Here is a 144179-nt window from a genome sequence, read left to right as displayed (position 1 = left end):
ATGAAGTTTACATACTAGCTTCTGGTAAATTGTGTTCTTACTGTTCTGTAGATCTTCTGTTGCTCCTAGTTGTGCAGTTTCTGTGAGGTAATTATGTTGGAAGCATATCTTTCTTGTTCTGGTATATTCCATTTTAGTACGTATGGTATTTAAATGGATGGTTGATGTGTTAGATACATAGGTTCCACTTCTTATTTATTATTACATATAATGTGTTTGTGTGCTGCTTTTTGAACTTGCGCAGTGTCCATATGGCATGATATAACAATTTCAGATACCCCATGAGTTTTTGGGTAGTGTTGATGTTGTCCGCGTCGTCCGTGGACATTTGCACAGTCCGCGGACATCAAAATCACTAGAAAGGGGTTCAGTATGTTCTATGTTACATGTATATACAGTAAGGGAATCCTAGTAAACATGTATCAAAGTCACACTATGTATATGTGTATTCAGTAAAATAAAATTTGATAAAGGAAGGTTATGGTTAAGTTACGCTAATAAAAACCTATGAAATTCAGTAAAAAAACTTTGTTAAGGGGACATTATGGTTAAGTTGCGCTACTAAAAACCTATGAAATTCAGTAAATCAACTTTGTTAAAGGGACAGTATGGTTCCAAGTAAAACCAAAAAACCGCTGAATTTCGCCAGTTATGGTAAGCTAAGCAACCATAACTCACGCCACCACCGTGCACTGCTAAGACTAACACCCAGGACATCAAAGATGACATCTCAAATGAATAGAAGTGCCAATGAAATGGTGCAGGCTGCTGTGCAAATTGTTGGGCGGCGGCGCCATCAAAAACATTGGACTGTTTTCCGGGAGAAAGTGGTGGCTCTGAAAAGGTTTTTTGTGGTGGTTGTTTGTTTTTTGAAGGCTTTAAGTGACCAACACCTACTGGAAAAATGCTTTCTATACTTGCAAAAAGGGCTGCAATGCATTTTGGATATTTTGCAGAAAAAAAAAGCTGAATGCCACCATTAGTAAGATGGACTCCATCTCTGCGAAAAATGTTTGTGCTATACAACTTAATATTTTCATTGTGTAAAGAGGACATGCCAACATCTCTCAAAAAGGCGCAAACAGCCTTATTGACATTGCATCTCACCAATTGCAAACCAAATAAAGAAGAGCCTAGCCACATTTGTCTCTGTGCAATATGAGAAAAAATTACCTGAGTGTTTGGAAACATGTCCATCACTTTCCCAATTTCCTCTTTCATCGCAAACTTCAATGAGATTCCAGTAACATGTCCTAAACGGTTCCCTCCACAATGAATAATAATAATAATATCAGGATGACAGTGTGTCACCAAAGTGGCACAAAAAGGAACCAAATCCATCAACTTCATTCAGCGCACAGCATACCAGTGCACATCCACATGATAGAATCCAAGATCTGCAGCCACTCCATATTTTTCCGCATGCACCTCCAACCAATGTATCCACAAGTCTCCCAAAATCCAGACACTCTGCCTCCTAAAAGACAGAGCCATAGTCATAGCCATCTGCTCTACTCTCAGCAAACATATCTTCTGGCACAGTCTCTCCTTGCACACCACACCCAGAAAACCTTATTAACCAATCCCCTAGTCTGCATAGTCCCATTTCCATAGCTGTCAGCCTCAAAAGCCCTGCATGTACCGTGCATGCTCCACGGACAACCGCGGTGTCCGCAGACATATCATGCAAATCGTGAGGATGAGGACAGAAATTGCAACCAAAGTAGCACACTTCCTCTATGATGGAGGCTCTGAAAAGAGCCTTTTTTGTGGAGGGGGACTTTTTCCGATTATTTCTGCTACATGACTTCACAACAACCTTCTGATTGAGTTCTGAATATTACTAAGAAATATTGTGTTACCACAATTTGTGAAAGTAATTCCATCATAAAAAAATCTTGCACCATCTTTCAAAAGGTTTTCATTTTGGAATGATGACATGCCTACAGAATACATAAATTAAGATATCACTTCATTAACAGGATATATGCATATATCAGAGAGAGTGGTGATGCTGGTATTTGACATTTGAAACAATTATGCAAGTGGCCATTAAAAGAAACGTTTGTAAGCACACAGCTTTGTAAGTAAGTGCCATAAGTAAGTGCCATTTGATGTATGTTAGGAGATGGGAGACATGCCAGTATGCTTTTCAACAGGGTTCCTGCCACTTACTTACAAAACTGTGTGCTTACAAACTTTTCTTTTAATGGCTATTTGCATAATTGTTTCAAATGTCAAATGCCATCATCACCACTCTCTCTGATGAATTTGGACATGAAAAAAAGAAAACCCTATTGGAATCATTTCTAAAGCAAGTTCAAGTGACAGTTTCTATGTAAAATGCCCAGAATGCACACAGACACATGAAACAGCATGTACATCCTATCCACAATTAACAGAACACACTATTACTGCAAAAACAAACAAATTAATGTCTACATTGAGAACAGTGCCATTTGAAATGTAGATGAATACATTTAAAAACGGAAATACTTCTACTCATGCAGCAATCATGTATGTGCAGAAACGTTAATGGAATTTCACACACATACAAATTCTCTTTTCCAATCTGTGCATCCTTCTAAGTCTTTTTTCAACCTACTACAATTTCCACTAATCCATTTCCACACTAAATACTGCAACAGCAACACATACACTACCTGTCCCTAGCAAGAAACCCTTCTAGAAATGTAACAAGTCTGTTATTTAACTGCAATTACTGTGCCATTCACACACAAATATACTAACTTCCTTCTTTTGCAATTGCAGTGAAAACCACACTACTCAAACCAGTGACGTCTCAAGTACAAAACAGAACCCAGAAGAAACCTACTTTTTGCAGCCAATAAAGTAAGTGTAATACTGTCTTAGGGCCTCATTACCCGGTAGGCGGTGAGCCATGGCGCTATTAGCGCCATGGCTCATGCCGGTAAAATACCGGCACCGCCTTGGCGGAAAGGGGATTTACCGCCCCATTCCAAGGTTGGAGGGGCGGTAAATCCCCCTTCCGCCATTGCCCTTCCCCATTCCCATTTCTGCCCCACAGGGCTCTATGGGAATGGGGAAGGCGCTAATTACGGCACCGCAATTTTGCGGTGCCGTAATTAGCTCCGAGGTCCCTTAGCGGGTTGGATTTTAACGCCTGCAAAAAGCAGGCGTTAAATCCCCCAACCCGCAAAGGGACCTCGTAGTAAGGCGGTAGGGATTTACCGCCATCCGTGTAATGAGGCCCTTAGTGTTCTACCCATTACTTAGATAGTGTAGTGTTTTTGTATTGTAGGGCACACAATTGTATCAACAAAACAGCACTTGATTCACTATTACTAATTACACCTCAGCAGGTGCACACTTTGTATTATCATGTAAACACCAGTATAGCAACACACAGATACGAGTACAGCGTATCTAACCTAAACTAGCAGCCCAACACACAATCACCCACCTCTACATGTATGCCTACTATCATACTCAGACACTCATGCACAGGGCACACATGTAGAGTGCACAACCTCCCAACCCACAGTTTCTTTTTTGCTCCAACAGACACCAAAGAATGCCTACCAAAAATCAACTCCGTAGAAAGCAACACAGAAATAGAGCAGATCAAACTAAAAGCATACAAAATAGGCATTCAGCTGTAGCAGAATTTGTACAAAAAGTTAAAAGAAAACATCTAATACAGTCACTAAGCCAAACTGAAACAGCTTGCAGGAAAGAAACTGTGACTCCTCTTTCAAAATGTAAAAATACAAATAGATTTTCTAAGAAGCTTTCAACAACCACCAGTTCTAACACTGCACCTACCAATGTTAATATGGCCTCAAGAAACCATTCCAAAAATAATTTTACAAACTATGTTCCACAACAGAGTCCTTTAGAACCTTTTAAAAACAGGCTACAAATCACGCTCAACCCTTAAAACCTACAGCAGAAAACTGATCCTGGAAGCTATCGTAGACAGTGCAATCCTGCTCAAAAGGAAAATCTTTAAATTAACTTTAAACAGAATGAAACCACTAACGAAATGAATTAGTAAACTACAACAACTACTTTGAAACAAATGCAATATCAACACAGTTAACTTTGGAAACATCTGTACAGGTGAGTGGTGTCACACCACCAGGCCAGAACCAATTTGTAGTGAAGAGGCATACAAACAATAGCAAACACACACAATTGCTATACATAGCAGTGGGTGAGGATATGAGAAGGTAGACAATATAACTATGGAAGAAGAAACACTGATTTCAACAACAACCCCAGCAAACTTACCATCAACTCTCCAAACCACCGAACCAATACACCATGTCTACAAATGTCCATGCACATCAAGGTGTAAAGTGCACAAACAAACTTTAAAATCTTTGCAACAGTTCCTCAATCGATATATGTAAAAGACAAAGACAAAGTAAAAATGAAAATACTGCGAACTATGGATTCCTGTCCAGTGTGTAAATACACAGGACTACGAGGACATTCATTAGCCTGCATTTCTACACCTGCTTGCAAAAGCACCTTCCACCATATCAAAATGTTAGCAAGACACCATTCTGGTATAAGACATCTCGTTCATAAACTGTACTATGCAAAAAGTCCTGCTTTAGTACTGGACGATTTCAATAACAGTCTCCTACATGGTACAGCCAAACAACTCATCGAATAAATAGACCACATCCAAAGCAAGTATTTTGGAATTGAAGAGCACTATCAAAATCCATAAACTTAAGAAAATAACACCAACACCCTTGCCGATGTCAACCTTCTATTACACACATACAAAAAATAAATAACAAACTTTAAGCGCATATCAGCCGAAGTACCAAACCAAGTATGTATATGTTGCAGCAGAACTTTTTATAGAAAGAGAATCAAAACTGTAGATATAATGCACAAAATCAAAGACAATGAGGAATCCCAATGGTTCCAATTAGCTTTCTACCTTATAGTAGAAAGCAAATATGAAATTACCAACCCCTCAATACTGTGCACATGCTGCACAGCAAAACTGGACAATAACGAAATGTCTTCACGAGCAATCAGTAATAAATTAGAAATATACCCACTGCCAAAACCACTCCAACAGCTTTACTTATATGAGAGCATTATAAACCAAACAGTGCACCCATTTCAAGAGATAATACGCCTTCAACCAAAAACAGCAATGTTGCCTCCCTCTGAATTACTGAAAGGCATTTGTGGCAAAGTAGTCTATTTGCCACATTAGATCTCAAAGAAAATGTAGATACTCTAGGGGTACAATGGTCAAAAGATCAATCTTTGATTATCCTAGGGAATGATGTACCTACAAAAGGCAAAAGAATTTGGCAGCAACTAGTAGACTTGAAAAAAGTTAGATAAGCCCTGAAATATCTTAAAGAAAACAATGAATACTACATAGAAATAAACATTGAAGAAAACCTGAGAGAAACCTCCGAAATAATTCAGGATTCCTCAGAAACTGGACAATTTGAACTTTTAGATCCTACAGCAGCCTCCAATATTTTAGACTACTATACAATTCCCCCACTGCACTCCAAGGACACCATAGACGATGCTCTGGAAACATATCAAATGCAACAAGCTAAAGGATTTCCACTCAGCATACTGGAAAAAAAGTGTAGAAGCACAAACCTTTCCTCTACTTTTTCCTAATGGAAAAAGTGGAAGGTATGATCAAAGGTGCACACAAATAACTGCATCAGAATACCACTCTTTGCGAATGTATTCTGAAGACCCCAGATTCAGACAAAATGTCGAATGCATATTCCACCTCCTGTTTGAAAGTGAACTAGCAACTCTATGTTACGGAGTTGCACACACATTAAAAAGAGGTTCCAATTTTCACAACATGTCAGCTATGCAACTAATTCAAAAAGCGCACGAGAAAGATCAAGTTTTGCAGTCCAGTATTACAAATCTTTTGGCAAACATGCGTGGAACAAAAGAGTATTGGTCCCGACGTCATGCAGATGTACAGAGTATGCTTTGCAACCTTGGCCCACCCACATGGTTTGTCACTTTAAGGTGCACAGAGTATGCATGGGAAGACTTGGACAACTTCCTACGCATAACAAACAAAAACAAAGCAGGTATTGACATAAAAACACCTGGAGAACTCTGTTTCCTGGATCCTGTAAACGTATCTAGGTTCTTTCATCATCGCTTTATATCCATGCTGCACTTTAATTGTAATAAAACAGTTGATCTCGTCGGAGAAGCGCAACACTTTTTTTGGAGAAAAGAATATCAAGCCAGAGGAACACCACACCTCCACATGCTTTTGTGGATTAAAGATGCGCCAACATTTGGTCAAGACACTGAAGCCACTGTTTTTGACTTTATTCACAAATATGTCACATGTGAAATCCCTTCTGAAAGTACACAAAGTGACCTACATGCCCAAATTTAGCAATTTCAAAGACACAAGTGTGGCAAGTTTTGTCGGCGCAAATATAAAAACAAAGGAAAATATTACACCAAATGCTGCTTTGGTTTCCCTAGACCAGTTTCACAAACAGGACAAGTGAACAGCTTCATGTCTTCAGTTAGACACAGTGTCAAAGGTAAATCACCTAAAAACACATACTGCATAAAAAGAACAGAAGCATCCAAGTACATCAATGATTATAATACAATCATTGCCCTCCTATGGAATGCAAATATAGATGTGCAATACATTGCATACAATTCCACTGCAGTTGCACGATATGTCACAGCCTACTTAACCAAAGCAGGGAAAACAAAGCTGAAAGACCTCTGGGATGACATATCATCGGACAAAACACTGTCACAAAAATTATACAGCTGTGGCATAAACATGCTCTCCCATAGAGAATGTGGCTGCTATGAAGCCGCAGACTGTTTAACCAGTACCACTTTGTATGGGATGGGAAATCTGAAAACATAGTTTGGCTAAGCCTTGGTCGTGCTGCATGCAGAAAAAGAGTTCCCAAATCATACCAAGACATAGAAGCAATAGACAAAAATGATCCCAACAGCCAGGACATTTTGAAAAACAACTTATTAGACAAATACTACCCAAACAGAAGTACTGTTTTGGAAACCACGTGCCTATACCATACAGCCCAAAACTTCTCATACAAAAATAATATTAAACCAGATGAGAAAATAGGTAAATACACAGTGAAAGGTTGTAAGAGCAGCCTAGTTAAACTTACCTAAGCCAGCCTCATTAATCATATGAAACTATCATTAAAAACTCCTCAACATAAAGAATTGTACTACATGTCCCTACATTTTTGATTTATTAGACACACATAGCATTTTCCTAGAAGTAACTGAAGCAATTGAACATAGTGTCTAGCACAAAAGTAAAACTTGTACCTGTCAAGAGTATAAACCTATACTGCTCTATGTAAGTGGTCAAGCTAGTTCAGGTAAAACATTCTTAATAAAAATCATCAGAAAGTTCCTCCAATAATTTCCGCTGTTGTAACTGCCTCCACAGGTTTAGCGGCCATCTCCTTCCAGTAGAACACCACTATAAACTTTCAGCAGAAGCTGCTATGGAGCTACGCAGAGTTTTAAAACAAATGAAAATGCTCCTAATAGATAAGGTGAGCATGGCCTCCAACCTAATGTTGGCTTTGATTCACCTCAGATTGCAAGAGGCCCTTATAACAGATTGCGAAGAATTCTTTGGTGGAAAACATGTTGTTGTTTTAGGAGAACTTCTTCAATTAACACCAGTGAAAGGAGAACCTATTTTTAGACCATTAGGACACAAACTGTGCTGGACAACTCTAATCAGCATAGGAAATATAAATCTCTGGCAACATTTCCAATACAAAGAATTAACAGAAAACATGTGTCAGTCTGTAGACCTCACCTATACCAACATTTGGAAAAGTATTCGATTGGTGTACTATCTAAGTAAGCACAGTCTATCTGGAATACAAGATTCATCCATGACCTATACGGCTATAACACATGTGCTACTGATGTCATGGAACAATCAGCACACAAACATGTAAAATGTATGTCCTTAATGCCAACTCTTGCAAGTTGCGCACAATTCAATGAAACAATGCTGAAAAATGAAAGAAAAAAGAAATGCAATCACTGGTGCGAATTGACTCCATAGACAAACTGGAAGTGCACAGTATGACACTACCTATGTGTCAACAAGCCACAGCACGACTAAATACCTTAGAAAACTCTATCTCTAACACAGCTGGTTTAGAGAAAAATTTAATTTTTTGTTTAAACTATAGAGTGATACTGAAACGTTACCTTGATGTGGAGAAAGGTTTAGTTAATGGAGCACTGGGTGCAGTTGTTGGCTTCCAAACATACCCACGTGACAACAACATCATTTAGTTTATCAATGTTCACTTTGACAAACTTTCAGAGGTTAAAAGGATAGGATGCTCATCAGCCCGATTCCTTGTTTTCAAAGACATGTATGTATGCAGAGAACAGTTTGTTCTGTCTCTAGCATACGCAGTCACTATTCATAAATCACTTGGTCCAACCCTAGATCACGCATTGATTGATATTGGCAGCTCATTTTTTAGAGAAGGCATTAGTAACATAGCACTATCAAGCGTACGTACACTTATTTCTAGTCAATTTTGATTCAAGTAAAGTCAACAATGACATTCCTTGTATCGTAGAGTACAATAGACTACGTGCACTCTACACACCCTATCTGATAATGTACCCTGTTCCTCAAAAACACAAACATTGTAAAAGAAATCTCATGCAAGCAGAACTTATACAGAATCTCCCAATAGTACTACCAAAGAAATTGAAATCAGCTCATACTCCATCAACTACCAAAGCCAAAAAATGATGTACTGAAAAGTCAAATGCATATCCAAGCCTGTCGAGAGCCTGGAGGCTCAACAGTGCTGCCTTTTCCTTTGGAGGAGCTGGAGCTCCCCTTTCCACTGCCGGAGCAGTGCCCGTCCTAAGATGCCATCCAAAAAGCACCGGGTTGGTCTTTAGGCTGCCGGCCTAATTCAGCAGCGCACGGATGCCCGCCGCCCGACGTTGGTAAAATTAGCCCAGAATCTATGGGCGCTCTTTACATTTTTGCCTGCATCCTAAGATTGGCCCCTGTACCCTTCCAGACTGCAGCTAACAGTCTGGACTTACTCCACTGCTAACTTCGCCATTAGCAGCCACGAGGCGAAAGCCATTCCAACATGGCCGCCTACTAGCCTGCCTCACCTTCCTGGTTGTGAAGCAACCCACCTGGCCTCACCGCTCCACGCCATTGGTCCTTACTCCTGCATTTGTAGCCAATCGGGAGCCAGCAGGCTCAAGCTGACCTTCACGAAGGCACCCACTAAGGAACAAGCCTGTTGAGAGCCTGTCTGGAGTTGTATGGGCTATGGCCCCCCGCATGCTGTCACCCTTCTGGCAAGTCCACCTCTACATTCTATAACTTGTACTTCATTTGACTCCTGCAAGCTCTGAAGTTGCGCCCCCACCCAATACTAATCTAGCCATTTACACGGCTTCATACCAAATATCGCTAACTTTCCCCGCACTAGTTTCACAAGCATACGGAGTCTACTTAACAATCCACTCCAAGACGTGCCTTCCCACGCCTGCCTTTGCATGCGGACTACTCCCCTACGCACTGCGTCAACTGTGCCACCAGACCCTCCAACACGGCCGGCATCTGACTTTCATGAACATTTGATGCCCGCTCCCAAAGCTCTATAATACATTGTCTGCCATATATGCTCTGCTCACCCTACTATTGTACATGTCTTGTTCATAGCCGGATTACGACCATTCCGATAGCATAACCACTGTGTCCATACTGTTATGTTTATATTGATTCTAGCTTCAGCGCTGCTATGCTTCTCTTGAATCTAGATACTTACGCGTATTTTAATCCTAGTATACTGTGCTTACATTGTCCTTAGCATGCCTAGACTACGTTGAAAGATCCTATGCCTAGACATGTGTGACCACATTGCAACCAGTTATTCATGCTGACTACCTAGTCGTGGGCCTCTGCACCTACTCCACTTCTAGCCTTGCGAAAGTATTATCTGCATTGAAATTGAATCTAGATACCTGTTCATTCTTCATTCTAGCCACTGTACCTACATTGCTCATAGCATGTGATTTCTGTGAAAGGACCATATTTTGACAAGGGTAAATATCTGGTACCTGTGAGCCCTTGCACCTATTCTGCTTCTAACCTGTGAATGTAGCATCTGCACCTAATTCGAATCTAGATATCTGTGCATACGTCATTCCCAGCTTACTGTGCCTACACTACTTATAGCCCGTGACCACTGTGAAAGTTCCATACATAGACATATGTGATTATCATGCAATTAGTTACAAGTGCTGACGTTGAACGTGCACTAAGCCCTTGCACCCATCTGGTCTCAGCCTAGTGAAAGTACTATCTGTGCTTGTCTCAAATCTAGATACCTGTGCATACCTTGTTTCCAGCCTTATGCCCACACTGCTCCTAGCATGTGACCTGCGACTACCATGAAAGTTCTACTCCCATACACATGGGCACAGCTTTCCACGCACTAACTATGTATATGCCTACAATTTATACTGCCCTACTAAGGACTATCCTATACTTACTTAGCACACTAGCCTCAACCATGCCACTCCCCAACAAATTCTCTAGTCATGATGTCTCCACCACAAGACCCTGGAGCCTCCTCCTAACAAACCTTAAACTTTGGGCTAGACTACCCAAAATCTATGAACCGCCAGCCAAATCCCTATTCCCTTCAAATCACTTCATCTGCAACCCAAGAGGCCTTCAACCTAACACCAAAACCCCCCTGCACAAAGCCACTAACACTCAGCACCCACTCCAACTTAACAGCCAACTCACTTGAGACTGTAATACCCACCCACGACACCACCACAGCACCCAGGCATTACCTACGGAGTCCACTCAGTCCGGCATAAAAGGAGCTCTTATAAATGCCTGATCTATGGTCGCCCATGCCACAGAAATAGCCGAGCACATCTTAACAGAAAAAATTGTCTTCCTTGCCATTACTGAATCCTGGCTTCACTCAGAAGCTGGCCCAGCAATCATGCTAGCCATTCCCGAGATGACACTCTTCTAAGATTAGATCGCACTACCTCCCGAGGCGGTGGCCTTGCCATAATTGCAAAATCTAGTGTGGCATTGAGACTCACCCCCTCACTAAATGTAGACTCTTGCGAATCCCTCACCTCTAAACTGACCATCTCAGACATCCAGACCCTATCCATTCACCTTATTTACAGACGCCCGGGCCACTCTGCTCTTTTGAAGAAGATCTGACCAACATCCTCTCTGACAACCTCAAAAACTCCTCACTATGCCTCCTCCTAGGAGACTTTAATCTTGGATTTGAAGACGCATCAGATCCCAACGCCACACAGATCAATGAGTCCCTCGAGGAATTAGGATTTACCCAAAAGGTAACAGGTGTGACCCATACCAAAGGTAGGAGCCTTCACTGGATAGCAGAGCACAACTGCCAGACTTCCATCACCTCCATAACACCTCAGCCCTGATCCGACCATTGCCTGATCTCCTTCTCCCTAGAAGCTGCAGCTCCCTCACTCGCCGATATCATAGCTCCCGTCCCACACACCAGAAACAAAAAGAACATTACAGCTGATAAACTCACTTCTCTGATTCATCCCACCCTGAACTCTCTTCCTGCCCCTAAAAACCCATTTACCTTGGTAGAAGAATACAACAAAGTAATGATATCTGCGCTAGATGCCATAGCACCTTTCAAAATCAGAAAGAGCAAACTGAAAAAACATGTTAATACATGGTTCTCTCCTCACCTAAAAGCAATCAGACTAGAGAAACGCAAAAGCGAACAAATCTGGAGACTAGAGCCGTCTGACACTAATAAAAATAAGCTTAATAAACTAGCCTCCCTCTACAAAAAAGAAATCATCCTTGCCAAACAAGAGTCATACAACATGCGCATCTCCCAAGCCAACTCTAACACCAAAGAATTGTTCACAATCCTCAAAGAAATAGAAACGCCCGCGAAAGCTCCTGATGCCGGCCTCAAGGATAAAAACTGGTGTACCAGCATACAGAGTGTCTTATCTAACAAGATAACAACCCTCCAGACCAAGATTAACAATAAAAAGAAATACTCCTCCTCTCCCATTCTCCCATTAAAATCACTGTCCCTACTCCAAATAAAATACTTGCTCCCTCGCCTTTGACCACCTTGCCTCCTACCCTCCATACTACACCTACTCCTCTCTTCAACTTCAAGAAAGTATCTTTCCTAGAATTTTAAAAAGTCACCCTAACTCTCAAATCGTCCTACTGCCACTGGGACCCTTACCCAGCACAAATTCTAAAGGATGCTGCACCCGACCTCTTCCCTTTCATTACTAAACTTATAAACGCCTCCTTTTCCACCGGCATCATTCCTAACAGTCTGAAACAGTCTTGGGCCCTCCCACTTCTCAAAAAACAAACTCTTGACCCGTCTATACCTACTAATTGCTGCCCCATCACCACAGTCCCATTCCTGCTAAAAATCCTGGATAAGATGGCGTATCTCCAAATCCAGCAATTTCTGGAAGGCAACCACCTTTTAGGAGTATGTCAGTCAGGCTTCAGACCTTTACACGCAACGGAAACTGTGCTTATCGACCTTAAAGCACAAATAGATACCCTGAGAGACAATGGCAAGACAGCTCTACTACTGCTACTTGATCTCTCAGCGGCGTTCGACTTGCACGATCACAAGATTCTCTGCAAACACTTGGACTCCGCTGCTCACTTCTCACAAGAAGCCATAGGTTGGATTCAATCCTTCCTGGACAACAGAACAATGCGGGTCTTCTCACCCTTAGCAGCTGCTGACCCTACACCTATTACCTGCGGGGTGCCCCAGGGCTCCTGCGTCTCGCCCACATTGTACAACATCTTTACAAGCCCCTTTTTGATGATCTAGATGACCTGGGTATCACCTACACTAACTACGCAGATGATACTCAGATCCTCATCCCGTTGACGGGAGATTATAACAAGGATTTGGCCTTTGTGAACAGAGTGTACCTCATCATCCAGGCATGGATGGCATGCCATGGTCTATGCCTGAATGATGACAAAACGGAATTCCTCATCCTTGGCACTCCTGCTAACCTTCCTAAATTAGGCCACCACTATTTAAACTTCAAAATTTAAAATAACATCATTATAGTAGCCAAGGAAGTCAAAACTCTTGGATTCTACTTAGTCGCCACCCTAACCTTAAAAAAACAAGTGAACTCCATGGCCTTAACGACTGCTTACACTTGCAAGTTAATTAGAGCTGCCAAACCATTTCTCTCATCCAATAACTGCATCACTCTAGCAAGAGCACTTGTCTTATCCAAACTAGATTACTGCAATGTCTTATATGTAGGATGTAACAAATACATCACTAATAAGATCCAGATTCTGCAAAATAATGCCTTGAGAGCAGCCCTCAGTATTCCGAAGAAAGCCCATATCGCCGACCTCAGGAGATCAAACATTTGGCTCTCTACTAAAGACAAAATTCTCCTTAAAACAGTACCACTGACACACAAATGCCTACACCAAGTTGCCCCACAATACCTCATTGCCAGATTCTTCAGACAATCATCCAACCGCCCTGCGAGAACAGCCAACGCCAATCTCCTACAGGTGCCTAGATTTAAATGTACAAAGACTGGTGGAAGTAGCTTCCCGGGTCAAAGCTGCCCAATATTGGAACTCGCTCCCACCTACCTAAGGGAAGACTTACCTTATCCACGCTTTAGATCCAACCTTATCCAGTGGATCAAGGAACATGACATCTGATTCTTTACCACACTTTCACCACATTCTTTCCCCTGTTTGCGCATATTGTATATAACTGTATCTTATTGTTTATATTGTTTATAACTGTTTTTGATGCTTTCTGCTATGTGTACATAATGTATGAAATTTCACAGCAATGTAACCAAAGCTGAACAACCCTCTTCATGCCTCTTGCACCCTGATACCCTTGGATCTGGTGTGTGTTATAAATAAATAAACAAACAAACAAACAAATCCTCCAACAAATGTAACTACCTCTGCAAACAAACCTCACAAACTTCCATCAAATGATTCAGACACAGAACTGTCTGGTCATTCAAATGTTCCAATACAACTGGTGTAAATTGGTATGCAAATGTAGCAATCAATATTATATTCCAATTGCCACCAATTCCTGAAAACATTTACTTAAAAAGCACAGACCAGTTGTGTTTTCAAATGTTACTCCTTCACAGAAATGCATCAAACAATCCTGAGAACACTTACAGTGTTTCTGGAATAAGACAGGAATTGGACTACTGTGCAGGAATGGTGAGATTCACTCTAAACAACCAAGAAGATCCACAAGAATTTCTAATGTACTTACTGCAAGTACTAGGAAGCAAAAACATATCTATACATGAAATCTTCTAGATTTCATACAAGTGGAAAAATACATGCACTCTCTGCAACTATGTAGTGCAGGGACATGTCCCTAACAAGCGCTTTGTGTATGTATCTATACCTAACTGTGAATCCATTCCATTTCAAAAGCTGGTACAAAATACAAACCATGGCATGTTATGTACTACTTGCAATTCTGATAATCATTCCACCTTACAAATACAATCGCACAGCCAATACGTAATAATAATGCTTTTACGATATAATGCAGATGGTACCAAAAACAACTGCAAGCTTACGAGCTTCACACATGGGAAAGTATCACATGGCAAGAAAACCTTCACAACAGTAGGCATAATCTACCACACAGGCACCTCAACCAGTGCACGTCACTATACTGCATACATTAAAAATAAATGTGGATGTTTGAATGCAATGATGTTATGTTATGTTATATTATGTTACTTTGAATTTATATAGCGCCTTATGTACCATTGGTATGGTCTCAAGGCGCTGGTAGGGTGAACGCCCTCGGGATCCGAAGTTCAAGTCAGTAGAGAGAATAGAGAGTCATAAGGTGATGTGTGAGCACTGGATATGTGTGCAGCTGGAGTGGCATTCGTGTGATAGCTTCTTCTTAGCGGTAGGTGTGGTGGTTGAGAGATCAAGAGTATGGGCCTCATTACAACTCAGGCGGTAAGGGGTTTACGGCAGCGTTAACAGCGCCGACCCTTACCGCCTGATTACGAGGTCCCCTAGCGCCATGGTGCTTTTAACACCTGCTTTTAGCAGGTGTTAAAATCCATGGCGCTAAGGGACCATGGAGTTAATTACGCCACCGTAATTTACGGTGGCGTAATTAACGCCTTCCCCACTCCCATTATGCCCTATGGGGCAAAAATGAGAATGGGGAAGGGTAAATGGGGATTGGGGACTTACCGCCCCGCCTAGGTCGGAATGGGGCGGTAAGTCCGCCAACCACCATGGCGTAAACGTAGGTTACGCCATGGTGGTAAAGTCACGGCCCAGGCGGTAACTTACCGCCTGGGTCGTAATGAGGCCCATAGTGTTCGTTCTGGCAGGTTGTTATCCAGACCGATTCTGGCTGCGTTAGGCCTAAGTAGAACACCTAGGCTGGAGGGTGGGTAACCAGCGGTGTTTAGTTAGGGTGTTGGGGAGTATGAGGCAAATGATGGTATGAGAACAGCTATACCGAATGGTGTCATAGTATTGCTGTGTTCTAGCTGAGTGGTGGTGTTAAGAGGAGAGTAAGTGTGGAGATGTGATATGGTGGCTTGCATTAGGAGCTTGAGATCGAGCCCACTCTAATGGTTCCATGTACTCCATCCGTTTGATGTATTACGGCCGATTCAAGCACTCGGAACCGTTCCTTTCAATGCTATTTCAAATGTTTCATGCACTCCAAACTGTTCCATGTAAGTCACGCCATTCTATGCACTCCAAACCGTTCCATGTAAGTCACGCCATTCTATGCACTCCAATCCGTTCCATGTACTCAAATCCGTTTCATGCACTCCAATCCATTCCATGCACTCAAATCCGTTTCATGCACTCAAATCCGTTTCATGCACTCCAATCCGTTCCATGCACTCCAATCCGTTCCATGCACTCTAATCCGTTCCATGCACTCCAATCCGTTCTATGCACTCCAAGCTATCTTAAGCGCTCCAACCATTTTATGCACTGCTCCTTTCATTCGTCCTTTCTCCATGCATCATCGTTCTGCATACGTCGTCTTCACACGTTCTATCCATTTCACTGGTACAAGCCATTTCACACGTTCCATCCACTTCACCGGTTCCACCACTTCACCGGTTCCACCCGCTCCACCAGTTCCACTCACTTCACCGGTTCCAGACACATTACCCGCTCATCCACCTACTTCATCCGTTCTACCATTTCACCTGTTCCACCTACTTCATCCATTCTACACCAGTTTGTCTTTTCCATCCACATACTTCACCCTTTCCATCCATATACCAGTTCATCCGCTTGAAACACATGTGTATAGGCGCGTTACAAATACCATATCATATCATATCATCCAGTTCATCCGTTCCACCCAGTTCATCCGTTCCAAGCAGTTCATCCGTTCCAACCAGTTCATCCGTTCCACCCAGTTCATCCGTTCCACTCACATACTTCACCAGTTCCAACCCCATACTTCCTGTTTCAACTACCTTTTTTACTTCATCCTGCTACCCACTTCACCCGTTTCTTCCCCCTACTACACCCGTTCCTTCCCCCTACTACACCCGTCCCTTCTAGCCACCTCACCCGTTCATTCCAACCACTTCACCCATTCCGTCTACATACGTCATCCGTTTGCTCCACACTCGAAAAGCGCTCTGCACTCTACACACGCTCCGCACTCTAGACCTGCTCCTCGCTCTGCGGTCTACACCGCTTCGCACTCTACACCTGCTCTGCACTCTACACCCACTTCATACCCTACAACCGCTCAACACCCTACATCGGTTCAACACCACTGCACCCTACCTTTGCTCAACACCCTAAATCTGCCCAACACCCTATATCTGCTTAGCACTATCATGCCCTACGTCTGCTCAACACCCTAAATCAGCTCAACACCCTACATCCACTCCACTCTACTATCTACTCACACCCTACATCCGCACCACCACCTACATCCGCACCACGCTCTTATCTGCTCCATGCTCTCATCCGCTCTATGTGCTTATTTGTTCTGCGCTCTTATCAACTCCACGCTCTCATCCGCTCTATGTGCTTATTCGTTCTGCGCTCTCATCCGCTCTATGCACTCATCCGTTCTACGCACTCATCCGTTCTATGCACTTATCCATTCTACGTACTCATCCGCTCTACGTACTCATCTGCTCTACGCACTCATCCTCTCTACGCACTAATCCGCTCTACGTACTCATCCGCTCTACGCACTAATCCGCACTACGCACTCATCCGCTCTACGCACTCATCCGCTCTACACACTCATCCACTCTAAACACTCATCTGCTCTACACATTCATCGTCTCTACACGATCATCCGCTTTACACACTCATCCGCTATATGCACTCATCCGCTCTACAGACTCCTCCGCTCTACGTACTCATCCGCTCTACGTACTCATCCACTCTACGCATATCCACTACACTTCATCCACTCCACTGACTTCACTCGCTCCACACACTTCATTCATCCTGCTTTATCGGTTCAGCCCATGTCACTTGTCTCACGCACTCGATCCGTTCCGCGCTCTCCATCTGTCCCGTGCACTACACCCATCTCATGTACTCGAATCGTCTATCCTGTACTTTCCATTTATACCATGCATTCATACATTCCATGCCATCTGTCTGTGCATTCATCTGTCTTGTGTATTCATCATTCCATCATCTTCATTTTATTCCTTTCATCCATTTTGTTCCTTTCATCCATTTCAATCATTGCATCCATTTAATTAATTTCGGCCGCCTTACTGCTTTCATGCAATTTATTCTTTATCCATTTCGCTGCTTTGATCTACTTTACTCATTCTATTCAGTTTGTCCTTTTTAGGTAACATTAGAGGTTATTTGTTTTCGATTTCTCGCATGGATCTTGAGGTTGTATTGTTATTTGTTTTATTTTTTATTTAAGATCTAGTAGTTTGTGTTAGTTGAATTGTTGTTATCCACTTTAATCCTCACGTCCACATTGCTCCTCTTGTTCATTACATTTATTTCGTCCATTTCATTAATTTCAGCCACTTTACTACTCTCGTACAGCTTATTCTTTTTATCTACTTCACAGGGTTGATCCTTTTTACTCATTCTGTTTTGTTTGTTCTTTTTAGCTAACCAATAGAGGTTATTACTTTTCGATTCTTGCTCGGAACATTATGCTGCATTGTTATTACGATCTACCATTTGGGCAAAGTCATTGAAATGCTTTTATCCAGCTTTAAGTTAGTTTGAGTTCGGGGTTGGTTTTAGGGGAAGAGCCAAGTTTTCAGTAATTTGCGGAAAGACATGAGGTCTTCGGTGAGTTGGATGTGGGGTGGGAGGGCGTTCCACAGCGCGGGGGCCAGGACCAAGGCTGAGAATGATGATCCGCCTAATCTGACTGAGTTTGTTTTTGGTATGACTAAAAGGCCGGCTGAGCTTGATCTTAGAGTACATGCAGGATCATAGGTTTTTAGTTTGTCTTGAAGATATTGGGGTCCGGTTTTATGCAGTGCTCGGTGAGAAATGCATAAGGTTTTGAAGGTCACCCTTGGGGCAACCGGAAGCCAGTGCAGAGTTTTGAGGGCTGGGGAGATGTGGTCTCTTGGGCCAAGCGCTAGTAGCAGTTTGGCTGCAGCGTTGTGTGCTCTTTGTAGTTTAGACATTTGGTATGCGTGAACTCCAAGGTAGAGGGGGTTAGCGTAGTCCAGTCTTGATATAACAATTGTTTGGACCGCGGAGAGTCTTTTGGGAAAGGAGAGGTATGGAAAAATACACCTAATAGTTTTAAGGTGGTAGTGCCAGGACTTTGAGACGTTGTTGACTTCGCGCGAGAGTGTTAGGTCAGAGTCTAGCGTGCATCCAAGGTTTTTTACTGATTTAGAGGGAGTCGGTGGGTTGCCTATGGCAGATGGCCAGGGTAGTGGGTGAGGAAGAAGTTTAGTGTTGCCACATACCATGATTTCGTTTTTGGAGGGGTTTAGCAAGAGGTGGTTTGTGGTCACCCAGAGCTCTATGTCGAGGAGGCAGGAAGCGAGGTTAGGTCGGCAGTTTGGTTTTGAGTTCAGGAGTTTTAGAATGACTTGATTGTCATCAGCGTAGTTGTAGCAGAGCATGTTGTGTGAATGAATTATTTGTGGGAGGGTGGCCATTTAGAGATTGAACAGGAGGGCTGATAGGCATGCTCCTTGTGGGACACCCGTGTCGACTGGTTGGGCTTGGGAGGAGTAGGTTGAAAGTAAGGTTATTTGGTTCCTATTTTTAAGGAAGGATGCTATCCATTTGAGTGCGGTTCCACAAATTCTTAGGGAGTGGAGGCGGTCAAGGAGGATTGAGTGGTTGATTGTGTCGAACGCGGCAGATAGGTCAAGAAGGATTAATGCGGCGCACCCCACAGAGTCTGCCGTGTTTTTAAGGTCATCCCAGATTGAGGTTAGGGTGGTTTTGGTTCCGTGTCGGGCTCTGAAACCTGATTGCGCGGGGTCTAGGAGCTTGTTGGCTTCGACAAAGGCATTTAGTTGGGAGTACGCAGTTCGCTCAATGAGTTTGGCAGGGAAAATGGTGTTTGAGATGGACGGTAGGTTTTGGGCTCGAGAATGTCGAGGGAAGTTTTTTTATTAGAGGTTTGACATGAGCCGTTTTGAACGCATCGGGAAAAATTCCTGAGGAAAGGGAGTCATTTATGTTGGTTCTTGCGTGTTCTCCTGCTCAGGTAGATGCGAACATTTCTTTGAGGGTTGTGGCAAGGGTCCAGCGGAGAGCCGGATGGTTTGCGGGCAGAGAGGAGTTTGAGAAATTGATTAGCTGATATTGGACTAAAGGAGTCGAACGTTGGGTGGGTAGTGGTCGCAGGCAGTGGGTTGGCCGGTATGGGGGGAGGGTTGCCTGATGGGTGTAAGAGAGCTAGTTTGTTGGTTACAGTGTTTGTTCTTTCGAGAGCTGTGGAGTAAAAGTGGAGCGAGAGAGAGTCGCACAGCGATTGTGAGGGGGTCGGGACGGTGGTGGTGCATGATGGTTTCGTGAATTTGGTGATGATTTTGTGAAGTTCTTTGCTGGGGTCTTTACAGTTTACGATTCGGGAGTTGTAATGGGCTTTTTTTGCTTTCCGGATTTCGGCCTTGTACTGATGAAGGTGATGGGCCAAGGTGGATCTGTTCAGCAGTGTTGTGTCTTGCCGCCATTTACGTTCTAGGTATTTATATAATTGTTTACTGGATTTCAATTCAGGTGTGAACCATCTAGAGAAAAGGCCACAGCGGGCTGATGGTTTGCAAGAGGGTGTGAGCCCCATTAGTGAGGTGTTGAGCCATGAGTCAAAGGCGTCGGGGGTTAGTTGATTATTGAGTAGGCAGGTAGGCGGAGGAGACTGGAGGAGTGCGTCGGCTAGGTCGGGAAGGATTATTCGTTTCTTCCAGTTTCTTCCAGATACTTCTATAACTCTGAAACAAATATTATCTGTAAATCTTACAAATGCCTACATAATATTCTTGAAACCAAAATGTACTCACTAATCTACAAAAGTAGAATAACCTACTGCCAAAAACCCACATACTACTTAAAAAGAAAACGACTTAGTATGACCATCTACAATTTGTCCTCAATAAACTCTGAAAACAACAACAGATAGATCAAGGCAACATCTGACAAAAATACCCTTGCCAATACAAAAAATGGGCAAGTAAATGAACTACACCCATAGCACTAAAAAAAGGGAAGTTCACAGTACTGAAAAATGTAAATTTACGATCAGAAATGAATGTACTTCCAGCAACCAATTTGCCAAAAGAACTGCAACCATAGTGCTTCAATGTTACTTCCACCGCTCAATCTGCCAATAGAAACCTTCAGCAACCACAGTGCTACAAACAAACCCACAACAACTTCCAAACTATCAACAGTTAGAATACGCCAACAGGTATCTAAATGACCCCACAATTCTGCAATATTACTCTACTTAGAAAACATCACAACAACCAAAAACATTAAGAAATACTGCTAAGAAGAACAAACAGATAAACAGTTAGAGTATGCCAACTGGTATCTAACTACAACCATAGTAATAGCAATTCCAAAAATTAAAATCACCTCAACTATTGCTATAAATAGTGGTCATGTCACTAAACCAAACTATGCAATGTAACAACAATTAAACATAGACATTTTTAATTTTAATCCTGCATGGATTTTTTTCCCACCAACCCAATAATTATGTGAACAAACACAAGAACTGAGCAGATTGCACAGTACACTTGTTTAAAGCATAGTACTTGTGAAGTACTAACTATCAGGGTCAACAAACTATACACATTTCTGCAATGTAATGCAATACAACCTTAAAAAGTACCTACCCTAACATGCTATATTTTCTTTTATAACAGAGAATTAAAGAAACATGTATCATACATTTCCACAAACCATGCAAACAAAACAGCAGAGACCCTCAACAATACAAACAGTAAGTATATAATTATTGATGTCACACTTCTTTATAATCTGCAAATATACATTCTCGAAATATATTTCTCCAACCCTTATACCAGCATGAAAATGTTGCCTTCATGGCTGTATTATGCTGCAGTGGTTGTGGTCAGGGCCTGTAGTCTTGGGTGCATGATATGATATACCTTTGGTGACTGAGGTATAGCCTGTGGTCATGGGCAGAGGCCATGACCATGAGTGACCAGTAATGGGGTTAAAGTGGGCATGGCCACTAGGGACTGGTTATGTGGTCAAGTTTTTCAAAATCGGGATATGTTTGATTTGGCTAAATAAATTATGCCTGTGGCTACAGCCGAAGTGCTGTACAGGATTGCATCAACAGATACCGTGAGTACCGATGCATACATTAGCCCCAACGGGCTCTGAGACAATGCTAGTCAGCAGATAATTACAGATTATGCCAACCCGGCACCCATGTGGTCACCAGGCCCCCCCTCCAAATCATCCACCACCCTTATTTGCGACCGTACCGGGACAAGATCTTGGGATTGCATCCCAGACTCATTTCCAAAACTCACAATAATGACTGGCCCACACTCGACATGCCTTGAGAAAGAGCCTATTGGGTCGAAACACATGTCAGCTGACTTCTAACAATAAACATAGCACCAACAATGGTTTTCAATACTGCTTTATTACGACAACAGTTACTTATTGAATGACCCCAAGTTCAGGTGAACGGGGCTCACTCTCCTAATCGAAACCTAACACATGAAGAACGAAGGGCCCCTTCATAAAAGAACCCCATTGCCAGTACTCAATCAAGCACAGTGATCTACACATTCTACCACCTTGCAGGTACTTCACAATCGTGGACAAAGGAAGTTCCCAGTAACACTGCACCACTTAGATGCTAAAGTTGGTTGCCAGTTGGTATTTATTATAAATCTGAGGTCAGCCTGACACGTGTTTCGAGCTTTTCTAGCTCTTCATCTGAGGCTGATATTACAAATAATTTTGACATAAATTAATTAATTATCCAAAATGAGGAGTAAGTTAACAAGGTAAGTTGACGATTATTACAATGATATCCAGCAAATAGGAGAAAACAAGGGGTGGCCCCCTAGACAAAGGGACAATGAAACAAAACAAAAACACAATAATATTATAAGAACATTAAATACATCATGGAAAGAACGAACACAATGGAATGGCATCAATTTGTGTAGAAGTAACCAAAGGAAAGTGAAACGATAGGGTAGGGGCGAAAAAGCAACAAACAAAAAAAGCAAAAAAGAACATAGCCATTAGTTGCAATGTAACTAGGCAACACAACCAAATGCAACACAGTTTGCCAATATTGCAGATATGTGGGAAGTAAGTAGTACCTTGTGTAAATATTCTTAAGTCCACGTTTTTGAAGGCTCACTATTAGCCAATTCTGTAACCAACTGTGAGTATTGGATTAGATAAGGGGCTAATGACAACAATATATAATGCACACATTTATTAGCATCATGTAAAGTAACAGCCACATACCTCTGATGCGTTGCTAATGCAGCAAATTTCTATAAAGGGGGAGACAAATTAAAGAGATGTGATGTGTTTTACTCTGTTCCAAAATATTGGATAAATATATACAAGGCTGAGCCCTAGTTTAGCTAAATATTATCCATAAGTACCGTAAGTGAATTCTGTTACACTTTGAATACGAATTAGAAAGAGGTGATGTGTTTTACTCTATTCCAAAATATTAGATGATTATATGCAAAGTAAATCACTAGGTTAGCTAGATGTTATCAATGCGTGTGGTAAGTGAAAGCTGTTATACTTTAACTTGGGTAGAGAATATGTACATTGCATGTTGCAATGCTTAATATTGAGTCAGGGAGCTGCCGTATTAGAGTTAACACGTGGCTCTTCTGAACGTGCCTATGGGCCATAAGAAAAGCATTTTACCTGGCGAAAAAATTGTAGATGAACACATTAGAGAGACGGGAGCGTGGGCAAGCGCAAGCCCGTACAGATTTAAGGTGGGGCTTCTGGGAAGCTCAGCCGATTTGGGCCTGAGCATAGAATAGCTCACAATGGCCCGCCATTTTAGGTGAGGGAAAACATAAGAAGTTAAGGGTCAACTGAGGTATGGGCCAAGACATGGAAGCGCAAGTCTAAGTCTTGAAGCTCAACAATGGAAAACAATCAATTTGAAGGAATCAATTAAAAATGAATGAATCAAGTATTGATTGGAGAAATGTACTGAAATTTATCAAAATTCAAAAATGATAAATTGTAAGGTATAGCTCGAAGAAAAAAGGAGGGGAAAATTTGGAATATGTCCAATGAAGTAATTAAAGAAATCTTGGTTGAACCAATGCAAAAATTGTGGGGGGGGGTGAATATATGTAGGGACATATCCATTGGTCAACGGCTGTTTGGAAAGCGTGTCCATGTACCTTATTGCAAACAGGCTCACATACATATAATGAGGTGCCACTGGGTAAGAATTACAGAGGCAACCATGTGCACATTTGGATTATTACAAGAATAGCACACATTTGTGGTCAGAATTGAGGCCATTAAATACAGTTTGGTATTTACAAATGAGTCTGGCCTCTAATTGACGGAGTTTCAGTGTCAAATTCCCTCCTCTTTGTGGCAATATGACTTTGGCCAGACCCACAAATTTGATAGTGTCCTTACAATCAAGTTGGTGCTTTGCTTGCCAATGGCTATTTGGGTATTTGGTGTCCTGGCTGTCAATAGTCGACTAATGCTCTCTGATCCATATTTTCAGAGGTCTAATTGTGCTGACGATATATTTAAGCACACAGGTACAGATGATACAGTACAGCACACATTTCCAGTTGCAGTTCATAAAGGATTCCACATGGTGATCACCCCGTGGTCCAAAATGGACAGTTGATGTTACTAATGCTTATTTGCACATTGTACAATTGCCGCATTTATGGAACTCTTTGGTTCGAGCGGAATGTAACCACTTGGTTGTGAGGCTTGGCATGCTCATGAAAGAAGGGCATAACTTGTTTTTAAGTGTCTTACCTTTGCTATATGTAACAATTGGTTAAGGAGCAAGCCAATTAGAGATATCTGTGCCTAAATGTAGCAAGTGCCAGTGTTTCCTCATTATATTGTATAATTTGTGACTGTCTGCATTATATCTAGTAATGAGCCTGATTTTCTGTGAAGTTGTGGTGGATGTATGTTATTTAGGTACTAACAATTCTGCTCTCTTCAACTGTTGTACACCATGTGCAAGTTTATCAAGATGGGTACTGTCATACCCTCTTGATATAAATCTAGATTTGATCAGTTCACTTTCTTTAATGAAATCTCGTAAGTCTGAGCAATTTCTTCCGGCCCAAATAAATTCCCCCTTGGGGATGTTATCAATGACATGTTTCTTATGACAGCTTTGAGCATGTAGAGTTGCATTAACTGAAGTGCTTTTACGAAATGTTTTCGTTAGTAGATCTTTTTCAATCAGTGTGATGGTTAGGTCAAGGAAGTCAATCTAATGTTCATATAATATTATTGTGTTTTTGTTTTGTTTCATTGGCCCTTTGTCTGGGGGGGCACCCCTTGTTTTCTCCTATGTGCTGTATATCGTTGTAATAATTGTCAACTTACCTTGTTAACTTACTCCTCATTTTGTATAATTAATTTATTTATGTCAAAATTATTAATAATATCAGCCTCAGATGAAGAGCTAGAAAAGCTCGAAACACGTGTCAGACTGACCTCAGATTTATAATAAATACCAACTGGCAACCAACTTGAGCATCTAAGTGGCACATTATTACTGGGAACTTCCTTTGTCTACTGTTTCCTTCCAGTGGTAGTATAATGACAGTATACCCACACCTCCCAAAGACCTGCAACCTCTTATGCAACACCTCTATTACTCGTGCAAGCGCTGTGGATAAATATTGATTTACTCTGCCAACCTTCTCCCTCTACTTCATAATTGTGTACTCTGATTTGCTTACTGGGGCATGCAGCATTGCCGAAGCCCTAGGTTTCAATGAGAAACAATATTCTGCTTGCAACTACAGCCTGAAGTGCTGGACCGAATTACAACAAACCTGCCGAGGAGCATATGCAAGGACCTGAAAGCATGCTTTTGCAAATCTGTCTTGTGTTTTATTTTTTCAAAGTGTCCAAATGTAAGTACAAAAAACAGTCATATAACTTTGGTGCATGAACAGCAGGCTTGCCCTCGGCAAGGACCAATGCCTACTCTGATTTACTTATTGGGGCATGTAGCATGGTGAAATATCTAGGTTTAAATGAGAAAAGCAATTCTGCTTGCGATGTAGCCCGAAGTGCTGGACGGAATTGCAGCAAACTCGTGCAAAGGAGAATTGGCAAGTACCTGAAAGCTTGGATTGTGTGGAGACTGGGCATGCAAGCCATGAGCACTGGCCATTGGTCACATTATGAGGGTATAGTGGACACTGAGCTAGGTAGGTGCAACGAATAACAGTGGAGGTTTGTTGGGGCTGAGGTCATGGTCGAGCCTCTTGCCTTAGGAAATTCAACCATGCCTTGCATTCCCAGCATGCGTTGCTAATAATGACACACATCAGTTTGTGTTGCAAAAAATATTTTGTTAAAGGAGGTTTACAGTTCTTTCATATATGTGAAAAGAGGAATTATTAGTGATATATACAGTGATGTAACATCATGAAACGTTTTCACTCATAAAAACCTTTGAAATTCACAGAAAAAGCTTTGTTTAAGGGAATTTGTGGTTAAGTTGCACTAATAAAAACCTATGAAATTCAGTGAAAACACGTTTTTAAAAGGACGTTATGTATACAAGTAAAAGCAAAACCCCCCAGAAATTCGGCAGTTATGGTAAGCTAAACAACCATTCCTCGCACCCCCACCGTGCACTGCTAAGACTAAGACCCAGGACATCAAAGATGACATCACAAATTATGATGTTTTTGTCTTCCCTTAAACTCTTCAAAGTCATATTCTGTACGTATGTCAGATTTCTAGACACAATGAGACTGGGAAGTTTTTTTAGATCCTTCATAAATTGGATCTTAAAAAACGTCTCAATCGCATTGTGTCAAGATCTAGAAATCTGACATACGTGGAGAATATGGCTTTGAAGAGTCTAAGGGAAGACAACAACATTATAATTCGACCATCAGACAAAGGAGGAGATGTGGTGGTGATGGATAAGAATATGTAGACTAAAGAAGCATCGATGCAACTCAATGATGCCGCCTGCTACGGAATAGTAGAAGAAACAATTCTGACAGATACCATGGACATATATTTTGCATTACTTCGGAATTGGCTTAAGAGAGGGCTCATCAATGAGGATAAGTACTTTTTTCTTAGAAATAATCATCTTGTGACCCCGTTGATATATTTCAATCCTAAAGTACACAAACACCTCTGTCAGCCTCCTGGTAGGCCTATAGTGTCTTCTTGAAAATACATTTGTAGATACTTTTTTAACCTTTTGTCACTAGTTTGAGTTCCTACATTCGTGACACCTCTGACTTACAAAATTAAATTATGTCAACTGGTATCTCTCGATGTGGTATCAATTCAATTCAAATTGAAGTTTATTCAGATAAAATAGACAAACCAATGCACAGCAATGTAAAATATACATAGTTTAGTGATAAAATACAATGTACATAAACACTCATTGGTTAAGAATTATAATATCCAGTAAGAACATGTTAAAAATGAACATCCCCAGGCATTTTTTTCTGTTCCACGTCCCTGCTCAAGAATTCTAAGTAAGACCAGGCAACAATAGATTCAATTCGTAACAGAACAATTAGTGCTGGTCGACATTGATTAAAATTGGCTTCTCTCAGCAGTGGAGTAATTGTCATTTTCCTAATGTTCTAATGAAGGGGCCAGAACAATACAAAGTGAAGCAGGTCCTCTTTTATGGCATTGCAGGCGGGACAGACCACAGACTGCTCATGGCCCAACCAGTTCCTCGTATTTCTCTCAAATACAGGAGATTAAAGCATGCCATGGCCAATGCCCAGCAATCTACAGATGTGTTGCTGTATAGCAAATGAGGCTGAATTACTTCTGGTTGCGTGAGTAGCACATGTTTTCTGTTCGAATCAAGGGAGAGCCCGATCAATTCACGTTTTGTTAAAGTTAAAACATGTGAGGCCCTCTTGTACATGTGGCACTCAGTTAAAGGTAGCAGTTCGTCTAGACTCGGTAAACTAGGAGCATTCAGCTGTTTCAGGCAGACCGAGAGAAAATTCAGCCATGGTACTTTGCGCCAAGAGGAGCCTAACAGTAAGCTTTTGATGATACTCTGGGACAAAATGGCCCTTGAATGTGACCATATACCAAGCCAGTGTATGAGTGGCGCCTCATACCAGTCATCCCCTCTATGGGATATGCATAATTCTATGTGAACAGTATAGTTAGGGGTGGAACTAGGGATCTGCAATAACTTTTCAAAAAGTTATTCTAGATTACATTGATAGAGAATACTTTTTAATTGCCCCACAATGCTGCCCTGTAATTATTTGCTGCTTTGTCTTCTACTTGATACACGCCTAATATTAAAATAAGTGCTTGGCCATGACACATGTTCCTAAAGCAAGAAATGCCCCCCCATGTCTATTTTATTCACATACTTTTTTTCTGCATGTGGGCCAACCCCCACCAATGTTCAGAAAAGCATATACCTAAATAATGACATTTTGAAAACCATGAAATAATAGCACCATTGCTTACTATATTGTCCTTTCTCAGCTTTTTACCCCTCCCATGATTACATGTCGTCACTGCTGATTAGCTAGTGTTAATTGTTAACTTCAAGTTAGACATAAAATCAGTGTATACATCAAATAGCTACTGAAGGGATTTCGGGTGCGGCCAATTAAACTGTGTCATCGGTGTATGCCAATAACGGAAGGGCTTTCGCACCCACCCAGCGATAAACGAGTCCACCAAGGCCCTGTACAGGCCATTGATATATAAAGTAAAAAAATACTGGGGCCAGGACACTACCCTGGCACACTCCCAATTTAACCTCGAAGTAGCCTGTGCATTGTCACTGTTCCCCAAAACATACACAGATCCTGGTGGCCTCTTGAATACATTGTAACACTTTTATGAGCTCAGCTGGGCACCCCATAGACCTGAGAACCTGCCACAACAGCACCCTATCCACCTTATCAAATGCAGTGCTTAGGTCCATGAAAGCCAAATAAATGGGGTCGCAATTTGCAAAATTAGAGGATGCCCCTACCAGGTATAGAGTTCTTGATCGCTTGCACCCAGGTCTGGCCTGAAACCATATTGGATATCAGAAAGGACTTGGATGTACAAGATCCAATCCTCTAGATGTTGCACCACAATACGTCCAAAGACCTTCCTGGAGGTGTCCATGAGTGAAATTGACCTGTAGGTCAGAGAGCTTCCCGGCTCACCCTTTTTAAATATGGGATGAATAATTTCGCTTTTCCAGGATTTCAAATATTCTCCTGTTTCTAGATAGGAGTTAAAACAGATTGTCAGGAGTGGACCCACAATTCTAATTTGCCCTTAAATAAATCTGCAGGAGCTGCGTCGGGACCTGGGGCGCGGTTGTGTGATTGCTGCATAACCACGGTCTCCATCTCCTTCAGGTTCAGCCATATTGAAGAACGCTGATCTCCATCCTCGTACCTAGATACCTGACCCTGGAATAGGGAAATATAGTGATCAGACCAAGATTTTGCTCCCACATAGTTTTCCCTGTGGGTTCTTACTCTCTTGTAGGGCAGGCCTCCTGCAAATAATTCCCAGAACTTCTTGGAGTCTTTCTTGTTGACAGCTAGGAGAAGTTCTTCTCATGCTTCATTCTGCAAGAAATCCTTTTTAAGTTCCACTGAGCTTTTATAATTGGCCCTATCCCTAATCACTTCTCCCTCAGATGCTATCCTTGTTTCTTAGAATTCCTTTTAGATTGTTATGCACAATCCTGCACGAGCCATCAAACCAACTGGTTGGTGTCCGTTTGCTATGTTTAAAATCATGCAGGAATTTTTCTGTCAAAGACCTCCACAGCTCTTCTGACCAAAGAATGATCTGGTTTGAGGGAACATCCTCATCAATAATTCACATAATGTGATTCAAATTAGTAAGTACCACTTTATTTTGGGTCACTATCAGGTCACACTTTGCCCATTTTATCCTGTTTGCAGTGTGGATTAATTTCACATGGATCCAACTGTGATAGGACAGCAGTGGACACATTAGGGCGAATTTGTCTTAGCACAAGCCTCAAAGGGAAATGGTCACTGACAATTTCCTGTCCAACCATGAAATCCACAATTAGATGTCAGTGCTGTGCGTGCATACAAAGATAGTCAATAGTTGATGACCCCTGGTCACTCGCAAATGGTATTTTGCCAGGGACATCTGAGTGCATGCATTCAATCAAAGAATGCAGTCCCAATTCCATGAGCCACATGTTCAAAGGTAAACCTCTGGCACACACCTGATCATCGGACATCTGCGGGAGGGCCATCCTATATGCAAAATGTTCACCCACATCAAAAAGGTCAGTTGGAATCCCATTGACAAGTTTCACATTGAAATCCCCCCAGCACCAAAGCCATATGCTCGTTCAATAGATATAATATAGTAGACTCGAGCAACTCTTTTAATTCCCCGAGCCGATTGACATCTGAGGCATGTGGACTATTATAAAAGTTGACCAGAAACAGTTTATCCCCGCGGTCAGGAGTAACAATGACATATTGAATACTGAAGATATTCACTTCCCTCACACCAATGTGGTAATTTAATGATGATTTAATCAAAATTGCCACCCCCCTCCCATAACAGTGACCTCTTTGGTTATTACACTCTGGGATTGAGAGTGAGACAAATCTGTGCAGGTGAACAGGTTCCACGGCCCAGGTTTCCTGTAAGAAAATGATGTCCTGTGACCTCCTATATGACACTACATCAATCCTCTCAAGTTGACACGCAGTCCCCGCTATATTCCAACTGAGGATGGCAACCACATTCTCCAGGGAGTGTGCAGACATTTCCCCATCCAGCTGGGGGGGCCTCATCTAGCAGGAATGGATTCTGAGTTCCTGCCTCTGGTGTCCCTAGTCCATCCAATTCTTCAATGCCTGACTAGGTCTCAAAATGGTTTGATGTGATAACAGCCCCAATTTCGGTCCGGGCGCCACTTACACATATACTAGGTGGCCGGCTTACCCCTCTCCTTCCTCTCACCACCTCCCACTCAACCCACTGCGATCTTGGAAAGCTTGTGTGTGGGGGATAGATGACAGTTGCGGAAAGGAATGTACTCACGTTATTAACATTCTTTGTTGTATAACGAGGGGAGCTGATCGCAGAGACTAAATAATCCAGCATAGCTGGAGCTACTACTGTAACTATCACACAGTCACCCTCTCCCTGTTTAGCAGTGTTACCTATCCATGAGTCCCTTCTTGCCATCAGGATGCCCCAGGGATTGATCTTCATACCATGTAAGTGGGTATTAATCCAGTGTGCGGTTTTGTTCTTAATGAAATTGTTGTCTCCTCCACCCCTTTCTGCCAAAGTTGGAATGTCCATAATGACTCCAACCAATGGTGCAGCTTTCGGTGGCAGATCAATTGCAATTTGATCTATCCGTGGTGGTATTGTTCTGAAGTTTGCGACTGGTTTGAGGATGGTGTTGATTTTTGTTCTTTTTAAGCTGTTACCTCATTCCTCCGTATTCCGAGCCGCTTCTGGTGAATGTGCATAGGGTCTGCTGGGTTTATGGGCATTTTACTCCCTTGGGGCATAGTCTGATGATCAGGATGAGTCTCCATAGCCCCCCCCCCCTGATGCCACATCCCTGCCAGTGGATATGCTATAGGTAGAAATCGCCTGCTTGAGATCCTGGACATCCTTCTTCATCCCACTAATAAGATCATCAATATGATCAGAGAAATATTGAGGGAGTTTTTTAGTGAAGAAATACCATTCAATACAGGGTCCAGTTTCTTATTTAGGACTTCTTCCAGGATTTTAAAATCACTTGATGCTGAGTCCATGCTGTTATTTCCCTGTGATGACAATGAATGCACCGACCCTCTACTCTCAATGTCCCTCTCTGTGGCGCTGTCTCTCTCTGAGACAGGATCTAACAGTAGAGGATCTAAGTGGTGGTCTGCTCCAGTCCCCAAGGACGAGTCACTCAAATCTATGTGAGGGGACATCCCATGGTTGCTGAGGTTAGGTCGGGATCACAATGTTAATTTGCCCTCCCGATCACTTGTGTGGGTTGATGATACTTCAATCGCCCTCTCAGTGTTTAAGATTTTCTCATCAATTTTCCCTGCCATTTGTTTTAAATATTCATTCAGTTTAGTTTTGTGGGAAGTAAGGGCCCCTTGCGTATTTGGGCCGATTTGGCTCTGTTTGCTCTTTTTGGTTTTGCTCTCAGCCGGGTCAAGATCCCTTTACCTTGCGTTTAGTCATAATAGGTTCTGTACTCAATGTGAACCCACCAAGTTTTTCCAAGACAACCTGTCAGCAGACTAGTCCAGCTGAACTTCAGTTTATATGTAAATCTATAGGAAAACAGTCTGGCCTACCAAAAGGCAGTGCAGAGACATTCTATAAAGTAAACAAGTTGCACAAAAGTGCAGACAGTGCAAAAGTGTGAATTATGAAGTTGTGCAAATAATGCAAATGTGCAAAGTATGCAGGATGTGCAAGTGATGCCAGGCAGTATGTGTCAGGCACCATGCAGTGCCAGAGCAACCAGACAACACTCACCCACTGGAGAGTGGCGTGAGTTAGCTTACTTGCTAAGCAGACGCACATGTGCAAACTGTGCAACAATACCAAATCAGGTGTACAATCTGTGCAAATATGCCTGTGCTGACGTATAAAGACATACAGGGGCTGATTCATGGAATTTGTGCACCGAAAAACAGGGATTTGTGTGCCATTCTGCCCGCAAATCCCTGTGTAACAAACGGGGATTTGCGGGCAGAATGGCGCACAAATCCCCGTTTTTCGGCGCACAATTTCCATGAATCAGCCCCACAATATCACCCAACATTTTTAAAATGAGTAAAAACCCCTAAGAAACATAGGGAAAAGAAATCACATTAATGAGAAAAAATAGTAATCCACAATAATCCACTATAATCCACGATAAAACATCATGGGAGTTCTTTAGAGAGCATTAAAATCTTTGCATACTAAAAAAGAGTGAACAATGTTACATTCATTGCAATAAAATCAATAGAAGCCAAGTAATAAAATGATGTCGAATCCAAACAGATACATACAATCCAGTGTTGATCAAACAGCCACGTCAGCAGTTATTGCAGCAGTTAGGTTGCAGGGGTATTCACAAAAATTCATAAGAGCTTCAATAGCGTCCCAAAACCATGCTGTTCTGCATATTGGCAAATAGCAAAATGCAAAGGACTGGGGAAAAACGAAAAAAATTATGTGTGAGGCGCCCAGGGCACGCCCGAGTGATTCAAGGGGCTGCCTTAGTCCACTGCCCACTCCAGGCCACCTGACAGTCAGAAGAGGGACAAGTGCTGAGGGGCTGAGGCCAAATGCCCGAGGAACGCAAACAACTCCCTCAAGCCGTTCTCTCTCACTTGCACCAGAGTCCTAAAATTGTCAGTTTTCCTGTCTCTGTGTCCGTAGATGTTGCTCACAATGAGGGACCCACCGCTGAAATCGCCTTCTTAGTGGTATTATGCAGTTTTTAGTGCCGAAGCAGCCAACGTTCCAGTGTTCAATATTTTGCTAATTAGCCAAATGAGCACACTGCTGCATCAATGCATATTGCAAAAAAGAACAGGTAAACGACAGGTCGGTAATGCGTGCTGCATACAATGAATGCTAGTGTTTGAGTGGGTGGAGGAACAAGTTCAGGTATCCCTCGGGCCGTTCACTCTGGCATTTGGTCAAAGTCCAGTATCAACATTCAAGCAATTAGCTTACCCACTGATATGGTATGTCAGGGAGTGGTCACGCGGTCACAGTCTCCTCAGCTCGTCAGACTCCGGTGGACCACAGCAGACCACTCCTGCCCCACTCTCGTGCCGCTCTTCACACGTGTGAGGGCTTTTTGTATGGTGACACTGGATTACTATGCTCCACTTCCTCAATGGAAATGGAAATAATGGAAGTAATGCTCCCACTCTGTATTACGGACCACGGCAGACCACTCCTGCTCCTCTCTCTGTGGTGTTGTTATATACTTAAATAAAACACCAATATGGCTTGAGTGCATGCCAACACTTTCCAGAAATTAGATATATAAACTATCGACAACACAATCAAACGTTGATGGAGATGTTTCAATTTTGTATCGAACACAATGATGTTGTGTATGAGGAAGGTGTGTATAGGCAAATGCAGGGTACAGCCATGGGCTTGTGCATGTCTCCCACATATGCTTACCTGTATATGGGATGGTGGGAGAACAAAACTGCATAGAGAGGGGAGTTTGAGCAATATACCAAGCATATAATAGTATGCTATCATTATATAGACAGCTTTCTTGTTGTATGGGACAGCTATGAGGATAGCCTTACCAAGTATATGGCTATTCTTAATGATAGCAAAATTAATTTCCAATTGTCCACTACTGTGAGCAAGAGGGAACTGTTATTTCTGGACATTCAATTCAAGATTGTTAACAATTAATTATTGTCTACTTTGGATAGAAAGGAGACTAGTTCCAGCTCTACTCTCCATGCTGAGAGTCACTATCCATGGGCTCTCAAACGGTCTATACCTTTTGAAGAATTTCTCAGAACAAATCGTATTTGTACTAAAGATAAAGATTATCAAACAGAAGTGAAAAATATTGGTGAACGGTTTGTCAGCAGAGAGTATAGGTCTAACACCATAGAACAATCGTACAATAGAGCTGGAGCAAGCACAAGATTGGATCTTTTTAAGTCCAGGGCTAAACCTGAAGTTGATGTCATTAGATTCATCACTGGCTATTCAGATGAAGCCAATAAAGTCAGAGCCATTATGCAAAAGCATTTAACAATTCTTATGAGTGACAAGGATCTTAATGGAGTATCGGGCTCTTCCCCACAGGTCACCTTTTATAGAGCAGCAACTCTAAAGAACACTCTGTCTTCCAGTATGATTAGAACTGAGGGAGATTCCAACAGGTGACTTGCAGAGAGAGCCCAGACCTTAGGTTTTACAAAATGTTATAAATGTAAAATATGTGCTTTTGTATCTAAATAACTGTTTTCAACTCCAGATGGCAAAGTGTACTTTAGAGATAGCACCTTCTGAGATAGGGTTTTGTTGGATGGTGTATTCCTTTCCAATTTGAAGTTTGCTCATGCACTTTATAATAATGGTTATTTATCCATTGATGGTCTATAAGATTATGCACCTGCACTTTGGTGTTAACCAGCTCTGCACAATGGGAATATTGTGAATAGAAAGCTGAGACTTTATGACATCTCCTAATGACATGTCCGGAAACCAAATCATTGAGACTTGCATACCTCTAACCGATGTTTTCTGAAGACAGGCTCTGTGAGGAGGACGTTTTGTGGGGTTGGTTGATCTCGGGAGAAAAGACAACATGGACTATTGCCACGGCAAAAATCTTCCAGAACGCTCTGGAAAAAATTGAGGATCTTAACAAATAATTGAGCGACAAACTTTCTGTGTCTCTTGTAAAAATCTTTAACTGATTAAAACAAGTAATAAAAAAAAGAAAATTGAAAGCATTCCATGAACGTTGGCTTAGATCCTATGTATGTGTAAATATGGGGTTGGTCACCCTGGGTTACCTGGGGGTAACCAGGCGTGGACTCCCTGCTCACTGTGCTCCCTGCTCACTGTGCTCAGAGAGGCACAGCTTCACCTCACTGATGAGGCCCAGCAAGGCTGAAACACGTGTATGGGGTTGCTGTTGGTACATTTGTTCAGAAAGGAATTGCAATAGCATTTCGGTGCTGGACTGCCCATGTGGGCGTAACAAAGACTGATATGCAAATGGAAATTTCCCATCTGTGAAAGGTACAGTAAGCAAAAAGCGTGTGCTGCACTCTCTCATCTCAGAACGGGTTAACATGCCATGTTCTTTCTGGAGAGGAGCGCCTGCTGCCTTTTTTGAAATATTTGCAAGGAACCTGGGGTGGTCACCCTGAGTTACCTGGGGGGAACCAGACATGCACTACCTGCTCACTGTGCTCAGAGAGGCACAGCTTCACCTCACTGATGAGGCCCAACAAGGCTGAAACACGTGTATGGGGTTGCTGTTGGTACTCTTGTTCAGAGAGCAATTGCCATAGCATTTCGGTGCTGGACTGCACATGTGGGCAGAACAAAGACTGATATGCAAATGGATATTTCCCATCTGTGAAAGGTACAGTGCCAGGGTTCCCTTGGACTCCTCATTTTCATGTCATAGAGCGGGTGCAAACATGAGGAGACATTCCTGGTTCCCCAGAAGATTCAGCAATTCACGTAATAATGAGAGAGTTACTTTGTGTCCTCAGAATCCTTGTTCATCCAAAAGGATGCGTCCTTTCAGAGAATGCTATGGGTTGCCCTGGAAACGATGGCGCCCATTGCATATCGGCAGGCGTTCCAGCCTACAGCGGCGCGTTGTGCGTGCGGTCAGCTGATTGGTATATTAGCCCCACCCCTGCTGCATGGCGCTGCTTCTGAATTTGTCATTTCTAAGCTGCGTATTTTGGTACCTTGTTCCCCTGTTCCTCGTTCCCCTGTTCGACCCTTGGAGTTACCTTGCCTTGTCCTTTTGTCATTGTTCATTAATCTCTGTTGCCGACCCGGAATGTCTCAGGACTGCAACCGCTTAGCCCTTCAAGTCGTACCTGCCTGCTGCAAACTCAGAACGTTATTTGGACTGCCTTTGTCTTATCCTTCAAGTCTTACCTGCCCGCTGCAAACCCGGACCGTTATTTGGACTGCCTTTGTCTTATCCTTCAAATCTTACCTGCCCGCTGCAAACCCGGAACGTTATTTGGACTGCCTTTGTTTCATCCTCCACGTCTTACCTGCATACCACCAAGCCAGAATCTTACCTGGACTGCATTCGTCTCATTCTTCCACGTCTTCCCTGCATACCACCAAGCTGGAATCTTCCCTGGACTGCATTTGTCTCATCGGCGCTTGGATCAAACTTAGGCGTCCTCGTGCCGGCAGGAATAGGAAAAAGACTTTGTGTTCCCAGAACTACCACGCAACTACAGCAGTCTTCTCTTCAGAATTACATCAGAACTCAACCAATCTCTTGATAAGCTGCCACTATCTGGTTCCTTCTTGTTTTGCTACCTTGTATTAATAGTCATAGTAATAGCTACATCACTTGTTTCAGGTTGCTCCCCTATCTAGCTTGGAACTTATCAGTCCCATCCACCATTCTTGCTTGTGAGTATCAGCTCATATCTTACCTAAGTATTTCATTGTACTGAACCATACATATTAATACTTGGTTACTTTTTCTTGCAGACAGCTGACTAGGTGTACCAAATATTTTTGGCCAATACTCACCTCAATCTGTCCTTTTGTACTCTGGAGGGGTATATTGTCAAAAAAACTCAATTGCATCACGACGTGTCAAGCCACCACTGCGGCATTTAGTTCTTGGGCCCTGACATACAGTGAGCAAAAAGCGTGTGCTGCAAACTCTCATCTCAGAACAGGTTATCATGCCATGTTCTATCTGGAGAGGAGCGCCTGCTACCTTTTTTGAAATATTTGCAAGGAACTTGGGTTTGGTCACCCTGAGTTGCCTGGGGGCAACCAGATGTGGACTCACTGCTCACTGGGCTCAGAGAGGCACAGCTTCACCTCACTGATGAGGCCCAACAATGCTGAAACATGTATGGGGTTGCTGTTGGTACTCTTGTTCAGAGAGGAATTGCCATAGCATTTCGGTGCTGGACTGCCCATGTGGGTAGGGCAAAGACTGATATGCAAATGGCGATTTCCCATCTGCGAAAGGTACAGTGAGCAAAAAGCGTGTGCTTCAAAATCTCATCTCAGAAGAGGTTGTCATGCCATGTTCTTTCTGGAGAGAAGCGCCTGCTACCCTTTTTTGAAATGTGTAAAAATGTAGCTGCTAAAGCCATTATGGGTGCTGCTATGGAGCCATATTCTTCTTATTCCAGGATTTGGTCCCAGATGTTCTGGCTTTAATTTGACAAAGTTGAAACAGTGGAGAATGTGGGTTGCTTTAAAATGTATTTCGCAATTATGCTTCTTGTAATGCACTGGCTCTTAGACATTTACTTATGTGTGGGCTGAGGGCAAGGTGTGTCATCTCTGTAGGTTAGATCCGGCAATGTTCGTATATGTGATTTATCACATACCTTGTTCCAGAGGGCTGGAATAAAATGGAAGCTACGTAACTCTGTGCTCATTCACATATCAGAGAATATGTCACTTGACTTGTTTTAATGCTTCTGCTGCTACTTATGCGCACTTGCTCAATATGGGAATATGCTACTTTTGCAATGACATTTAATAACGCACAAGTGGCTACATATTACTTTGTTTTGCACTTACAATTTATGCTTCCCGAAATGTTTAGTTTAATTTATTCTGTTTGCCATTCAAAACCTCTGATTCTACAAAAAAATGTTTTTTGCTCTTATTTACCTTCATAGTTACATTTGAAATAACCACAGTATTGGGCCATGCATTTGTTTCTTCATTTTTAGAAGGCCTTCTAACATGGCCGCCTGGATAGTGGGCTTTACTATTCCATTTCTTTGTGACCACATGATCAGTGAATGGGAGGCGGAATATGGCAAACAGTTATATTGTGTTAGAAAGTGAGCAAACATGTTTAACGAATTCCTGCCTGAAGAAGCTCAAGCTATGAGCGATATGCATGCCGTTTTTGAACCCTTTAAGGTGAGTGTGTTTATCCTGGTCCGTTAAAATTGGCTAGTTGCCATATATTTGTTACTGAATTATGATGCAATAGATGTAATAAAATGTATTTATCAAGTACATGCTATGAGTGTTCAGACTTCTATGGCTTGTGAGAGCACTAGCTATTTAATGAGGCTTAGCACTACGCACCAGGCCAATGCTGTTTTTCCTAAACTTTAATGTTATTAAAATGTTCTCATGATGCTGTTTCTTTCTTCCTTACTTTAGAATCCCTTTATTTGCCTCTGATTTGTATGCATTGTGGGTCTTCATATGCATTGTTTGTAGTAGCACACGTGTGTTGTAAGTCTTGAATTGTTAGTTAGGTATTACATGTTTAACATTACTCAAAACTCTGATAAGGTAGCATTCATTATTGTACTATCCAAATTTACAAGATTATAAAAGTTGTACTGCTGTGTTGCATGCTGCAGCCATTGCCTTTGTTTATGTATGATTAGGTTCCTGTATCAACAACAACATTCCAATACAATTTTGTTTAGATGAGTACATTCTTTGATAGATTAAGCAGTGCATGATAGGTCTCCCGATCACCCCTGGTATCTTGTTACCAACATTATAAACACAACCCCTTGTCGGGACTTTTTATCAAAATTATTTTCACATGTGATGTCATCAGGGATGTCATCAATGACATTTGTGATGTCATCTTTGATGTTCTCGTTGTTGGCCTTAGCAGTGCACGGTGGTGGCGTGAGTTATGTTTGCTTATTTTACCATAACTAGCAAATTTTCTGAGGTTTTTCGGTTTGACTTGTAAGCATAATGTCCCTTTAACAATGTTTTTTCATTGAATTTCATAGGTTTTTAGTAGTGCAACTTAACCGTAATGTCCCTTTAACAAAGTTTTTTCAGTGACTTTCATAGGTTTTTAGTACTGCAACTCAACCAAAACATCCCTTTAACAAAGTTTTTTTCAGTGAATTTCATGGATTTTTACCAGTGCATGCTATTTTCCTACAACTTACTAATATCATACTTACCCCAATATAGCAACATTGTGCTCAATTTACAAAGTTTAACCTCAAAACTCTGCCTTTCCCACCTTCAAGCTTCATTTTTAACACTTTTTGCAACTTTTTCCACTGTTTTTGTATCCTTTGGTACCCGCTAAAGTCTGACATCATCGCTGACCTTCCAACATTGCCATGTGACCATGCACACGTGCGCTGCATGATGATGTGTCCGCAAATGCATCAGCACTTCGCGAACGGGTCTGGCGCTTCAAGCTCAAAATGTACCCTTGCACAGCTCCTACACCTAAATCTACTCATTATCCATTAAAAATCCAGTACAAAGCCATACTTGGAAAAATATTAGCAAAACTGCTATTTAACTATTGCCATCCCTCTAGCCCAAGAGCCACCACTGCCACCAGCTGGAGGACCCACACAACAAAAAAAGTGCAGTACTTCCAAAGACAATGAGGATGACCAAGAGCATGAGGTAGAGGAAGTGCCTTCCTCTAGCGCCCAGCAAGAATCATGGGTGTGGCAGTTCTTTGCCACTGTTGGGAATGTACCAAAGGCTAAAGCTACCAAAGTGAAATGCACTGAGTACACTTAGTCGCAGACTACCTGGACAGTCCTCCTACGGGACCACCTCCATGCACCGCCACACCAAATCCAACCAACAAAATGCTCTCAGAAAGGTTGTTTCTTTCTTAGCAAGTATGAGGCTGTCTTCTTCTACCTCAACCAATACTGTAACCACACAGCCTACTTCTGTGGGACACAAAATCCCTGTAGCTACCTTGCAAGCAATAAAAGAGGCTGTTGATCCATATATTTCGAAGACAACACTCCTCTGTATATACTGCAACACACCACTCAACAGGGGGAAGCAATTTTGAAGTGCTTTGGAAGCTGTAATCAAGGAGCATGAGAAACACTGCCCCACCATAGAAGTTACACATGCGCACTATCTTCCCCTGTCCACCTGCCCCTCCATATTAGTGCTTGGTGCCTCTTCCCTCATTTCCCTCCCCACCTTACGTTCTAACCTCTCCTGCAACAAAAACAAAAATAAATACATCAAACAACAACAAAGAGAAGGTTCCTTTAGGAACCACCTTTCGAAGTTAAAAAATAGACCTAATAATAAAATTCAATAGACTCCCTCTACTTTACATTTCTCAGTAAAGGACATAGACTCAATAAAATTTTCCAACATTTCCATTAGCATTTTGTGTTATACTAATGGGAATAATGTGGCGTTCGTCCCCTGTTCTGGCACTGGAACGGAGGATAATGGCCCGGCAGCCAACGTTATCGGCCCAAGCGAAATGAGGGTGGATAATGAGGACTCTGGACCGTTATCCCCCGTTGCAGCCCCTGCAATCGGGAATGAAGACCATTAGCACCCCGGGTTGTCAAAGCGGTAAACCGGGGTGCAAAAAAAAAATAAAGGATTTTTCCAAGATGGCCACCATAGAAAGGGAAGGTGGTGCTGCGTACAGAGCCCCTACTCCCTTTCCATGGCTGCCTGCCGAAGGCGAAGAGAGAACCTTATGACCATATTACCGAGAGCATAATTTGTTTTCCCTTTCAAACCTATCCCACTTTTGAATAACCACATAGCCGGTCCCAGGTTGACATGGCCACTTTAACCCCATTTGTTGTCCCTCGTGGTCATGGCCAGTAGCCAAATTGTCTGGGTCATGATCGTATGCCATGAACCGGACAATCTGGCCACTGCCCATGCCCACAGGTTATACCTCAGTCACCAAAAGTATGTCACTATTTTTTGTACCTACATTATGACTCTTGTCAAAATATAAAACAGAGGCACATTTGAAAAACCATGATTTAAGGTCCTTGCCAATGCTCCTTAGATGAGTTTGCTGGAAATCCGCTCATGTTTTATTTTTACAAAAGTGTCAAAATGTATGTACATACAATAGTCATATAACTTAGCCCCCACTTGACAAAACCCATTTAGACTATACACAAACATTCAAGGGTGGGTCTATAATCTTTCTGGAAACTTCTGCAAACATTTGTCAAATGGAAACAAAGTTAAAAGCCATTTAAAAATGTTGAATCCCCGCCTCTAATTTAGTACCCTCTTCAGAAAATCCCACCATACTTTACAGAAACATTTATATCTAGATCTAACGTGTTTTTGCAAACTTCTGTGTAGATTCGTCAAATGGCACAACAGTTATAAGCCTTTACAATATTTTGTGACCCCCTCTCTAATTTTGCCCCCCTCTTGACAGAATCCCACCAATCTATGCAAACCCATTCAGCATCAGGTGTAGAATAGAATTACAAAATTCTGTGCAGTTTCATTGAGTGGCACCAAAGTTATAAACTATCCAAAAACTGCTTTGCCCCAATCCTGTAATGCAGAAAGGCACAGATGTCCCTGAACATTCAAAGTGATTAAGACCATCACAGGACTGTACTCGAACATATGGACTGCTTGTGGACTTTTGGGATGAAACACACCAGTTTTTTGGCTTATTACGGCCATATCCCATACCATACTCCTCACCCCTCACCTCCCCAGATATTGTTTCACACGTTTGACAAGTGCAATTTTGTGTTTTTTTTAAATATAGTTTTACCACGATATCCACGGACACCGGCACCTCTCTGTGAATCCAACATGGCCGGCGTTTCCAAAGATCTGATACTGTTCACACTTTTCACCATCCAATCAGGGGTGCACCTGATGTCCGCGGACATCACGTCGTCCTCTAGGCCAATCGGATGCCCGTCTAAGGAACAAACAGGGAAGTGAGTCCACGGACCGAACCCAGATATAACTCATTTGTTTTTAACTGCTTTTAGCCCATTTTAAAGAAAACTACTGGATGGATTTACACCAAATTTACAAAAGCACGCTTTCCAAATTTGGTGAAAATCCGTCCAGTGGTTTAGGCTGTAGGAGTGAGCAAACATTTTTTCCATTGCGTCTATGGAAAAAAAACAAATAATTTGGAACCCTCCTATAACTTTGCCCCCCTTTGATGAAACCTCACCAAACATACCCCAATTCAGAGTTGGCCAAAATACTTATTTTGTAAAGTTTGGTAAGGCTTCGTCAAGGGGGAGAAAAGTTATAACCCGCCCAAAAAGTACTCTATGAGTTGAGCAGCACTTATCCATAACTATACAACCGCTAATGCAGGCCATGTAATATAAATATAGGAAGAACACTTTCTGGGCGGCTTATAACTTCACCCCCCCTAGAAAAATCTGGACAAATCTTTGCAAAGTGTATGTTTCCGTCAAATTGAATCTGCAGTGTTTGGTGAGGTTTCATCAAGGGGGAGTGGGCAAAGTTATAGGGGGTAACAAAATATGTGTTTTTTTCCCATAGACACAATGGAAACAAAATGATGCTCATGCCTACAGCCCAAACCGCTGGACCAATTTTCCCAAAATTTGCTACAGGAGCAGCAGTTTGGTCCGGAAAGAGTGCTTTTGTAAATGTGGTGTTAACCCATCCAGTAGGTCTTTTTAAAATTACCACAAAGTAGGTACAAAAAAAATGTAATGATATCTTGGTTCGGTCTGCAGAATCACTTACCTGTTCTGTCCACAGACTTGCCTCAGATCGGTCCAGGGGCGGCGTGAGGTCTGTGGACATTGGAAGCACCTGGATGGTGAAAAGCGTGAGGTGTGTCATATTTTTGAAAACATCCGCCATGTTGGATCCGCGGACAGCACGCTAGGGGGAAAAGTTTGGAAAACACATTTTGGGTTATTTGGTGGTGGAAAAAGGGTCTGGGAAGGGTGGGGGAGTGGAATAAAGATGACGTAGAGCTGTCTCTATAGGAGTGATTGCAGGGTTTATGGTGAGTTTTATTAGTTGACGCTGTATGATACATACTTGTTATATAGTTCATTGTATTGTGGTGGTTGAGGCCAGGGGCCAGATTCTGGGGGCATGGCCACAGGCCATGGTCTCAAGAATATGTCCACTGGCCACAATCACCAAAGTAGTAATATGTTTGTAGTAATTGCTATGGTACAATTTTTTAAGCAGGAAAGTTTAAAAGCTGTAGTTGTATAGAATTGTACGTATACATTTTATTAGACCCTCATAAAAAGTACTTTCTAAGTACTATGTTTGGTACAACATAAGTGTATGACACACTGCTGTTGTCTTGACATTAAATAATCATTGGGTCATTAGAGAAAAAAATCTATACTGGATAAAAAAAAAATATTGCAGTTATTTGAGTGTAAGTGATAGTATGTCTGTTTGAAGTATGTTGTGATTAAGGGAATGCTTGACGTACTTAGATACTTGTTGGCGTATTCTAACTAGATTGACTTTGAAAAGTACTATTGTAGTAGTATGGATGTAGTTAGATATCTGATGGTGTATTCTAATTGTTAATTGTGCTATAGTTTAGTGACACAATTTGGGTTGAAGAAATATTAGGTAGCCATTTCTTAAATTTGCTGGTAAACTACGTTTCGGAGTAACAGAGGTATCGATAAATTGAAACTAACCAATTCTTTGTTTGACATATGCAGTGAACTGGAGACTTACAGCCCTTTAGGATGAGTAGCAATACCCTTGAGACGGATGGGGATGCACATTTTAATCAAAAATCAATAATTCAGACAACACAAATAGTTTGGCAAAAAGTTTGTCTGTTTTAATGTAAGTAAGTAAAACAGGGAGTAAAACGAACTTCAGCAATCGCTCGATCCTCAACTCTCAACTCATTTAAGAAAAAACACATTTTTTTATAGACCAAATGTGTCACTACTGATGTGTAGACCTGCGTCATTACCAACATCATCCTACGTGGCAAACTTCTAAAAATCTATCGGGAAGCAGGATTGGCTCTAAGTGAACTGCTGAGTATAGGTGTAGTATCTGTATAGAGTAACAGAGAGAAATAAATGGGTAGTCAACAACAGGTAGGACATCTAAGCCCTCCCTTCAAAATGGCCACTATGAACGTCACTAAATGTACAACGTCTCATTGGTTACACAACTATAGGACCCCCAACTACATTGTCCTCTACAATTGGCTGGCTACTAACCCCCATCAATAAATTTCCACCTAGGTGAGCAGCATGCAGACTGAACAACCAGGTGTGGGTGAGCTTGTCTCGATACCAGCTTCCCACCAATTAAAAAGGACACTCCATCATCACCTCAACGTTTCAGTGTCAACTAGTGTCTGAAGCTGGCCTTGAGTTTGTACTGTTTCTCTGGGATTTTTTAAGGAGTATTGGTACTTTCTGGCTTCCATGCGTAGGTGCGATCTCCTCATGCATCCAATTTTCTTCCATCACATAACTGGACACCATGAATTGAGCTTTCTTTGTGTATTTAACTGTATTTTCCAATAGTCTTTGATGTCTTTATTTATACTTGACCTTCTTGAACACGAGCTTCTTTTCTTTCATTTTAATTGTATCTATTGTGAGCCAGTGCTTGTTCTGATAAGCCCTTGGCTCTTTGGCTCATCCAACTCCTTAGCTGTAATGGATTCTGATTAATTCAGTTGCTTTTGTAACTGCAACACTGAATTCAAGGCCTTCCTCGTTGTTCAAGACGGCTATACACGTAGTGAAACCTTCATTCTTATTCAATCCATATGTATCTACGAGGTATATATGTATATGGGGGCACTTGCTGCGATCTGTGTACTATAAGCATTTGGCTAGCTTTATGATTGCTTTGCTGCTTATGTTTCATTGCATCTGTACACGTTTAAACTAACTAAATATCTTCATCACGTTTGTGGCATAAGTTTCTTCATCTTGATCCCAAAAGGCCACTTATTCTTAGTACTTCTTCTGATTTATCGACCACTCTCACATCTTCTTCAACATCCAGACATCCTGGTCTGAAAAAGTGCATTTTAGGGAACCATATTTTTATGACTCCCTTCGGGCATCCAGCTGACTTCACATGTTCATCTTTGTTGCATGTCATGTTCCATGTCATGAACGTGCACTGTCCACTTGGACTGCAGTAGATCCATCTTCCCACATATTTCCTGTGGTCCTTTGAATACAGGAACTTAGTTCCCTTGCGTGCATGGATGCTAGATTTCACAAAGTCTCTGATCTCTTCATCAGTTTAAGTCTTTAGGCTTCCATCCTGGTTCAACATCGATCATGATCTTCATCCCTATGGCTTTATTGCTGTCTTCTTAGACTGCAAGATTATTATCTTGATCACACAGAATCCAAGCATCACTAGCAATAGCAACGTTCCAAGAAATTTGGAACCCATGAGAAGATATTTCCAAACCAGCTATCATCAGGAATATCTTCTACTTCTTCTATCAGCTGACCATGAACTTTCGTCAGCATGCTATTTTGGCACAAACACCTCCATCCATGGCTGTAATCATATCCAGGACATATCTGTTCTGGAGAGCCATTAGTCTTACAGCTCTCAGTTCTTCTCTGATTGCATTGAATCTTTTTATAGTTGTGTTAATTGTCTGCAGCAATTCCCATCTGGTGATTTGTAAGCACTTTGTATTTGCTCCGACCTGGATTCTTGGCATAAAGATCATTGTGAACACTGATGAGGCCTGGCTGAACAGCTTGTGTTCATATGGAATGGCATCAAAGGCTTCTATTGATTTAGCAGAGAAATAATTCTCTCTCTTTGTTCAATTTACCAGCTCCACAGATCTCCTCCTCCTTAGATGAGCATCTGTTTTTGGAAAACTGTCAATATTCAGCTCACCTTTAGGAGTCACCAATGCAGGGACATGGACATTCACTATTGTGCAAATTCCTCCCCAGTCTTAAGGCAGTCTGATGTAGGCTTTTGATCCACAAGCACAATAATGATCCATTATTACTGCCGTTCCATGCACCATTCCCGGTGCATCAAATATTCGTCCACAGTTCTGATTTTCTCCCATTTTTCTTGTACCATTGGTCCTCCCCTGACTTTGACCCATGTCAGTAGTTTAGCAAGTCTTGGCCACAATGGCATGTATCCATTCTGCGCATGTATCCATTCTGCACTATATCAATAGTAGGTTGATAACAACCAATAACTACCCATGCTCTGCAGATCACCACTCCTTTTTCCCATCTGTCTGGTGATAATACTGTTCCCCAAATCTGCATTTGTCCTCTGTTCTTCCATCTGTGAGCTTCTTCTGTAGTTTTTCCTTTGACATCAAGTTTTTTGTTAATTTCTCTTCTGATTTCTGCTCCTTTTACTCCAGGTTTCTCATATCTGATCATGTGATTTCTCGTCTTTGCATTGTTTCTTGTCTTTATATCTTGTATGTAGTCGTCTTCATCTGGATCTGTCTTTTCAGTTGCCCATTTAAGAGAAGCATTGCTTCCAATAAATTGACCTCTTGTTTTACAAAGTGCTATGTGTGACAAGCAATGTGCTGTCTGGACATCAATTTCAATTGCTATGAAGATTTTTGACTTCCCCATGCTGTATGGCAGGATTGCACATAAGAAGCAGTCTTCCTCTGATGTCCTTCTTCCAACTTCTTTCATGTGTTGGTACCATATGTTGTTTCCCAAATGTGCTGTCCTGTCTAGATAATCATTCAGTTCATAATTGTCTTTTTGGGTGCTTCTTTTAACTCTCAAGATCTTTTTGTAGTTTGCTATAACCACATATCTGAACACATCGGTATAACTTCTTCTGGCTGGTTGATTTGTAGGAACATCCATCCGGGTTCCCTGAGTAGTAAAAAGTTCAACAAGTATTTCTTTATCCCTCTGTCTCTTTCTAGCAATGGCTATAAATGGCCATATTGATTATGCTATCATCCTTGCACGTGATTGTCTTGTGGGACTTGTGCTTGGGATTCTTGTCACTGGATAGGATGTGTCTGCTGCATTATCTTTGTGGGCCTAACCTTTGTCTATCCCTTATTTTGTTTGTTTGCCGACCCTGTCTCCGAGGTTTGTAAGTAGTGTTTGAACCAAGCACTATGTGTGATGTATTGCTAATAACATACTTTTCAATCTCAGGTATCTGTCAATTTTTTCTAGGGACGGGAATGACTACAAATGGCCTGGGTTGTTTTGTAGTTGCCACGTTTACTCTATCCTTCTGCTCAGACATGTATATATATATATATGTATATATATATATATATTTTAAATTGTTTATTGGTTTATATAAACCTATAAAAAAGATTCTAAAATTTCATTAAAACATCATCATAAAACAAAACAAAACGTTTTTCTCACAAAATTTCACTCATACTTCCTAACAATTAAATGACATTTCCAAGACAATACTTAAAACAGTTCATTAGCCAATGACATATACTTTCTTTACAATTTTTTTCACAATGAATCTTCACAAGTGTGAAGACTAAATGGGATCATAATTCGTATTCAAACAGTAAATGGTTAGCCACTTAACCTGGATCCCTACAAACAACATTTTTCCAATAGAGACCCCCCCGGTTCCTTTAATTCCTTCTAAGTCACTTTACAAACTACCTTTAAAAATGTAATCACCCCAATTCTTAAGGACATTGTGTAGCCATGTAACATTTCATACCAAATCACATCCCTTAGAACATTTGATGTGTCTTGCACAAATTTCGAAAAGTACTCAATCCTCTCCTTACACAGTATAGGGCAATCCTCAAGGATTAAGTTATGCATAAAACCAATTTAATTTGTATTTAAAACATTGCATCTGAAGCGCATCACACTATTCCTCAAATAGCGAGATGGATATTTTACAAGATATTTCTCTGACTCAGGATACCATTTCCATGCTGTTTCAGTTTGAAAATATAGCTTAAGATTCAATATATTTGCATTATTGTCTACCCAGTCAAAAGCATTAATAAACATTTTTACCTTCAAAGGTTTCTCTATGAGACATTGCAGTGTGACTCCAACATTTAACAGTATAGTTTCAACGTCTGTTTTAAGGTTCAGATTGAATTTTCGCACTCATTGTCATTTAATACGCTATACTTTGAATTGCTTTCACCTAATACACATTTCCTACATAGCACATTCTTCCTCAGACACGTATATAGGAATGTTTGCATCATTTGCTCCTATATAGAAAGCAGTTCTAATTCTCAGTGAAAGCAGTATTAGTATGAATACAATACATGTGTAAATGATACAATGGTAGGTAAGTCGACAGCACCTGCTTCTGGGGCAGTATGACCATCTGTGCTGTTGCTGCTCTGCTTGCCCATCTAGATCATTTGATGCAAAGGAAGGAAAAATATGTTTTACTGACACAGCATTTTTCGATCTGTTTCTGGAAATTTGTCATCTTCTACAGCATTCGTCCACTCTCAGCATAGCTGCTTTCTGGAACCAATTTTTCACACCAATCATGGTATTCTTTTATTGTGACAAAAGATGATTTCTGTGGGCTGTGATAAATTCTGCTTCATTAACTAGTTCCCAAACTACACCTCGAATCTGCTTCAGACCAGATGACATTGCAGCTTCCGTGTCAGCATGAACAAAGTTTTAAGTTTTTTGGCCAAAGGACATTGTAGCTTCCATGTCAGCATGAACAAAGTTTTAAGTTTTTATCACTTCCTCGATTTGTCTCTTGTAGGAAAACTTTCTATACAGCTCTGTGGTTTCTTCCAGAATAGATCGCTACATGGATTATTATGCCTTCCAGGATCACATTCAGATTTGTAGTATTTCTTGGGTCCCTTAGAAATGACACCACATCCGTGTGCCTTTCAATGATATGCAGGTAGTCTTCAATTAGACGGAAGAACACCACACTGACCAGTCTATGTGCTGCGTCGGGTGATAGGGACATTTTTGTTTTCTTCTCTGAACTCAGGCAATCTCAAAGATTCTTCAGTGATAATGATAAGCAATCGTCTAACAATTTTTTCGTTGCCAGTATTGCCAAGGAAATCCCGTATGCGACTAGTTCTCCCCACCAGTTGTGGATATGTGTGCAATACCAACTCAAAGTAAGTAAGTATGTGCCTAGAAAGGTCATCACTGGGTAACACCATGAGTAACTCTGAACAAGAGCTCTGTTTGGAACGAATCTGGATGCTGTATTATTTTCCAATTGCTGTGTTCATGATCAAAGTTTGGCATATCCTTACTTTTATCAAAGCTTTAACCAGGCCCCAGTCCACAATTAATAACCTACTGTGGCTTCTTGATAAAGTAGATCTTCTCTTAACCCTGCAACTAAGATGCACAGCGTGTTTGAATATGTCATTTACCCTTTTATTTGTGGCTGAAAAGGGAGTGTCAAAATTAAGCCGCAGTCCAACTAAAAGTTCTTCTTTCTTTCCACTTGACAGGTTATGCGTCCTTCTTCCTCGTCATGGATCTCATCTGCACATGCTGTGGTTCTTCCCCGATGATTGTAGCTTCTTCGTGGTGGGGCGTAAGCAGAGGTGTCTCTCCGGTGTAGATCTTTGTGTCACCCAGGGAGATCCAAGCTCGCCTACCCTACACTTTGACAGTAGATGGCGTGACGTCCTTGATAATGAAAGGACCGTGAAAGCGGGGCTCGTCCCACTTTTTCCTTGTATGGTTACGTATCAGGATCTTGTCTCCTGGGTAAATTCTTGGGCGTATAAATTTGGGAGTTTGGATTGTTGAAGCATCTCCTTCTGTGTTCTGTACTGCTGTACACCCTTGTCTCTGCAATTGTCCTGACATTACAGGAAAACTAGATGTAAAACGGTTCAAGTAGTTTTGCAATTCAAGTCCTAACACTTCTGATGTAGGCTTAGCAACACATCTAACTCGGGATGGAGGCATTAAAGGAGTTCTCATTCTCCTGCCAGTCACAATCATGTGCGGCGTAAGATGGTGGTCAGAACCTGGTTGGTTCCTCAATGCATACAACGCCAGTGGTAGGCAGTGCAAACACCCTTTTTTCAAAGTAAGCTTCAACTTAGCTATCCTTTCCTTTAACAGGCCATTGAGCTTTTCACAGATACCATTTCCTTGCGGATGATAAGCCAAAGAAAACATATGTTTTATTCCGAGCAGCAAAGTGATCTGTTTGAAAATTGCATTAACAAAATGTGGTGCATTATACAATCTTATTACTTCACACACCCCCCATCTGGGAAACACTCTGGCACCAAAAACCTGCCTGCACAGGTAGAATCTGGATGCGTACATGGACCTGCCTCTATCCATCTAGAGAAAGGACATGCTACAACTAAAAGGTATCTGTATCCATTACAAACTTGTATCATGTCAACATGGTTGATATGTAAGTGTTGAAAAGGGCCATTTGGTCTGGATCACCCTCTTCACTATGCATAGTGTATGCCCAGCGGTGAACTGCTGGCAAATAATACAATTTACCATAAAAAATGAAACATGTTCCATTAGGTTTGGTACAAACCAGTCCTCAGCAATGGTTACAGCATGATTCTCCCTAGTTGTTTGTGCTGGATAGTGTAATTGTTCTAGCGCTATCTTTAATAAGGCTATAGGCATTACTGGTTTACCAGTGCTGTCTTGTCACCATAATGCTTCAGAGGGGTTTAAAGAACACCCTCTTTGCTTCCATAAATTAGTTTTTCTTGCGGTGCCTCCCCTTGGAGTTATACTTTCTGTGTTTTAGGCATATAATTGTATCCCTCGTTCATATTTAATATTACAGTCATTCTCTCATTTAAAAAAAAGATTATAGAGCAAGTAAAGACAGAGACACCCAGCACTTGCAATCAGTCTCAATAATTGTTTGTTATAAGGCTGCAGGTGATTAGTATGGTCTGAGTGTATTGCCCTACACTCCACAGTTCAAGAACACTATCACACAACATGTATACAATCAGACTGCGCCAAACAATGGGTTTTTAAAAAGCATAGTTATGCATAGTTTAATGGTATATCGGATCAGCCTGACACATGTTTCAACAATGTCTCTTCTTCTGAGACTGATACATAACAATTTATATAAAACATGATATGTACATTCCACCATATAAAAGTTAATCAAAAACATAATTGACAAACCCATTTGGGTAGCGCAACACAACAAGGGGTGGTACAAACCAACTCATATTACAATTATTCATACAACAAAGTGTAATGCATCAACATAATTGATTTAAATGAGTTTTGAAATAGACTAAGTGGTCTTCCATTTTTCATTTTCTTTTTTCTCTTGCTTTACCTAAATGGTACCTAAATGGTACGTATTTATGTTGATGCATTACACTTTGTTATATGAATAATTGTAATATGAATCCATTTGGAGGACTCTGTTAATAATTGATGGGGACTCACAGTACCGCTGGGGCAGCCTTGTGCTTTTTAATCGCAATTGTCTAAAAGTGAATGATGTCAAATCTTGTGGGTCTTTGTGCAATGGGATTGAGAAAAACACATTTTTCAAGTCAATCACATTGAAATTTCGTTCATCAACAGGTATATTACATAGAATCGTGGATGGGTCTAGAGGGAACTCGGCCTCTACAATCTTGTTTATTGGGATGAAGGTCTTGTATTAAATGCCACAACCCCCCCTTTGATTTTTTAATAGGATAGACTGACGTTTTACATGGTGACTCTGACGTCACCAAGATACCTTTCGTCCATCATGGCGCGAATTGTCTTGAAAATACCTTCATCTGCTTCTCGAGACATGGGATATTGTCATTCTTGAGGAAAATTGCTCCTGGTTTCAATTTAATCTTCACTTCCCCAACTCCTTTCAGTAAGCCTACGTCATAGGGGCCTGTAGTCCACAATGAGATTGGCACTTTCGTCATATCTTCATCGAAATATTTGGGACACTTCTTTGCTTGCATCTTTCTCTGCGGGACTTCTCTCTTAATCGCTTTGACCCAATAAGTAATGCATATTTCAAATATCACAAAATCATCAGATTTGTCATCTCCAAACAAATCTTCATCAGTGACGTCAGTCATTCTGCGGCCTTCCTCGATGGAAATGACTGTGCACCATTGTCTATCTTTGTCATCTGTTGCATCTAGCAAAGCCATATTTCCTTGGACTATAGCTGCTTCTATGTCTAAGGGGTTTATTTGCCCCTCTTCTTCATCCATGGGTATCTGTGGTCTAAATAGAAACTCATCTAGTATTATCATGGTTCTGCCTACTATACTTGGCAGCCATGTTAAAAGAATGCATATCCCATAATGGAATAGTTCAGGTTCCAATGGTATAGCTTTAGGCGCTATTTTTCCTGCATATGCCCTGATCATTTCACACACGTTTAAAATATGCATCCCCAGTGTTGAGCATACTATGCCATCATCTGTTAATGAAATGGTCATATTCATTTTTGTCATTAAATCTCATCCTAATATGCTGACAGGTGTTTGCCCTAAATAAAGCAGTGGCACCTTCATATCACACTCTCCTATAGAGGCTCATAATTCTTCTGTAAAAGGAACATGACTCGTAGCTCCTGTAAAGCCCTGAGTATTCAGCGCATTGCCAGACATTAAATATTTGCCCGCACATATACACAAGCATGTTGCACCCGTGTTCACTAGGAAGAAGTATGCTTTGCCACATATAATTACGTCTATCCTCGCTCGGCTCCTCACGAGGATTCGGTGTAATAGATAGGACTGAACACTTCAGGTCCCCCAGTGATCTGTCCTATTGCCGGTACAGCCTCACTCCATCACCCGTGAATGGATTTCCTCCATCAACAGTGACACATCCTATTCTACGCGTCATAGGCTGCTCTATGTTTGTGTTTTGATGAAGTTGCATAGGAGATTGCTGCGATTGTCCTTGTGGTTGATTACCTTTCATTTGCTATGGTTGCAAGCCTTGCTGCACTCGCAGCAATTGCTGCTGCACTGTTTGATCTTGTGCAACTACATTTCCGCTCCGATGTGAATATGCAGGTGGATTTGGCATTCCCTGTCTTGTAAACTAAGCATTCTGCACCATCACTTGGCTTCTACACATACGAGCTAAATGCCCTGTCATTCCACACATCCAACACACAAGCGGCTGCCTTCCCATCTGCCCATTTTGCATGTTTTGATTACCATTTTGAAAACTCTGAAACCCTTATTGGTTGTTCTGAAAACTTCATTGATTATTCTGCCAATATCCTTGATTACCTTGCCAACCTCTCCCTTGATATCCCCTTCCTCTTGGAGCATATCCATTATTTGTCTGATCAAACTTTCTTTGATCATTTATTTGCGGCATAGGTACTGCTTGCTGTGCGTTTGATCCGCCCACGTTAGTTAAAATTGCCCCTTCATTAGCATATTTGGATAACTTTTTCTGCACTAACTTTGCTTCTTCACCTTTTCGTGCATAGCCTTTTTTTGCGATTCTTATCCTGTAGGAGTCTGCAATAATGTGCGATGGTCAACTGAATTTCTGACTATTGTTTTGCTTCTATCCCCACTAATTTCTTGAGCTGTTTCTGCACTTGCTTTGGCAGCCCTTGGCAAAATATATGGTCAAATACAGGTATAGACTTCACCCAAGCCTCACATGTTTGAAGCACCCATGCGTCTTAAAAACTTTGAATATAAAGCAACGGATCCTCTCCTTCTTTCATAGTTCTTGTCATTATAGCTCCCATATCAGACGCGTCCGGATATAGTGCTCGAAGCACTTTCCAAATCGCTGCTCTACAGTTATTAAATGGTGCTCCATCATGCGCATTGTTGACGGTCATCACACCAGGGTAACCTACTCGCTTCCATACGTCCTCAGCTCTTTCACCAAGAATGGCGATTAGAAGATCTTTAATATCTCCTATAGCTAAAGTATTCCCTCTGTCATTTTTCCTAACTCATGTATCCATTTTCCAGTGCCGGAAGTTACATTCGGGAGTTTAAATTTTAGGTTTTCCCTGTCGATTGTTGGCCATGGTATATACTGTGGCCTCGCTCCTCCGTTTTCCAACAAGGGGAACTGCGATGCTCCAAACTCATTCTTGTCTCTCATCATTTGTCTATCTGCTGCTGGAATAAGATTCCCACATCTCTGTCTACCTGGCAATGACCTTAGCCTGCTTACATAAGGCGGGGACTCCCCCCTTTGACCATGGGGTTGCCCCTTATGTCGGTCTGATTATTTCAGTGGCTCTGATGCCTTAGACATAGGAGGTATTTCTAAATCTGACCATCTTACTTCCTTATCCAAAGGCAGATGTTCTTCTAGCTCACTTATAAAACTCCTAACTTCCCTCGAGTAGGTTTCCCTTTCTTCGTCTGATACTTCTTGTACCCAACTTGTGCAACATCTCTCATCATCATCTCTATTTAATGTTAACCTGTCTAAAGACAGCTCCTTCTGTCTCACACTACAGGAGGCTTCCTCCATGTCATACAACTGCGTACTCACCTTCCTTTGTGGTTCTTTCTGGGCTTGCATTTCATGAAATACTTTATCGATCGTTTCCCCAATGCTTTGTGAATAAAATTTGTCTTCCAGGTTTACTCCAGAAGTGCTTGGAAATGGCTTAGACTCGGGAATTAATTGCTCTATGTCTTCCCAGTTTACCCGTGGTTTGGGATCTCTTACTTCCCTTTCCAAATGCTCAAGATCGCTTCCTATCTGTCTCCTTTTGTGTTCCATGTCATCATCAACTTCTCTGTGCGTTCTCGCCTCTTCTCTTATTTTATCTTCCTCTTACCTTTTCACATCCTTTTGTTCATTTGCCCTTCGCCTAGCCCCATCCCTTCGCCTTTGTATTCTGTTCTCTCTTATCCTTTCCTGTTCATCGACTTGTATTCGTTTTTCCTTCAGTCTTTCCTTTTGCTCAGCTGTTCTTCTTTCATCATCACGCTTTCTTTGTTCATCTGCTCTCTTTTGTTTTTTAGCTTGCTCATCTTGATATAACTGCTCTCGTCTTTGTCTATCTTTTCTTCTCGCTCCTTCGTCTCTCAATCGTTTCTCCCTTTCTTTGCCTCTCCTGTCTTGTTCGTCTTGATCTCCCCCTTGTCTTACATCTTTGATGCCCTCACCATTAAGTTTAAGTAAAATCTGAACTCCCAACCATTTGTTCTGTACGAGCGAAATCTCATCAGTTTTATCCTTATCTCCCTTCCATCTCTTTATTTCTCTCCTTTTGTCTAGAGATGTACTTGCTTGATTACTTCTCTCCTTATCACGTCCCTCCTTGTCCCTCAGGATGACTTTGGAGGTTATATCTTTCTCTGTGTCTTTCTCTGGGCACTCGTCACTACTTTGCGTAGGTGACTCGTATGACAGATTGCTATATCCCATCGCTGCTTTAAGTTCCCTTAATGGGTTTGACCCTTCATCTTTCTTAGTCTTGTCTTTCATTTCAGACGGAACGGGCAGAGCAGAAGGCTCTTCACCCATCTCTTTCCATATATTGAGTATCCAATCTAAAGGCGGCTCCACCTCTTTCTTGTGTTCATACATTTTCCAAAGCTCTAGACTCGCTAGGCATTTTTCTAACTTTTTCCCTTTGTGAGCAGCATGCAAATATGTTGTCATATGCTGTAGAACTGTTCTTGATAATGGCCTGCCCTGGGGCCATAACATAAACATTTTGTCTGCAGTCCCATTCTGCACTGTACTATTTAAGTTTAAGCACATGCTTTGGTAGCTGTTTGCAAAGATGCACTAATGGCGTAGTTTCTTCCATTTATAACTTTTACTTCTCTTTTTATTACCACTTTGCGTATGCTCTAATCAGATATTTTTTATCAACATACACTGATGAGTGAGCACCAATCGTTGCACGCTCCCATCCCATTATAACGCAATTTTTTGTTTTACTTTTGCTAAAGAACAACCATCAAAGTTTAATCTTAAAACAATTACTTTTAACGCCTTACGGCCACATTTCTTTGTTACTCAAAACATTTATTTTTCTCAACAGTGACGTCACCACACTTTTCAATCACTTAAAACAAAAGAGACAGACTTGACCAGTCACATGTACGTGCACCTTATGATCTTTTCCTTAGGACTCGTCTTACCCTCTACAATTCTTGTTCTGACTGGAACTTAAGCCAATTCCCTTAAGAAAGTCTTTAAACCTATCTCATACTCTATATGTCCCTCAAAAGTGGGCTCTGAATTAAGGATTCTGCTAACATTCTTTAAAATCTAGGAACAGGGCGTATCCTTGAAGCGTGGCTACACCTCACAACTATTTTCCTCATATATTACTTGGCAACACTCAAGTCAATATCTTTTCCGATCTACCTATATCTTATGCTCTTACTCTTGCATTATATTTTATACCACTTCCCTCCGTTACTCTCTGTTATTTACTATGCATGCATCCTTTTTTTACACACTTTTTGGTATTTCACTCACCGTTCGCATGTTTTTGTCTTCTGACCCTCGGGATCACCGCCTTCGTTACTGCCTCTTCAATCTGCTTTCCGATCCACTTCTCGTAGATGTGGGAGGGGTTCCTATGCAAACTAGGGGTCCCCCCACATCCAATGTGCAAGTTTTAAGTCCTATTTCTAACCACAATCTATGGGGAGCTTCACGTCCTGTCAGCCAAATGGCAAAGGTTGTGCAATATTGCAGAGACTCTAAAGTTTACTTATGTCGACGACCAATGGTATCTTATCTAACCATCCTCTGCGCTACCAAGTGAACTGGAGACTTCCAGCCCTTTAAGATGAGTAGCAATACCCTTGAGATGGATGGGGATGCAGATTTTAATCACACATCAATAATTCAGATGACACAAATAGTTTGGCAAAATGTTTGTCTGTTTTAGTGTAAGTAAGTAAAACAGAGAGTAGACCGAACATCAGCAATCACTCGATACTCAACTCTCAACTCATTTCAGAAAAAACACATTTTTTATAGATCAAATGTGTCACTACTGACGTGTAGACCTGCATCATTACCAACGTCATCCTTCTTGGCAAACTTCTAAAATCTATCGGGAAGTGGGATTGGCTCTTAGTGAACTACTAAGTATAGGTGTAGTATCTGCATAGAGTAACAGAGAGAAATAATTGGATAGTCAACAACAGGTGGGACATCTAAGCCCTCCCTTCAAAATGGCCACTATGAACATTACTAAATGTACAATGTCCCATTGGTTATACAACTATAGGACCCCCAAATACGTGGTCCTCTACAATTGGCTGGCTACTAAGCCTGTGAAAAACTTTCCACCTAGATGAGCAGCATGCAGACTGAATAACCAGGCGCGGGTGAGCTTGTCTCGATACAAGCTTCCTACCAATTAAAAAGGACACTCCATCATCACCTGAACGTTTTATTGTCAATTAGTGTCTGAAGTTGGCCTTGGTTTGTATTTTTTCTCTGGGATTTTTTAAGGAGTATGGGTATTGTCTGGCTTCCATGCGTAGGTGTGATCTCTGCATTACCAACTTTCTTCCATTATGTGACTGGACACCATGAGTTGAGCCTTCTTCGTGTATTTAATTGTATTTTGCAATAGTCTTTTGACGTCTTTATTTATACTTGACCTTCTTGAACAGGAGCTTCTGTTCTTTCACGTTTAATTGTATCTAATGTCAGCCAATTTTAGTTCTGATAAGTTCATGGCTCTTTGGCACATCCAACTCCTTAGCTGAAATGTATTTTGTTTAATTCAATTGCTTTTGTCACTGCGACACTTAAATCAAGGCCTATCTCCTTGTTCAAGACTGCTATATACATAGTGGAACCTTCATTCTTTATTCAATCCATATGTATCTATGAATTATATATGTATATGGTTGCACTTGCCCCAATCTATTTTTTATAAGCATTTGGCTAGCTTCATGATTGCTTTGCTGCTTTCGTTTCATTGCATCTGTACACGTTTAAACTAACTAAATATCTTCATCATGTTTGTGGCATAAGTTTCTTCATCTTGATCCCAAAATGTCACTTATCCTTAGTACTTCTTCATTCTTCATAAATCATCTGCCTCTCAGGTCTGATTATCTTCTACCTGTGGAATCGATTCAGTTTCGTATCATTTCAACATTCATCCTGGTCATTTAGTTTCTTTGTTTCATCAGGAATCGTATTCAAATGACCATCATATTGTCTTGGATGTAGGTATGGCTTCCTTAATGGATACTTTATTTCCCATATTCTCTTAGGTATAGGCATTCTTATGGGTACTGCACAGAGTTGTTGCTCTTCTTCTTGCCTTATGATTGGTGTAGTATATGTCACATTCTTTGGTTCATACTTCTCAGGTAAAGTAGGCGGGGTAGGTGGAGTAGGGGTACTTGGCTCCTCCTCTACAGCAGTGTAGTGCCCTAAAGTAGTTGTGGCACCAGTGTGGTATACAATGCTTACTGTTGTAAAGGTTTTCTTTCAAAGAGATACTTAGCTGTGTGTGAAGCCTGTAAGTTTACAGTTATTTTTGATACCATGTGTAATGTACCTTAGAAGCATTAGTATAACATATTGGCTATGTGAGTTTATTTGTATGGTCCAATAATTGTGGGGATTGCAAAAAAGGGCATAATATGCGATGATTTGCATTTTTCAGAAGCTGGTGAAATGGAATGGATTCAGAATTTGGTATGGATACATATACAAATCATTCATTAGGAATGTAGTGTTGTGAAACATGGTTGCATAGAGTGGATGTATGTTTACCCGTGTACGAAATCTGGAAGATTTCATTCATAGGGATCTTATTGGTTTCCTGTACTTGTAGTAAGTACATTAGGAATTCTTGTGGATCTTCCTGTGTGTGTATGGTAAATGTTACCATTCCTAAACAGTATTTCAATTGTTCCTTTATACCTGAGAGACTGTAAGTGTTGTTAGGATTATTTGTGTCATTTCTATGTAGGAAGTGCATTTGCAAACACAACTGGTCAAAGTCGTTTAAGTGAATGTTGTGAACAATTGGTGGCAATTGAAAGAGAAGATTCATTCTCACATTAGCATAGCAATTTACACCATTTGTGTTACTGAATTTAAATGGACCAGAGTGTTCTGTTTATGGATCGTTTGATGGGCAAACTGATGTTTCTGGAGAAGAGACATATGTGTGTTTCTTTTCTGATGTATGTGTAGTTGATTTTGTACCAGACAGTTTTTTTGCCTGTATTGTTTTATGCAGAAGGAGTTGGTTGTTGTTTTTTAGTGCTATTGTTGGGAAATCTGCATTATCTTCTGTTTCTATTATTTGTCTTTTAAAATGTTTCTTTTTTTGAGGTACAGGGTACATATCTAGATGGGGGGTGTATAGTGCTCGTAGCCTGCTGTATTCCAAGATGCAAGGAACAGCAGCATTGAGTTTGCATCAAAGGTAACTAGGAATAGACCTTTGAGTGTCCGGAGATGTGAAAGTGCTACATAACTCATCCATTCTTTAAAGACTATGCTGCCTTTTCAATCAATGCTTGATCTAGGATTAGACTTGGTGGTCTGTGAATAGTGACAGCATATGCAAGAGACAGAGAAAATTGCTCTCTGCGTATGTACATGTCTTTGAAAAGAAGGAAACATCCTTTTGTCTGGACAGTTTTTGTAACTTCTGCAAGTTTGTCAAAGTGGATATTGACAAAATGAATGTTGTTGTGATGCAGAAGCCAACAACTCCAATTGCTCCATTGACTAAGCCTTGTTCTACGTCAATGTCATGTTTTAGAATTACTCTGCACTTCAGACACAAAGTCAATATGTTCTCCAATCTGGCTGTCTTGGAGATACATTTTTCTAAGCTATTTAGTCGTGCTGTTGCTTGTTGACACATAGGAAGTGTCATGCCGTGCACTTCTAGTTTGTCTGGGGAGCTGATATGCAGTATGGTTTGCATTTCATTTTTCAATATTGTCTTGTTGAAGTGACTACAGCTTACAAAGGTTGGCATTAAGGACATACAGTTTAGATTTTGTTGAGTTGTTTCATGACACCAGGAGCAAATGTGTTTTGCCTCTACAGCTTATGGATTAGTTTAATATTTAAGATGGATTTTGAATCTTTAGTAAGCAGACCAGTTCTAATGCTTTTTAAAATGATAGCATATGTGAGGTCTGCTGACTGGGGCATGTTTTGAGTTAGTTCCCTTTAGAGAATATTGCAGAGTTCTTTGTGTCCTAATGTTTTTAAAATAGGTTGCACTTTAACTGGCGTTAACTGTTGGAGGTCTCCAAAAACAATAACATGTTTTCCTCCAGTTATTCGTAGTTAGTTTTCAGAACTTCTTGCATTCTTAGATGAATTAAAGACAACATGAGGTTGAACACCATGCTTACTTCATCTATCAGGAGCACTTTCATTTGTTTTAGAATTCCGCGTACCTCAGTAGCAGCTTCTGCTGAAAATGTGTAGTATTCTAATTTGTTTTGCTGTACTACTGGATGGAGTAGTAATCAGTGTGAAGTTACACCACCTATGTTGAAGGCAGCTAAACCTGTGGGGGCTGTTACTAGAACTGAAAGGTTGTTGTTTGTTAAGTTTTGTAGAAATGTGCTGATTATTTATTGATTATTTATTTAGTTTTGCCGGAACTAGCTTCACCACTTACATACAGGAGAAGAGGTTTATCATTTTTACAGCTACAGATTTACAGATTTTAGTTTCAATTTTAAAACGATGTTCAATCTCTTGAGTGACTTCTAGAGAAATGGTGAGTTGTTCATCATTTAGCTGAGATTCCAGAAATGACAAGTCTTCCTCAGATTGTTTATATTGATACATGGTATTTTCTAACCCAGTCATGGCTATTCCTGCATCATTTAGAATACGTGGTTCTCAAAGTGGGTCTTGGCTTCCTGTAAGGGATGGTAGACTGCCCTTTGGAGTGTCTTTGTCTACTGGAGCTTCAATTTCTAACTCTTGTTGGCGCTCATTGTCCAACATGTGTTTGTATTGTTTGAAATTGTCATTTGGTATACTGCTTTCATTTGCTTTAAATGCAGCTTCAAATGAGTCATAGTCACTTAATAATTATTTTTCTCCAAGGTTTAAACATTTGGAGTAGGGCCATGTGATACCATTCTCTATGTTGTGGAGTTTTAAATGATAACTTTACATGATTAATTAGACTGGGTTTGGTTAGTTTCACTAGGCTTCCTTCACAAGTTGAAAAATAATATTTGCCAGTTGTCTCATTTGGTGTAGTTTTGGGCAATGTCATAAAGACACATATTTTCCAAAGCAGTACTTCTGTTTGGGTAGTATGTGTCAAGTAAATTGTTTTTATAAAATGTCCTGGCTGTTGGGGTACTTTGTGGCTATGTTTTCTATCTCTTGGTAGGATTTTAGTACTCTTTTCCAGGATGAAGCTAGTCAAAGGTTCACCCAGACAATGTGCTCAAATGTGCCATATAAGGCTGTACCGGTTAAAAGGTCTGCAGCTTTGTAGGACCTGTGTTCTCTATGGGAGAGCATTTTATAACGAAGCTGTATAATTTTTGTGAAAGTGTTTTGTCAGATGAAACTTCCCGCGCACTCCCGATTTACACGTACACCGCTCCGATCGCGTGTGAAATCTCCCGTGCACCCCAGGAATACACGTACCCCACTCACACAAGGCCAATCGTGTGTGAAACTTCCCGTGCACCCCCGATTTACATGTACCCCGCTCCGATCGCGTGTGAAACCTCCCGCGCACCCCAGGAATTCACGCATCCCACTTGCACAGGGCCAATCACGTGGGAAACTTCCTTTGCACCCCCGATTTACACGTACCCCGCTCCGATCACATGTGAAACCTCACGCGCACCCCTGGAATACACGCACCCCACTCACACAGGGCCTATCGCATGTGAAACTTCCCAAGCACCCCCAAATTACACGTACCCCGCTCCGATCGCGTGTCAAACTTCCTGCCCACATCCAAAATACATGTACCACGCTCCGATTGCGTGTGAAACTTCCCGCAAACCCCAGTATTACAGGTTCCCCACTTGCAGTGTGCTGTGTGGCGGCCCTTTATACTGGTACAGGGTTAGCGCAGCTCTTGCAATGGATTGGGGATTTTGATGGCTTTTCATTGTGCGAGGGGCGTTTTGGGGGCATAACTGGCGCTGCTGCAGGGTCGCTGCACCACTGTGCGCCACACCTGGTATTTGGTAGCTAAAATCCATGAATACGCTGTGCGCTAAAATCCATTTCCGCGTACAGCGTATTCATGGATTTTAGCTACCAAATACCAGAACACCCCGATTTTGTTTATTTACGAACATTTCAGGACACCACGAGTGTTCTTAGAACACAATCAACTTGACAAAGAACACTACGGACAGCGTCCTCAGAACACCCCCATTTTGTTTATTTGCGAACATGTCGGGACACTGCGAGAGTTCTTAGAACACATTCAACTTGCCATAGAACAACACATACAGCGTCCTCAGAACACCCCCATTTTGTTTACAGGACGGACAGCGTCATCAGAACACCCCCTACGAATATTTCAGGACACCACGAGTGTTCTTAGGACACATTGAACTTGCTATCGAACAATACGGACAGCGTCTTCAGAACACCCCCTACGAACGTTTTAGGACACCGCAAGTGTTCGTAGAATACTGTGGAGGGTTTTGACCCATGTGGAATCATTAGACGGGGTAAATGTGGGGATTAAGCTGTCGCTGCCCATCATTTTACCCCAGAACAAAAATAAATCATTGGAGTGGGTAAAGATGGGGATGCGCTGTCGCCGCCCATCATTTCATCCCAGAATCCAGGAGAGCTGCGCAGTTGTGCGCACACCAAAATGGGTTGCCAAAGGAAAAACAGTAGCGCCGGTTAGCTCTAAACAGCGCTTCAAAAACCACCCTGGTTTCCCTGAATGCAAGCTTCAAATGCCCATTTTAAACATTGCACATATGCAAAATGTTCACTGAACACCAGCAGACATTTGGCAGAAGGAAATTTTGTGTGCCTACAAAAATCTGGGAAGATGAAGAGCCCAGAACTGTGCTTATAACCAAACTGGCTGAGCTATGGAGTCAGCAGTTTTAAGTTTAACTGAACTACAGACATTAAAAATCTAAATGTTTAAAATAAATAAGTGACCTACTTTTGAGTGTCACATAGTCTGTAACTGTTGAAATGTCATAGTTTTAAATTTAGAATCAGCATTCTAGCTGCATGTGTAAAATTGTTAGTTGTATTTGAATGCAGAAAACTGGGGAACAGAAATGACATGTAGCTAAAAACTGGCTTAAAGAGATTCCAATTTTGCCTGGCAACTACCCCCCATCAGGAGTGAAACTTGAGTCACAGCTGTATTCCCAGGCCTATCTGCCTTTTGCTGGCCACACTAAGGATATGCCATCTCTCTGATAATTGAATTAAGGGGAGCCCCCACAGAATACAGGAGCTCTGAACAAAGCCCTGTCCTGACTCAGGCAAATGTTTTATTGGCGGGAGTCGTAAATGGAGCTTCCTCCTGGAAGGAAAGGGGAGGGGCACTGCCTGTGAGAGCAAGCTGGCTTGGCAGAACTGGAAAAACCAGAAATTCAACCTTGTGCTGGGGGGAAACCACACCCCTTTGGGGCCAGAACATAACTCTAAAAAGATGAATAACTCATAGTACGGACTTGTGAAAATTATTTAAATGACACCATAATTCTTGTGATTTTTCTGCCCACATTTTAAGAGGTTTTTAGAACCGGTGGTATGTTCAGGGGGGTTTTAGCGGAAAAGAGGATATTACTCAAAATGTGTGCATGTGAAAAATCTGACACTTCATCAACTAATGTCCATACTCCTTGCGCACATGTGTGTAAATTTGGGGTAATGTCCGGTATTGCAAACCAGTTAAAAAGTGCAAAATATTGCCATTTCTGAATGCAAGCTCTCATGAAGAGCAGATTTGGACAGGGTATACCTCCTGTAATGCATGATGGGTGCATATGATTTTAAAACAATATGTACCTCTGCAAATATGTATTTGGTTCAAATCTAGATTTGTGTGCAGGTTGACAGGAGGAGTGGACTTTCTGCAGGCTGTAAAATGACATCACTCTGACACAACTTAGCTCCCCCAATCAGGGGAGAAATGAAAGCTTGGCCAATGGCAAGTGTAGAGGGGTAGGGTCTAGTGATGCTGCACACACACCCATTTTAAAAACAGATAAAAGCAGACAGACAGGACAGATAGGGATCTTCAAATCCATTTGCAGCTGGAAGCTCTGCCGGAAAATCCATACTTTACCTCCATCAACCTCCAGAGAGCTAACATAGAGACTTCAATCTATCCACCTTCAAAGATCCAGACTTCAAATCCATCAGTCTCCAGAATCCAGAGAGAGAGAGAGAGCTGACCCAGATCACTGTGAAGTCCAGTCTAAAACCTGACCAGATCCGTGGCGAGGCCCATTCTAATTCAAGAATATAGTGTGAGTACCTAGCAGAACTGTGCAGAACCAATCTCTTAGTTAAAATAATATAATTCAATCTATTTTAATCTAAGTAGAACTGCCTCCTAACTGTCACCTGTCATTTGCAAAGCTGTCACTTGTCCTTTTCTAGTTGCTAGCTGTCACTTGTCTTTTTGAACTTTAAAATTTCAAATCTGAAAAACGACCTTTATTTAATCGCTCATATCTCCATGACCGTTTGTCCTAGAGACTTGCAGTAACTTTCATCTGGAAGCTGAGATCCTAGGCTGTCCTATGACCCCAAAACGATAGTGATAGTCCTTGTAGTTCCTCTGTAATCGCGCCCGGCGCACCCACGAATTTTGCCGCGATTTGCAAATTTCTTCACGTGTAAAAATCTGCTGCTGCTTGCCTTCCGTTGCAAAAATTCGTTTGCAACCTGACAACCATTATAGAGCATTGCTAAAGTGATCCTGAACTTATTCAAAGCATATACCACTCACCCTAAACCTCTAGAGGGAATTAAAAGCATTTTAGCATATTTTTCACTTCATTGCCAGCACATATAAAAGCATTTTGGGCCTGTGTTTAAAACTCCGATCTGTAATCTAAGCTTGCTGGGGTGAACTGAATTACATTTGATTGCATTTCTGAGAACTGTGTGCTTTCCTTCCATTTCCTTGCATTGCATAAAGGGGGGGAGGGGATTGCCAGAGAAAAGTGATTACATTGTTTTGTTGAAACCATATTGAGTATTTTCTGTATTGCATTTTCATTCAACATTACATCCATCTGAACTTACATAAAGCATTCTCTACCACATTATTCTTCTGTCCCTATTTGCCAGTGTGCTACCTTATCCATTTCATGTCAACTCCTTAGTGATTATAAAGAAGTGTGCTAGTGCCAGATTCTCCGTTGTTAATCTTTATCGTATCAGATTAAGTGTGATATTCAATTATTAAATTATTATAAAGTGTGATATATATATCTATTGTTTAAATTATGAAATAAACCTTTTTAACTTGCAAAACAGAACTACTTCTTGGCTCAGTGGGGTCAGGAGGATTCCAAGAGAGGGGTGTTATATAGGGGTAGTCATCCAGAACGCATGAACTGGACATAAAGATATATCAATAAGGGTTTCCATTCAGTATCCCAGACTAGGCATTGACTTAGCTGTAGTGTTGAATTGAATCCTCTTACAAATTGGGGGCTCGTGCCGGACGTTTGGGTTAGATCTATCACTTGTGCAGATTAATACAGTGTTCCAGCTGACCAGATACACATATCCGGTCGGATCACACGCTGTGTTACACTGTAAAGCACTCCTCAAAGGAACGCTCTAAGGAAAAGGTCTGTTTTGCAAAAATAAAACACAAACTTCTGTAAGTCAGGACAGAGACCAATCTCTAGAATGACGACCTTAGTAGACATGAAAATAGCCAGAGAGTACCTCTTACATAAGCTATTTGTGAGAGGTGAATGGACCGAACAGGGCCAAGATGCGTGGTTGCAGGCAATCACACAACAGGTCACTGAAACAGGGTCAGATATATATAGAGATCAGGGTCCCCTACATGTGGCCCTGAGTGAACTATACATGGCTCCTAAAGCTAAGGATGAACAAGACAAGATGGTTAGGATAGCCGCATACCTGTACCTATATATGGGAGGCATGCAGGATAAATGTACTGAAAGCCAAGATCTGGCGAATAAGCGACAGATGGCGTTAGAGAAGGTCCAATCTGACCTGGTCTCTTCTGAGCAGAGGCTGCAGAGGAGCCAGGAGTCAGAAGATGATAGTAGGCAGTACATCATTAAAATAAAAGAGGATATGGACATCCTGCAACGGGAAAAGGCAGAGCAGGATACCAGATTTCTGGCCTTGCAGAAGGAATACCAAGAAGGTTTGGACTCCCTACTGCAAAACCAGAAAAAGCTGGAGCAACAACTGGACTTCAACAGGGTATGTGCTGAGCAGGAAGTCACCCTGCAAGGCCACCTAGATAGAGTGAAGGCAGAGAGCAACAAACTAATTCTGAAAGACCTGGATACCCAGGCAGAGTTTGATCAGGAGCGCCAAAAAGCTGGTGCCTTTCAACGGCAGAGGGATGACCTGGCAGCACAGATGCAGGCTCTCAGTCAGGAAAGAGACACTTTAGGCCAGGAAGTCTGCCACTTACAAAAGGAAATTGAAGAAAATCACCTGGCCCTCCAGGGGCTGGGTGACCTCCAAAAAGAAAACCAGAACTTGGTAGAGCACACCAGAAGGGTGGAAGAGGCCCTGGCAAGAAAGGAGCAGGCCAGTAGGGATGGGACTCAGGAGGTAAACCTCCTGCAGCAAAGACTGGCCCAGTTCTCCAGGACCAACCAGGAAGCACAGAGGCAAAATGAGGCCCTCTGTCAACACAATGATAGGCTCCAACAACAGGTAGCGATGCAGGAGAGACTGATAGAGTCTAGTAAGGCCTTAACTGAGGAACTGAAGGCACAAATGCAGGCTCTTGCATTGCAACAGGAAGCGGGGGCGGATAGAGATGAGGTTCGCTGGGAAAGAGAAACTCCTGAGCATAACCCCAGGAGCCCTAGTACCAGAGGCCTTTATTTCTCTCAGTCCCTGGACTCTGCCACCCCCATGTCCCCTGGCGCATATGAGCACAGGGCCACAGGGATGGCAGATTACTATCCAGCCAGAAGCAGGGGGCTCATAGGCCAGTACCACCCAGGAATGGAGGGGCGGGCATCCGGGTATGGGCACCCAAGCACAGTGCAATTTAATGGGGAACCCCAGGAGAGTAGGCCCATTAAGGGCATCCTGAAAACCTCTGCCCAGTTAGGTCAGTGGGGGGGGGTACCCATCAAATCCTGGCAGCAAGGAGGTATCTGAAGACTCCTCTGAGCGGTACAGGACACAGGAGACCAGGTCCCCACATTCTGCCAGCCATTCCCAGGCTCGCAGAATCCGGGAAAACCTGGAAGAACAGACGGGAACCTCTGGGAGCAGTGCCTCTGAGTCAGAAGATGAATGGACCAGGGTTACCCGAACCAAAAAGGCCAATAAGGCAAAAAAGGGCCTTGATTAAGGACCCCTTAAAGCAGATTAAGGCAATCAGGAGCGTCATCACGCCGTATCATAAGAATGCCAAGTATTCTGTTTGGGAGCACTTAGAGTTGTTTGAGCAAATGATGGAGACTTTCCACTTGAAGGACAGCCAAAGCTGTATTCAATATGTAAAGTGGACCTTCTCCCCGGAATACTCCAGTTTCTTTGCGGGGCTGGAGGACCAAAATCATTTAAGATGGTCCACCTATAAGGCGGCCATCTTGAAACATTTTTCCGTTCACAGAAATCCTCAAGAGGCTCGCAAGGCAGCCTACAATTTGCAATGTGGGGAGGATCAGGCCCCACAAGAATTTGTGCAAGAACTGAAACGTGCTTTTGCGCAGACCACCAGAAGGGTGCGCACAGACAGTAGAGAATTCATTAGTACATTTTTTCATGCCTTGCCCAAATACATAATGACCCAGCTCGTGAGGGATTTTCACGAGAAAAGATCTTTAGACTGGGTCATTGAACAGGCTACCCGGATCTATGAGGTGCAGAAACCGGTAGATAGCAAAAGTAATGCCCAGAAAAACCCCAAAGCCAACAACACCCCTGCTGGCAGAGGTAAAGGTCACCCCCGTTTTAGATTTGGAGATGGGGGGCCTAAAAACCTACCTGCACCTAATAATGCTAGGCCCAGAAGGTCCTCGGGCCAGTCACAGACAGGGGGCCAGGGAGGCAGCCCCACAAATGGGGTCCCTCGCTCTCCTGATTATGTAAGCCCCCGTTACAAGGGAAACAGACCCATCCTGGGTTATGTGTGGACTCCTCCAGCCCAAGGGGGGGTATTCAGCCAAGCACCTAACCCAGGGAACTTCCCTCCCAACTTCCCACAGGAGGGCAGAAACTCACCAAACTCTGGGCAGAAATTCTTCCCCAGGTATCCACCCAACTTCCAGCCCCAAAATCCTCCAACCTTCTTTCCCCAATTCCCTGAGCCCAGACAACCGAATCCGGGAGAAGGGAGGCCAAGGGTGGAGGGGTATCCAAATCTTCCCAACCCGGGGTATTACCAGAGGAGGGACAGCTACCCTTCCCGGGATCAGCCCAGGGGAGAAAACAGGGCCCCGTATCAGCCTGAGCGGGTTTCCCAGTTAGAGCGCCAGGTTCAAAACATGGCGTGGGATCTGGGTCACATACTGAGGGCTCAGCAGAACCCTCAGATGGGCGGGCCGGCGCAGCACGCACCAAACTCTGGACCTGGTGCTCCAGAACAATGACGAGGGCAGCACCCCGATAACTCACCGGTTCCCAGGGAGGAGGCACAAAGGGAAGGGGGGTGTAAAGCCTTAGAGGAAGCTTCCTTCCTCACTTGTAAACAGCCCCTGGAAACCCAGGAACCGGAAACAAAATCTCTTGCCCCTGAAAGTCTGCCTCCTAAGGAGCAGAGGGGGGGTAGGGGAAACAAAAGACCCAAACAGACTCAGTTTGAGGAGGAGGTACAGATCTTCCAATTTAAGGGAGAGGGATCCTCAGAGGATCCTGGGAAAAGGATCTTCTCCTTCAGAGAGGGGGGAACTCCTCCCAAAGAAAAATGGGTCCCTAGGGATGCAAATCCAGACTGGGGAGATGTGGAGACTGAGCTACCGCCGCCCACCATCTCATCCCAGAACCAACAGCAAGAAAATCCCCTGGTTCAAACCCATCCTGGTGACTGCCTCCAAAAAGGGGGGGGCGGCCCGGAACCAGAGCCAGGGGAACCCACACTGGCTCTGATCTCCAGTTGCCAAATTTTTCTTTCAGATTCCCAAGGCTCTCCACAGAATTCTGCCCAAATTTCTTCTCTTGCAATGTCTAAAACCAGAAAGTTAGCCCACCAGTTGTCCAAAAATGTGCATTATCTGTGCCCCCTTGAGGAGAAGGAGGGAAGATACTATGCCCCGGTACAAGTACAGGGGTAGGGTACAATTTTGGCACTGGTGGACACTGGATCTCAAGCCACCCTTCTGTCCAGAAGGGCCTTTGACGAACTAAATGCAGGAAGGGGAGAGAATTACCAAATTCCTCTCACCTCTCTTCCTGGACAACTGCAGAACTTTGACGGGAAGGAAATTCCCGTTGAGGGGACTGCAGACTTGGACATTAAAATTGGGCGACACAAGTTGAAACACCCGGTCATAGTTGTGACTCCAGAGGGCACCCCTTGTTTACTAGGGAATGACCTCCTGAGAAGGTTGTCACCCCTAATAGATTGTGTAAACAAGGTCCTCTGGACCCAGACTAGCCGACCCATAAAATTAAAACAGAGTGTCAACCATGTTAGTTTAAACAGCACCTGCCGCATGGTTGAACAAAAATCTGACCAAGTAGAATTTCACTTCCAGAATAGTCAAATTCCAGACGTGACAGTAATAGCAGTAGGACAACAGACTGGTGATGGAGGGTCCTCTCTATTTCTGAAAATCAACCTTCCTTCCAGTTTAAAGTGGTACTCCACGCTGGAAGGAAACACCCTGAAATTCTTTACTAATCCACAATCAGAAACTCCCACTCCTATAGTCCAGAAAGATGTGAAATCAGCTCAGAGCCTGGCTGATATTCAGCAAATTGGAGAGCAGTTGTTCATCCCTGTTCAGTTAAATGACGGGAAGGACTCTGTTCTCGCCCGAGTGTGTGTGAGCAACGGTAAGAGCTTCATCAGCGAAGCCATGTTCCGCCAACTCCCAAAAGATCCAGCCATTCCCACATTCAAACTGATAGACAAATGGGAAATGGACCTGGAAGCGCCTAATTCCAAACAGCTCCTGCCAAGCAGGTGTATGCTCAAAATCTCCATCGGCAACAAGAGCATAGTCCACAATTGTTGGGTCGTGCGAGACGTCCCTGCCGCCTTTTACTTAGGCAGTGACATTCTCAATCGCTTTGCCATTAGCTTGGACCTAATAAACTTCAAAGCTTGGTCCCGATTAGCGGATAATCCCATGGGCTTTGATGATCCAGAAAAAGCATTTAGGTCAGCTCAATTGCTACCTTATGCAGTTGAAATTCAGATCAAAGAGGAAGTCACCATCCCAGAAAGGACCCGACAATTCTCCCTGGAAGTGAAAGTTAAAAGAGGACAATATTTGCAAAACCCTGATGCTTACATACATCTAAACGCTTCTCTCCAGCAGCAAGGGTTGGGGTTAAACCCAACTCCATTAGTCAACATAGAACATGACACCATTCCAATAGAGGTGGATAACAGCGACTTAAAGAGTATTACTCTAGCCGCAGGCACCATTATTGGAATGGCGGTGGATGACCGACATTTTTCCATAGATTTAGGTAATGAACTGTTAGGGCCAATCCCCAAGGACTGCTTTGACAGTGACAGTGATGACAATACAACACCAGACAGGATTTTTACCCGGCACGAGGGGAACTTCCTGGTGTACACTTCTTGCCCTTATGGTAAGGAAGATGTGACTTGTGACTTCAGGAGGAATGAGGTGATTTTCCAGGTCCATGAGGGCTGCCTTTCCCACCTGAAGCCTCCAGTCCAAATCAGCACTCTGACCAGGGACTTCTCCACCCAGCTGGAGGAGGCCGCTGAAATAGCCAAACCAGAAGTCTTTCCAGGCTTCAGGCAGATGGTGGAAGAGAGAGTCAACCTACCTGATGCTTGTGTGACTCTGGAACAAAAGCAAAAGTTGAAACAAGTTTTCTTGGATTTCCAAGATCTCTTTGAGGTAGACTCATATGACTGTGGTCGCACTGACATCCACACAACAACAATCCCCACGGACCCTGGCATGACTCCAGTGTTTGTGAAGCAATATCGCTTGCCTCTCGCATCAATGGAGTCCCTTACTGAAATAATTAAGAACCTTGAGTCTCGGGGAATAATCCGTCCAGTCCACAGCACCTTCCATAATCCGGTGCTGGGAATATTGAAGCCAAACGGCCAGTGGAGACTCTGTGCCGACCTCAGGGAGCTCAACAAACGGGTCCATACTTCCCGATGGCCTCTGGCCTACATTGACCAAGGGCTGGCCCAGATCCAGGGGTCACAGGTATTCACTGCAATAGACTTGACCAATGGATACTGGACTGTGCCGGTCAGTAGGGAGGACCAATACAAGCTGGCTTTTACCTTTGGGGGCCAGCAGTACACATGGACCCAGACTCCCTTCGGATACCTCAACTCCGGCAATGAATTCAACATTTTCCTACATAAGGCCATGCCCGACCTGGGTGCGAGGGGTAACCTGGCTTATGTAGATGATGTCCTCATCAAAAGTTCATCTGTGGAGGAACACATAGCGGAGATCCGTTATGTTCTGACACAGTTGAGGGCCGCCGGAGCAAAACTTTCCTTTCAGAAAGCACAGTGGTGTAGAACCCGTGTTAATTTCTTGGGGCATGAGATTACTCCTCAGGGTCTCTGTCCCCAGGAAAAGAAAGTGGAAGCACTTCAGAAACTGAAAGACCCCACAACTCTGCGAGAACTAAGGAGCCTCCTTGGACTGACTAATTATAGCAGAAAGTTCATTGAGGGCTACGCAGAGATCACCAGACCCCTGATTCATCTCCTGAAGGGGGGGGTCAAGTGGGAATGGGGTCCAGAACAAGCCGAGGTGGTAAAACAACTCAAAAGAAGCCTCTCACAAGTGCCTTGCCTAGCTTACCCTGTCAGAAACAAGGAGTTCTTCCTGGAGACAGGGTTCTCTAATACGTGCTTGACGGCCGTATTATACCAAAAGCATGACAAGGTCAATAAAGTAATCTCCTATGCGAACAAAACTTTATCCTCTGTGGAGGAAAAATTCAACGATTGTGAGAAGGCACTCCTGGCAACGGTGTGGGCATTGAAGAATTACGGCCCGTTCATCCAGGGGGAACACATCATAGTGGAGACTCCACACCAGCCTCTGCAATATCACCAAAGTGACAGAATCCGGCCCGGAAATGTGAGTAATTCCCGAATTACTTCCTGGATTCTGTCAATGCAAGGCTTTCCTGTGGAGGTCAGATATGGCCAAAACAAGAAGAGTCCCCTCGTGCAAGGTCTGGCTGACTTGCATGATTGTGCCAGAGAAAACTGTCTTGAGGACGAAAGTCTAAAAATCAAGGACAACATGGAGGCATACCTTAATTCCCCCCACAAAGTCTTTGAAGAAGACAAGTGTGAGGGAATGCCCACTGTGTATGTGGATGGATGCTCTTACCATGTTGACAACAACGGGGAGAAAGAACTGGTGGCGGGCGTAGGGAATGCATGGGTGAATGAGTCCCCAGAACCCTCCGCTGGATACAAAATTGGTCCCCGAAGTAGTCAGGTGGCAGAATTGATGGCTGTGCACCAGGCCATCCTCACTGCTGTCCAGCATCAACTCCACGAACTGGTCATAATCACAGATTCGGATTATGTACGGAACGGGTTCGTGGAGCACCTGGTTAATTGGAAAACCAGAGGCATGTTATGTGCTAACAACAAACCCTTGAAACATGGGAAGTTGATCCAAAACATTGATGATCTGGTCACCTCGAAGGGAATGACCATCTATTGGAAGAAGATCAAGGGTCATTCCAAAGTAGAGGGACCAGACAAAACTGGAAATGACTTAGCTGATCAGCTGGCCAAAACCGGGGCCATCCAAGGGGATCTAATTGAGATTGAGTCCCTGTTGGGGGAAATCCAGGTCACTGCCATCACTAGGTCCCAGACAAATGCTCACAATGATCTTTCAATTGCACAATGGAGCAAGGAGACCCCTGATGCTGATTTGATTACAGCTCAGAAGGGGGATCCAATACTTGGTAAATTTTACCAGCACCTTGAGGACCCTGAGAACTTTCCCCTGACGGATACCGATTACATTGGGAAAGAGGACCTAAGAGTGTTGATGAAATGTCCAAAAATGTTCCGAATCCAAGACGGTTTGCTGGTAAGGAAATCCAAAGCTGGCCACGATCAGTGGGTGGTTCCTACCTCATTCCGAAGCCTGATGTTAAGTCACGCCCATGATGCGGCTACAGCCGGTCATAGGGGGTTTCATACAACACTTGAGATCTTAAGAGAGGTTGCCTACTGGCCACACATGGGGCAGGACCTTGACCAATACTTGAAGGGGTGTCTCGTGTGTGCACAATTTCAGTCATCATCCCTCACACACCGTGCGCCTCTCCAAAAGAGGGGGATGACACTGCCATGGTCAGATTTACAAATCGACTTTGTAGGCCCCATGATTCGCTCTGCTAGGGGGAATAAGTACATGTTGACTGTGAAATGCTTGTTTACCAAGTGGGTGGAATGTCTCCCAGCCCCAAACTGCAAGGCAGAAACAGCAGCTGCCCTGATGATTAACCACATCTTTTCCCGTTTTGGTCTACCTCAAAGGATTGAGTCAGACAGGGGTAGCCACTTCACCAGTGAAGTAATGACAAAGATGTGGGAGATACTGGGGGTCAAAAGGAAGTTACATATTGCTTACAGGCCAGCTTCTTCTGGGGCAGTAGAGAGATATAACCGAACCATTGTGAGCATCTTAAAAAAGTTTGTGGCAGATTCTGGGCCAAGTTGGGATATCCGATTACCTCTGGTCCTAATGGCCATCAGATCTACCCCTTCATCTGCAACCAAAATGTCACCATTTGAGTTGATGACTGGGCGCAAGATGGTACTTCCTCAGCATTTGCTCTACAGGACCCAAGAGCAGACACTGATAAATGCCTCCACAACTCATGAGTATGTGGAGAATTTAAGGAAACACCTTCAACATGCTTTTGCTTATGCTCAGCGGAATCTAGAAAGATCGGCTGATAGCATGAAGACCCATTATGACCTGAAAACTTCCAGGAAGGAATATCAGGTGGGAGACCGGGTCTATCTATACAACTTCCAAAGGAACCAGGCCAAGCAGCGCAAATTTTTGCCTACATGGAAGGGACCCTTTGAGATCATCGACAAGATCTCCCCTGTGGCCTACAAAATCCACATCCCCAAAGGTCCTTGGGCAGAGGGGGAAGACAAGTGGGTCCACATAAACCAGTTGAAATGTTGCCATCCCAGGCACACTCTGCAACAACTGGAGGAATCCTCTGGAATCTTAGCGGGTACTGTCTCAGACTAATTCAGTTCCAACCATAAAACATACCACATCTAGTCTCTAAAATATGGTGATTTGCATGAAACTGTCTCTTAGTTATACTGTTTTTTTTTCAAAATAAGAATGTAATGTTCGTTATGATGAAATGCATATGCTGCCCCACTATCTCAACAGTGGTGGAAAGACGTCTATGAGTAGGTATTGCCGCTTTTGCTTTATCATCCTAGGAGAGATGAAACCATGGAGAATGACCAAGGAGGACGACCCAGGGACCGGGAACGAATATCCAAGGGGCCCGGGGTACCGCCCAATATTCCCATCAGGACCGGCAAGGAGAACTGACCGATCCGACCGGATGGAGAGGAAGATGCTGAACTGTGCCATCTACAGAATTGGAAGAAGATAATGTGGACATACCAGCGCCAGGGTTCAAAACCTCCCTTGCAACCGACTCCCCCTCGACTCAAGTCAAAGCGCAGTCGGGCGGGGGGGTTTGTGGAGGGTTTTGACCCATGTCGAAATATTAGACGGGGTAAATGTGGGGATTAAGCTGTCGCTGCCCATCATTTTACCCCAGAACAAAAATAAATCATTGGAGTGGGTAAAGATGGGGATGCGCTGTCGCCGCCCATCATTTCATCCCAGAATCCAGGAGAGCTGCGCAGTTGTGCGCACACCAAAATGGGTTGCCAAAGGAAAAACAGTAGCGCCGGTTAGCTCAAAACAGCGCTTCAAAAACCACCCTGGTTTCCCTGAATGCAAGCTTCAAATGCCCATTTTAAACATTGCACATATGCAAAATGTTCACTGAACACCAGCAGACATTTGGCAGAAGGAAATTTTGTGTGCCTACAAAAATCTGGGAAGATGAAGAGCCCAGAACTGTGCTTATAACCAAACTGGCTGAGATATGGAGTCAGCAGTTTTAAGTTTAACTGAACTACAGACATTAAAAATCTAAATGTTTAAAATAAATAAGTGACCTACTTTTGAGTGTCACATAGTCTGTAACTGTTGAAATGTCATAGTTTTAAATTTAGAATCAGCATTCTAGCTGCATGTGTAAAATTGTTAGTTGTATTTGAATGCAGAAAACTGGGGAACAGAAATGACATGTAGCTAAAAACTGGCTTCAAGAGATTCCAATTTTGCCTGGCAACTACCCCCCATCAGGAGTGAAACTTGAGTCACAGCTGTATTCCCAGGCCTATCTGCCTTTTGCTGGCCACACTAAGGATATGCCATCTCTCTGATAATTGAATTAAGGGGAGCCCCCACAGAATACAGGAGCTCTGAACAAAGCCCTGTCCTGACTCAGGCAAATGTTTTATTGGCGGGAGTCATAAATGGAGCTTCCTCCTGGAAGGAAAGGGGAGGGGCACTGCCTGTGAGAGCAAGCTGGCTTGGCAGAACTGGAAAAACCAGAAATTCAACCTTGTGCGGGGGGAAACCACACCCCTTTGGGGCCAGAACATAACTCCAAAAAGATGAATAACTCATAGTACGGACTTGTGAAAATTATTTAAATGACACCATAATTCTTGTGATTTTTCTGCCCACATTTTAAGAGGTTTTTAGAACCGGTGGTATGTTCATGGGGGTTTTAGCTGAAAAGAGGATATTACTCAAAATGTGTGCCTGTGAAAAATCTGACACTTCATCAACTAATGTCCATACTCCTTGCGCACATGTGTGTAAATTTGGGGTAATGTCCGGTATTGCAAACCAGTTAAAAAGTGCAAAATATTGCCATTTCTGAATGCAAGCTCTCATGAAGAGCAGATTTGGACAGGGTATACCTCCTGTAATGCATGATGGGTGCATATGATTTTAAAACAATATGTACCTCTGCAAATATGTATTTGGTTCAAATCTAGATTTGTGTGCAAGTTGACAGGAGGAGTGGACTTTCTGCAGGCTGTAAAATGACATCACTCTGACACAACTTAGCTCCCCCAATCAGGGGAGAAATGAAAGCTTGGCCAATGGCAAGTGTAGAGGGGTAGGGTCTAGTGATGCTGCACACACACCCATTTTAAAAACAGATAAAAGCAGACAGACAGGACAGATAGGGACCTTCAAATCCATTTGCAGCTGGAAGCTCTGCCGGAAAATCCATACTTTACCTCCATCAACCTCCAGAGAGCTAACATAGAGACTTCAATCTATCCACCTTCAAAGATCCAGACTTCAAATCCATCAGTCTCCAGAATCCAGAGAGAGAGAGAGCTGACCCAGATCACTGTGAAGTCCAGTCTAAAACCTGACCAGATCCGTGGCGAGGCCCATTCTAATTCAAGAATATAGTGTGAGTACCTAGCAGAACTGTGCAGAACCAATCTCTTAGTTAAAATAATATAATTCAATCTATTTTAATCTAAGTAGAACTGCCTCCTAACTGTCACCTGTCATTTGCAAAGCTGTCACTTGTCCTTTTCTAGTTGCTAGCTGTCACTTGTCTTTTTGAACTTTAAAATTTCAAATCTGAAAAACGACCTTTATTTCATCGCTCATAACTCCATGACCGTTTGTCCTAGAGACTTGCAGTAACTTTCATCTGGAAGCTGAGATCATAGGCTGTCCTAGGACCCCAAAACGATAGTGATAGTCCTTGTAGTTCCTCTGTAATCGCGCCCGGCGCACCCGCGAATTTTACCGCGATTTGCAAATTTCTTCACGTGTAAAAATCTGCTGCTGCTTGCCTTCCGTTGCAAAAATTCGTTTGCAACCTGACAACCATTAAAGAGCATTGCTAAAGTGATCCTGAACTTATTCAAAGCATATACCACTCACCCTAAACCTCTAGAGGGAATTAAAAGCATTTTAGCATATTTTTCACTTCATTGCCAGCACATATAAAAGCATTTTGGGCCTGTGTTTAAAACTCCGATCTGTAATCTAAGCTTGCTGGGGTGAACTGAATTACATTTGATTGCATTTCTGAGAACTGTGTGCTTTCCTTCCATTTCCTTGCATTGCATAAAGGGGGGGAGGGGATTGCCAGAGAAAAGTGATTACATTGTTTTGTTGAAATCATATTGAGTATTTTCTGTATTGCATTTTCATTCAACATTACATCCATCTGAACTTACATAAAGCATTCTCTACCACATTATTCTTCTGTCCCTATTTACCAGTGTGCTATCTTATCCATTTCATGTCAACTCCTTAGTGATTATAAAGAAGTGTGCTAGTGCCAGATTCTCCGTTGTTAATCTTTATCATATCAGATTAAGTGTGATATTCAATTATTAAATTATTATAAAGTGTGATATATATATATCTATTGTTTAAATGATCAAATAAACCTTTTTAACTTGCAAAACAGAACTACTCCTTGGCTCAGTGGGGTCAGGAGGATTCCAAGAGAGGGGTGTTATATAGGGGTAGTCATCCAGAACGCATGAACTGGACATAAAGATATATCAATAAGGGTTTCCATTCAGTATCCCAGACTAGGCATTGACTTAGCTGTAGTGTTGAATTGAATCCTCTTACAACACATTCAACTTGCCATTGAACAATACGGACAGCGTCTTCAGGACACCCCATACGAACGTTTCAGGACTAGGCAAGACTTCTTAGAACACTTTCAACTTCACAACTAACAATACGGACAGCGTCCTCAGGACACCCCCATTTTGTTTATTTGTGAACATTTCAGGACACCGCAAGTGTTCCTAGAACACATTCAACTTGCCAGAGAAGAATAAGGACAGCGTCCTCAGGACGAACAGCGTCATCAGAACACCCCCTACGAACATTTCAGGACGCCGCGAGTGTTCTTAGAACACATTCAACTTGCCATCGAACAATACGGACAGCGTCTTCAGGACACCCCCTACGAACATTTCAGGACAACGCTAGAGTTCTTCGAACACTTTCAACTTCACAACGAACAATGCGAACAATACGGACAGCGTCCTCAGGACACCCCCATTTTGTTTATTTGCAAACATTTCAGGACACCGCGAGTGTTCTTAGAACACATTCAACTTGCCAGAGAACAATACGGACAGCGTCCTCAGGACACCCCCTACAAACATTTCAGGACAATGCAAGGGTTCTTAGAACATTTTCAACTTGACAACGAACAATACGGACAGCGTCCTCAGAACACCCCCATTTTGTTTATTTACGAACATTTCCAGACACCGCGAGTGTTCTTAGAACAGTTTCAGCTTGCTTCCAAACAAAACTGACACATATTGTGTACTCAGAACACCCCATTCAGTTTATTTAGAACATTTAAGAACACCCATGATGTCCGCAGACAAATCGAACACACCAAGAACGTCTACCACATAAAAAAACACAACTTTCAACCTATCTTATACTCTCCCACCCTCCCCAAAAACTCCTACACACCAACACACTCTACTAAATACAAATTTTGAACCAAGTTTCACTGCGCTGTTCGCAGACATCCGCGAATCCAAGATGCCGGGCGCCACCGAAAATCTGACGCGCTTCACGCTCCACACCGTCCAATCAGCGAACACGTCGCATGTCTGCGGACATGACGTAAGCCGATCGGCAAATCAGGACACTGTCCGCGGAGCAAACAGGGAAGTGTGTCCACAGACCGAACACAGATATCACTAATTTTTTATGACCCACTTTTTGGTCATTTTTAAAAAATCGACTGGACGGATTTTCACCAAATCTCAAAAAGCACACTTTCGGGAACAAGCCGCTGCTCCTGGTCCAGATTTGGTGAAAATCCGTCCAGCGGTTTGGGCTGTAGTCACGAGCAAAGTTTTTTTCCCATTCAGTCTTTGGGAAAAAAAGAAATTTTGGGACCCCCCTATAACTTTTTCCCCCTTGGACGAATCCTCACCACACTTTGCGAAAGGATTCAGAGTTGGCCATATACTATTTTTCAAAGTTTGGTGAGGATTCGTCCAGGGCAAGCGAAGTTATAAGCCGCCCAAAAAGTGCTCCTACTATGGAAACACCAACTTAACCATAACTACATGGCCACCACCGTGGCCATGTAATACTGTAATGCTGCTGTTTAAGTCAATGGCAATTATTTCACATTTGTTTTATATGGAACGCAACATGCAGGCTTTCTGTCAAACTTTCATACCAATGGTAGCACTCTTGCAGCTATGGCTTCTTATCTGAAATAGTCTATTCTGCTCTCACATTAGATGTAGATTTATTCCATGCAAGTTTTACATTTGCTATACTAATGAGGGTGTTTAGAAAACAAGCCCTGAAACTAAAAGGGCACAGCTGTTAACACACCACATGGTTGTCAATGAGGGTGAACTGTGTACTGAGAGTGGTAGCTTTTGTGCTGATACCGCATCCTTTCATAGAACTAAAATGATTGTCTCAGTCAATATACATACCCATATTTCATTGCTGTGCGGCACTGATCTGGAGTTAAATTTCTAGAGGTGGGTGCTGGGTGGAGTTGGTCACTTGTGAAAGTGTGCCCCTCTCTACTCAATCTCACTGTTGCATGCCATATGTCTCTCCTCGTTCTCATTGCTTACCCCGCTCCATTGGATCTGGTGTCCATCACAATCAGAGCCGGCTCGACTGTGCATCTCCCAAAAGCTCTGCTTAAACTACACCTAGTGACGAAAGAGGGGCCACCCTGATCCTCTCCCTCTTCCTCCTTTCCTAACCCCAAAGATTCATGCAATGATGAATACAAATGGCATGTTGTATATTTCTACATGTATATTTGTGCAGTGTTCCTCTTTAGATGGCAGCACCACTCCGCTCCTAATAAAGTGGCTCGCCACCTGTTCTCATCTTTGCTTTATTGTGCAGGCACCTTGGCTCTGCTATCTGTAAATGTGTTCCATAAGCCTTAAGATAAGTGATCAAAATTGACCCTCCCATTTTTCAAATAAATACAAATGAATGCATACAAATGCATCTTTGAAAAATAGTATGACTTGTGAAACAAGTGATGCAAATTTTAACGAGACCTCAGACTCCTATAGAAAGTGTATGATGGTGTTGCAGCTGCAGCCTGTGTGTGTGGCTTAGCACTGATGTGAGCATCAGAAAGGTGTGAGCATAGTTTAGCTTACATTGATTGTATAGAATGCCACAGCATAGTGTAGCATAGCTCAGCATTGCAGTGTAGTGTAAAAGCAGCATACGGACTAACAAGCCTAACGCTACTAATCCCCTAACATACTCATAATTCATCCCTAACATACTAAAATAATTAGTGATTAGAATGGTGCAAACTATGGGTGCAAACTGGGGTGTAAATGCTGAATGAAAGCACAGAATCTGCGATGCTGGGTTGGAAAATCAAATGCACACATTGTAATTCCATCCACGGTATGTGGACGTAAACTGCAAGATGAATTTGCAGAATCATTCTGCCTGAAACAGTCCATTGTGTGAGTCTTTAGTGCAGGAAATTAGAAGGCAAGCGCTTCAAATATCAATCCGGGGCCAATGAACTCAGCGCTGTATAACGTTCACTGTAGACTGTCAGGAAGGCTTGGACAATTACTAAAATGTAGATAGCACTTTTGTAGAAACATTATAAATGACATTAACATGTATGCAGGAATGAGGGGAAAAGACGTAAATAATCCATATTGGATATAGGAGTAAAGGGGCTGGAAGAGAGATGGACTTAAAAGGCTGAGAAGGAGGCGAGTCAGGGACTGGCAAAGCAAGGTTGGATGAAAGATGGAAGAACAGGTGAGAAGGCGAACATTGAAGGGGTGCTGGATTCTGGCCGCCTGTGTGCTGAATGGAGCGCTTTGAGACTGCCGCCGATTTCAATGTAGGAAAGAGGGGTTCTACTGTAGCTGGGTAGATAGCTGCAGGTCGGAGCGAGAGAGAGACTGCTGGTGTCATTGAATGCACTTCCCATGCAAGCTGAGATTACTCACTGAATTAGGTGAGCATGTGTTTCAAAGTAATTATAATGAACAAAGTAATTGATTAGGGTGTTGCCTGGCCTGGACTAGGGGGTATGAAATTGGAATAGAAATAAACCGGGGGCACGAAAATATTCATTTTTAATGTGTTTTCACATCCATGTGAGGGAGGGCAGATCTGCCAAGTTGTCTTCCAAGGTTATCAATATTCTCCTGCCAAAATGTGATGTGTAAGTAACTTTGCTAAGAGAACAAAGAAACGTTTACTGTGGTAGAGGGGCTTTGAAGTGAATTTGCACCACTGTCTTGGCCTGTTAAAAAATACAGAGTGTTTTCTTTCCAATGTAAAATGTGAAATGACAGCTTGTGGTTATCTTTTTCCTATGATTGCAAATGTCATATCCATCTTGATACATTGCGTTTATTCTTTTGCTTGCGAACATTAGGCCTTAATACAAGTGTGGCGGTCCAGGAACAAGGGTGCTAGTAAGCTTACCGGCACCCTTGTTTCCAGACTGCCACACTATGAGTCCGCCTGCTGTGGCCACTGTGCCCCGCAGGTCTGCCCCTGCCGAGTGCAACAGCACTGGTAGACAGAGTTGCCATGGAGGCACCAGCACCGTTGCTGATGGTGGCGGTGCTTCTGAGTCCCCATAACCATGTAGTCCTATTGGACTCCATGGGATTGGGGATTTACAAGATCTGCTGCCTGACTTCCTACTCAGCCGGGACGTGGAATGTTCTGGTGGCACCAGTAAGTCAGGTGGCAGATTCAGTTTTACAGGGTCAGCGGCAACCCGCTGGTCGCATCCGGTGGGTTACTGTCGACCTCGTAATGATGCCCATTGTGTACTGAGCTGAAATTTTCAAACTGTATATAGAAATCCATGATAACACAAGTATGTGTGACCCAATATACTCTCTGTGGTAAAAGTAGCGTACCCAGCCCTACGCTAAGTTCGGCAATTAGCAATTATAACCAGAGAGGACCCAAATATAAGAAAATAAGAGGATGCTAATTCCCCATGTTTAGACACATGCTTCAGCAAACAAGGGATAGGCACAGTATTGCAAGCATTTTGAGGTGGCGATAGCAACCTGGTAAAGGTAATTAGAGGTATAAAATCCTACAGTACCTTGTAAAGCACACATATGTGCAATACCTCATATGATACTCCCCGAAGACCATAGAAAGAGCACATTAACATACCATTGCATCCATTTGGATGTAGGCTATACTTCTCAATATTAGGTATTTTCCTTTTCATGGGAGAGCCCAACGCTACCAACAAAATGGAGCTGTTTTCTTCTAGTTTGGATGCTTCTTCAAGAACCTTTTTACCAAAGAAAATAGACTCCGGTGAATGGGCATGAGAGTAACGATACAAATCCAAAAGATGTTCTGTTGTCAGGATTATTATGCTCTTTATTAACTAGAATAAATAAGGAGAGTGTTGTTAAGTAGTAAAGATCTGCTACGTTCAAGGTACATTTGGTCCCAGGAATATATACTAATATGGCAATTACACTACCTTGATGGTGTTCAATGTGCTTTCTACTAGGTATCAAGTTATTATAAATGAAAAAGTGATAGACATACATGATAGGAAATTCAACCAGTATTAAAAGTATTTGTTATGGCGATGAATTAAAGATTTAAATATATGAATGTCCAAAAAGTGTATTTCAAATAAAATCAAATGTGTTTTAAGATTTACACTGTGTCACACTATGGCCCAATTTATTAAGTACACATTGGGACTGCATGTGTATCATGTGTTTTAAAATGGTATGTATAAATAAAGAAACATGTAAGTGGTACAAAGGAAATATAAAAAAGTATCATCATTAAAATGAAGGTTGGTAGGCTATTTTGTAATATCTGTTGATATTGCCCATGCATGTTTGATAGGTTAGCAATGTCCAGGGAACCAACTCACCAGTACTTAGGATACAAAACAGGCAAAAGGCACCAGGGAAGGTTGTGTGGGAGTGGAAAAGGAGCAGCATCTGAATATTACTGCTGTGTGGCAGTGTTATGTTATGTTATTTGTCATTTATATAGCACCCTATATATCGTTGGTATGATCTCAAAGCACTTGTGGGTTGAAAACCCTTGAGGATCATAGTCCAGGTCAGTTGAGAGAGTAGGGTAGAATACAGTGCTTTGGTGCACTCAATATGTTTGCAGCCAGTGTGATCTGTGTGATGGTGTCTGCATCCGAACACTAGGTGCGGTGGTAGTGAGAGATCAGTGGAATGTGTGCAGTCAGGTGGTTGGTCTCTAGAACTGCATTCTGGCAGCATTAGGCATATGCAGGACGTTTATGTGTGCAGCTAGGCCGATTTGTTTGTGGGGTATAGCTGCATTCTAAAAGGTTGTTGATGTGTTCATGGAGGATTGTGTGTATGTGTCCTGCTTGGCCAAAATTGATCAAGGGGTAATGCTGCGCTCCATTGTAGGTTGGTGTAAAGTGGAGAGTGAGCATAGTGGTTGGAGAGCTGAGTGTCTGGAGTGGATGATTTACTCTGAGGAGCCCACTGTTCTTGGTTACTTTCTGGGTCTGGATGAGCTGGCAGTGATCCTCCTCATGTTTTGCTGTAGCGGTACTCTGAGGTAGATTCACAGGTTGGACCAGAATAAGTTGTGATTTGCACGATCAGAGGGTTATTATTCTTAGTCTCATCACTATGTGTCAGGGAGCCCATTTTTGGGTCTCTAGTTGTGATTTATGGTGGGTTACATGGTAGGGCTTGGCAGGATACTGGTTATAGGTCAGGAAATATCTTGCAGCAATGTAGTCCTACCGAGGGAGTGGCGCTAAAGGACAGACTGAACAGAGGCATTGTAGAGCCCGGTTGTTTTATTGCCTCGGGTGGGTTTGTATCTTAGGTATGTAGTCGGGCAAGGTAGGGAGTGTATTGGTATGATCAACTTGATGGCACCAGAGGCTGCTAGGCCTGTGTAGTAGAATCGGTAAGCGGAGAGAAAGCAGATCCATATCCTAGAGCCTGCAGGACACTAAGGCTGCCAACTATGTCTTCACAGTTCCTAATTCCACCTTGATGACTTATTGGTCAGTTTCTGTAGTCATTTATTTATTTATTTATTTATTTATTTATTTATTTATTTATTAACATTTATAAAGCGCACAGCAGCCCTAAGGCATCGTGGCGCTGTTGCAGAAAAATACTTGCTGGTTACATAGAAAAAAGGCTTACAATTTACAGAAACAAGACAAAAAATTTACATTACAGGGAGCAGGAATACATGTACAGATGCAGGTTACTGATGAGAAGAAAAGGATTGGTGTACATAGTGATACAGAATGGCAGAGGGGTTATTTGAACAGGGTGGTTTTGAGTGTTTTGCGAAAGGTGGAGAGGGACAGTTCGGCTCTAAGCTCGTTGGGCAGAGCATTCCACAGTTTGGGAGCTTAGTGAGGGAAACTTAAACCTCCTGCTTTCGCACTCTTGGTGTGTGGAATGTGGAGTTAGTTAGCGTAGTGACTTCTTTTAGGGCATGTGGATGAGGCTAAGGTGATGGTGTCTGATAGGTAGGAGGGGGCAGAGAGACTGATGCATTTGTGTGTGAGTGTGAGGATTTTGAAGTTGACCCTTTCCTTAACTGGAAGCCAATGGGCATCACGTCTAGCTTGAGAGATGTGTTCTCTTTTAGGGATGCTTAGGGCGGTGCAGAGAGCATTATTTTGCACAACTTGAAGCCTGTTGAAGTTGTTGTTTTATGTACCTGCAAGTAGTGCATTACAGTAGTCTAAGTTTGCTCCTATGGTGGCAGGGTCGATGGAGAGGCGGTTTTGTTGGGTTAGAAAAGGCTTGATGGCATTAATAAGTTTGGTGTTGTGGGCAGAGGCTGACGCAATGGCGCTGACCTTTCAAGTCATTGACAGGGTCGAGTCCAAGTAGACTCTGAGGGTCTTAACGGAAGTGTAAGCAGGAATGTTGGTGTTGTCTATGGGGAAGCTGTTGTTTTTTTCAGTGAACTTAGGCAGAATTTCCTTCAGTCCAAGAAGTATGATCTTGGTTTTGTCCCCATATAAGCAGAGACCATTGGCCTCCATCCAGGTTTCGAGAGTGGAGTAGATTTTGAGGAGTGCTGCTGCATCTATGTCGTAGTCGCCGGTGAGGGAGAGGAGCACTTGTGTGTCGTCGGCATAGTTCATGTACGCTATGCCGACAGCGTCAGGTTTGTCATAGAGTGGCTTCATGAAGAGGTTGTAGAGGGTGTGGGCAGTGCAGGAGCCCTTTGGGACACTGCAGTGTATGGTATTGGGAGCTGCGTTGGCATGGTTGGAGTAATGCTTGCCTCAGTATTCCTAGGAATGCATGTTGGACACCTGTAATTAATTTCAATTTAATGCCATTGAAATCATGATTCTAGAATTCTGGTGGGTTTTGGCGGCCCTAGACGGTCCTAAACTTGGTTGACGGAAAAAGCCAGGTTTTTAGAGCTTTACGGAAGGCAATGTAGTCTTGGGTGTGTCGAATTTGAGGAGGGAGTGAGTTCCACAGAGTTGGAGCCAAGGTTGAGTAGGCAGACCCTCCAATACGGGTTGAATGGGAGGCTGGAATTTCTAGTAAGAGGGCAGTGCTTGACCTTAGGGTGTGTGATGGGTGATAGGGAGTAATCTTCTCTTATAGGTCTGCTGGGCCGGTCTTGTGCAATGCTTGCTGGGTAATGCATAGGATTTTGAAAGTGGCCCTTAGTCCAACACGGAGCTAGTAAAGGGTGCGGAGAGCAGGGGCGATGTGATCCCTGTGTTGTAATGCAAGAAGGAGTCTGGAGGCAGCGTTTTGGGCTTTATGGAGTTTGTTAAGTTGATATGCCGGTGTACCCAGATATAAGAAGTTGGCATAGTCCAGCCTCGACACAACAATGGACATAATAGCGGCGAGTCTGTTGGGGTAGGTGAGGTAAGGGGAAATGTGTCTTAGGAGCTTGAGGTGGTAGTGACAGGATTTTGATACTTTATTGGTCTGATGGGAGAGAGTTAAGCCCAAGTCCATAGTGCAGCCAAGGTTTTTGGCTATTTTGGAGGTAGGGGGGTGACAAGGGAAGGTGGCAATGGTAGCAGTTGCCAGACAAGGGCAGTGTTGCCGCACACCATGATCTCTTTTTCTGGGTTCAGAAGGAGGTGGTTCCTTGTTATCCATTGGTCAATGTCTCTGAGCCATGCTTCAAGGTCGGGTCATGGGTTGAAGCTTGTTTTGGGAATAATTTGGGTATTGTCAGCATAGTTATAGCAGGTGAGGTTGTGTGCATGGATGATCCCTGGTAGAGTGGTCAGATAGCGGTTGAAAAGGAGAGCAGAGAGGCAGGCACCTTCTTGTACTCCAGTATTCACTGTGCAGACGGTTGAGAGAAAAGCAGAGAGAAAGTGATTTCTTTCCTGTTGTTGAGGAATGAGGCAATACATTTGAGTGCTGAGCCTCTGATTCCTAGGGAGTGGAGTTGGTCAAGGAGGATAGAATGGTAAACAGTGTCAAAGGCAGATGACAAATCAAGGAGAACCAGTGCTGCACAGCCCTCCGAGTCTGCCGAGACCTTCAGATCATCCCAGATCGAGATCATATTGTTTTCTGTTCCATGGCATGGCCTGAAGCCGGATTGAGCAGGGTCGAGTAGGTAGTTGGATTAACAAAATAGTTGAGCTGAGAGTATGCAGCGCGGTCAATGAGTTTTGACAGGAATCGGGTGTTGGAAATCGGCCTGTAATTCTGAGGCTCAAGGAGGTCGAGGGACGCCTTTTTCAGAAGAGGTTTGACACATACGTTATTTTAAAGGCCTCAGGAAATATGCCAGAGGTGAGGGTGTCATTTAGTATGGACATTGCTTGTTCTCCTGCACATATAGAGGAGAATATGTCTTTAGGAAGAGAGGCCGGACACAGGTCAAAGGGGTCTGCTGCCAGACAGTAGAACAAGGAACTTGTCTGTTGAGATGGGGTTGAAAGAGTCAAAGGATGGCATTGTGGCAATCGGAGCAGTGGAGTCAGGCGGGGCAGGTGTGGGGCAAGGGGTGAGGGTAGAAAGTTTGGCATCCTGTCTAGTGATGTGTTGTACAAATCCAGGGAGAGGGAGTCACAGAGCGTTTGCATGGGCGTGGTCTGGGCAGAGATGCAAGATGGTTTTACAAATTTGGAGATGATCCTGTGGAGCTCTTTGCTGCTGTTGTGACAGTTCAGTGTGTGTTTATTATAATAGGCCTATTTGGCCTTTCAGGTCTCGGATTTGTAATTACAGTGGTGGCTAGCGAACATAGATCTGCTGAGAGGGGATTTAGATGTTCACCATTTGTGCTCAAGAGAGTTATTTTGGCATTTGACTTTCTTCAGGCAGGGCGTGAACCATTTGCGGGACGGTCCTTTGCGAGAGGCAGTGGGGCGTGAGGGGGTTAGAGGAAGTACTGATTTATTTAAGCCAGATGTCAAAGGATTCAATGGTTAATTGTCTATCTGAGGTTGGCGGTGCGGGGAGACTATGTAGCAGGGCTTCAGCTATGTCAGTGAGTACCTTGACTTTGTTCCAGCATTTGTGATCATGTGTGCAGGCAGGGGGAGCCTTGGGTGGAGGGGGTGGAGCTCAGTCGTTTCCCTGTCTAGGTACACTCAGAATAGCTTACCTGCACACCAGAACTGCACTTCCCGAGTACCCAACCATACACCCCATTGCAGAGACCCTACAGACCCACAGGATGTCATCCTGCACCTCCACCCTCAACTCCAAGCTGACATCCCCTTACGCCCCTACCAGCCTTTCAACCCTCAGAACAAGGATCCCCATCCAAACAAAGACTTACACCTCAGATGGGCACTCATCAATGCCTGCTTGCTCTGTACAAATGCCTCAGACATTTACAATGTAATTACCAACACCAGTTTGACCTCCTAGCGATCACTGAATCCTGGCTTCACAGCGCTACAGGGTCCTCCCTGGCACTTGCCTTTCCCCAAGACTACATCATCATCAGAACCAACAGGCTGAACAAAACAGGCAGCAGTGTCTCCCGTATTGCCAAAACCTCACTTGCCCTCAGGGAAATCCCAACCCCCCCCTCCAACCAGGATATGAAATTCTACTGTCCAAAATTCCCCTCAATCCCCAAACCACTATCAGTATACTCTTTCTATACTGCCATCCTAACGACAAGAATTCCCCTGATCTGGACATCCCACTCCTACTCTCCCCCCATCAATCCCACCACTAAATGTCTATTTCTCAGTGATTTCTTAGCTTTCAATGACCTAACCAACATTAAAGCTACTGAACTCACCGGCTCACTTGAATCATTGAACTTCACCCATCAGATCCACTCCCCCACCCACATCAAAGGGTGCACCCTGGACTGACACTTCATGCAAAATATCACTGTCAAAATTACATCTATTTTGCTGTTGCCTTGGTCTGACCACTCCCTCACTGAGGTTTGTCTATCCCACTCCCATCCTGAATGCTCACCAGCTAAGGTTCCGCCAGCCATTAGCTCCCACAACAACATGCAGACTCACTGAAGACACTCTTGCTCCTTCTCTGCTCAAACATCTTGCCCATCCTCTTCCCCAGCCTAACAACCCTCTTGCCCACACCTCTCGCATCATAGAAGTCCTCTCTTCTATTATCAACCACTGTGCAGCACTCAAGCTCAAATCTAGCAAACCTGACAAAAGGGCAAACATTTGGTTTACCAACGATCTCATCTCTCTGCCCACACTCAAATGAGCCAGCGAGCACACCTGGAGAAAAATAAAACATACCTCTTAATCGCAACGCCTTTCTCACTGCCTCTAAAGCTTTCAAAACCACACTCATCATAACCAAAGCTAACTCCTTCAATAATAGGATCAACAAAGTCAGTTCCAGCTCTAAATAACTATTTTCCATCCTTAAAGAACTGGAAAAACCCTCACCCAGCCCCTCATCTATCTTTATTGATACAAATTGGTGGTCAATGTTACCATCAGCCTCTCAGACAAAATTGAAAATCTTAACACTAAAATGACAGAGAACAAATTATAACTATCAGCCAAACCCTGTGCTATGTCCCCACCTCAATTCCTTTTCTCTCCAGTTACATCAGTAGACATCATCACCATGATACAGCACCTCAAACCCTCAGACTGCAAAGGGGACGAATAGCACGCCCACACTGTCAAACTGTGTGTGACGAACCTTACACCAGCTATAGCTGATTTTGTGAATGCCTCATTCGCTGTCAACCATGTCCCCACCTGCCTCATTGAAACCTGGATCTCCCCACTCCTCAAACCATCCCATGACCCAACCCTCCCTACAAACTACAGACCTATAACCACAGTTTCTTTCCTCCTGAAAATCCTCATCCGCATCACATATTTGCATATACTAACCTATCTAGAACAACACAAGCTACTGGGGACCAGACAATCTGGTTTCCGACGGCAACACAGCACAGAATCAGCACTCTTAGACAGCAAAATTCAACTAGAATCTTTCCGAGACTCAGGCAGCGTTGCCATCCTGCTCCCCCTTTACCCCTCTGCTACTTTTGATCTTATGGATCATGAAATCCTTTGCCAGCAACTTGTGACTAACTTTCACTATATCTGAGAAGCAGCCATCTGGGTTAAATCCTTTCTGAGCAAGCGCAGCTCCAGGGTTTTCATAGGTGCCATCATTGCCAACCTTATCCCTGTCCCTATCAGTGTTCCCATGGGCTCTTGCATTTCTCCCACCCTCTATAACACCACTCTGCCATCCATTTCGCTGTCCACACTCCACCCCCTCCACCCAAGGCTCCCCCTACCTGCACACATGATTACAAATGCTGGAACAAAGTCAAGGTACTCACTGACATAGCTGAAGCCCTGCTGCACAGTCTTCCCGCACCGCCAACCTCAGATAGACAATTAACCAATTAACCATTGAATCTTTTGACATCTGGCTTAAATAAATCAGTACTTCCTCTAACCCCCTCACGCCCCACTGCCTCTCGCAAAGGACCGTCCCCCAAATGGTTCACTCCCTGCCTGAAGAAAGTCAAATCAACAACGTAGTCAGCTTCTGAATAGGTTCCTCTTGTTTTAAGCAGAAATTTTTCCTACACTCCATGTTATCTTCCTTTACAATGAATGTACAATATCAAGCCTTCGGGATGTTTGTAATGACGTCACTCGCGCATGCACGTAGTGACATCATATACCTCTCGACTTATATAAACACGCCCTTTTTTCAAAATGGCAGTTGCAGCTTGACTGTCTTGAGCCTCCAGACGGAGTTCCTACAGTTTCTAACTACGTCTCTTCTGCTACTAACTCCAAGTAAGTTTGTAGGATTATTAGTCCAGGGCTAACACTGGATCGTATACCAGACCCTTACTAATATTATACTATGTCTTTCAGATCACTGTTATTGAACTCGAGATCACTTTCTATGAGGGAACCCCCTATCATTGAGTCGAACACCAGCATTCACTTGATGCTTGAAAACCAAATATCTAGACATATTCCACAGATGCTGTAGAGGATTGGGATACCATTTTTTGGTAAGCCCAACCTTTCTCTACATTACTATATAGTCCTTACTGCACTAAGACAGGTTTACGAAATGTCAGCATCCCCGTACAGGGAGGGTTTGCAAATTCGGGTGCAAATGAATTTCACCTTGACGATTTGACATCAAACATAGAAGCACTGTGCTTGCTCCCATAGGTATGATTTATGTACGTGCTTTAACACATTAATTAATCATTGCACATATATTTGGCTGAAGGGTAAACAATCAACAATTGTTCTGCAATATTAGATCTTTGAGAGAGATGTCCTCTAACAATGTGCACTGGAAGTAACGGATGGTCCCCGCAGACTTGAACTGCTGATGAGACAGCTGGATACTCACCCCTAGATGTGACTTGTGTAGAGACGAAGTTCCTACAGAGTATTAGGTAAAATAGGCACCATCTCAATTAGTTTATAGTCTTTAGGACTTTATTTAAGAGTTAGACAGACTCAATTCATGCCATTCTTTTGGATAGTAGAGCTAGGATTTTTAGACCATCACTTGGAACACAAACTTAGCTAATACAAATATTCTGTTAGAGCTAAAACCTTATTTTATGGATTTTCACATTTTGAACCACACACAGTGACCATTTGTAACTAACTATTACGTTAACTGAGGAATTTGCTCTGAGTTTGGATATAGCAGGTCTCAGGATCAGATGAACTACTTATATTGTAAGTTTGATTACAGCTTGGCATTTTTTTGTATGTAATTTTAATTGTAACAGCACATGAACTTAAGTTGAATAATGACCTTACATGGGATTACATTTTTTTTAAATACACTAATTAGAGCAGCTTTATGACTAAGCTCTGTTAAATGTTTGAATTGTACTAAACATTTAAGAGTTATGAATTAAAATTTCTCTTATATATGCTTTTTCTTGGTAGAATTGATTGAAATTAATTTATGCCCCTGATGAAGAGTGAAAACTACACGAAACGCGTTGGTCTACTTGAAAATTAAAGTATTTTATACTGTACCTCTATTGTCAAAATTGTATATTTTTTGCTCAAATGAATTGCATGTTTACATGTTGGATGAAATATATATACAATTATTACTAAGTACCTCTGAAGTATACTACTGTTTATTCTGTTCCCTTTTTTAAGAGAACAGACGCTAGATTGTTTTCTAAAAACAATTCTAAATCTTAGGCCATTAACAGTGTGCAGGGGAATCCTTTTTCTTGATCACAATCAGTACAATTAACAGGCTGTGCCTAACCTTCATCTCTATAGCCTTCATGCTCCCTCTTATTCGTCTCAGTACTATAGTGGTCTCTTCTATAGGTAATCTTAATTACTTCTGGAGTTAGTTTCTTCTTCTCAGTACTTGGTCTGACTTCAGGGGAAAAGTAGGATATGGGCAGCAATATCCTACAAAGGTTGGGGGAGTGTAAGGTAAGTCTCTGTCAGGAAAGGGAATACCCTGTCTTTTCCTTAGCTGGTCTTTTTTTCCTTTTGGGGTTTAGTGTGAACAACTGTGCATTGGAGAACTGGGGTTCACTACAGAAAGAATATGTCTGCTGTGAGGATGTCCTCTTTTCCCTGCTTGCAGAATAAATTGTAGTATATGGAGTAGGTATTGATCCTTGTAGTTATATTCCAACTTTACACTTTGTAAATCAGAAGAAGGGAGAATGTCATAGGGTTGTAAATAACCCATGACTTCATAGGGAAGGTGAGATAAGTCATCACCACGATGTAGGGAATACTGTGTTTCTCCTTCAGGTACTCTTTCCCCAATCCCCAAGGACCCTCCAACCAGGTTATCCTCCCTCACTACTCCATCCCCAGAGTTGGGATCCAAAGGTGATGGCCCTTCCGTGGCCACCTGAGCAGAGGATCCTTGGGGTGTAGATTTGAGAGCACCTTCCAGTTTCTCACATTCCCTGTTCTGGATAGGCGGTTCAGATGATAAGAGCAGTGAAACTGCACAGGCAGAAATCAGCCTTACTTGTGGGCCTTCCTGCAGTGGGCCTGCTGGCAGGGCCTGCAGGTTCTGGATGCTTGTGAGCAATAGGCTGTTGTCTATCCAATCAGAGCATGGCTGAGGTGGGACGTTAACTGAGGCTGTTGGAGGAAGCTCACCATTGCAAAAGGCAGTGGCCATCTTTTTCTCTGTTGTGGTCTTGTTCTCCTTAATGAGATATTAACTGTTGTTGGCTTCATTCTCCTTAATGAGATTTGTAATGCTGCTAGCTTCATTCTCCAGCATGAGATTTTCAATGCTGCTGGCTTCATTCTCATTCATGAAATTTACTTTGCTGATGGCTTTGTTCTGATTAATTGCATTTTCAGTGCAGAGAGCTTCATTGGGAGGGAGGATGGAGTTTTCCTGTTCTGGATGGGTGATTCAGATGAAAAGGGCACTGCAACTGAACAGAAAGGAATCAGCCTACTTCTGACCCGCCACATAATACAGGTTTTATGTCTGCGATTGGCTTATCCTCCACGTCATCTTTTTTGTCATCTGCACTTACAGAGAAGCATTCGCCATCCAAAACAAATAATGGATTCTGAGAAAAAGTTAAAGGACATTTTTCTCAGCCCCTGTCAGTTATATGTCTTAAAATGCAGCACATATGCGTACAAGGTAGAAGCCATGTTTGCCAATCATTAAAAGTGCTGGAGGACACACTGCCAATTCCGAAATTCACAAGGTACAAATTCTGTTGGACAATTATTTTTTAGAAACTTAGGCACATCTTCCCTGTACTTCCTATACTGTTCAGTATTCATAAATTCAATTCCACTTATCGAGAGAAGGAGCCTGTAGAAATGATATCCCATTACAATGTACATTAACATAGATATATATTCATATACATGCCAATATTCCCCATACACAGTTCAGACTGTACACCATTAATAATATTGGGATGTGCTGTCAAGTCAATAAAATCAAGTGACTGGTTTAGGTAGCATAGAGGAGCCATTAGAAGCAACTTGTCCGGTGCTCAAAGAATTATAAATATTCATCCTGGGCAGAGAGACAGAGCTCTATATAAGGAAAGAAAAAGGAGCAACACATATTGCAGAGATGCAGACCTGTGCTGGTTTCCTTTACCCATTGTGACCTAGAGGTAGATTTGTTGGGACCCGCCGTGCAGAGTAATGGGCCATGGCCTGAAGAGAGAATGGCCACTCCTGCAGTGGAACAAATTGTGAAGCATGCTTTTAAGCTCCACTAAGGGATCCATGGTGTGTAACATGTTTTGCAGCAAGCATAAATATCCTGAGCTTACAAGGACAGTTGTCTTGAAGGCTGTTTTCCCTCAGACATTGCAAATGTATTTTTAAGCGCTAGCCCTTGTTGTGATTCAGAGCTAATAATTACCATTACTAACATGTTCTAGGGTTTAATTTATATGATTTATGTTAGGGATTTGGCTCATGTGGGTATTTTAGCTTGTGCCATGAATTAAGAAATGTTCTAGTTCACACAGTAAAATGTATTGTAAACTTTGTGCACATTGAAAATTGACATCTAGATAGAACAAGAGTGTTTAGCTTCATATTGTTTAGCTCATGTTGGTTGGTAGTGTCTGAGTTTCAGTGAAGAGGTTTGCCTGTCGATCGAGATGTCCATGTTTTGAAATATGTGCGTGTGGAGACACATTATGTAATGTAATATGAAGTTGTCTTATTTAGCTCCCTTCTAGCCAATAATATTGTCCTTGCTGTGCATGGCTCTGTAAGAAGGGAGGGCAGGGTGTGTTTGTTGAATATTAGGAAAGCAGATGGAGAAACCTTTGGGGCTGATCGATGCAGGTCGTAAGTACCCGTTACCTGTGTGCCCATATGAAAATGTCTATGTTGTTTTGTGGTTGGTACGGTAGAGGAAGTTTAGCCATAGGGGAAACTTCTCGGCCGTGGAGTGAAAACATTGACAGTATGGTTGTTGATGAAAGATGGATAGGGTCAGAATCTGTTAAGTGCACTAGACTTGAAGGTCATCTGAAGGTGTGTGTGAGGTTTAACTCAGCAAGATTTTAGCAGTGAGGAATTCGTTGAGAGATATTGATATTGATATTTTATTTCTATCGCGCTTGTACACAAGTGTTTCAGAGCGCGAAAATGAGATGAACGTGGGGGAGTGAGGATGATGTTGCTCCTTTGCTCTTGGTTGTAGATTTCGATGAGATGTGTGGACCAGTGTCAAGCCACAGAGGTTCAATGAATCAAATGTTTTTTCAACATATGGTAGTGCCAAAATTGCTTGTCGTAAATTGACACAAATTTCTGTTGCACAGTCTTTAGTGTGTAGCTATTATTTTTCATGTCTTTCAAAGTGCCTGGTTGAAAAGCCAAATCTTTAGTTGTTTCCTGAAAGTCAAATGGTTCACTTCGAGGCAGAGAGGCTTGAGTAGGGTGTTAGACAGTTTAACGACCAGAACTGCAGAAGAGGATACTCCTTCCATTTGTTGTTGAAGTTTGGGACTAGTAAGCATGCAGCATTGCTAGACCTAAGTGTTCTGGAAGGAGTGTAGTGTTGAAACTTAATTCTGAAGGCGGACGGGCACTCCCTGTGGTATGAATGATAGGTTTGCACAAGGTTTTGAAATAAACCCTTTTCTTGATGGATCACCAGTGATGAATATGTAATGCTGGCGTGATAGGTTCAAATCACTTCATTCTGAAAAGTAGTCTTGCTGTTGCATTTTGAACTCTTTGAAGATTCCTCATTAGGTAATATTGGAGTCGAAAATAGAGGCTGTTTGCATAGTCTAGTTTGGATAGTATTAGAGAAATTATGGCCATGGCTCTGGGGGTTAATGTTAAGTAAGGTAAGTGTAGCATACACAACTGGAAAAAACAGCTTCTGACGATGGCTTTGATCTGTGGATCACGATTGAGGGTGTTGTCCATTGTTGTTTCAATATTCCTTCCTGTGGTTGACATGTTTGGGTATCCACGAAGTTGTAGCAGGGGATACATGATTTATTGATAATGTATAGTAGGGGGGTCATACAGACTTTGAAAAGTAGATGTGAGAATGTGGATTTTTGGGTACTCTGCAGGTAAGCAGGTGAGGCTGGGAAATGTAGGGCCCCAAGTTAGTGGTTTCTGTCCTACTCCTGAGGAAGGAGGCCATCCAGCATAGAACTGTTTTTTTAAACCAACATCTTCCAGTCTTTTTAGGAGGATCTCGTGAATGATGGTGTCAAAAGCGGTTGAGATGTATAGCAGGATGAGTGCACTCTCAGAGTTTTCATCTACATTGCTTTTAAGTGTATCCCAGATGGAGCCCAGGGCCAATTCGGTAGTCTTAGAAAGTCCACATCCATGCTGTATCTCGTTTAGGAGCTGGTTTGTTTCGGTGAAATCCCAGAGTTGACAATATATTAATTTCTCCAGACAATTCATAATGAAAGGCATGTTTGTGACAGGACAATAGCTGGCTGGGTCATATGGGTCAACCCTCTGCTTTTTAAACAAGGGTCTTATGTATGCAGATTGCAGCTGGGTTGGGACTCTTCCAGTACTGATGGAGTTGTTGAGGAGGGATAGGAAGATGGGCACCAAGACTAGAGATGTCATGATTGATTTGTAAAGATTGAAGGTACATGGATTCTGCAGACAGAAGGTGGAAAGACAATAAAGAGGAGGTAGCAGGAGGTGTTGGTGGGATCTCATGGTATCATGCGGGAAAGAGCTTCCTTTATTGCCAAGGTGATCCTGAATGTCAAGGATCTTTTGGTTGATGTGTGCAGTAATCTGTTCAGAGAGCTCTTGTGCAGTGGTAGAAGTTGCGTTGCAGGCTGTCAGGTTTTTGAATTCTCTGATGATCTTATACATTTCGCATTCACTGTGATTTTATGAATCAATACGTTTGGACTAGAGTACATTCTTAGCTTTGAGTACTTCAACAATGTAAATGTGGTAACTGTTGATGGTAGTCAAATTATCTAGTGTGTAGATTGTTTTTTCTCCATATTTCCTACAGTTGGCAATGGTCCTTTTTTAAGTAATTTAGTCAAGTGGTGAACCATTTGGCTTGTTTCTTTTTTGTGAGAGTTTTTGAAAGGACTCTTAATGGCAAGAGAGCCAACATGGAAATTATCTATTTGTGAATGAGGCATAGTTTTGCATTCAGTGTGGTTTTTGGTCTATCTGCAGAGATGTTAGATTTAGCTTCTAGTCTTTCTCGTAGAGAGTTAATGTGTATTTCTTTCCACTGTCTGTTCATGGTTGATGGATTTTTTTAAGGTCAGGCGAGGCGTGCTGTCTCTGTGAATATTGTGATTGGGATAGATAAGCGGTCACCCCAGTGGGGGTTCTATGGGAGAAGACAGCTATTATGTTTTCATTAAAAGAAATGTCATCCCACTTTTCTCTAGCTATGTGTGTGGGACACTTCACCATCTGTTTGAGGTGTAATACAGCAAGGTTCACTCTAAGTGAATATGTGATCGTGTTGTCTTCTTTCTCAAGCCAGATGTTGAAATCTCCAAGTGTAGTTAGTAGTTCGTTATCTGTGGACAGGACACCAGCAGATAACGAACTCGTTATCAATTCGCATTCAGGGATGATGTCTCTTGAGACTACAAAGGTGTTTCTGTGCGTAAGAGCTATGCCACGTCCTTGCCTATTCATGCGATTAGCAAAGATGAACTTGAAGCCTGATCGGATACTCCTGTGTATTACCAGGGATTGATCACCTGCGAGCCGAATCTCAGTGATGAAGAATAATTCTATCTGGTCTTCAGAGAGAAGAAAGACAATGTAAGAGGAGTGCTTGGAGCCAGATTGTACATTGATCATGAGGCATCTTGTCTCCGTCATTTCTAGGTGGGTTTAGCTGCTTTGATCAGTGCTGTCGGTTTGTCCAAGATTTTTTTGTTAGTTTTCCAGGGCTCCATGTTAAGGCTTTCAGACTGAAAGCGGCTCAGCAGGCTCTTCTTCGGGTCTGGTATATCTATTGGTTGCTGCTGAGTCGGTGAGGTGGATAGTGCAGGGTGTCTATTGATGAATGGAGTAACAGGTATTGTTTCTTGCAGGTCCCATTTTATGGTTGGTTGAATGGCTGTCGGGTAAATGCTGGCAAGAATGCTAGGTTGTAACTGAGTCACATTTCTTGGAGCAATGTTAGGTCATGGTAAAGTGGTTCAGCGGGGTGATTCAGAAGGTATCTGGATAGAAAAGACATCAACGGTCTCTTGAGGTGAGGTAGTGAGAAGCATAGAGAGTTTTGTGATAACTGATTGGAAGGGTTAGTGAGGACTACTTCCAATTCTCACCATGTTCCATCCTCCTTCCTGATTCAGCTACTTATGTGGTATCTAGGGCTTTTGCAACCATGTTTTTACCCTGCAGTTATTGAGGATTGGGGAAAAGGGGCTGACATAGTTGGAACAGAGGGGAGAGTAGATCTTTGTTTTGTGGCACTGAATGTGCTCTTGGACCTGGTGACTGTGCACTTGCTGGGTGTTTTTTGTTCACCTTAGTGTTTTGTAGTGATATGTAGTGGAGCAGAACTGTTTGTGCATGCAACCTTGGAGGTGAGAGGCTGCCGGTTAGCAGGCCATGTCCTCAATTGTCTCCTTCAGTGCGTGTTAGCATGATTCCATGTGTTGTTGTGTGTGGATGAACTGTTCTTGGCATTTGGGCCTGTTCTTTGGGGGTCATGAACCCATTGAGTTGGATCGGCATGTCTCTGCTGGCATCCATTTCAGTGTGTTTGCTTGTGTGACCCCTGTTTTAGTGCTGCTGCACACATCAAGTGTTTTCATTTTGAGTTTGGGTGCCTGCACCTGGCAATGAGGTCAAGAAGTTGTGAGTGTGTTGATCGATGTCCTCCGCTTGGAAACCTGGCATTTTCCTGGGTGAGTCCTACCATGATGTAGATGGGTACGTAGGGAATTGGGTTTTGTCAATTTCCTCGGTGGTGTCTTTGTTTGAATGTGGTGGGTGGAAGGGATGTGTTGTGTCTTGAATGATTGCTTTGAAAGGGAAGGTGGGTTGTGCATTGTCCTGCTAGTTGTGAGGGCATAATATAGAGTGATGAGTTCATGTTAGCTCCGTGGAAATTTGAGTGCATGATATGAATTAAGTGTGTTAGTTGGGACTTGTGTTTATAGCGAACACGATTCCTCAGTGGGTTCCACCTTGACTACATGTGCAAGAAGAATTACTGGCACCAGGAACTACTTGTCAATAAGGCAATGCATATTTTCTAACCTCTGTCCTGCCATATCCATCTTTGGCATAACCAGACATGTGCTACTGCTATATTAAAACCATAGGTGAGTGCTTGAGCGTGAGAGCTACTTTACGATACACTTTATTACCCATGAGATACGAGTGAATGAGTGGTTGTGTGAGTAACTAAGGACAAAGGGAATAGGCAAGGAAAGCAGGGAGTCAACAAATACTCCACATCGCCACACATGTTAATTCTCCTACTTAGCCTTTGAGAATCCGCCCACTCTGTGTGAGGGAATATGCATTGGGCCTCATTACGACCCTGGCGGTAAGGGGTTAACGCCAGCGTTAGCTGCGCCGACCCCTTACCGCCAATTACGAGGTCCCCTAGCGCCATGGTGCTTTTAACACCTGCTTTTAGCAGGTGTTAAAATCCATGGCGCTAAGGGACCATGGAGTTAATTACGCCACCGTAATTTACGGTGGCGTAATTAACGCCTTCCCCACTCCCATTATGCCCTATGGGGCAAAAATGGGAATGGGGAAGGGTAAATGGGGATTGGGGACTTACCGCCCCGCCTAGGTCGGAATGGGGCGGTAAGTCCGCCAACCACCATGGCGTAAACGTAGTTTACGCCATGGTGGTAAAGTCACGGCCCAGGCGGTAACTTACCGCCTGGGTCGTAATGAGGCCCATTGAGTATTATCCTTGATGACACTAAAATCCAATCTGAGAAGTGATTTTGCTTCCTCATTTCCCTACCCCTTTTACCCACATGCTCTCTTTATTGCAGGGTTCTGCAAACTTTAGCTTTCCAAATAGCCTAGGGCACATATTCAATGGCAAAGGATCCTGGGCATCGAAGTCCAAACCAGGAGAGCCATAGGTTGCAGACACTGCCTTATTGGGTACCAACCCTCCTTGTCGCTACAACATCTCTCATTGCTGTCTGCCCTACTAAAGATGCATCGCTCTCATTTTGCTTACAGTTAAAACTGTTTCTTTTTGTAATTCCCCAATCCATAAAGTATTTGTTTTTGCTCAACCTTTGAAGTATTTTGTAACTGATGTACTTTACTTCAACATCTTTATCCGTCCTGTCTTATTTGTTTGTCTTTGTGTGTTGTTTTGGCACCCGGATTCCTGCGGGCTGTCGGCGCTGTATAAATAAATATTTTATTTTTACATAGAATGTATTGTGCAGATTAGCTTTTAATAAACATCATATAGACGGTTTTGTCCAGGAGCTTAAATAGTAAGTGCTATTATTCCCCAATAGTACTCCTTTTATAAAATTCAGAAGGACGATAGAGTAGTCCCAGTCACAAGTATATGTCACAAATTAAGCGGTCCCTCAACCTACGAAAATACCTTGCAGTGAATGGCCACAGGAAGTGGGTTACAGACATCCAATGTCCACATGCGTCACTTCCGTCTGTGACCTTTAAGGAGGTATGGGGCAATATCCCTGTCTCCTGCAGTCCATTCAGGGACAGGACAGCTGATCGAACTCTTACAGAGATATTTTGCAAGGTAAACCCTCCAACATCAAGACTCGTTGTTTTATTAAAGAGCCTTTCAGTTCTTGGAACATAAGGCAGGATGTAAGTGCAGCATTACTTTTATTTATTAGCTCTCTCGCTCCCTGATTTATGAAGCACAGTCTCTAAATCCTCATGAATATTCATTACCTTTCCATGTTTTGGATAATGATAGTAGAAGTCATTATGTTCCTGCCTCATTAATCATTAGATATATGTTCAAGTAACGTATGATGGATGTTAATCGCCTCTTAGGCTGTGTGCTCTGTTAAACTCAGTTGCCTGAACATGCGTCTACATGGAACGAAATGGAAATTTGAACGCAGGCCCGGATTTATCTTGAATTACAGGAAGGTTGTCATCATTACACTTACATGGGCAATTTTTATCCGATCTAATGACTAGGGAAAAACCGGGTAACTGAAAATTATTGTTTTTCTAGGCACATTTAAAAGAAACAGTGGCGCCCAGGTGCCAACGAGCTTAGGCTGTCTCTCTTGGCTTTGGTTTCTCTGCAGAGCAAACCACAGCCTCGTTATCGTGCTGGATCTGCCCTTTACTAGTCTTTAACTGCATAAGCCTGAGATCACAAGGGGGACACTCAACTCTCAGTTAAACTCCATTGATGCAAACTCCCCTGCTATCATGTCTTGGTACATCCTTCTTCATTGTAAATTATCTTCCTATTGACATCATGTTTTTATGTAGCGCTTCATCCCAGATTCCTCCTGCTTCTATGTATTGTAAAAATAGGTGTTATTACTACCCAGTTTAACAGTACTGAGTTTATCAACCTCAGAAAGATAAAGGGCTGTGTCACCCTGGCCGTATTTGAATGTGCAAAGTAAAGACTGGCCCCATGTCTTTGACCTGCGCATAAGTCATTGCAGTTTTTTAATTTGTAGGGGGCTTACCAGAGCTCAACCCCGGCACTTATTTCTGAGCCTTGGCACTTCTTTTTAATCCTGGCTTGATTATGTTGTGGTGTGTTGGCAACTTTATTATTTTAACTGCCAGTCTATCATAGTAATATCAAAACAACAGTGTGCACTGACATGGGTCTCTTCATCTTGGGCTTACTCATTGTTATTCACAAATTTGATATCCCAGAGTGGCTGGGCATGGCTATTTATCAATTCTCATGAATAACAATGATTTAGAAGGTGACAATGTTGGGCACTGATGCTGGCAATGCCTGGACACTGCGCCAATCAACTTGCTTGACATTGCTGCAAATTCTCTACTGTAATAAGGAGCAAAGTGGGTTGACAACAACCAGACAGTCACCAGCCAGCAACCTCAAGACAGGGGCAACGCCAGTGAAAAGGCCAATATCGAAGAGGAGTGCCAAACCAAGGAAGATGATCTTGCTGCAGTGTTTGACAGGCACGTTCATCAGTTCTATTCAATTTAGTACAAACATGTAATAGTGAAATTGTACATCAGTTTAGCTAGTTTGAGTTCTAATCTGAAGTAATAAACTATACACCTCCAAATGAGGCGATTTCCTTTCGGCAAGTACTTTATGGTATCACTAGTAATGAGAGTTGATAGACACACATATTTTCTTAAATAGTGTGTGTTAAACTACTAGCTGTCCCCTCCGACTACAGATGTATAGTTATACTTAATTGCTATGTCCAGGAAGGTGGAATTGTGCAGATCTAATCTATAAAGCTGTAGGAGAGACATTCTCTAATGACAAAATAATTTGTGTTGTCTCCATCAAAAGCATAAAGATGAGTGTATGCCTACATGGTAAAGTTCCAGACTGCAAACCAAGAACTAAATATTCTTTTCATATGCAAGCATAACATGTGCCAAACATATGTTCCAGTAAAGTTTGTGAAGCAACAAAAAACACATTGTTGTGGAGGAATGTATACACCCAGCTTGACTTACACCTACACAGATGACTTATTAGTAGGCTTAGGTAACCTCCCCAAAAAATGTTTAACAGTAGTGGACACATTTATTAGAGACAATGGGCCTCATTACAAGGTTGGAGGTAGCCATGGCGCTATTAGGGCCATGGCTGCCTCTCAAATCGCTCCCACTCTGGTCTGGTGGATGGAGCAATTACCAGTCCATTCCGAGGTCGGCGGGACCGGTAATTCCCCATTCATCAGAGCCATTCCCCTTTCCCATTTGAGCCCCCATAGGGCTCAATGGGAAAGCAGCAAAAACTTTCTCTGACCCTAACTGCCCTGCCAGCTATCACCCTATCGCCATCACCCCCTTCCTGGGAAAGCTACTTGAGAAGATGGCCATCCCCCAACTTAACTCTCACACTGAACTTGTTGGAGGAGTCCACAACCATCAATCTGGATTCTGGGCATCCAGCACATGGAAAATGCTCTTCTGAACACCTGTGAAAAACTGCTCGCATCTCTGGACTCCAACTCCCCAGCTGTCCTTCTCTTTCTAGATCTCTCCTCTGCATTGGACAGAGTTATCCATTCCATCCTCATACAAAGGCTCCATGATACACTTGGTATCTCTGAACGTGCACTGGATTGGCTGTCCCCTTTCCTCACAAACTGCTCTTCCCAAGCGATCCAGGGCCCTTTCTCCTCTCCTACTTCTATCTCCACCTGTGATGTCTCTCGGGGCTCCATACTCTCCCTCTGACTCTTTAAAATCTAATTTGCTCTCCTTGCAAGCCTCATCTCCACATTCTCCTCCAACGTCCAGTTTTACACAGAAGACACAAAGCTCTTCTTCAGACTCCCTGCGGACCCTCTTGCACCCTCCATCATCCATGACTGCCTATCTGCCATCCAGTCCAGGTGTACCTCCAATGAGCTTTGCCTGAGATCCTTCACATTGGGACCCCAGCTCCCTACTTCTTCCCTTCACTCTGGCCTTCCTCCTTGGGCTCTCCCCCTGCGCGTTGAACTGAAGCCAGAAATCTTGGAGTTATCTTCGACTCCTCTCTTTCCTTCCTCCCTCACACTCAGTACATTGCCAAGGAGTCCAACTATGGCTCTTCCTTCTCAAAAGAATTCTACCTTTTCTTACTTTCCCTCGGAGGCTCAATGTGAATCAAGCCCGGGTTCTCTCTAGATTTGACTGCTGTAACAGTCTCCTCCTGAATCTTCCTGCTTCCACTCTGCAACCCCTCCAGTTTATCCAGAATAGGGCAGCAAGACTTATCCTTGTCCTTAAGCCCAGGGACTGCATTTCTCCTGCACTAAGACGTCTGCACTGGCTCCCGGTTGCTTCATGGATTAAATTAAAATCCCTCTGCATCATCCACAAGTCCTTCTTTGGAATAGCCTCCCCCTACTGCTGGAAGCTCCTTAAGGCTTTCCACTTTTCCTCCTCCTTCCCTCATTCTCTCCTCTGCCAGTCTCACAGTTGATGAATCAGCATCCTTGGCCCTTATGCTTATTTGGGGCCTTGACCTACCACACCAATTTTTCCTAGCTCCTGTCTTTCCACATCACTTTGCATCTGCACACCCACAGCTCTTTAGACTCACACTTACACTCCTGCGGCCCAGGCCTTGTAGCACTCTACATTCCTGGCACTTCATCCATGGCTCACCCACGGGCTCGGACACCCCAGCACTTATCCCCTCCTCCATCTTCCTTTCTGCACTTGTACGCTCTGAATTCTCACAGGCCTAGTAGGTTCGCCCCCCTACCTCTTCCCCCTCTGCTCTTAAATATTGTATTAATGTTGTAATGTATTTACCACTCTAAGTGGGTGCTTTGAAACAGTATATTCTTACTGTGTAAGCGCCTAACAAGCAAACCAGTAATAAATAAATAATCAAATGGGTAAGAGTGACTCATGCCTCCTCTTTCTCCTTGTCCTCTCAGCTGATTTCCACACCATCGACCGCTGCATCCTTCTCTCCCTCCTCACCGACATGATGGGATTCTCTGGCATTGTACAGAATTGGTTTACCTCCTGCCTCTCGGGCAGGCTCCAGGCCATTAGATGAACACATAAAGTTCTAACGGACCCCCAGTGTTCTGTGGAGTCCCCAGAGGCTCCATTTTCTTGTCAATCCTTTTTAACTTTTACATGGAGCCTCTGGGAACACTCCTAAAAAGATCCCAATATAGACATCAATCAATAGGTGGATGATACTCAGTTGCACATGAGAGTAAAGCACCCACAGGATATCAGATGCCTCTACAATTACCTAGCCATCCTCCAGTCCTGGATCCCAACTTAACCCATCCAAGAGCAAATTTGTCCATAACCGCCCCCTCCAACTAAACAATAAATTGTTCAACAGTGGTTCAATGATATGCGTATAGAAGGATTTGATCCATAACTCTGAGATTCATGAAAATCCTTAGGCTTCGCTATTGACAGCAGCCTGTCCTTCCAGAACTATGTAGCTAGCTAAGAAGGCCGAAATGGCCTGGCTCCAAATTGTCACACTTTGCAAAATCAAACCCTTCATTCCAACGCAAGACTTTTGGAACGTAGTGCAGGTCCTTGTGGTCTCACACATTGATGAGGCAAATGCCCTCCTGATGGGTCTACCAGTCGCTCACATGGCTCCTTTAAAAGCAGTCCACCATGCTACAGCAAGTCTTATTACAGGTGTGCAACAATTTGACTGAACCACCCCTGTTCTACAGTAACTACATTGGCCATCTCTCCAGGCTAGCACATCTCCTCACTTGTGCCAATAAAGATAGCAGACCAATTCACAAAGGGCATCAAGATAAGAGCACCCTAGATGATTTCATTCAGATGCCCTTTTCCCCCTCTTTGTGCATTTGCACAAATAAGGGGGTATTTCTGGCCATTTTAAAGTGCACCTCGAATTCACAAATTAGATGCACTTTAAAATGCCCAGAAAGAAGGAAAAACCTAGTTACCCCTTTTGAAACAAGTGCAGAAGGAGGCGCAAGTCATGGCAGGGTCACAGGTTTAACCATAGCTGTGACACTAGCATATCCATTTCCAAACTGGGATGTAAATGCTTTTTTGTCAGTCATTTCACTGAGACAGGCCCTTTAATAGGCCCTCTCAGTGAAATGTGCTTCCAGTAACCATAAGTCGACATTAGTGTCTGGAGCATGCTCCAGACACGAATGTACAGAAGTGGGCTGGACCGAGCATCACTGTGCTGCAGTCCAGTCTCTCCTGAAAGGCTCAGGTCACCTTTGTGACCTGCACTGACGTCTATGAATGCCCCATATACTGGGAGTTGACGTCTGTCCCAGGCATATTCCATAGTTGTTACTAACGTTAGGAGATTATGATTGGTACAGGCATTTCCTCTGAACCCTCTCTGATTAGGTGGAAGAATCTTGTATTCATCAATAGACTGGTTAACTTCCTAAGTAGCCCTTATGCAAACACATTTGATGGGCTGTCAATCACTGTAAGCATGCGGTAGTTGGATGTATTTTTTCAACAACCCTTTTTTTGTGAATGGCCAAGATTGTACTCTCTTTCCAGGTCGATGGAATTTGTCCATGGTTCCCAATACATACAAACAATTTGTGCAGTGTTTTAGCCCATATCTCCGGAGTCAATCTCAGGAGTGCATTGCAGGTGCCATCTGGCCCTACAACATGGGAGGTTGGGAGTGTGGCAATAATTTTGATGATATCAAAGACTGTGGATTTACATGTCCACTTTCAGTCAACATTATTGTGTTTTTCATCTGCTGGTTATTCTGTCCACAATGTATTTCCTATTTGGATGCCCCAGTTTTCTTCAGATACACTGTTAATTGGCACGTTTTTCTTTGCTGCCCACCTCACCACTGACCAAATTCCCATGTTGTTATTGGTTTTTGCATGACATGCCAGGCGCATCCAAAGCTCATTTTTACTCCCTGTCTTGTGTCTTCTTAACCATGCATGTTAGTTGGTTTTAAGGACTTTAATTGGTTAGGGTATTTCACTAGTTACCAGAGCTCCTATTCCTGTTTGTAGAGTTTGAGCAATGTCTCTCCTCAGTTTCCTTGTAGCAGACTGTATGTTATAGTCAGATTAATTATGTTGACTAATTTCACGATTTCACCTTTCATTAGCGCTCTTATAGCAATGTTTTTTGGAGTGACCTTTTTAATTGACACGATTGCCTTAGAAAAATCCTCCAATACGGATGATCCATTGTTCCCAGTTTCATTATGACATGTCCCTGTGAACAATGGGAGGACTCTCTCTACAAGAGCCTTGGCCTTTTGCAGATTAGCCGGATTCCACATTATTCAATGTGTTCCATTGTTTATCTAGATATCACTGTTTAGCTCAAATTGACAAATGCTCTGTTTTGTCTTCATCAAGATACAGGCAGCGAGGTGATCGCTTTCTTCCTCTGTCAGTATTGCCATATCTAGCATCGATTCTAATGTCATCTCACTTAAAATAGCGAAATCCAGAACATCTCCCACTTATACACGTGAAGGTTTTCTTAGCATCTCCACCACTGTTACCATTTAGCATAGTCATATTATATTTCTGGAACAGTTTAGACCAACCTTTCCACTATTATCCAACCTTTCAGACTCTTCTGAAGCATTAATGCTGCATTGTTGTACATGTTTTTCCATCCCAGTAATTGAAGGAAGTGCCATCACCCTCTGCTTGTGCTTGTGTTGCTTTGTCATGCTGCAGTGTTGAACTGTGGCATTGGCTGTGTAGGCATGTGTTCCCTATGGTTTGTGGTTCATGTAGTCCTCTGTTTATGTACTACTTACTTGTAAGGCAGTAGTATTACTGACATACTACTTCCTTGTCCTGCAGGGCATAGTCCTGTGGGTTGGTGGATGCCATGTGAGGGGTGAGAGGACAGGTCCTGCATGTACATGGCCTTGACAAGATATGGATTTCACTTGTTCTGCAAGATTATCTTATGTGATGGCATTTGTACTCACCCAGTAACCATGTCCATTGGCTTCTGTGGCGCTCCATGTATGCAGGATGTGTGCTGTTCTGCAGTTCTATGCTGTTGTGGGTTGGACTAGGAAAGCAAGAACAGCAGTGTGTGATCGTGTGGCCAGCATCTCAGGTGGCCTGGACGTTCATTGAGTGATACTGCTTCCTATTGTGGTATGCCTCTTTACTTGCCTGGGGGCAACGAATGCCACCTGGGTGCAGTCAAGAGCAGAATTTACATTGGGAAGTTGTTCTGCTGTGTAGAAATGTGTGTTGGTGGCATTTATCTGTGTCGGGATGATGAGCAGTGAGATCTGCTGGGATGCAAGAGTGCCTCCAATACCTGCTGAAGCACAAATGAAGATGTGGGCTGAAACATACCATGCAGCATTCCCACAGTGTTCCGGTAGGTGCCAGTTGCATGAAATGATACACCAACACAAGCATCAGCTGCGGCAGAAAAACAGTTCTGATGTTGATCCTGCTGTGGATGTCAGAATCAGGGAAAGTAGCTCTGCAATAGTCTCCTTGTTCTGCCCATACAGGGTTATCAGATGGACATCAGTTAATGCCGGGGTGAGGGCATGACTCAGGGAATGGGTACTCGCCTGGCATGGCGTCTACTCCTCCTCTCTGCTCCGAGTGCTCTGTGGTGGGATTCCTGCCATTGCACCTCAATGTAGAGCAGCCAATGCTACATGTTCCAGTTTACAACTGCTAGTGGCAACAGGGTGCTGAAAAGTATGTTTGGCTCAGGTGTGGGCCCGATGTACTCTTTCAGAGTGAATTGGGTGCACCTGTGACTTGATTTTCAATTACCTGCATGCATTTACCTCCATCTTCTAGGAGGCCGTGGGTGACGAGAGAGGGATAGCCTTTAGTGTTCCACATTTCAGCCTCCTACAGTTGTACTACTGTATCATACCAAATAAAAACTGTGAACCATCCTTTGAAGGTTGGGGGTAAGACCTTCTGTGACAATAGACTTAAAATATTATGCCATTTTAATAGTTGTTGTGATTAATGATCCCAACATGTAATTTTGTCTCAAGACACCAATATTGAAATAGTGATCAATTCCAAACATGTTCAATGGTCTTTACCCATACTATCATTGGTCAAATACATTACGGTTGCTATAACAATGCTGATGGTAGCAGACAAGAAACTCTATATACTTGACCAGGGTGGAATGGCATGGTGTACTCCCCAGGATATCCTGGGTGCAGTATTTCTTTTAATTGTATTTAATATTTTATTTTTTAAAGAGAGGACCTAGCTTAAGAGCATCAGAGCGCTGTACAGTGTGGGTAGCTAGTATTTGGGCTGCTATCGTTCAACAGTAGTGCAGTACTGTATGGTCTGTGTATCGGTATGTGCATCTATTGGTATTAGTCCTTGGTTAGGTGTTGTTGGAAGAGCTATGTTTTGAGAGATTTGTGAAATTGGAGACTTCTGGGGGCATTCTGAGCCGACATAGGGATTGTGTTCCACAGGGTGGGTGCACGACAAGAGAAGGATTGTTTGTGGGTCCTCGCGAGTTGTGATTCAAGCTGGTTAGCCATATGCTGCACGAGGCGAGTGTGCCCCCAGATATGTGGAACCTATCCACCAGGTACGCTGGTGTGCTACTCGTGACTGCTATATAGAGGATACATGCAGTCTGGAACAGTGTCCTGGCTTGGAGTGGAAGCCAAAGTAGTTTGAATAAGATGGGGGTAATTCGGTCAAATTTCCATGCTCCCGTAATAAGATGCGCTGCCGCTTGGTGGATTGCTTTAAGAGGTGCCAAGTGAGCAGCCAGAAGCCCTGTCAGGAGAGCATTTACCCTCTGATGTGCGAAACTGCTAGGGCCTGGACTACGGTCCAGAAGTCCTACGACAGAATCAAGGGTTTGATTTTTCAAAGGGTAGAGATTCTGAGCCAAACTATTTGGGCCTTCTTGGCTATATGTTTCTAGAAGGAAAGATGACTGTCAATGGTGAAGCCTAACAGTTTTGCTGAGTCTGATAGTTGTGTACCATATGCTTCTTGGCGCATATCATTGAGCCATTGTTGGACAAGTTGTTTTTAGTGGGTGGACCAATGAGGACAAATTGAATCTTGGATGGGCTTAGTTTGAGGTAGGCAGTCGACATCCAGGACTGCTATTTACATGCTATTTACTCTCATGTACAACTGAGTATCATCTCCATATTGGTAGATGGCTACATTGGGATCCTTGGGGAGAATGCCCAGAGGATCCATGTAAAAGTTATTAAAGATTGGTGAGTGTATTGAGGTTTGAGGGGTCTCTGGAGGAGACCTGGAGTTGGTAAGAATTCAAGAAGTTTATTTAGACAGGTAAACCAATTCTGGACAGTGCCAGAGAATCCCATCCTGTCAACAAAGAGGTAGAGAAGGATGCATTGCTTGATGGTATTGAATGCAGCCAAGAAGTGAAGAAGGACAAGGAGGTATGAGTCACCCTTATCCGTGATTTGGATGAGCAACATCCCGCGCATTGATGGTGGCTGTCTCAATGCTACACTTTGGGAAGAACCTTGACTGATAGTCATATAGATATAGAAAGATGGAATTATAGCGTCAGAGTATGAAGTAGGTTTTAGGGATGCGATCAGTTTTAGGAGATCTGGGGAAACAGAGGAGAGAATTCGCTCCAGAGGGGCAGTGTGCATGCTGGGGGTGCAGGGGATAATAATGCTGTGAGAGGTTGATTCGATGGGCTCTTGGATTTTGTCTATTTTTTCAATAAAAAATGTGTTGATTCTGTTGCATTTTTCCTGAGTTGCTTTACTACTTCAAAGAGGGCTTTGCTCCTGTTAGAGGCTGCCACGTGGTGGTGGAGTAGTAAGCAGCCTTGGCTTTGATAATCAGAATGCTATGGTTTGTGCGTAGAGATTTGAGGTTGGTGAGGTCTCCCAACTTATGTTTATTTTGCACCACCATTTCTCTAGGGCTCTGATTGAGCATTTTGTTGCAGGCTAGCTCAGGGGTGTAACATGGGGTGGATGGTTTGGTCTTAGCCCAGCTGGATTTTAGGGTGGCATGAGTGTCCTTAAGTTTCGTAGCAGAGTTGCTGATTAATTCCAGAAGGCCCCAGGCATTCCCTGTGGTAGGAAGGTCTGCAAAGTTTGCTTCTAACTCATTGAATGTGAAGGTTTCAAATTAGTGGCATCATTATTATTGAGTGAGGGGGCATTTAGCCTGAACTTTGTGAGCCATAGTCAAGTGGGTGACTGGGGTGGTTGCATAGTCAGACCAGTCAAGTGAGATAGGGTCTGCACAGGGGATTCTGGGGGATGATGTGAAGGCTAAGTCTAGGGCGTTGCCTTTGTTGCCTTTGTTGTTCATGGGGGAGAGCACAATTTGCTTAAGGTCCATGGAAGCTGTCATTGCAAAAAGCATGCTTTGAGTGTGGTTGTCAGTCGGTGACTCAGGGAAGCTATAATCAAAGTGAAATACATTATTTGAATGTGCTAATTTGTCAGAGGAGTTGGAGATGTTGCACTGAAAGAGTCACTCATGTGAGGTGGTCTGTAGAGGAGGTGGAACTTGATGGATTCCTTGTGTGATAGAGGGCAATAAGAAGGCAAGTGATTCAAACAAGCTTGTTCTAGGAGAGAGGATGATGGAGCATGGCCATTAATTGCTGTGGATGATTGCCACTTCACCCCCTGCCCTTCTTGGCCATTCGGCATGTTGGATGCTGTGGTCTTGGGGTAATAGGACATCTAATACATGTGGGGAAGATGGAATAAACAATGTTTTATTGATGAACATGGCATCAAGGTTGTTGTACGAGCTGAGGTTAGCGATCTGTGAAGCGCGAGTGACTGCTGAATGAGCATTGATCAACAAGAGAGGGCTGCATTATTGGTGTGGTCAGGTATGCCAGAGGTCGGGGTTACTACAAGCTCAGCTATTCAGCTCCCAAGGGCAAAACAACCCTTCCCCAGAACAAATGGAGGACTCATTGAAGGGCAAGTTGGAACTGTCGTTTATTACAAAAACCGACAGGGATCATACAGGAGATGCACAAAACTCCAGAGACTCTATCTCCAACCCTGTGTCAACCTCTTTTGATACAGAATGGTGTCACATTATGGGCCCTCCCTGAAAAAACTATCACACTTAATCATTGGGTGCTTGGAGTAGTATACACTATAGATTGTCCTTATAGATCATACTCAATTGGTCCTTCCATGCCAGGTGCTGACCGGCCCCTTCCCCAAGAAACTATCTATCACATTGTTGCAGGGTCGCAGGATTACCATTGGCCCTTGCCCCCTACCATCCACCCCCAGATTTCTGTCCCCTGATTAGGTGGAACTGGTCACCACAGGCCTGGGACGCAGTTCGGTTGTCAGCCCCCTGTGCACCTCTTCAAGGTGATGTGAATGACTACGTGTTCCCAATGTATCTGTTAGCAACACCACTTATGCCTATGAGAGTGCTTTCCACGTTGCAACATTGTTAACTTGTTCATGTTTCACTTCATGTCTGGGTTGCTGAGAATTTTCGTCTTCCCACCGCGGTGAATGAACGTCGTCAGGCTAGGAGTCATCACGTGGTTGAGGACCACGAAATCAAGCTCTTCTGGTCTGCAATTATGAGGATTAATTCAGTTTTTCTGCAGATGGCCCCTTGTAGTTTTAGGTTTGGAATGTGCTGCTTGTCTCTGAACTTGGCTGTGAGTCCTGGCCTTCCTGCTCTATGCAGCCTGGTTCTGCTTTCCCCTCAACTCTTGTCATGCGGCCTGTGGACTTAGGTGATCTTCGTTATACTTATACTGTGACTTCTTCACATCTACATTGTGCTATATTTCCTATAGGTTGGTCATACTTGGTCCTGCCAGGCTCCTTATATAATCCTGTAGTCCTATAGGGTTAGTTTCCATAAGCATCTGCAAGCTTGCTCTGCATCTCTTTGTTGCCTTGCATTCAGCGTTTCTGCACTTAGCTAATGAGAAAAATAATAAAAAGCTTTGACAGTATGTATATGTATCCTTCCTCTATCTACAGAACTGTGTATGCATATTTTTCATGTATACAAGTGTGTGTTTGTGTAAAGCTGTGCATGGTTGCAAGTGTACTTCATGACTAACGTGGCTTTGTCGTGGTGTCACTAATGATGTCAGCACAGTGGTTTGTTGGCATTAGTCAACGTCACCCATCATGTATTTTGGGTCTAGGATCACTGTTGAAGCACCTGTATCCATAAAGACATTCACGGATAAGGTTTGAATGGCTCTCTGAGAGAATACTTCTCTTCATACGTGTCAGTCACTGGTGCTCCTGGGGGCTGTAAGAATAATGAGTAACTTTGTGTGTTCTTAACTATTCAGCCTGTCATGTTCATGGGGATGTGGGGGCATTCCTAAGACTTTCTTTTCAGTCCCCCCTCTGGTCAACGTGTCGACAAATCCTCCATACTTCGTCACCCTTGCTTTTGGTAGCCATATTTCTGTTACTCCTGCAAGGTGTCAATAGTAATTTTGATGATCATCGAAACTCCAAGTCATACAGCTACAGTCTTCTTCTGGGTTGCACCATACCTATTTTCCCCATCTGTTATTGTTGAATCGATAGTCAAATATTATCATTGCAGTCAGGAATAATGGCCATTCCTTTATCCTGGCTCTCAGGTTATTTCTTTCTTCTGCTATCTTGTCTTTTTCTTTCTAAATATTCACATCCCCCATCACCTTCATTCCTATTGACTTCTCAGTGGTTTTGCAACATTGTGTGATGCAGATCTTCACCACACACAGTCCCACTAGTACTAGTATTAGTGCTCCTAATACTTTCAGTCTGTCTGCTATCCATGATGGCATCCATGACTATATGTATGACAACCAGCTCTGGTCTTTTCCTTTCACTTTGGCTTCTTCCTCTTTCTTTGTGTGCATCTTCGATTATCGTGTCACTGATTCTGTCAGAGTGCCGTTCACTCCATCATTGGCAGGCACAAACGTGCAACAGGAACTCACAATCTTGGTGAAAACTCCTCCTTCCATTGCTGTGAGAAGGTTTAGAACATATCTGTTTTGAAGTGCCATTAGCCTTACTGGTCGGAGCTCTTCTTTAATCGCATTGAAGTCATTCACTGTAGAGTTTATTGTCTGCATCAGCTTTCATCTGGATATCTGCAACCATTTCACGTTTGTGTATGTCTGGACAGCAGGAACTACTGAAGCAAAAAACATTTCTGTCCTGCCGAACAAAAGATGCTCAGGTGGTACATCGTCTAGTGATGCTTCTGATTTTGATAAGAAATAGTTTTCTCTCTTCACTCTACTCACTTCCACTGCCGTTTCTTTCTTCCCATTCCTTCCTCTTCCATCAATCTCATCTTTCTCTTGTTAGTATCCATTTTAAGAAAGTCATCTAGCTTCAAGGCCTTCTGTGGCTCTACCAGTGCTGGCATATTAATGTGCATCAATGAGCAAACTCCTTCCCAGCTGGGTGGCCGCATCTCATATGCCTTGGATCCACATGCCCAGTAGTGGTCCATTAATACTGCTGTGCCAACCTTCATTGCTGGATGATTCTCGGTGTACCTACACACAGGGCCTCATTACAACTCAGGCGTTAAGGGTTAACGCCACCGTTAACCCTTAACACCTGATTCTGATTTTAATGCCTGCTTTTAGCAGGCGTTAAAATCCATGGCGCTAACCTGCCATGGTGCTAATTACACCGCCGTAATTTACGGCGGCGTAATTAGCGCCTTCCCCACTCCCATTATGCCCTATGGGGCAAAAATGGGAATGGGGAAGGGAAAATGGGAAATGGGGATTTACCGCCCCACTCACCTTGGAATGGGGCGGTAAATCCGCCATTCACCATGGTGTAAACGGAGTTTACACCATGGTGGTAAAGTTGGTGCACTTAGCACCAAGGTTGTAATGAGGCCCACAGTGTTATCTCCAACCTTTACTGCATCTTCATTTTGGTACCATAATGCTTTTTTATTCAGTGGTATTATGGGCATTGGTACAGCTTCATTGTCTACCCAGGTGAGCAACTTGGTGCTCGCATCCTATTCTATCAGACACTTGTCATTTTCTCCTTGCACTGTGTTTGCTGGTACTTTAATAGGGTGTGTGCTTTGCTTCCTACTACTCCCGCTTTCCATCCTTCTGCTGTGTATACTTGGTTTTATACAAGCATCTGTGGTCTCTCCCAGCATCCTGGTTCTCTTCCTATTTCCTTGACCCCCCTCTTCAGGCATGGTAATTCCTTCAGTGTTAGTGTTTTTGTATCTCCTTTCTGTGGGCCATCAGTTACATACTGTATAGCTTGGTCTAATTGCCAATAATTGTTTATCATGTCAAGAGTCTTTATATAACTGTCTTCATAGTGGAACGTTTCCTGAGACATCCATCTCAACGTTGCAGACTTCCCTTGGAATCTTCCTTGTGTTGTAACCATGGATAGGTACATGAAGAATTGTGCTCTTGCTGCAGGTATTTCAGTTACTATACATGTTCTGGGGGCACTCATGGAATAGGGCATTAGTGAGCAGACATAGCAGTTCTCCACAGTAGATTCTTTGCATACTTTGGTCATGTGGTTGTACCATATATTGTTAGACACTCGACCAGTGTCAGTGAGATATAGATCCACCCCTCCCATATCTGTATCAGTACTGTGCTTACCATTCCTTAACATGCTTACAGTGCTCTCCTGATCACCTGACATGGTTGATTCACCTGCTGGGGTTGAGGTAGTGTTAGTAGCGGACACAAGGGCAGAACTAGATACAAGAGATATTCACCAAAAGAGAAATGCAAAAACACCACTTGGAAATATGAGACAAGACAAGATGAGCATTTTTTTAAATAACCCCATCCATTACCTGTGGCACTTGGATCCTGGTGCAGCTTGAAGATATCAGTTGCCCACCAGAAATGTGCATTAATGTGTTAGTGTTGTAGTAGAAATAAAGCATTTATACATTCGCTCCTTGGATATGGAAAAAATGCAGTAAGGATAATCTTAAGAGCATAGGAGGGTGCAGGGGAGAGGTAAACAACCCTGGCACTAGGCTGTATATCCACAAGGAGAGAGGAACCAGTGTCCACAAACTGTGGAGGGGACGCAAGTGTTCCACAGTTTGTGGACATCAGTTCCTCTCTCTTAGTGTTGTAGTAGTTCGAGTCCCATTGATCATGTAATCTGTTATGGCAACAATTAATAGTTGTTCCCACACATCCTTAATCCTAGGGTCTCTGGGGACTGCAAGGACAGATGGGTTTCCTCTTTCTAGCTGTGGGTAAGCTTGGGTCAAATATGCTATGAAGATATGATAATACACATTAGGAGGACGTGCTCGGGCTGTGGTGGATCGTCTAAATTGGACAAATTGGCCCTGGAAGGTATCAGCTTGAGGATCAGTGGGCAGCATGGAAGAAATGCAATAAAAATATTTGCACTTTCATGATGAATGAGTGCGGAAAGAAAAACAACAAACAGACATTGTACCCTCACTCTGGATGTATAGGAAGTCCTTGCCCTAACTCTGCTGCCCGTGAGCGAATAACCATTGGGTGTCCTCTGCTCGGCAGTGCTGCTTCCAAATTGTCCCTTTGTCATCTTGCTGAGGATCATTGGTCCTGTCAATGTCGGTGCCAGGTGAGGCCACAGCTTTGTATGGCTTGATGTTACCTAAATGATTCCAAACATTCTTTCAGATTAATTTAACAGCTCTTACAGTTACTGCTTCAACAATGTGGGGGCTCATGAACCTAGGCGCGTCCCACCTCCTGGAAAAGTTCCTGAGGAGAACCTGGTCTCTTGGGTATATAGGTGGCTTAATAAGTAAATGCTCTTGGCTTTGAATTCGGCTTTGATGTTTTCTTCGTCGGCTTCATGCCCCTCCTGGTGTTGTTGCAGCTGGCGAGAAATAAAATAGCCACTACCAATCAAGGAAGTCACATATTCATACATTTCCTGACCCAAAACATTAGCTGCACTCTTAGTATCTTTAATTGCTCTAGTGGGAGGAGCCAAGAGAAGTCGCATGCGCTGCCCTGTTTCCAACTTGTGTGGGGTTAAATGATGGTCAGACACAGGCTTATTGCACAGTGCGAACAGGGTAGGAAATGCAGCCAACTTTTGTTTAGACTCTTTTAAATCTTGGCTATAGATTTTTTAAGCAAGCAATAGAGGGGCATTCACCCACCCCATTCACTTGTGGGCGGTGGGCACAGGAAATGTGTGTTAGATGCTCAGCGAGGTTGTAATGTGCCGAAATATCTCATTGGCGAAGAGAGGGCCATTGTCAGACCGCAGGACCTCACACTTGACCCATCATTGGAATTCTTCCCGGACCAGGAATCTCACTGCTCTTATGGCATCAGGATGAGAACAAGGACCAGTTTTGATCCAATGGGAAAATGGACACATGACCAATATCATGTAGCGGTACCCTTGGCAGACTTGGATCATGTCGACATATTCGACATGGACGTTTTGGAATGGACCAACTGGGCAAGGTATGGCTCCTCTCACTACCCTTAAAGTATGACATGCAGTAAACTGTTTACATATCAAGAAATAAACTATGAATTCAGCCTTGTGTTCCACAGTGTTGGGGCAGAACCATGTTTCTCCAATATGGGCGGAAAGTACCTCCTTCCCTGTATGGGTTGGATAATGTAACTGTGTCAGGGCTGTGTGCAAAGTGCTAGTGTACCACTTTCCCTGTGTTGTTCATCTGTTGGAAATACTGTTCATCCTCTCCTTAACCACAGTTCATTTTCTTCCCTGGGTGCAGCTCCCTGCAGCTACATAATTTGGGTCATTGGTAATATGTTATACAATTTTTTTAGTATCATGGTTCTTGCATAATCGCATGCGTGTGACAAAGCCTCCATTTCTAAAATGTCCCCAAAACATGCAGCGCATTTTGCCTCCTTGTCTTCTGGTTCATTACCCCTAGAGATAGGATCCTCCCCCTTTGTGTGTGCTTGGCATTTCACAATTACTATTTGCTCTGGGAGGTCTATGATGTCTTCCAATCTGCCCAATAAAAGTTTGTGCTGCACCAGGGTCCCATCAGCACGTCTGAAACCCCTCCTCATCCAGCGTGACATCCCAGAATATACTGTGTATGTCCCGCAGCGTGAATGTGAATACATTGTCACTTCCTTTCCCCTGCTGCACTCCAAGGCCAAAATGAGGGCCACTACATTTACTGCTTGTGCTGAATAATGTGATGGCAGTTGTGCGCTTGTCAATACTTCACTTGTCCCGTCCTCTCTCAGTCTCACCCCTGCTATCCCAATATGTATTTCCCCATTTGTCTGGTCGATTGTTAAAGACCCGTCAATGTAAAGCACGTTCCCCCGCCCCTCAAGTGCATCCTCCTGCACTTTGCAAGTGTCTCTAGGTTTGCTGTGCAGTCATGTGCATATTCACCCTCCTCTAAAGTGTCGGTAAAACATGTCCCCGGATTGACAAGCCTGCATCTCACTACTTTGAGAGCTGGGTTAGATAGTAACACCTCATACCCCGAGGCTCCCTGTGTTGTCAGTGTGCTCTTTGGTCTTTCCAATATTGCAAAGAGAGCATGCTCCACGTAAAGAGTGGTGCTGCATCCCATGGTAATACTCGCTGAATTGTCCACTGCGAATGAGGAAGCAGCTGATGCTTGTTCAGATGGCTAGTGTCCTCTCATTACTCTGTCTAATTTCACACCTTAATATGCTAGTGACTTGTGCCCCATGCCAGTCTTCTGTGTCAGTACTGCTGTCATATCTACTCCATCAGAATGTGAGAACAGAAAAAAATCCTTTTGATAATCTGTTACCCCTAATACTGGACTTGTGCATATTGCTCCCTTCAGCTCGTTAAATGCCTCACTCATTTCTGTCATCTATTTTATTATCTTCTCCCCTTTCTGTGCTTCGTTCAATGCACTTAGTAATGGCCTAGTTTACGTGCTGTAATCAAGTACCCATGCCCTGCAGTAATTACACAGTCCCAAGAACGGCTGCATCTCTCTGACTGTTGTGGGTTATGTTGTTCTGCGTATTTCCTCCACCGTTTCTGGCGTCACTCGTTGGCCATTTTGGAAGAGCATCTGTCCAATGTATAACACTTCTGTCTGGCAATATTGTAGTTTGGCCTTGTCCACCTTGTATACCTTGTCTGCTAACACTGTCAGCCTGTGTACTGAGTCATTTCTACACTGTTCTTTTGTCTTGCTGAAGATAAAAATGTCAATTACATACTGTATAACTGTGCTTTTCATCTGTATGTTGCCTAGGTCCATTTGAAGGACCCCTTTGAAAATGGAAGCAACCTTGAGAAAGTCTTGTATGGCTCCACCTCTTATTTCTATATAGAAATTAAGTTATGTCTTGTGAGTCTGGGTGTAATGGTATAGAGAAGAATGCATTCTTCAAATCTATGACCATGAAGTAGGCAGCTTCCGTGGGAATGCTGCACATAATGATCGCTGGATTCGGAAGTGAATGATATTCTGCTTCTAAAATATGATTAAGAGGGCGTAAGTCCTGTATAAAATGCCACATCCCCCCTGTCACCTTTTTGACAGGATACACAGCCGTGTTGCATGGTGATTCTGATGGCACTAAGATGCCCTGTTTTACTACTGCTGCAGTGGTCTCATAGATACCTTCATCTGCCTCTCTTGAGAGTGGGTATTGTTTGACCCACAGTAAAACTGCTCCTGGCTTTAGTTGTATCTTCATTACTACTATCCCTTTCAGAAGCCCCACATCATAGGGACTTGTGGTCCATAAGATGCTGTGCACCATTGCCAAGTCCTACTTGTTAAGACTGATTTCCTATACTCTGGCCTGGTGGACAGATGTACAGAAGGCCATTCTATATTGGGACAGGGGCAACTCTCGAAAGATGTAGCCAAACCAGTTTAAGGTAGCAGTGACAGGCGGTCTAGGCTTAGATCTTCAGAGGGGTGAGAGTGTAAAGCGTCCACAATAAGATCACACAATGGGAGTCCCAAATTACCCTTAGACACGGTTGCAGGTTCCAGTGATTCTCTGGCTAGGATCTTTTGCTGGTGCAAGGACTCTTGATGAAGGAACGCAGAAAAAAACAATGCAGCACCCTTCTCTGGACAGGAGGCGGGTCAGAAAATCAGGTTTCGGACCATGCATGCCACGCACAGCGATGCAGCAGGACTCAGTACTTTGCAGTCTTTCTTTAATCCCCTTGGTGCTAGGACGCCAAAATCTTGCAGAGGGTGTCGATGCAGTGGCAGATGAGGGTATTCCAAGATTCAGGTGGAAACTCGGAACGGCAACGAAGATAACCCGGTAGCCCAAAAACGAAGCTGGTCAGCCACAGGACGAAGGCGGTTTTTGTGTTGGGGACCGAGTAGGCTTCGGGCAGGGATGGTCCCTCCAATCCAGGGTTCGTTGCACCTTTGCAGGGCTACTGGAGATCAAGAGACAGACAGGGCTCCACCTGGACTGCAGCAGAAGTTGGTTGCCAGGCCTCCTTCAGACAGGTTACAGGTTTCTTTGCGGGTCTTCTCAGCTGGACGGATTCTTGGCTCCTTCAGGTTTTTCCAGGATCTCTGAGAATTGCATGCAGGGGCCCTCTTCTTATCCTAAAAGCCAGGGAGGAGTCGAAACTCACACTAGCTAATGGCAGAACTAGCCCACACACACACCCCACATTAGTCCAATCAGGACCACTGGCAGGAACACTCATGTATACCACTCAGACACACAGAAACCAGGATGTGTATTGGGGTCAGACTGACCCAGCCCACATCCTGCCTGCAAACACACAAAGCCCTCCAGTAGTCCACCAAAACCTCCTGCTTTCCCGGGCACTGGAAGTCCTTATAAGGATATATCTGACCTCTGAGGCCAGGAAGAAGGCTAAACAACAAGATGCAAAAAGAATGGCCGAAAAACCTTGTGGCACGGCGATGTTTGGCCAGTAGCCACAGTAAGTAGCCAAACACGGTAAACACGGTTAAGCTAAAATGAAATTCCCCAAAAAGTGGGGAAAAGTCACTGCTGCCACCAGCCCATCTTTTAAGCACCACAGAATAACCAAAAAATCCTTCGAGTGTTAGTCTAGGGCAAAACAAAAATGAACCCCATTGCACTGTAGTGTAAGCTGCTGTGTGCAATGATAAAAGGTTACCACATGTGCTACAAAAGTAACCACAAGTAGCAACATAGTCAAGAAACTAAGGGAAATACTGTTTCCCACTACTGATAACCTTAAGGAAATATCAGTTTCCCCATAACATGTGAGCAAAGGCCAGTACATTGAAGTTTATGGCTTCAACGTACTGCAAAAAGTACAGGTCAGATTGAAAAATAAAAGCAAAAAGTTTGGGGGTTCCATAAAGATGGAAGGAAAGGTGCAGTAAAGAGAATCTTTCCTAACACTACTCAAGAAAGGTCGGCAGTGCTCTCAGGGTCATCATCATTATCTGAAGTACCTCTCTGTAATGTATTTTCACCCAATATGTGATGCTCACTTCGAACACTATCTCATGATCTGATCTGTTGTCTTTGAATAGTTATTCGTCTGTGACTGTGGCCAACCTGTATCCTTCAGCTCTGACGATCAATGCTCACCATGGTGACCCTGTGTCATCTGTCCCATGCACTGCTACCCAATCATCTCCAATGATTACTGCCTCCCTTCTTTCTCATTGGGAAGATGCCACATTTTCCCCTGAATCCCTGGAAGCCATGCTATTATTATTGCAGTCCCATATTGGAACAGCTCCTCATCCACTGGCACCCCCCTCTGTAGCCTTCGTCCAAAATAAGCTTGACTAATTTCTCTCACATTGAGAAAGGGTCTCCCTGGTGTGTAGTACACTATCCCCTTGGCATTGAATGAAATGGTCATGTTAAGTCTGATCATGATGTGTCTCTCCAGTATATTTACACATGTCTGTCAGGAGTAAAGCAGGGGCAAAGATAGATTGTGCTCCCCTCTAGAAAGTGCAATATAGTCTGTAAAAGAAACCACTTCCGTCGCCCCAGAGAAGCCTTAGCATTTATGGCATTGCCTGACATACTATATTTCCCTTCCCGGATGCAGGATTTTGTCGCCCCTGTGTCTATAAGAAAGGAAACATTCTTATTACCTTTGTCACCCCTATATGTGATTTCTCCGCAGGATTGGGTGTGATCAACAGGATGGAATCCATAAATCTCTCTGTGGGCTTTCTTATTGAGGATACAAGGACATCCTGTTCCCCAGAAATGGGTTGCCTCACACTACAGTGACCCCATGTAGTCATGAGTATGTGTATACCATTGTCCCAACATTTGGTTGTGTCCTGTTCTGCATCTGTGGTATTTGCTGTGCTGTGTATGCGTGTTGTGTGTTACCCTGCATCTGTGGTATCTGTGTGCCTAGGAATACCCTCAAAACTCAACTTAATTACTTGGCATTCATTATTGATGGGAATACTATTTACTTTTTACCTCGACTCAACCTTATCCCTTACCAAGCAGGTAAATTCACTGTCTTCCTCTACGGCCTACACATGTAAATTAATGTGAGCCGGAAAACAATTCCTGTCAGTTGACAGTTGCTTAATCCTATCTAGAGCCTTCATCCTATCAAAACTTGATTATTGTAATGCTCTCTACTTAGGGGCAAACAAACAACCCATCAACAGAATACAAGTGCTCCAAAAGAATGCTCTTAGGGCTGCCTTAAGCATCCCTAGAAGAGTACACATCTCTGAAATAAGAAGGAAGCACAAATGCCTCTCCACCCAAGAAAAAATTAATCTCAAATCGGCTTCCCTCATCCACAAGTGCCTAAATAACAAAGCCCCTCGCTACAGAACAATTTATCAGAAAAAACTCCATCAGACCGCCAAGAATAGCCAACCCCATCTGTCTTCAAGTGCCAAGATTTAAAATGTCCCCCATTGGAGGGCCCAGTTTCCCAGTTAGGGTAGCACAATTGTGGAACTCCTTACCACACACACTCAGATCTGACCAAATGTTTATCAAATTCAGAAAGAACACAATTGAATGGCTCATAGAGAAAGATATGTAACCCACACTACCCTACTGCACTAACCTAGCCCTTGCCCGTATGTAACGTATTTTGATATAGATTTGCTAATATGTAAATGTCTGTTAATTATGACATGTTGTCTTCATATGCACGCCGCTATACGTGTACTATGCTGTTTTACCCTCATCCTGTAGCGCAAAGGACATTAGCTTTTACCTTTGCTCTGTAACATCTGTAATTAAGCTGTAAGTTCTCTTTTCACCTGCGCCCTGATGCCTCTGGGTCCGGCGTGCACAATAAATAAACAAACAAACAAACAAACTGCTGCATAGTTGCTTGCATTTGTGGTGCCTGTGTCATGGGCTGGTGTTTCTGCGGGTATGCGTTCAGTGCCTGTCCTTGTTGTGGTGTCTGATCCTGTGTGCAATACTCGTTCTGTTCCCCTGATATGCTGGCTGGTATTGCTTTCCCCCATTTATTTTGTTGTGCTACTGCCCTGCTTCTGCATACCTTTGAGATATGGACTATCTGTCTGCACACCCAGCACTGAGGTGGCTCTCTCCCCTGTCCTTGGAACCCCCCAGAAAATATTCCTGGATGCTGCTGCATTTGTTGCCCCTATCCTCAAAGCCCTCCAAGGGAATTCCACTTGATTCTGTTGCATCTGTTGCCCATACCCACATCCTCTAGGTGGCCCCCCTCTTCCTCGTAACCCATGCTGTGCATTTCCCTGCCCTATCAATCCTCCCGCCACAGGCGGCTGTGTGTACTGCGTCTGTGGTGCACCTTGTCCTCCTGTGCTCGTCAATACTGCCCCATTCCATGCCATATTTAGACAGCTTTCTCTGTACTAACTTCACTTCTTCTTAATTCCTTTCCTCGTACTTCCTCCTCGTGCTCAATTGCAGTAGCCTACAATAGTTTGCTATCGTGAGCTGTATTTCTGACCACGGCTTTGCCTCCATCCCCACCAATTTCTTGAGTTACTCTGGCAACCCTTGGCATAATATGTAATTGAATAATGCTACTGTTTTGTTCCACTCTTCTCATGTTTCAAGGTGCCAAAGCTCTTGTATCATCTGAATATAGTGTAAGGGGTCTCCATCTTCTCTCATTTTGCGTGCCATAATCGCACTAATGTCTGATGTGTCGGGCTACTGTGTTGTTAGAGCTTGCCATACGGCTGCTCGACAATTGTCAAATGGCGTGCATTTTGTGAGCCGTGTCCTAGGTGGTTACACCTGGGTACCCTACCCTTTTCCATACGTTATCAGCGACTACCCCAAGGATTTCCACTCGTATACCCTTCATGCCTCCCACTGCTAATTTCTGTCCCGCTGCCATCCTTTCTGTTTCATATATTCATTTCCCCACACGCACAGTTAACGAGGGTAGCCTACACCTCAGGTTTTCCTTCTCTATGTGCTTCCATGGTATGTGTTGAGTTTTCCCCCCTCGTTTTTCCAATACAGACAACTCTATGAACCTTATCTCCCCATTCGACCCTCGTGTCAGCCTAATCTGCCTATCTGGTCCGTCAGCATCTTTAATGTCAGTACACACCCTGCTGGCTCCCCCTTCTTTCACCCTGGAAGATCTCGAAGCCTCTGCACATATGTAAACAGGTCATCCATACTGTGTGGTTCATCTCTGGACTGTTGTGATTGATCTTCTTTGTTTCCCATAAATCCACATTGGTCTTTTGCTACTTCCCAGGTCATGCTTCTGTCTGTGCTTTTCCCTGTCGACTTATGCTTGGGTCACCCTCTTCCCTCATCCTCACTTCCCTCTGCATCCCCGTCTAAGACAGTATCCACATCACTGCAAAAATCATAAACGAAGCTCAGTCTCCTAGAGGTTGTGCCTGCGCTTGGCTTCAATCCAAAGTCAATCAAGTCCTCACCATCACTTCACGCGAAGGACCTCATGTCTGTCCTGTCTGATAGAGTGGCAGTCCTGTCCTGTGTGGTGGTGCTGTCTGGCTTCGAACCTCCCCCCATTTTGTCGTCTCCCATGCCCATTCCCCACTTTGTCCTTATGTCTCGTATCGCACGCTCCTCCTCCTCCTCGTGTTTGTGCTTTGTTGCGATTCACTCTATTTCCCCCTTTCTCCATTCTCCTTCACTAAAACTTTTCCTTCTCTTCTTCTTCCCTTCGCCTATCTATCTCTTGAACTCCCTCCTCCTCCTTTCTTGCTGCTCCCACTCTTTCTCTTCTTCCCGTTGCTTGTCTATGCATTCTCTCGTGTTTCTCCTCTTCTTCCTTCTCTTTTCCTTCTACTTCTTCCATTATCTCACACAGTCTCGTCCTTCGCTGCTCCCCTTAAGACCCTCCATTGCTTTAATCACTCCTGCTGATTCCCCCGTTGCCTTTCCATCCAATTTCATGAGTATCTGCCTTCATACCCATTTGTTCAAGGCTATGCCCCCTAGACCCTCGCTGGTGCTTGTCTGAGTCTCGCCGCACGCTGCCTTTCCACTGTCTGTCTGTCCAGCCCCTTTCTGTCCCTCCTCCTTGGTATATGGTGGAGGTTGAAATATTGGATTTGTGTACCCTTCCGCTGCCTTTAGCTCCCGTGTAGGATATAATCCCTGCTCATCTTCTGTATCCCCTTCTTTCACGCTCGTGCGGAGGGTGGGGATTCTGTTGGCTCAGCATCCATTGACGCCTCGCTACTTCCCCCTCGTCCTCCTGGAACCTTTCCAAGAGTTCAAATATCGCCATTCGATTGGCTAATTTCTTCCCCTCGAAAGTGTCTTATAGGTGTGTCAGTAGTGCACATTATTGGAGAAGCTTCTGCTTTGTGGCCATGGCCTAGTCCATTTACCCTCTATACTTTGTGTCCATTCTGTGCTATGTTTACAAATCCTGTCATTATAGCGTGGAAGGGTATCTCCCCGCACTTCCCTTGAAATATTGCTTTTATACTTACTTGACCTCAAGTCAAGGCTTTCTACACTCTGTTGTTACACAAGCACAATGAAATAACAGTTCTTAACAATTATTCTCGAGCCTCTCTGGCCCCAAAACAACTTGCCAGGTGTGCTCCACGCACAGCCCTTCTACAACTCTCTGCCTCCTCAGGTTCACCCATCAATCTCACACATGCGCCTTCTGTGCACCACCATTGGACAACCTCCTTTGTCAATTTTAAGTGTTTTCAACACCGCTTCTACAACACCTTGTGCTCTCCGAGTCCTTTGCCCAGACCTAATGGGTGATGTCATCACTTTAATAAACAAGGTAGTACTAGAGATCACTTACAACGCTCACAATGCTAAAGTCCCAATACACAAACATTTACACAACTCCAACATAAACCCACAGCTGTCTTCCTGCGTCCTAATAGGGGATACCAATATTTTTCATGTTCAATCTGTACTTACAGCATCGCCTTGCCAACAAAACGTCTCCTCGAGACTTAACCAGACAAACACCTTCGGCAATCTAGGCCAGATCACTTTACTAAACTTTACACAGGGATACCATCATCTATGACTCGAGCTAAAATGCCCAACCCACAGGGAATTCAATGTTCACATAACTTCTGCCATCCCTGCCCTTACATCAAGAGTATAGTTTATTTACCAGGACCTTTTCCCTTAAAACCGAATGTCCACTCAGCACAAAAGTGACATCTACCTTTGCTCCTTTCCCTACTATGCTTCACAATACTTGACAATACTAGGCAGTATTTGACAATACTTCAAAGATACTCAACAATACTCATTACCACCCTCACACCCTCTGTTACTTTCCCACTCTCCTTAGTTGCCGTGTGGCTGAGTCAATACTTCTCTGTGATCCACTACCGCTGTTCGTCTGCCGGGTCTCCCAAAGCTGCCATGCCAACATTTTGGCTGCTGGACTCCTCAAAGACCACGGGCAGGATGTTTCCAAGATGGCTCCTAATGGCCTTTGCACAGGGGTGCACCCCCGTCTAGCTCACTTTTCAGGAGGCGCCCGCAGCCCTCCAGGTACTGCAGAAGGAGAGCCAGCTTTATGCCGAACAGGCGTAGAAAACTGATCTTCTATTACCAACTTGTTGGTGAGGTCAGGTATGCCAGAGGTCTGCGGATTACTACAGGTTCACCCGTTCACGTCCCAAGGGCACAGCAACCCTTCCCCCAGAACAAATAGAGGACTCAGACTAGGGCAGACAGAACTGTTGTTTACTACAAAGGCCGACATGGATCATACAGGAGATTCAAAAATCGCCGGAGACTCCATCTCCATCCTGTGGCAACCCATTTTGATACAGCATGGCGTCACAACATGGGCCCTCCCTGAAAAACCTATGACACTTAATCATTGGGTGCTTGGAGAGGTATACACTATAGATTGCCCTGTTAGATCTTATTCAATTGGTCCTTCCATATCAGGTGGCTGACCTGCCCCTTCCCCAAATAACTATCTATTGCATTGTTGCAGGGTTGCAGGATTACCAGTGGCCCTTTCCCCCTGCCATCTACGCTTGGAGTTCTGTCCCCATATTGTCTGGAACTGGTCTCCTCAGGCCTGGGATCCAGGTTGTTTCTCAGCCATCTTTGCACCTCTTCAAGATGATGTGAATGACTATGTGTTACCAGTGTGTCTGTTAGTAATACCACTTTTGCCCATGAGAGTGCTCTCCATGTTAAAACTTTGCAACTTGTTCATGTTTCACTTCACGTATGGGTTGCTGAGAACTGGTTGTCTCCCCACCGCGGTGAATGACCATTGTCTAGCTCGGCCGCTTCACATGGTTGAAGACCACAAAATCGAGTTCTTCTGGTCTGTAATTATAAGGTTTTATTCTGTTTTTCTGCAGATGGCCCATTGTTGCTTTCGGTTTGGAATGTGCTGCTGTGTCTCTGACCTTGGCTGTGAGCCCTGGCCTTCCTGCTCTGTGCATCCCAGTTCTGCTTTCCCCCCGTCTCTTATCATGTGGCATTATGTGATATTCATTATACTTATTCTGTGACTTCTACACATCTATATTGTGCTATATTTCCTATAGGTTAGTCGTACTTGGTCCTGCCAGGCTCCTTATATAATCCTGTAGCCCCATAGGGTAAGTTGCCATAAGCATCTGCAAGCTTGCTCTGCATCTCTTCCGGGCCTTGCATTCAGGGTTTTTGCAATTAGCTAATGAGAATAATAATAACAAGCTTTGACAGTATGTATATTTATCTGTCCTCTATCTACAGAACTGTGTAAGCATATACTTCATATATGCAAATGTGTTTGTGTAAAGCTGGTTGCTAGTGTACTTCATGACTACCGTGGCTATGTTGTGGTTTGACTGATGAGGTCAGCACTAGTGGTTTCTTGGCATTTCTCAACGTCACCTATAATGGAATTTGGGTCTATGACCACTGTTGAAGCACCTGTATCTAAAAAGACATTCACTGGATAAGGTATGAATTGCTGTCTGAGAGAATACCTATCTGCATACGTGTCAGTCACTAGTTCTCCTGGGGGCTTTCCGAATAATGAGTGACTTTGTGCATTCTTAACTCTTCGGGCTGTCATGTTCATAGGGATGAGGGGGGCATACCTCAGACTTTCTCTTCAGTGCGCATGTGGTCCATGGATGTTGGATGGGGGCAAAGGCAATATTGATGAGGTTCGCTAAGGTAGCTTGCTGCGGCTTCGCAGGGCACTTGGTCCATTGGAACCCTAGTGATCGTGGTGATGGGCTGTGAGGGAGGAGACACATGGTGATGTTATTTGGTGAGTAGCAGTAGTAGCGATTAATTTGTAGGTAAAATGCAGGATAGCGGGACAGGCCTTTGGCCCTATCAGGCCCAAACAGGCCCAAACAGGTGAGGTCTTTGTCTTCACACATCCTCTGCTGAGCACTCTAGCGATGAGGACGCCTAAGGAGGACTCATTAAATTGGTGGTGGGCGGAACGACTTAGTAGCAGGGCCTGGTCATCACGTGCCCTGCAGCCTATTCAGTGGTGTCTGCCTGGAGCTGGCCTACAGTTCTAAAATAGAGGCTTGGAAGGTGTGAAAACTTCAGGTGAGTGGAGCAACTGACTGACAGGGTTTGGTCACATGATGTGCAGCCTGCTCAATGCTGTCTCAATACAGGATGTTTTTCTGTAATGCTTTGGAAGATGACATAGTGTTGAATATTACCAGTATACTTCAGTATTAGAGGAGTATCTGTCTGGTTAGATATCTCCACTCAACATGAAGATTCTTCAGAAACTGGCACTCCAGAAATGTACCCAGGTTTGCGTCAATGGTCAAAGAACACATCAGTCTGGCTGATACCTGTGAGACAGACGAACAAAGATGGTAACTTAGACAGACATTCCTGGATTTCCATAAACTTTTCTCTGTTGATTCATATGACTGTGGACATGTTTCTCTTCATTACACAACAATACCTACAAACCCTATTATAGCAATGTTGTTTTCTCATGTCAATGCAATCACTCAGATGATTAAAAAAATGTGGAATCCTGTAGGTTTATTCATCCGATCTATAGTTGCTCTAAAAACACAGAACTAGGAATATTACCACCATATCAACAATGGAACATCTGACTGACCTTCGGCACGGGAATAACAAATATTTCATTCATTTGTGTTGCTTCCATTGTCACTAAAGCACTCTGTTTTGCGTTGTCTTCTATAAAGTATCACAATTCGATACAACTATTTCACCATGTCAGAATGCCTCCTTTTTAGAGATTTTCTTCCCTCTAAAAGTACTAATTCAGAAAATGCATGGCCTGTGCTATTGTGTCAAGTAATAAATGCATCGGGTGTTCACAATAATATCCCCCTATTTAACACAGGAACACTGCCTTCTTAAGCACATCCCTTCTTAAGTAGGCAACTGCTTGCCTTTAGAGCACCATCCTTTATTTAGTTATTTATGTATTTATTGGTCACTTATTAGGTGATTATGCAATTAGCAAAACTGTTTCAAAGCACCCACAGGGCTAACAGGGTGGGGACAGGGGAGGATAGACAATGAATTATATCAAGGATAAATAATTGCATTAACAGTACAAACAAATATTAAGAATAACGAGAAGGGGATACAAACCTACTATGCCTTGTGCGTGTTCAGAACGTGCAAGTACAGAGGGGGTAGGGGAGAGCGATAAGGTGATTTCATGCTCATGGAGAAGTACTCAGGGTAAGTGCTAAGAGGAGAAGAAAGTATGTGCAACCACTGATGAGTAGGGTGAGTGTAATGATCACCAGGGGTACCCCATCCCGTTCTCACCCACATGCCCAGATTACATCTACATCTGGAGCCAAGGAAGTGAGGAACAGGGAAGGCTGGACCTCGTTGTGGCGCACTTGGTGTGCATTAGGGCCTTGAGTCTGGACTGTAGCATTGTGAGATGAGGAGATTGCCTGGATTACCTCCAACATGGCCGACGACTAGGCCATTTTATATCTTTTAGCATGGAGGCCTAGTGTGCATGGAGCACCTCCAACATGACCGACAGCTAGGCCATTTCATATCTTGTAGCCTGCTGGTCTAGTGTGCATGGGTGTGGGTCTATTTAAAGCATGCACATGCTGAGGTTCCTCGCTTTGTGTTACTCTGCCTGCAAACAGCGTGACACTTACCGCAGGCACTTTGCTATCAGAAAACCTGATCCTGCAAACAAAGAAGACACGATTGAAAAGCGGATAAATTTGGAATGCACAATAGAATTTTGGAACACTTACTGAGTTGGCAGCTTCCTTCTGCAGCTTCTGTTCCTCGCATGCATCGGTCCCCTGGTGCCTCTGGCTCCGTCCCGCTCTGGCTCCGAGCTCCTCATGTCCCTCAGTGGCGCCCTGCACCTGCAAAGACAATGGGGGAGAGTTAGTAAGTATGCACTGAGTCACGTTGAGCAGCAAAGTAGTCATTGAAGTGTTGAAAAGGAAAAGGAATGCAAGCACATTAAGCAGCTGCTGGACACTCGCGCTCTGCATACAAGACATCTGCATTTAGCTGTGTCCCATAACGCGCACCAGGAAAGTAGCGCTAGGCTTTGGGGAAAGACAAGACTAATACACCTAACTAAGGCAAAACAAAAGTGCAGGAAAAGACAGTTTCTCTCAACTAAGTCACTGGAGCAGAATCAAGTAAAGTCAATAGCAAGCACCAGGTGCCCCTGCGCCAGAGAGCAGGAAGGAGAGTGCCATAGTGCTAACCAACAGGTGTGTCCAGCCTTCCACGGGAGGAGGCGTCAACGGGATGCATTACAAGCCTAACATACCCATAACCCATGTGTCCATTTTTAGGGAAAAAATCCCAAGATCCCAGTCCAGCAGCACACTTCATACCCCAACCCTACCACAGATGCTAAGAAGGTGCACTCGCATCTGAGTGCTCCTGTACAGTCAAGGAAAGCATTACAGAACGCAAAGCCCACATTACTACTCTGCCTGAGTGCCATGGACTCCTCTGAAATGGATCAGCTGTTCCAGCTCCTAGGTGAGCTCAGTGCACACGTTCACATCGCCCGGTCAGAGACTAGTGCCTTACGGCTAGAATTGGTATTGAATGAGGACCGCACTGATGAGTTAGCTAGGCGGTTATCAAAGGCACAAGCAGGGCAAGCCCGACTACCAGGTCCGGGTCCCCCTGTTATTTCCGAGGCTGTTCACGGGGCAGTCCCTTTAGCCCCCCCAGAATGCAAACACAGGGGATCCCCTCACATTCTTGGTTTTCATGAACCAATTCCTGCTCCATTTTCTCTGCAGACCTGGGGTTTTCCCCTCTGATCAATCCAAGGTAGCCTTCATTCTGTCCTACTTGGATAGACATACAGCAAACTGGTCCATCCCGCTAGTAAACTGAGATGACACCCTCATACGTAATTATCAGGGGTTCCAGCGGGAGTTGGAGAAATTGTTTGCTCGTCGGACTCAGGGGCAAGCACTCGACAACAAACTGTTGTCTCTACGTCAGAGCAATCAAGATCTTTTGACTTATGTGGCCACCTTCAACTGACTGGTGGCAGAATCAAACTGGCATTGTTTTACCGAGGACTCTGGGGGGAGTTGAAAGACATCTCTTGGCCAATGTGGTCAACCCACTAGAGGGATGCGCTGAGTTTATAGACCTGGTCCTACTGCTGGATCAGCGGTTACAGGGCAGGAGAGCAGATCACGTTCATTCAGAGGGGCAGTCATCGTATGTCTGTCCAAAGGAGATTCCTGTACGTCACCCAGAAAACCAGCCTGAGCCCATGCAACTGGGAGGTGTCGACAAGAAACGGCGACATCAGTTATGTTTGTATTGTGGCAAAGTGTGCCATTTCTTAGGAGGTTGAACTGTGAAACTGCAAAGGAAGACTGTGAGGGCCATGGACAAGGGTGACTGTGAACATCATTCAGAAAACTCCAGTGCCCGACAAGAATAGAGGTCAGCTTGTCGAGCGAGGAAAAGGCATTTATGGCCTCACACCTGGTCTTGCCAGTGGTACTTATTTGTCACCAACACCCTACACGGATGAATGCTTTCAAGGCATACATGGATAATGGGGCGGTGGGCTTATATGGACCACAACATGGCCCGCTGAATTGGGATCCCTTCTCGGCTTAAACATACAGCGGATAACAACACTGCCGTGGACGGCACCCAATTATCGGCAGGCCCAGTGACTCAATGCACGGAGGAAGTTGTGTTGCTGTCTCAGGATTGATACCATGAAAGTATCTTTTTATTTAATTGGTGCTCAGCAGTTCCAGGTGATACTGGGGATGCCCTTGCTGGAGACTTACAATTTCAGCATTGATTGGTGTGCCAGGACCCTGGCCTTTTCCAAAAGATGCCGGCACACCTGTTACAGCAAGAATTCCACTTCCAGTCATCTGGAGACAGGCTCCACTCTAGGCATTGTGGGAATGTTACCAGCAGAGTACTCCGCATATAAGGACGTATTACAGAAGGAACAAGCAAACTCCCTTCCTCCACATCGACCGTACGACTGCCAGATAGATTCCAAGTACCCTGCAGTCAAATCTATAAGCTGACGGAACAGGAAAACACACATCTTAAGAATTATATTGACCAGTACCTAGCCAACGGATTCATTTGTCTGTCTATGTCCCCAGCAGCATCTCCCCTCTTCTTCATGAGTAAGAAGGAAGGTGACCTAAGAACTTGCATCATTTATCGATCCCTGAACCAGATTACGGTAAAGAACCGGTATCCGTTACCCCTTATACCTGTGCTTTTGGACCAAGTGAAGGACACCTGCATCTATACCAAATTGGTCCTCAGAGGGACATACCACCTGGTGCGAGTCAAAAGTGGTGACAAATGGAAGACTGCCTTCCACACCAAATTTGGCCTTTATGAGTACTAGTTGATGCCCTACGGCTTGGATAACGCTCTGGCAGCCTTCCAGTACTTTATGAATGACTTTTTGCATGAACTCTTGGACGTGTGCGCTATTGTTTAAATCAATGAGAATCTTATTTATTCCACCAAACCTCAGGAACACGTGATTCATGTGCAAGCTGTGCTAGAGAAAATGTGACAGCATAAACTGTATGCAAAACTGGAAAAGTGCGCATTTCATGTCTCAGAAGTTGAATTCTTGGGCTTCGTGCTAACTCCACGAGGCATCCGTATGGATATTCACAAGGTTGATGCAATTCTCAATCGGCCTTCACCGATGTCGGTCAAGGGCGTCCAGAGTTTTATAGGATTTACAAACTTTTTTCGCCGCTTTATTCACAGTTTTTCTCAACTGGTACATCCTATCACTACATTGCTCCGTAAAAACAAGAAGTTCAGTGGGTCCCCGGAAGTGGAACAAGCATTCCAGGCATTGAAGCTAAACTTTATCACAGCACCTATTTTGCAACACCCAAAACCAGATCTTCCGTACGTTGTTGAAACTGACACTTGGACATGTGGACATGGAGGCTGTTTTTTCTCAAAAGAACCCAACAACCGGACAGTTATACCCAGTGGCCTTCTAGTTGAAGAAATTCTCGCCTGCGTAGTTGAACTATGCTATAACTGACACAGAGTTTTTGGCAATCAAAGCAGCCTTCAAGGAATGGAGATACTAATTGTTGGGCACAAGACATCCTATAACAGTAATCACAGACCACTGGAACCTCCAGTACTTGCAATCAGCTAAGGCACAGTCATCGCAACAGTTGAGATGGGCCGTATATTCTTTGCCGAATACGACTTTGTGATAATGCACCGACCCGGAGTACGCAACAGCAAGGGTGACATTCTTTCACGTTTGGGAGAAGGAGACAATGTGTATGCTGCTGCTGTGCCGGTAGCCATCATTCCCGAGGACAAGCTGTTAGGTGCCACCCAGGCCACACCTGCTCCACTAGATAATGCACTGATGTCAGTGAGGCAGGGCATTACATCTGATGAACAAGAGAAGTGGGCAGCAGAAGGCACCCAGCGAGAACTCCGTGAAGGTCTACCCTACTATCAAGGCCGACTATATCTTCTTGAGCTGAAGCTGCAGACTCTGGTATTATCCAATTATCACAACACTCTTGTGGAAGGACATCCAGGAATCACAAAAACTTTAGCCAAGATCCAACAACACTACTGGTGGCACACTTGGTGGAAGGACACTGCACAGTACATCCAGACGTTTAGTGTGGGTGCACAGAACAAGACCTTGAAACAAAAACTTCCAGGCCACCTTCAACCACTGGCTGAGTCTCCAGCCCCATGGCATATTGTGTCTCTTGACTTCATCATGGATCTGTCTCCGTGGAATGGATTTAAAACCATATTAGTAGTAGATCTTCTATCTAATATGGCACACTTTGTAGCCCTCAAAGGACTCCTGAATGCACACACATTGGCAAAAACTTTCTTAGAACAAAGTGTCAGGCTTCATAGTTTCCCCTCTGTGGTAATCTCCGATTGGGGGAGCCAATTTGTGTCCCAATTCTGGTGGAGATGTTGTAGCTTGGAACAGATTGAAGTCCATCTGTCCACCAGCCACCACCCTCAAACGGACGGGCAGGCGGAAAGAACTTACCAAAGGTTGGAGCAGTAACTCCGTTGCATGCTCCCCAGGCTCATCAGATGTGGGTTGATCTGTTATGGATAGCAGAATATGCATATAATAACTCAGTGCACGCTTCTACTGGGTACATCCAGTTCTACATACTAAATGGCCGACATCCTCGCACCTCTGTGTATGATCATCCTGAGTAATTAGAAATGCTGGGGGATTGCTGCATTACATAACACCATTCATCAGACCTTGGAACAAGCCATGATGCCTCTAACAGCATCCCCAAAGAAGCCCATAAAATGTTTGCAGACCACAGCCAAAGAAATGCCCCCGTTAGCAAGTGGGCGATGAAGTATGGTTAGCTAGTAAACACATCCAACTAAAAGGACCTAGGATGTTCCATCCTAAGATTTTGGGTCCTTATATGATCTCTGCAGTAATAAATCCAGTTGCTATGAAGCTGCTGTTGCCTCCCACCATGCGCATACATCCTGTGTTCCATGTCTCACTGTTCAAACCTGTTCAACCAGGTACACGTATCAGTACATCTCCTCCGGCCTCAGTATTGATTGACAGTGAGCCAGACTATGAGGATAAAGACATTCTTGACTCCAAACTGATAAGACGCACCCTGTTTACCATCTAGACTGGAAGGGATATGGGGCTCAGGATCACACATGGGAACCCGCCACTAATGTACATTCACCACGGTGGTGTCTAGGTTTCATTGACACCACACAACCAAACCTGGTCCCAGCAGTCACTCCTTAGGAGGGTTATTGATGGGGGTACTGTCATGATCACCAGGGATTCGCCATCCCGTTCTCGCCCGCATGCCCACATTACATCAACATCTGGAGCCAGGGAAGTAAGGAACAGGGAAGGCTGGACCTCTTTGTGGCATACTTGGCACGTATTAGGGCTTTGAGTCTGGCCTGTAGCAATGTGAGATGAGGAGATGGATTACCTCCAACATAACCAACAGATATGCATTTAATCTCTTGTAGCCTGCTGGTTTAGTGTTCATGGATGTGGGTCTATTTAAACCACACCCATGCTGAGGTTCCTCGGTTCGCGTTACTCTGCCTGCAAGCAGCGTGATGCTTACAGCAGGCACTCTTGCGTCATAAAACATGATCCTGCAAGCAAAGAAGATAAGATTTAAAAGTGGATAACTTTGCAACGCACAAATAGAATTTTGGAACACTTACTGAGTTGGCAGCTTCCTCCAGCAGCTTCTGATCCTCACATGCATCGTTCCCCTGGTGACTCCGGCTTCATTCTGCTCCGCAGCTCCTCCTGCCCCTCAGTGGCTCCCAGCACCTACAAAGACAAAGTGTGAGAGTTAGTAAATATGCGCTCAGTCACGTTCAGCAAAGCATCTGCATTTAACTGTACCCCATAACTTGCACCACGGTAGTAGTACTAGACTTTAGGGAAAGACAAGACTAATACACATGACTAAGGCAAAACAAGAGTGCAGGAAATGACAGCTACTCTAATCTAAGCCACAGCCGGCCTGGACTTATCCAGTGAAGTAACTGGAGCAGAATCAAGCAAAGACAAGAGCAAAAACCAAGAGCCCCACGCCAGACAGCAGGAAGATGAGCACCATAGTGCTAACCAACAGGTGAGTCCAGCCTTCCACGCGGGGGGGAGTCAAGGGGTGTATTACGCCCAACATACCCAAAACCCACGCGTCCCTTTTTAGGGAAGAAGTCCCAAGTTCCAAGTCTGGCAGCAGCACTTCATACCCCAAAACTACCACAGACGCTTGGAAGGTGCATTCAGGTCCGGGTGCTGCCGCAGAGTCAAGGTAAGCATTACAGTGAGCCAACTAAGTGCAGTAGAAAGACTGTGGCTGGAGTGAGAGATGAGGGAGGTCAAGGCCACAAGGAAAAATAAGGGCCCTGCACATCACTCACGTAGCTGTAAGATTAGCAGGGAAGATAGGAAGACAAGGAGGAGGTAAAGAGAAAGCTATTCAGGCTTTTTTGGAACTTATGGAGGTCTTGCTCAAGTCACAGAGGGAGAGGGAGGCTGTTCCACAGGAGGGATACAGGCGAGGAAAGTGTTTGCCCACCAGCTCTCTGTTTAGCAAAGCACTTAACATGCAGGAAGGTGGTGCCAGAGGAACGGAGGAGTCTAGAAGGAGAGGGTTTGGTCAGGAAGCATTGAAGATCGAGTGGTCCCCGGCACCAGATAGCCTTGTATATTTTACAGAGGGATGAATTTAATCCGTGCTGAAACCGGGAGCCAGAGAAGGCTTTGTATGGCAGGAGAGATGCGGTACCTGGGCTTGAGGCCAAGTATAAGTCTTGCTGCCCTATTCTGTGTTAGCTTGAGGGATCACAGGGTAGAGGAAGGAAGGTTAAGGAGGAGGCTATAGCCGTAGTCTAGCCTGGAGAGAACTAGAGCACGGGTAACATTGAGTCTCTGGCGGAAGGTTAGAGTCCCTTTGTGAAGAGAAAGCTGAAAGTGGGACTTCTTGACAAGGTCCTGAATGAAGTAAAAGGAGGAGTCGAAGACGACTGAGAATCCTAGCTACATTGGAGGGGGCATGTGGAAGGCCCATTGAGGAAGGCCAGAGTGAAGGGAAGAAGTATGGTGCAGGGGAACCAATAGGGAGAATCTCTGTTTTGCTGGCATTGAGGCAGAGGTCATTGGCAGTGCACCAGGCCCTGATGGCACAGAGGCAGTCAGGGATGAAGGAGGGTGCCATGGCATCAGTGGGAAGTTTGAAGAAAAGTTGTGTATCATCAGCGTAGCACTGGAAGTTGGGGGAGAAGGAGGAAATGAGTTGTGCCAGCAGAGATATATGTTAAAGAGCCAGTGTGAAAGAATGGAGCCCTGGTGGATGCCTCAGGTAGGAGAGGAAGAAGGGAAGGAGAAAGGGCACAGAATGGTTTTGGAGGAACGGTCAGTTAGGAAGGAGGTAAACCAGTCCAGTGCCCTCTGTTACGCTCACCTGGTATCCACAGGGACGCCACCCAGCCAGTTGGTCGTTGCTCGCCTTTTCAATGATTCCCTGGTGCGGTTCTCGGTGGGATTCCGCCTGGAAATGAAGACTATGTTTAGGACTGGACAGCCAAGGTAAGCCTTCCCACCTCCCTTGTGATTTCAGCCCCTCTGGATTCTCTTCTCACCTTGTTGTCGAAGTTGGTGGGCTCTCCGTCCTGGTTTCTGGGCAGGGGCGCATTGTCTTTCGTGGGCACGTGCAGTCCAGTTACTTCACTGACAGCGGCCCAAGTAATGTCCTTTAGGTAGGTCTTATTGCGGTTTATGGAGTTGTTATTCTTGCATGCCTTTTCTCTGTTCGATAATATCTCTTTTTTATCTTCCTTAGGTGCGTGGAGCGTCCGCTTGGCAAACTGGGTAGGCTGGTTCTCGCCGGTAAATGATGGTGCACAATAGCACTATGATGCAGTAAGTAGGCACTTTCCGCAGCGCGGCGATGTCTTGTCTTCACTGACCTGTGTTTTCTCTTTTTGTAGGTCGCTGTGTCCTCCCAGTGCAGATGGAGTTCCGGAGCTATACCGGTCGAACAACCACCAGCCAGGTGAGTCTCTAAGCAATTTGTGGTTGAAATGTCTCTAATACCTTCTTTAATGATGTCTTTCTTCCTTTCTCAGGTCCTTTGATCCGGGTGGTGAACCATCCACAAAGAGCTGCCCGGGAGCTGTGAACAGTGAAGGATAGAGATTGCAGGTAAGATTCTGCTGCTAACGATGTTCTTTGTTGTTTTCTGCAGGTCCGGATCTTGCCAGGCTCGTGAGAAGCTGGACACGGTGAGCGTCACGTTGCTAGTAGCAAAGTAACGCAAAGCGTGTTGTCTTGTTCGGCTGTGGTTTAAATAATCTCTGCAAAGTAGTCCAGCTAAAGTAGTCCCTAGGCCACCACACCCAAAACACTATACCGCATCGCTTGGTTCTAGGAATCAAGCTATGAGGATGCCTCCATGTTGGCTGAAAGCCTGAATAAAGTAGTTCCTTTAGTTGATGTCTTTCCCTGTTTATGAGCGTGCCAGGACTGGCCACAAGAGGGCCTGTGAAGCAGATGCCAGGCCTTATTTGCGATCCGAAGTCTGATTCCACCTGGCCAATTGGCTTGCCAGTGGGGATTAGGGTTGGGGGCCGTGACAGCACTCCCCCCCAAGGCCCCTCCCATGGTGTGTCTCCTGTCTGGTCCAGGTTTAGTTGGAAGTTCCGATGAAACTTCCTGATCAGACGTGGTGCATGGATATTCTCACTGGGCTCCCAGGATCTATCTTGGGGTCCAAATCCCTTTCAGTCGACGAGATAATATAACTTAGCTCTAGAATATTTAGAGTCCAGGATGCCTTTGACTTCGAATTCTGGTTCTCCATCAATATGTATGGGTTTAGGTGGTGTCTTGACTTGTGTACCAGGTTGCATTGGTTTTAAGAGGGACACATGGAATACTGGATGGATTTGTAGATTAGGTGGTAAGTCCAATTTGACGGCTGCCGGGTTGATAATTGCCTTGATGGTATCGGGTCCTAAATATTGAGGATGGAAGGTCCGGGTCCCTTTGATGGGTACATATTTGGCGGCTAACCAAACCTTGTCCCCCACTTGGTAGTCTGGGGCCTTTTTCCTATGCTGGTCGGTGAAGTGCTTTTGTTTTTCTTTAGCATGAATAAGATGTTCCTTTGCCTTTCTAAACGCCTAAGTGATGGTTGTGTGAAGAGTCTTTACTGCAGACATTTCCAAGCTGGCAGGAAGGTCGAGTTCTGCGGTACTTGGATGTCTGCCATACAGGGTGTAAAAAGGTGTTTGTCCCGTGCTAGAATGTACGGAATTGTTATATGCATACTCGGCTATCCAAAGTAAGTCCTTCCAATCTCTCAATTCATGGTGCAGCATGCACCGTAAATACTACTCGAGGGCCTGGTTGGTCCTCTCGGTTTGGCCGTCCGTTTGGGGTGGTGACTGGTAGATAGCCAGATGTCAATCTGTGCCATTGCGCAACATTTTCTCCAAAAATTTGATACAAACTGGTTGCCTCGATCAGAGACCAGAACTGATGGGAAACCATGTAGCTTGACAATGTTTTCCAGAAATACTTCTGCTAAGGTGGATGTGTCGGGAGGCCCTGTGAAGCAGATGCCAGGACTTATTTGCGATCCGAAGTCTGATTCCACCTGGCCAATGGGCATGCCAGTGGGGATCAGGTCTGGGGGTCGTGACAGCCGCTCCAAGATGCCAAGGGTGTCATGGAGCCTTTTTAAGAGGATGGAATGTTTCACTGTATCAAATGCAGAAGAGAAATCCAGATGAATGAAGACAGCAGGGGAGTTGTAGTCAAGAGATGCAAGCAGTTCTTCAAGTTTCCATCCCTCTCGATGATCGGAATCCAGAATGGTGGTTGTGTAGGCCGCCAACAAGTTCAGTATGAGAGTTGAGTTGGGGGAGGGCATGTTTCTCAAGCAGTTTACCCAGGGTTGATGGAAATGGGGCAGTAGTTGGATGGGCAGGAAGGGTATGCAGCGGGTTTTTTTTAAGGAGGGGGTACACAAGGGGGTGTTCGAGGGAAGATGGAAAAGAACCAGTAGCAAAGGAATGGTTGCAGAGATCAGCCCGAGCAGGAGCGAGAGAAGGGATATTTTCCTTGATGGTTCTGGAAGAGAAAGGAGCAACTGGTTTGGATGAGACCTTGATGGAGTTGACAAATCTGTTGACTTCTTCAGGGGGGACAGGAGTGAAAGAGGGGAAGGAGAAAGGAGGAGGGTGAATGGTAGCAGGGCATAGAGGGAGGGTTGGGTTGGGAGCGTTTGTGACAAGGCTGTTCAGTATGTCCTGGGTTTTGGAAGTGAAGTGAGAGGCAAGTACATTGCAGAGGGCCTGAGAAGCAGTTGGGGCAGAGAATGCTGCGGATGAGTTGGCAAGTTCCCTGCAGATTTTGAAGTGTTCAGCTATGTTGTTGGATGCATTGCACACTTATGCCTTAATGTGGGCTCTTCTTTTGGCATGGATGGAGAGTCTGTAGTGTCTCTGGATTAAGCGGCATGCCAGTTTGTCAGTGGGTGAGCCTGAAGTGTGCCACTTCTGTTGAGCAGCCCTGCAATTCCGTTTTTGGTCTGCAAGATTGTAGTCTTACCAGGTGTTGGGTTTGGAGACAGGTTTCAGGTGGATCCTCATGACTGGGGCAAGGATGTCAAGGGTGTTGGTGATTGAGAGAAAGAGTCTGCTGAGAGCAGAATCAGTGGAAACGTCTGTGCTGAGTGGGCAAGGGGGAATGAAGGTGGAAGAGAAGGTGGCAGCTGACACTTGTTTCATCGGACTGATGTTCATGAATGAAGTTGGTAGAGCTTTATGAATAGTTGTCATAGGGCCATAAGAACCCAAGTGGGAGGTGAGGAGAGAGTGGTCAGACAAGGAGAGAGGGGTGACCAGGGAGAAAAGAGTGTGAGGTTGGACTGGATGATGGCATCTAGCATGTGTCCAGCACAATGGGTAGGGCCAGAGGGACGAATGGAGAGGGATAGGGAGGAGCAGAGGTCAGTGAAGAGGATGGTTGCTTTGCGAGGGGAGTCTAGGTGGATGTTGAAGTCACCTAGTAGTAACAGGTTGGAGGTGGTAGGGAGTAGGGAGAAACAGAAGTTCGCCCACTCAGATAGGAAAAGAGAAGACGTGCCAGGGAGCCGATAGATGGTAGCAATGGTCAGAGTGGAGGAAGGTGAGATGACCAATTTGCACACTAGGCACTCAAAGGACGATATACTGCTGAGTGGGTAGGATGTTAGAAGGAATCCACTATCAGAAGATTAAGGCAACTCCACTGCCAGCATTGTGGGGTTGAGTTTAGAGGTGAATTTGTAGCCGTTCGGGAGGAGTGAGTCAATGGAAGTAACTGAGCTGGTGTTAAACCAATTTTTGTCTATGTCAGTGTCAGTGTATGTCTAGGTCAGTGTCTTCAAGGAGATGGCAGATGTCAGAAGAATTTTTGATGGCTGAGCATGAGTTTAGGGTTGCCAGGTGGAGACGGTTGCTGCCTTTGAAGATTTTTTGAGGCATAGTGTTGGCACGTGGGGCATCCGTCTGCAGGGGTGGAGTGAAGGGGGCAGAACGGGGAGGGGAAGGAAGGAAGTTGATGAGAGAAGGCAGGAGCCAGTCAAATAGGAGAAGGGTGGCCTGAGGGCCTTGAACCAGGACTGTGCCCATTATGTAAACATTGATACAGCAGCAAGAAGAGAAGAAGCCCGCAAGGAGGACTTCCCACTTGGTACCGCCATTATGGATGTTGAAGAATGAGGTGGGCGAGTGGCAGTGAGGTGAGAGGTCAATAGGTCGGGAGATGGGACGGAAAACAGGATGTCAGTGAAGAATATAGGTGCCTTCGAATGGGAGGCCTGGGTTAGCAGCAACAATTCCTTTTGTATGCTTTTTCCATCCAGCTTTAGTGAGAGAGGGAGGATAGGTGATGGTGTAGCTGTTGGAGAAGATAGGGGACATGGAGAGTGCTATCTCAGAATGAGGGAGTAAGAGAGAGATAGAGAGAGAGTGAGAGGTGAGGTAGTGGTGAGTATGCTGCAAAGCACAGTTCTGAACCTGATCCTCTTGGCACAGTAGGCCAAAAGGGTATTAGGTGTTTGATCAAACAAGCAGGAAGGAGGCACAGCTAAAAAAAACATTTTTCACACAAACAAGCAATTTCAATGCAGGAAGGAGGCACATTTAAACACGCATTTCACACAAACTAGCCGTTTCAGTGCAGAGGGAGGCACAGAGAAAAACAATTTTTCACAGAAACAAGCATTTTCAATGCAGGAGGGAGGCACAGCTAAAAACTATTTTCAAACAAACAGGCACAGTCTTGGAGGAATGACACCGGAAGTGCAGCACAGCAATACAGTAGTTGGTGTCAGTGAGAATGAGTCACAGTGAGTGAAGGCAGAATGCAGAGTCACCGAAGAGCATGGGGCATCTGCAAGGTGGATGACTTGAGATGCAGAGGAAATTAGTTCAGTGGAGCCTAGGCAGCCACTAATTATCAGTACTCTTGTGATGGCATGAGTAGGGAAGACACAGTCAAGAGGAGCATTGAATGTAAATATACCAATAAGGAGCATTTTCATTAGAGAAATCAGAAAGTGGGGCACGGGACATGGCCAGGCAGTGACAGGAGCAGACAGGGCCTTAGATGTGGGCCTTTGGAGAGGGGCTGGCTAAAGCCTTCCGGGAATCCCCGATAGGCCTGAAGAGTTTAGTGAGGCCCACTCAGAGTGCGGGAGCTGGGTGCAGGAGCTCTAGCTTAGAGGTGCCTTCCAAAGTGAAGAAAGAAGGCGGTGGTCATCTTTGGAATGCTGCATGGAGCCTGAACCTGAATGGACACACAGGCTTCCTTCCTTTAGCCTACTAGCCCCAATGAAATCGGCCAATGGAGCAGAGCAGAGAGGCACCTCAGCAAGCAGAGATTATTAAAAGAAATAAACTTTCATTTTTGCAAATGTTTCTTTTTTCTTCACATTTTTGTAATTACTTAGCACACATAGTATGTATGAATTAAGATTGTAGAGAGTGCATCCCCCAAGGACTGTGTTGCGGGCTCCAGGTATGCCCAAGTAAAGGAGAGGAGACCAGATCCTCGGACTCCAGCAGGAAAAGAAATAAAGTGATGTGACATATTCATAGTGCAATGCTTATTCACCCATACTGGGTGTCATAGGTAGAATAGAGTGAAGACTTCTTTGTTCATGGATAGACCTATTACAAAAGGTGTCCCACCACCTGAATTGCCAGCAGTGGTGAAATACCTGATTGGTTCACATCCTCATTTGTTGCAGAACTCTGTATATGCCAATGCTCTATCCCATTGTTACCAGTTTTGTTATTTTTCTTAAAGCACCCTGCCTAATCCTGCTGCTCTGTCACATAATCTATTAATAATGTTAGATCGCAAATCTTCATGTGCTGTCCTGTGCAGGTTAGCATCTTCTGCTCATGGATAATACACCCCTGGCCACCATGGTTAGTATCTTATGATCAGTCTGTATTATGTTTTCAACTCAACTACTCCTAACACGATATACACACCTATTGAATATGTTTGTCATATGTCTTGAAATAGGCTAAGAGAATATGACCCTCTGATGGTTATTGTCCCATGTTATACATGTGATGTCACTGAGTACATCATCTGTGATGTCAACCATGTGCTCTAGTTTCCAGTGATATCATTGATGATATAATCAAAGTAATCATCAGTGTGATCATGGGATGCACAATTAATTGGCTCAGAGTTAAGATGTCAAAGCCTCCAACACTTGTCGAATTTCTAATATTTTATTGCATTAAACTGTTAGATTAGTGGCACTAAATATGAAAGGTTTTATTGAGTTGTACTGTTTTAACTTAAT

This window comes from Ambystoma mexicanum, chromosome 1p (genome assembly GCF_040938575.1).
Source record: "Ambystoma mexicanum isolate Mex_15411 chromosome 1p, UKY_AmexF1_1, whole genome shotgun sequence".
Lineage (NCBI taxonomy): Eukaryota > Metazoa > Chordata > Amphibia > Caudata > Ambystomatidae > Ambystoma > Ambystoma mexicanum.
Note: the sequence above shows the minus strand (reverse complement) of the source record.